The 144,179-nt window shown below is 44.4% G+C and overlaps 1 protein-coding gene and 1 pseudogene across 1 annotated transcript; one reads left to right on the top strand and one right to left on the bottom strand.

The window, feature by feature from the left end:
* The first annotated feature begins 12,191 nt into the window (after window positions 1-12,191).
* Window positions 12,192-12,709, top strand: LOC100598506 (annotated as a pseudogene).
* A 41,958-nt stretch (window positions 12,710-54,667) lies between these two features.
* MYH13 (myosin heavy chain 13) lies at window positions 54,668-127,126 on the bottom strand. The gene is made up of 41 exons (XM_030800529.1): window positions 127,099-127,126; window positions 125,328-125,378; window positions 118,491-118,706; window positions 116,502-116,645; window positions 116,260-116,416; window positions 114,295-114,322; window positions 114,094-114,205; window positions 111,865-111,957; window positions 109,270-109,333; window positions 109,080-109,178; window positions 108,864-108,967; window positions 104,842-104,980; window positions 101,032-101,150; window positions 99,820-99,969; window positions 99,555-99,725; window positions 98,144-98,453; window positions 94,654-94,727; window positions 94,476-94,563; window positions 87,489-87,606; window positions 86,516-86,639; window positions 84,807-84,943; window positions 82,249-82,504; window positions 78,648-78,890; window positions 76,030-76,206; window positions 74,853-74,998; window positions 74,656-74,746; window positions 73,303-73,692; window positions 70,451-70,577; window positions 70,250-70,368; window positions 67,697-67,893; window positions 67,111-67,294; window positions 66,449-66,614; window positions 65,335-65,459; window positions 63,747-64,055; window positions 63,459-63,662; window positions 60,698-60,823; window positions 60,218-60,388; window positions 57,196-57,300; window positions 56,998-57,093; window positions 55,371-55,505; window positions 54,668-54,768 (listed from the first exon to the last, which is right to left on the bottom strand). The coding sequence occupies exons 3-41, from the start codon at window positions 118,692-118,694 to the stop codon at window positions 54,754-54,756; spliced, it is 5,817 nt and encodes a 1,938-aa protein (XP_030656389.1). The 5' UTR covers window positions 118,695-118,706; window positions 125,328-125,378; window positions 127,099-127,126; the 3' UTR covers window positions 54,668-54,753.
* Between the last annotated feature and the right edge of the window lie 17,053 nt (window positions 127,127-144,179).

Genomic DNA, 144,179 nt, shown 5'->3' with positions numbered 1-144,179 from the left:
CTCCCTGGTTCAAGGGATTCTCTTGCCTCAGCCTCCCAAGTAACTGGGAGTACAGGCGCATGCCACCACACCCAGCTAATTTTTGTATTTTTAGTAGAGATGGGGTTTCATCGTGTTGGCCAAGATGGTTTCGATCTCCTGACCTCGTGATCTGCCCACCTCGGCCTCCCAAAGTGCTGGGATTACAGGTGTGAGCCACTGTGCTCGGCCACTTCCGCTGAGTTTTTAACTTTATTTTGTTTTGTTCTGTTTCGTTTGTTTGTTTCTTTCTTTTTTCTTTTCTTTTCTTTCTTCTTTTTTGAGATGGAGTGTCGCTCTGTCGCTCTGTCACCCAGGCTGGAGTGCAGTGATGCAATCTCAGCTCACTGCAACCTCTGACTCCTGGGTTCAAATGATTTTCCTGCCTCAGCCTCCCAAGTGGCTGGGCTACAGGTGCCCGCCACCATGCCCGGCTAATTTTTGTATTTTTAGTAGAGACAGGGTTTTGCCAATTTGGCCAGGCTGGTCTCGAACTCCTGACCTCAGGTGATCCACCTGCCTTGGTCTCCCAAAGTGCTGGGGTTACAGGCATGAGCCACCACGCCCAGCCTGTTTGTTTGTTTCTTAAGGGCACTTGGAAAGGGCGAAGTGGAAACAGGACATACATCATCGAACCTCTTGTATGTCCTCAGCATTTTGCCAGGTACTGTGATGTATACATATGGAAGAAGCAGCCACAGCCAGGTAGAAAACAACAACAACGACAACACCACAAAAACCCCCAACCTTTGTGCTTTCCCAGAATGCATTGACTCTTTCCTGAGACCAGCCGGGGCATGCTCAGAGGGGCACCGTATTTCTGGATGGGAGGTGATGGAACATTTGCACTAAGTCTCTAGCCATTACCCACTTCTGCTGACTCATATGTGGATAAGTGGCACAGTCCAAATAAATTTGAAATATGTGTCTGGAAGTTTTAAAGTTCTGAGAAGGACATTGAAGGATTTGGGGTTGTTCCATCTTTTCATCTGGCTGATGGCTGGGACTTTGGGGAGAAGAGAAAAGATGTTGGGAGTGAGCAGCTGGTGAGCAAAAGATGTGGATGGTGTTGGTGAGGATTTCATTTCCTGGGCCAGGGCCCAGGATACTAGAGTACAAGGCTACTGGCAAAATACAGAGAGTGCCACAAAGTCGGGAAAGAATGTGCTGGGCAGATTACTCAATGACATCAAAGGACACTTAAAAGGTTTCTGTGGGCTACATAGTAGACAGCTGTTGCTTTTGTCTGCTCAGCATTCCTTTGCCATCTTCTTTTAATAACCTCTGTATTTCTGAAGGAAAAGCAGGCATTTTCATAGTCTATGCAGCCGAAGAGGGTCGATACATCCTTTGGCTTCATGGGTGAATATTGCAACTCAGCAAGAGCCTATCAAAATCTCAGTGATTTGTTCAGAGGTGGACACATGACTCAGCCTGGACCAATGAGAGTTTTCTCTGGGACTTTGCTCAAATGATTAGGAATGAGATATGCTTTCTTAGAGTTGTTATGATGATAGCTAGCGTGAGACTGAGCTGAACGAGACTGAGAATGAAGTGAACACAGCAGAAAGCTGAGACTAATGATGGAGAGAGAGAAACTCCTGAAAACATTAGGGCACTTGGATTTAGCCATGTCTGAAGCTAATCCTACTTCTTGGACTTTTTAGTTATGTGAATCCATATCTTTAAATTCTCTCTCTCCCATCAATCTGGTTTAATGTAATTTCAGTTTGGTTACTGTCATGTACACTGATAGTTGAGAAAATGTAAAACAGTCTTTGTGATTAGAAAGAAACAGGATGAGCCAGGCACGGTGGCTCAGCACTTTGGGAGGCCGAGTCGGGTGGATCACTTGAGGTCAGGAGTTCGAGACCAGCCTAGCCAACATGGTGAAACCCCATCTCTACTAAAAATTCAAAAAATTAGCTAGGTGTGGTGGTGGCGCCTGTAGGTCCCAGCTACTTGGGAGGCCGAGGTAGGAGAATCGCTTGAACAGGGGAGGCAGAGGTTTCAGTGAGCTGAGATCATGCTACTACACTCCAGCCTTGGCAACAAGAGCAAAACTCTGTGAAAGAAAGAAAGAGAAAGAAGAAAGGAAGAAAGGAAGAAAGGAAGGAAGGAAGGAAGGAAGGAAGGAAGGAAGGAAGGAAGGAAGGAAGAAAGAAAGAAAGGAAGAAAGAAAGAGAAAGCAAAGAAAAGAAAAAGATGATAGAGACAGTGCCCAGTTATTCTTGGGCAAAAACAGAGGCAACAGGATGAAAACTTTATTTATGGTCTTACACGTCCATCTCTCAGTGCAAAGGGTGCAGGGGAAATGGATAAGGTAAGATATTCATATTACTGAAAGAAGAAGAAAGCTATAATTTCATTAGCATCGTTGCTACTTAGGAGGGGAATCATAACTGGAAAGTGACAATGGAAGGATATATTTTATTTGAAAGATACAATCCAATAGAAAGGGAATATTGTATAGCATTATCTGTGAGGAAGTTACTAAGTGGTCTGCCTGTCAGTATGGAAAGCTTTGGGGTCAGGAATAGGGAGGACAACCACAGAAACAAGACTCCACCCAACATGGGGCCGGAGGAAGCCTCGAGAAGATGCTTTCCTAACACACATCCCCAAGCCATGAAAGAGTTTCATTAGGAATTCCAGTTATGCAGACATAAGCTGGAATTCTTCTTTTGCTAAAGTTTAGAACATCTGATAAATTATTATCTTACTTTGCTAACAGTTTCTCAGAACACGGAAGCAGCAATGGAGTAAGCTGTTCTGTTTTCCTTTCTTTTAAAAATCATATTTTTCCCTTGAATATAAAAGAAAGACATACTTCTGGTGGAAGATTCGATAATATAGTGGTGACACTCATACATCTATTCCTCAAAGATAAACGATTGGATTTGTAGTGTGTGCCAGATGTTGGCTAAGTATTTAATAAATAGGCTTATTTAATCTCCATGGCATTAAGAGGTGCATTCTTGTATGATCCTTAGTTTGCGGATAAGAAGACTGAGGTTTAGTAAAGCTAAAAAAAAACTCTCTGAGATCATAGAGCCAAGTTGATGTTAGAGCCAGGATTTGAACTAAGCCATCTGGGCTCTTAACCACTATACTACATTCTGTATTTGTGCTTCCACTTATATAAATTCCTCGTTATAGTGTATATTTATAATTTTGTAGCCTGTTTTTCCCTTTCACTTAATTTTATAATATAGGCACTTTCCCATTTTGTCAAAGACTCTTAAATTTAAAAAATTAAAATATTTATGCTTATGTAAAGTAGACTACTCTAAGGGATGCCTATGGACCTATCACACAGCTTCAACAATTACCAAACAGTATTGTTTCCTCTATCCACTCCCCACTCTATTATCTAAAGCAAATTGCAGACATTGTATCATTTTATCTGTAAATATATCAATATGTAATTTTAGTTATTCCTTAATATTCTGAGGTATCCAATCTGTGCTCGAATTTTCCAGATGTAAACATTACTGTACATGTTATTCTAAATTTGGTTCTGAGGATACTTACGGAAGAATTGGTGGGTGATGTGGAAGTATTAGAAGCTTTGAGCCAAAGTGACCCTGTCACTTCGGAGTTTGCAGTAGCAAACAAACAGAAAACACCGCACTGCACAATGAGGAAACCAGATTTCCAGAAGTTCGGTAGAAAGAAAGATGTACAATTCCACTTAGAACTGTATTGTTCCACGTAGTGGCACCAGTCATATGTCACTATTTACATCAAAACTAATGAAAATTAAATAACATTTAAAATTCAGTCCCTAAATAACCACATGTGGCTAGTGGCTATCATGTTAGACAGTGGAGATATAAGATATTTTATTTTATTTTATTTTTTTCTGTCTTTTTTCTTTTTTTGAGACAGAGTCTCGTTCTGTCGCCCAGGCTGGAGTGCAGTAGCATGATCATGGTTCAATGCAGCCTCGACCTCCTGGGGCTCAAGCAATCCTCCCACCTCAGCCTCCTGAGTATATGGGACTACACAGGCATGCACCACCATGCCCGGCTAATTTTGTTTATTTTTTATAGAGATGAGATCTCACTATGTTGCCCAGGCTGGTCCCAAACTCCTGGACTCAAGCAATTCTCCTACTTCTGCCTCCCAAAGTGCTAGGATTACAGGCGTGAGCCACCATGCCAGGCTGATATAAGACACTTTCATCATCACAGAAAGTTCCATTGAACATAGCTGGTCTAGACTTTAAGAAGGAATAGTAAGAGGCAGGAGATTCTTAAAGAATTAAAAAATGTCTGCATTTGTGATTGTCAAAGGGCTTGAGGAGTGCAGCTGCCACTCTGATCACAGAGGCCTCTGATCAGCTTAGCATTCAAGAGGAGGTGGAGCACACAGCTCAAGTCTCATTGCTTATTTATTTATTTAACTGCTCTAATTGAACAGGCCCCACTTAGCCATGTGCCAACAAGAAGTTTGCTTTATTTTTGTAACTCACTTCCTTTTTGCTAAAAAATCCCTTTTCACACTCAGCAGCGGAAAAACTGAAGTTAGCCCAGTCTTATAAATATCAGCCCTGTCCAGTCATTTCCAGTTTAAAATAGTTTCATTTCGAGTAAACATTTCACGTCGTTCAGGTATTTTTATCCTCCACCACCGTCTGGTTCAGAACCCCACTCTGAGCTTGGGCTTCAGAGGAGAGCTTTGTCCTTTGCTATCCCTTCTCTTCCTCCTTGCAGCCCCTCAATAGCTGCTCCAAGAGTCCCCTAGTGGGAAGTGGAGAAGGCAGACCTCTCCTTTCTTGGCCAGGCCATGTTTCTCTATCTGACCGGGTCCTCAGTATTATTTGGTTAATTGATTGGCTCTACCTAGGTGATGTCCCAGTTAGGATTCTGCTGTGATGTCATGCACAGTATAAGTCGTGGCCCAGGTGATGTGTCTCTGTCCAAGGTCCTAAGCCCAGTGGACCTTCAAAGGCTAGTGGTCACGTTTTCAGAGCTGCAGCCACTCTAACTCCCAACAAGCGATTCCCTTCCTTACTCAACTGGCGTAGCTATCCTGAGTTACCCAACTTTACCTAGTTCCTGGTGGGAACTTCATAGGTCCCCTTCTATGATGTTCCAGAGGATGCGGTATGATACTTGTCGTGACCAAATCTGCCACCCCACAACTGCTCACACAAGCTTCATGCTGGGCTCCGTTGTGAGTTGCCAACTATTAATATGTAATTTAAGAAAATGAGGGATTATGTGCTCTGAGTTTCAGACTCTCTTCTACCTCGCAGGCACTTCCCTTGGAGTTCCCCAATTTTGAGTGACAGGTCAAGGGTCCCCATAGCACATGACTGAAGATATAATTACTTCAGAAGGAATTTTGCTCCCTCTCAAAGATGAGCCCTCATCCCTTCTTGTCCTCTCTTCTTTTTCCTTCTCTCTTCCTGGTGCTAAAAGCAACTAACCCAGTTGAGATGTGTATGTTGGTATCTATTTTTGACAGGCCAAATTACTCCAAGACGTAGCCACTTAAAACAACTTTTATTATATCTCACAGATTCTGAGGATCTGGAATATGGGTGTGGCCAACCTGAATGGTACTGGCTCAGGTCTCTTATGTGGTCACAGTCAGGATCTCAGCTGGGACTGCATTATCTGAAGGCTTGACTGAGGCTGGAGAATCCACTTCCAAGCTAGCTCACTCACATGGCTGTTGGCGGGAGGCTCCATTCCTTGCCACATGGCCCTCTCCCTAGGGCTGTTCACATGGTAGCTGGCTTCCCCCAGAGCGACTGATCTGAGAGGGAGAAGACAATAAAAATGGAAGTCAGAGTGGGTTTACAGTGGGGTTGGGTGTATTTTTTAATCTAATTCTGGAGAGAAGATGCTAGTTTTTACAGTTTTTTTGGTTTTGGCTTCCTTCTAACATTTCCTTTTAGCCTTGAATTTTTACTAAATAATTTCCTCTTGATTTTAAATTTTTTTTCTCTTCTGGGAATTTGAAATCTCGGTACTTACTATTACATCAATTTTTCCAAAGAGTTGAAATCACTTTAATGCCAGAACATGGTCAATTTGCAGCCATTTCAAGCAGCTGGTGGTCTTTTTTATAACATCATTAACGGGTACTATTAAATATTCTGAGAGGTGAATGTAAAATATAAAAGATATAAGGTTTTTTTTTTTAAAAAATAAAACAATAAACTTTCAAAGAGAAAACAAACAAAAACAAAAAAAACCCTAGTCTCACAAGTGACATGCCATCACTTCTGCCATGCTGGGCTGGTCTCACCGACCATCTGGATGCAACATGGAAGGGGTTACACAGGTGGGATGGGGGACGGATAACAGGAGGTGGGGATCCTTGAGGGCCATCGAGGCTGGCTACCACAAGGAGGTTCATAGATTGTCGGAATCTAACCTGGGAGTAGAGATTCCTTTTAGCTTCATTGTTTAGAATTTAGCTAAGCTGTTTTCAGTGAGCATGAGCTTTTCCAGGGAAGACCCAGAAAGGGTCTGAGTCTTTGCTCTTGTATTTATAAAAGTACATTTTCCTTTTGCTATCACACAAGTCATATGTATGAATTGTAGAAAAGGAAAATAATAGAGAAAAGTAAAAAAAGCAAAAGGAAGTAATCCGTTTAGTCCACCAATCAAAAGCAAGCTCTGACAACATTTTGGTGTGTATTTTTACAGAATTCTCTATGTTTATCCATAAATGCTAATTGCATTTAGCAATTATTTATTTATTTTTATTTTTGTAGAGATGAAGTCTTGTTATGTTGCCTGGGCTGGACTCAAACTCCCAGGCTCAAGTGATCCTCCCAACTCAGCCTCCTGAATTGCTGGGACTATAAGCATTTTCCACCACACCCGGCATTAACAACTATTTATTGAACATCTCTTATGTGTCAGTAATGCTACTTCCAAGAACTTACTTAAGGAAATATTCAAGGCCATGGGTAAACATCTACAACCACTTTATCCCAATGCATTTACTCAATAACTTTGATGTCATTTTATCTTTGTTTGTAGTTCAGCCTTAAAACTATTTTTCTTTATGGTTCCTGGCTCACAAAATTTTTATGTAAATCTAAGATTACATAAATTAATTTTAAGAAGTAGGAATTTAAAATTTTTTTTTCCTTGCAGAAAATGTGTAATTATGGCTATTCTCTTCTATAGCTATACTTTTCTTTCATCATGTTTTTTTTTCTGTTTGTTTCTTTTCTTTGAATATTAGAAGAATCTTTCAAGTAGGCTCCTATGCATAACCTTTATCTTTTTTTTTTTTTTGAGATGGAGTCTTGCTCTGTCACCCAGGCTGTAGTGCAGTGGCGCAATCTCGGCTCGCTGCAGCCTCTGCCTCCCGGGTTCCAGCGATTCTCCTGCCTCAGCCTCCTGGGTAGCTGGGATTACAGGTGCACGCCACCACGCCCGGCTAATTTTTGTATTTTTTAGTAGAGATGGGGTTTCACCATGTTGGCCAGGCTGGTCTTGAACTCTTGACCTCAGGTGATCCACCCACCTTGGCCCCCAAAAATGTTGGGATTACAGGCGTGAGCCACCGTGCCTGGCCAAATCTTTATCTTTGAAAAACTTTGCCAGGTGCAGTGGCTCATGTCTGTAGTTCCAGCACTTTGAAAGGCCGAGGTGGGCAGATTGCTTGAGCTCGGGAGTTGGAGACCAGCCTGGGCAACATGGTGAAATCCTGTCTACACACACACACACACACACACACACACACACACAAGCTGAATATGGTTTTCCATGCCTGTAATCCCAGCTATTTGGGAGGCTGAAGTGGGAGGATCGCTTGAGCCCAGGGGGTTGAGGCTGCAATGAGTCATGACGGTGCCACTGCACTCCAGCCTGGGTAACAGAGTGAGACCTTATCTCAAAAAAAATTTTTTTTTAAATGCTTTTCTCAAGGTTTAATTAAATAATTAAAACACACAAAATAATATTTAAAACATACGTATAAGGAATAAGCTACCATTATCAGCTTAAAAAACCAAACAGTTCCAGCATCTTAGAAGCCTTCTCTACCTTTCTGATTACTATCCTGAGTTTTGTGCTTATCATCCCCTTGCATTTCTTGATATATATGAACAAACATATTACCTGCGTATCCTTATACAATACCTTGTTTGTTTGTTTGTTTACTGAGACGGAGTCTTTCTGCACACCGAGGCTGGAATGCAGTGGTGCGGTCTCAGCTCACTACAACCTCCACCTCCTGGGTTCAGGTGATTCTCTTGCCTCAGCTCCCAAGTAGCTGGGATTACAGATGCCTGCCACCATGCCCAGCTAATTTTTGTATTTTTAGTAGAGACAGATTTTCACCACGTTGGCCAGGCTGGTCCCGAACTCCTGACCTCAGGTGATCCACGCGCCTCTGCCTCCCAAAGTGCTGGGATTACAGGTGTGAGCCACCGTGCCTGGCCTTTTCTTTTGGATATATGCACGGTAGTGGGATTGCTGGATCATATGGTAGTTCCATTTTTAGCTTTTTGAGAAGCCTCCATACTGTTTTCTGTAGTAGCTGTACTAATTTACATTCCCACCAACAGTGCATAAACCTTCCCTTTTCTCTATCTCCTCATCAGCATTTGTTATTTTTTGTCTTTTTCATAATAGCCATCCTAACTGGAGCGATATGTGATCTTATTGTGCTTTTGACTTGCATTTCCCTGATGATTAGTGATGTTTAGTTATGCAAAGTTTTCCCTTCTGTAAATAACATCAATTTGTATACGCTCTCCTGTGAATTGCCCCCCACCCCAGTTATGTATGTCATCCTTATTGATGGGCGTGGGTGCAGTTAATTCCTTTTTTTTTTCTTTTGAGATGGAGTCTCGCCCTATTGTCCAAGCTGGAGTGCAATGGCGCGATCTCGGCTCCCTGCAACCTCTGTCTCCTGGGTTCAAGTGATTCTCCTGCCTCAGCTCCTGAGTAGCTGGGATTACGGGCATGCACCAACACACCCGGCTAATTTTTTTGTGTGTACTTTTAGTAGAGATGGAGTTTCACCATGTTGGTCAGGCTGGTCTCAAACTCCCGACCTCGTGATCCACCTGCCTCGGCCTCCCAAAGTGCTGGGATTACAGGGGTGAGCCACCACGCCCGGCCAGTTAGTTCCTTTTTACTGTGGTATAATATTTCATTGTATAAATGCACCACATTGTGTCAGTTCTGTCCATGGATATTAGGACATTTCTGAGTTCCAGCAATTACAAACAATACTTCTGTAAACATTCTAGAAGACGTTATCTGGTGCACACATGCAAAGATTTCTCTAGAGCAGTCATTCCCAAATTGGCTGCACATTAGAATCATGTGAGGATCTTCAAAAACTATTAACAGGTGGTTCACACCCCCAAGACATTCTGATTTAATTGGTACAGAGTCCAACTTTGGTGTCTGGATTTTATTTGATTTTTTCAAACACATTTTTTTTTTTTTTAGAGACAGAGACTTGCTATGTTGCCTAGGCTGGTCTCAAACTTCTGGGCTCAAGTGATCCTCCTGCCTTGGCCTCCCAAATTGTTAGGATTACAGGCATGATCCACTGCACTGGGCCAAGTCTGGCTTTAAAAAAGCATGGGATTGGCCAGGCGCAGTGGCTCACGCCTGTAAACCCAGCGCTTTGGGAGGCTGAGGTGGGTGGATCACCTGAGGTCAGGAGTTCAAGACCAGCCTGACCAACGTGGAGAAACCCTATCTCTGCTAAACATACAAAATTAGCCGGGCGTGATGGTGCATGCCCGTAATCCCAACTACTCGGGAGGTTGAGGCAGGAGAATTGCTTGAACCTGGGAGGCGGAGGTTTCAGTGAGCCGAGATCGTGCCATTGCACTCCAGCCTGGGCAGCAAGAAAGAAACTCTGTCTCAAAAAAACCGAAACCAAAACAAACAAGCAAAAACCATCAAAAAGTGGGCAAAGAATATGAACAGACATTTCTCAAAAGAAGACATTTGTGTGGCCAAGAATCATATGAAAAAAAGCTCATCATCACTTGTCATTAGAGAAATGCAAATAAAAATCACAATAAGATACCATCTCACATCAGTTAGAATGGCGATCATTAAAAAGTCAGGAAACAACAGATGCTGGAGAGGATGTGGAGAAATAGGCATGCTTTTATACCATTGGTAGGAGCGTAAATTAGTTCAACCATTGTGGAAGACAGTGTGGCAATTCCTCAAGGATCTGGAACCAGAAATACCATTTGACCCAGCAATCCCATTACTGGGTATATACCCAAAGGATTATAAATCACTCTACTATAAAGACACATGCACGCGTATATACACATGCACATGAAATATAAAGACACATGCACCCAAAGCATTATAAATCATTCTACTATAAAGACACAAGCATGCATATATTTATTGCAACACTATTCACAACAGCAAGGATTTGGAACCAACCTGAATGCCCATCAATGGTAGACTGGATAAAGAAAATCTGGTGCATATACACCATGGAATACTATGCAGCCATAAAAAAGGATGAGTTCACGTCCTTTGTAGGGACGTGGATGAAGCTGGAAACCATCATTCTCAGCAAACTAACACAAGAACAGAAAACCAAATGCTGCATGTTCTCACTCATAAATGAGAGTTGAACAATGAGAACGTATGGACACAGGGAGGGGAACATCACACACCAGGGCCTATTGAGGGATGGGGAGCTAGGGGAGGGATAGCATTAGGAGAAATACCTAATGTAGATGACGGGTTGATGGGTGCAGCAAACCACCATGGCATGTGTATAACTAAGTAACAAACCTGCATGCTCTGCACAAGTATTCCAGAACTTAAAGTATAATTTAAAAAAAAAAAAAAGCATGGGAATCTGGCCGCGCGCAGTGGCTCATGCTGTAATCCCAGCACTTTGGGAGGCCGAGGCGAGGGAGGCAGATCACCTGAGGTCAGGAGTTCAAAACCAGCCTGGTCAACATGGTGAAACTCTGTCTCTACAAAAATACAAAAATTAGCCAGGCATGATGGCTGGTTCCTGTAATTCCAACTACTCGGGAGGCTGAGGTAGGAGAATCACTTGAAACCGGGAGGCAGAGGTTGCAGTGAACCGAGGTCATGCCATTGCACTCCAGCCTGGGAGATAGAGCAAGACTGTCTCAGCGGGGGAAGGTGGGGGGGAAAACAACCAACCATCATGCAATGCTAACATTCAACAATATTTGGACCCATTGCCCTAGGGTGTCTGTCTGGGAGTGGAATTGCGTGGTCATAGGGTATGTGCATTTTCAGCTGTAGTGGATATTGTCAAATTGTTTCCCATAACAAATGTGCAAGAGTTCCAGCTGTCTCAGGTCCTCACCGATACAAGGTATTGTCTGATTGTATTTTTTTTTTTTTTTGGCAGCATCAATTCTACCCTTTATGAGGGAATTACGAATTTTAATCTGTTTCTGTTTTTAGTTTCCTTATAATCCTTCTTTATTACCCTTTTAATGCTACTTTGATTTATCTAAGCCTGCTGCCTTTTCATCTGAGTTTGTTTTCTCCTAATGATTTTATGTTTCAGAAAGGCCATGTCTTTTTGTGCCCTACGCAAAAAAGTTTCCTGACATGTTCCTATTGATCTGACAATGGATGGTTTCCAGTGCTTTGCTCTTCCTCTGCATCCCAATTATGGATTTTTTTCTTTCTGTATTTTTTTTATAGATCTCATGATGGTTTTGTTCTCTTAATTCACTCATGCACAAAATATGATCTGATATTTGTCAACAGGTAGAAGGCAAATTGCCTGTGAATAGTCCCGTGCCTTCTTTTTTTTTTTTTAGATGGAGTCCTCTGTCACCCAGGCTGGAGTGCAGTGGCGCAATCTCGGCTCACTGCAAGCTCTGCCTCCCGAGTTCACGCCATTCTCCTGCCTCAGCCGCCCGAGTAGCTGGGACTACAGGCGCCCGCCACCACGCCCGGCTAATTTTTTGTATTTTTTAGTAGAGACGGGGTTTCACCATGTTAGCCAGGATGGCCTCAATCTCCTGACTTCGTGATCCGCCCGCCTCGGCCTCCCAAAGTGCTGGGATTACAAGCGTGAGCCACCGCGCCCGGCCATAGTCCCATGCCTTCTTAGTCTACAGCTGAAGTTTGACAAGCACAGATCGTGGTCTACTTCCTTCATTAAAACAGGCTCTCCTTTCCTTTTCAATCCGCCATCTGCAGTGGAGCCGCCACCAAAATGCAGATTTTCGTGAAAACCCTTATGGGGAAGACCATCACCCTCGAGGCTGAATCCTCGGATACGATAGAAAATGTAAAGGCCAAGATCCAGGATAAGGAAGGAATTCCTCCTGATCAGCAAAGACCGATCTTTGCTGGCAAGCAACTGGAAGATGGACGTACTTTGTCTGGCTACAATATTCAAAAAGAGTCTACTCTTCATTTTGTGTTGAGACTGTGTGGTGGTGCTAAGAAAAGGAAGAAGTCTTACGCCACTCCCAAGAAGAAAAAGCACAAGAGAAAGAAGGTTAAGCTGGCTGTCCTGAAATATTATAAGGTAGATGAGGATGGAAAAATTAGTCGCCCTCGTCGTGGTGCCCTTCTGATGAATGTTGTGTTGGCGTGTTTACGGCAAGCCATTTTGACAGACGTTATTGTGGCAAATGTTGTCTGACTTACTGCCTCAACAAACCAGAAGACAAGTAATTGTATGAGTTAATAAAAGAGATGAACTAAAAAAACAAAACAAAACAAAAAAACCAAAAATCAGGCTCACCTGGGATTCTATTGCTCCATGATGTAGCCACCAGTTAAGATCATAGGCTTTGGGGGGAAGGGTCAGATTTAACTGATTCAGCACCAGGTCTGCCTGCATTAATAGTGAGTGGGAGTAAGTTAAAGAATCAGTGGTGTTTTCTGGAAAACAGAGATGATAATAGGGCCTCAGGATTAACTGCACAGAAAGGGCTCAGAGTAATATCTGGCAGATGGCAAACATTTAATAAGTGGTAGCTGTCATCATTATTATTTTATTATTAGTATATTAACTTATTGTATGTTTGTGTGTATATTGTTGACACATAGTATTATTACTGTTCACCCCACTGCATTGTAAGCTACAATGAAAGTAGGTGTTTTTCTCTAGTTTGGTCATTTCTTCATCCTCAGCAATTAGAACAGCGCATGACACGTGGTAGACATTCAAGAAATATTTGTTGAATGAAGAAAGTTTTGAGAATTTGGCGAAGTTATAGCAGGAATTGCTAACCAATTCAAAATGTGCCATTTTGAATCAGAAGTTGGCAGTGTTATTTATAATAGCGACCCATTTGATTCCACCCGCATGTCAAATATCAGGGATTAGCTGAATAAATTACAGTGCTTCATAAGCTGGAAGCTATGTCCCCATTGCAAACCATCTTGTGGAATACATTTTGACAGAGGAAAATATTTACTTATACAGTTGGAATTTTAAAAAGGAGGAGTTATAAAACAATATGTATAGTATCATCCCAAATATATAAAAAATGTATGCATATGTATAAAAAAACCTGGAAGTCGTATAACAACATATTCATAATGATTGTCTCTGGTGGTGAGATTAAAGATGATTTTAAATTTCTTCTTTGAGCCTTCTTTTATTTTCCAGATATGTTTGTAGTAAGCATATATTATTCCTGAAATAAGAAAAAATAACATATATATTTTAACAGACATGTACTAAAGATGAATTAAGTGGCATAAATCCCAGGGATGCAAAACAACAGTGCAAATCTTGAAGAGAAAAGTCAGGAAAGACTCAAGGATGGTTTAGGTTTCAAGGGAAGTTTCAAAAGACAACAAAATGGACCCTGAATCAGCCAGCATTCTTAGTTGCACGCAACGGAAACTGACTGGCTGATTTCAGCAGCAAGGGAATCTATTTAGAGAGTACAGGGGCAGCTCACAGAATTGCCAGGAGGGCTGGAGGACCCGTGTCAACAGCTACCCAGCCAGAAACAATGCCCCAAATCCCACCATAGAACTGACCCAGCTTCCACCACTGACACTGGGTACAGCAGCAACTCTGCGGTTCTGGGAGCCTGGTCTTGTCCCTGCCACAATCGTCACCAAAGACGTTACTCTACTCAAAGGGTATTCCTCCACTCAGCAGCCTCAGCATCACCTGGAAGAGTCTTAGACGTGTGCATTCTCACACCCCTTCCCTGGCCTACTGAATCGGCCTCTGGGGTGGCACCCAGCAACCTGCACTTCAGCAAGACTTTAAGGTGACTGCAATGGGTACCCAGGCTGGAAAAGCGCTGCTCCATAATCACTGACCATTCTTTGCATCATCAGTTATCACTTTGCATCATTCACAGTCCAAGAGGATGCTGGACACGGTAGCTCACACCTGTAATCCCAGCACTTTGGGAAGCCAAGGGGCGCGGACCACTTGAGGTCAGGAGTTCAAGACCAGCCTGGCCAGCATGGTGAAGCCCTGTCTCTATTAAAAATAGAAAAATTAGTCAGGCGTTGTGGTGAGTGCCTGTAATCCCAGCTATTAGGGAGGCTGAGGCAGAAGAATTGTTTGAACCTAGGAGCTGGAGATTGCAGTGAGCTGAGATTGTGCTACTGCAGTGAGCTGAGATTTCTCCAGCCTGGGCAACAGAGCAAGATTCCATCTCAAAAAGCAAGCAAACAAACAAACAAAAAACACATATACAAATACCACAGAACAAAACAAAACAAAAAACACAAAGTCCAAGAGGAATGTGTCTTGATTGACAGATCCTGAGTCATGTGTCTTGCTGCAAGAGAGGCTGGGAAAGAGTATCAACAGTGAAAAGCTTCCATAGTGAGAGGCAGGCGCTGCTTTGTACTGAGACTTATGGGGATGAGGATTCTTAAGACATAGAGACCGAGTTGAGATGCTGATCCACAAAACGGAATGACTAGTGGGTCATAGGAATGACAATTCCAGGGTATGGAGAAATTAAAGAGGCAAAGGGTTTTGGCCAAATCAATTCAACTATTTCCAGACTGATTAAAGAATGAAAAGTGCAATGATAACTTTTAAAACATTTAAGAGAAAACACAGAAGACTTTTTTTTTTTTTTTTGAGACAGAATTTCGCTCTTGTCGCCCAGGCTGGAGTGCACTGGCATGATCTTGGCTCACTGCAACCTCTGCCTCCCAGGTTCAAGCGATTCTCCTGCCTCAGCCTCCCAAGTAGCTGGGATTATAGACACCTGCCACCACGCCCAGCTATTTTTTTTTTTTTGTATTTTTAGTAGAGATGGGGTTTTACCATGTTGGGCAGGCTGGTCTTGAACTCCTGACCTCAGGTGATCTGCCCACCTCAGCCTCCCAAAATGCTGGGATTATAGGCATGAGCCACTGCGCCTGGCCTAGAAGACTATCTTTTTTACACCAAGGTAGTGAAGGATTTCATAAATCAGCTTCAAAGAGCATACACTATAAAGGAAAAAACCTTGTAATTTTGATTATATTAAATATTAAATCTTTATTATGTTAAAAAGCACCATAAATCACATAAAAAGACAAGCCAAAGGTTAGGAGAATATACTTGCGTCCCTTACAGCTAACAAAAGATTAGTGTCTAGAATATTTTTTAAAATTCTATAAATTAATAAGAAGGAGAAAAACAACCCAATGCAAAAAGTCTGAAGATGTTGTTTTAGTTATTTGTTGCTGCATAAAAAATTATTCCAAAACTTAAGCATCTCTCTCTCTTTTTTTTTTTTGGAGACAGAGTCTTGTTCTGTTGCCCAGGCTGGAATGAAGTGGCACGATCAAGGCTCACTGCAGCCTTGATCTCCCGGGCTCAAGTGATCCTCCTAGCACTGTCTCTTGAGTAGCTGGGACCGCAGGTGCATGCCACCATGTCCGGCTAATTTAAAAAGAATTTTTATTTTTTAGAGATGGGATCTCACTATCTTGGCCAGGCTAGTCTTAAACTCCTGGGCTCAAGTGATCCATCTGCCTTGGTCTCCCAAACTGGAGATTTAAAATCATAGGCATGAACCACCGTGCCCAGCCAAAATACAGCATCTTTAAACAATTATTTGTTATCTCACAGGGGGTCAGGAATTTGGCAGTACCTTATCTGGGTAGTTCTAGGGTCTCTCAAGAGGTTGTTACCCAAGATGTCACTGGGTCTGTGAGTCACCTGTATTTGCACTATTCACAGTATTACACTTATCTTAAAATCAATTATTGCTATAGGATAAGGGCAGCTGGGTTGACAAGATCTCCTGTGAAAATTCTAGGAGACTTAGCCTTTTATAACCTGTTGATGGGAGTTTAAATTGGTTTCTGGAGGGTAATTTGGTATAAATATAATCAAAAGCTTCATAACAAAACACATCTTTTGACCAGCAAGCCCATCTCTCAGTTATTAAGAAATCATCAGACAAGTATATGTAAAAATATGTGTAGAATGTTTATCCAAACATTGTTTATAGTAGCAAAAATGAAATAAAGCATGCAAAACCCATAAATAACCCACATGTCTCTCCAGAGGGTGCAAAATATACAACATGCATTGGAATATTATACTTCCAATAGAAAAGACAATATAATAGACCGGGTGTGGTGGCTCACGCCTGTAATCCCAGCACTTTGGGAGGCTGAGATGGTCAGATCACAAGGTCAGGAGATCGAGACCATCCTGGCTAGTACGGTGAAACCCCGTCTCTACTAAAAATTCAAAAAATTAGCCAGGCATGGTGGCGGGCACCTGTAGTCCCAGCTACTCGGGAGGCTGAGGCAGGAGAATGGCATGAACCCAGGAGGTGGAGCTAGCAGTGAGCCGAGATCGCACCACCGCACTCTAGCCTGGGCGACAGAGCCAGACTCCATCTCAAAAAGAAAAGAAAAGACAATATAATAAGCATAGAAAATGGTCTGGAAGGTTTCAAAATAATATGTTCATAGTAAATATCATTGGAGATTGGGTTGTAAGAGTTTTCTATTTGTCTCTTGTTTATTTAGATTTTCTAATTTTCTTTTCTTTTTTTTTTTTTTTTGAGACAGAGTCTCACTCCGTTGCCCAGGCTGGAGTGCAGTGGCACAATCTCGGCTCACTGCAACCTCCGCCTCCCAGGTTCAAGCGATTCTCCTGCCTCAGCCTCCTGAGTAGCTGGGATTACAGGTGTGCACCACTACGCCCAGCTAATTTTTGTATTTTTAGTTGAGACGGGGTTTCACCATGTTGGTCAGGCTGGCCTCGAACACCTGACCTCAGGTGATCCACCCGCCTCGGCCTCCCAAAGTGCTGGGATTACTGCTGTAAGCCACCATGCTCGTCCCTAGATTTTCTAATTTTCTACAAAGATTATGTGTTGCTTATATGATGAAGCAGCAATGAATTTTAAAAAATGGGTTTTAGTTGATAATACATTTAATCTAATCCAGCAATGTAATAATGTTGATGCTAAAAAGTCATCATTTATGACATTAGGAGACTGGAAGAAGTAATGACCCCATTACACTCTTCGTATGCTCCTAATAGGAATCACATTTTAAGGATTCAGAGGAGAGACCCCAGGATGTTGTTGGATTTGAAAACTGTGTTCTACAAGTAACTGTTGAGAAATCATGATGATTTATGTTTTTAAAAAGAGATAATTAAGGAACAGTACTTTGTCTTCAAATGTCCGAATGGCAGTCTTATGAAGACTATTGACAAAGAGCTGCTCTAGTGAACAGTCCCAGAATAAACTGGAAATCCCGTGAAGGAAGAGTTCATTATGATATAAGAAATAACTTGCTAACGACTAGGTACTGTTACTATTGCCATTATGAGTTAAATATCTTAGGGTTCTTTGGTCGCAAACAATAGAAATAGACTCCAGTTAACATATTCAGGAAAAAAATTCTTCAAGGATAATTTGAATTATTCTATAATTTGGAGCAGCTCATGGAGGGGACTTGGGTTTGGAAAATCACAGAAGCAAAAGACGTCTAGGATTCCAGATAGAAGGAATAAGTAAATGGGATGTTTCTGTTGGCAAAAATTAGCCCTACTTCTCTTCAAAAGTTCTTGATATAACTGCACCCAACATCCAAAGTTAATGGAGTAAGAGCGTGATGAACCTGGCTTGGCCGAGGGAAGGCAGGACTACTTCATTGACAGTCCCTTTAAGATTTTTTTTTTTAGATGGAGTCTCACTCTGTCATCCAGGCTGGAGTGGAGTGGTGCGATCTCAGCTCACCGCAACCTCCGCCTCCCAGGTTCAAGCTATTCTCCCGCCTCAGCCTCCTGATTAGCTGAGATTACAGGCACCTGACACCATGCCCAGCTAATTTTTTTGTATGTTTAGTAGAGACGGGGTTTCACCATGGTGGCCAGGCTGGTCTCCAACTCCTGACCTCGTGATCCGCCTGCCTCAGCCTCCCAAAGTGCTGGTAATACAGGTGTGAGCCACTGCGCCCGGCCCATTTTATTTTTTATTTTTTGAAACAGTGTCTCGCTCTGTTGCCCAGGCTGGAGTGCAGTGGTTTGATCTCAGCTCACCACAACCTCCACTTCCCAGGTTTAAGCTATTCTCCCACCTGAGCCTCCTGAGTAGCTAGGATTACAGGCACCTGCCACCACGCCCGGCTAATTTTTTGTATTTTTAGTAGAGACAGGGTTTCACTGTGTTAGCCAGGCTGGTCTCGAACTCCTGACCTCGTGATCCGCCCACCTCAGCCTCCCAAAGTGCTGGGATTACAGGCATGAGCCACCGCGCCCGGCCCCTTTGAGATCTTATGTAGTGGGGAAGAGATCATTTCGGAGAGATAGCAAAAGTGAATGAGAGAGCTGCTTCTATAAGAGGGGAGAGTGAATTCTGAAGCCAGAAACAACATATGCCAACACATTGCCGCTTCATTCTGCCGGGCCGACCATTTGCTTCACCACTGAGGGACTTCAGCAGAGGCTGAATGGTCAAGGATCGATGACTCCTTGCCTAGGCTGCTGTGGGGAGATCCCCATGTTAGATTGGTGGGGATTGTGGGGAAGGAGGTGTGGACTAAATGAGTTCTGTGGTTCCTCAGTAAGAATCAGCCCAATATTCCATCTCTGAGTCATACTTAGTGTGTTTTGTGAAAACCAGTGGCAGTTTTCACCCAAGATTAAAGGTGTGCCCCCTAGAACTCTCCAGTATCCTCTTTAACACCTAATATGGTTCCAGTACCCATGAATTAAACAAACCTTTCATGAACTCATCTATATTTTTATACTCTACCTCTTCTGGGTAGTTAATGAGGTCCATCAGTTTATGAATCCTAGAGACCATTATCATGCAAATGAGTCATTCTATTTCTTAGTCCCCCCTCCTCCCCCCAATTCTGCTTCTAACCATTCACAGATGTCCGCTGACTGTCATTGTTTTGGGACTTGGTGATCGAGTTTATGTTTGCCCTCGAAACTTTAAACATTTAAAAACATTATCTTGCTGCTCACTCTCTCCATCTCGGGTTTATTAGGCTGTGGAATGATCTTTCGTGGGAAACAGTGAGCAAATGATCATGGAATGGAGAGTTTTCTTTGCAAAGGAGAGGTTTTCTTTCCCCTGAATATGGCACCATGTAGTTAGAACAAAACGTGGGTGCAAGGAAACAAGCATAGAATAAGGAGTCAAGAGGGAAAAAGAACCAATATGAAACTCCCACTGTGTTCTCGGCATTATGCTGGGCCCTGGTGTCGTCAGGATTCCTAGTCATAAGCACAGAAAATGACTGAAGCTGATTAAAGCAGAAAAAATCCTCACCCGTTTTAAGGCTATTGGGGTAGTTCATAGATTTCTCAGAAAGATTTGATAACCAGATGGAGCAAATAGGCAGGAACAAAATGGTGCTCTACAGTCAGAGAACAGCAAAAATCACGCCACAGAACTGGTTCAGTAAAAGAAAAAATGATAGCACTAGAAACCAAACCGTGCACTCAGTCCAGACCCCTCAGACCTGGACACTGGACACTGAGGCTGGCACCACTGCCACTCTGGTCATGAAACTGCATGTTACTGTCACTGCTAACACCACCTGGTTCTTCTTTCCTTGCTCCAGTTCCCCTCTCCATGCTCATTCAAGGCTGAGGAGCATGTACATATGATTGACTGAGTCTAGGTGACCTGGCCATGCCTCAGCTTCAAGGGAGGCTGGGAGAGGAGTAGCCAGGATTTTCCACTTGGAAGAGGGCTCTGTCTCTCTCGTTTGGACAGCGAAAAAAACCACCAAAATTCCACGTTAGCACTTGCCATATTTCCCTAATTCAGCAACCCCCTGAGTAGGTATTTCCCCTGTTTTATAGATGAGTAAATTAAGGTTTGGTGGGCTGAGTAGTTGGATTAGATCACACAGTGAGTAAGTGACTGAACAATGGCTAAAACTGGTCTCCTTCCTTATCATTTCATGATGTCTTGTCTATGCCAGGTTCTATGTTCACCCCTTAACATAAGAACCTATGAGCTAAGCATTATTATACTCATTTCACAAATGAGGAAATGAGAATTTACCCTGGGTTCTCAGCTCATAAGGCATGGAAAACAGGTGGCATAACATGAATCAGCCCTTTAACCACTGCACTATATTGGCTCTTCAGGAAAGAGGGACGTTGGATGAATCCTCTTTCGCAGTCTTTGTCTGGCAGGCCTTGGGGGGCATGCCAAGTGTTTTAGTATGTTCTCACACTGCTAATGAAGACATACTTAAGACTGGGTAATTTATAAAGGAAAGAGGTTTGATTAACTCACAGTTCCACATGGCTGGGGAGGCCTCATAATCATGGCGGAAGGCAAGGAGGAGCAAAGTCAATCTTACGTGGTGGCAGGCAAGAGAGAGCTTGTGCAGGGGAACTCCCACTTATAAAACCGTCAGATCTAGGGGCCGGGTGTGGTGGCTCATGCCTGTAATCCCAGCACTTTGGGAGGCCGAGGCACGAGGATCATGAGGTCAGGAAATCGAGACCATCCTGGCTCACATGGTGAAACCCCGTCTTTACTAAAAACACAGAAAAAATTAGCCAGGTGTGGTGGTGGGTTCCTGTAGTCCCAGCTGCTCAGGAGGCTGAGGCAGGAGAATGGAGTGAATCTGGGAGGCGGAGCTTGCAGTGAGGAGAGATCACGCCACAGCACTCCAGCCTGGGCCGTCTAAAAAAAAAAAAAAACATCAGACCTTGTGAGACTTATTCACTAGCATGAGAACAGTATGGGGGAAACTGACTCCATAATTCAATTATCTTCTGCCGGGTCCCACCCACAACGCATGGGAATTATGGGAGCTAAAATTCATGATGAGATTTGGGTGGGGACACAACCAAACCATATCACCAAGTGACCACCCAGACACCTACCTCAGGCAACAGAACACTAATCACTTTGACACCCAAGGCTGGAAGCTTTGAGCATTCTCAACTCCTGGCTCTTCCACATCAGATAAGTTGCAAGTTGTTTTTCCCTCTTTGTGCCTGCAGCCACATCTCTGGTCTGGGTTTTATTACTTTATGCCAGAAGATCTGCACTATCTTCTCAGTTGATCTCCCTGTCTCCTGTCTTCTCCTTGAGCACAGCCATGGCCAATGCCTTTGTCTTGTCCCAGGGCTGTGTGCCTAATGAGACTGGGTGGCGATGGGAGAGTGGTGTCTCCTTGGGTGGATGCATCAGAATTTAGTTGTGCCTGAATGTGTTACTGGAATGACCATTTTACAACCATCCAGGAATAAAGCCAATAGTAAGTGTTGTGAAAGGAGCATGGGTATTAGAGGGGTCGATTATGCTGTGCCTGCGGCCTGCCTACCCATCAACTTCCAGTTAGGTGAGACAATACGCGTTCTTATGGTTTGTGATTGAGTTTCTACTATTTGCAGCAGAGAGCATTGCCACTGCTAGTCATTTAGCTGAAATACAAATCCTATCATTTTCCTCCTCTGTGGTTTTGTATTGTCTTTGGAATCAAACTCACACTCCTTAATATGGTTCACAAAGCTCCCGATGGGCTCATGGTTTACTGGTCAGGCCTGGTTCTCAGTATCTGCTGTCTACCCTTTTCCCCAAGGAACTTCAGGTCATCATCAGACAATCCTGCTTCCTTTTCCCCATACACACCTGCATATCTACGTTCTTTCTTTCCTAGAACATTCTTTTCCACCTTCTCCATCTACTATACTTCTATTCATCTTTCAAGTTTAGCTCAACTGACAATCCTTCCACAAATTTTTTCCTAATCCCTCCAGGCAGAATTAAGGAATCTCTTAAGCATTTCTGAGCACTCTGTGTCTGTGTTATGGTGCTTTCTTCAGCCTCATATACAATCACAGGCCACCTATGTTTCTGCCTCTTTGCTAAAACATGAGCCCCTTAAAGACAACGACTGTGTTCCATCCACCTTCTAGCTCTAGTGCCTGTGCCTTGTACAGGACAAAATGATCCTGTAAGTACTAATGAAATGTTCATGAATTCATTCAGATTGTAGGCAACTTAGCATGTGGTTATTAGCTGTTATTTATTTTTATTAAAAATAAAGCAGTATTATTGTCAGTAATAATGTCTTTAGGATTTTGCAGTTCATGAAGCTCTTTACTATACGCTATCTCAATTAACACAGTATTTATTTTTAAATATTTATTTATTTATTTATTTACTTTGAGACAGGGTCCTGCTCTGTTGCCCATTCTGGAGTGCAGTGGCACCATCACCGCTCACTGCAACCTCTGTCTCCCAGGCTCAAGTGATCCTCCCACCTCAGCCTCCCAAGTAGTTGGGACTACAAGTGTGTGACACCATGCCTGGCTAATTTTTTAATTTTTGTACAGATGAGGTCTCAATATATTGCCCAGGCTGGTCTCGAAGTCCTAGGCTCAAGCCATTCGCCCACTTTGGCCTCCTAAAGTACTGGGATTACAGGCATGCGCCGTCGTGCCCATCCCCACAATATTTCTGTAACACCAACGTTGTCCCCACTTCTCAGGTGAGGCAACTATGCACCCAGTTGATGTATATATATTTGTTGGGTGCCTATAATTTTCATAATACTCGGCAAGAAGCCAGCTGTGAAGGAAGGTTGCAGAGAAGTAAAAACCAGAGTCTCCCTTCTCACAGTGCTTACAATTTACTTGCGGAGATAAGCAATAATGCAGAATATTTCCATTAAAACAGACAAGAGCATTGGAATATAACAGTGAAGAGATGTTGAAGACAGCAATTTACTACATAATAAAAGAACACAGGCCAGGCGTGGTGGCTCACGCCTGTAATCCCAGCACTTTGGGAGGCCGAGGCGGGCGGATCACTAGGAGATCAAGACTATCCTGGCTAACACAGTGAAACCCCGTCTTTACTAAAAATACAAAAAATTAGCCGGGCGTGGTGGCGGGCGCCTGTAGTCCCAGCTACTCGGGAGGCTGAGGCAGGAGAATGGCGTGAACCTGGGAGGCAGGGCTTGCAGTGAGCCAAGATCACACCACTGCACTCCAGCCTGGGTGACATGGCATGGATAGATGGATAAATAGATGGATAAATGGATGGATACGTAGATGGATGGATAGATGGGTGGAAAGATAGGTGGATAGGAGGATGAGTAGATGGGTGGATGGATGGACAGAGGAGTAAATTCACAGCTTGCAGAGGATGGCGCTCATTTTACCAAAATTGTCTCCAAACAAAGCAGCATGATGATGAATTGTATTCTCTTTACAGAACAACTTGGTTAAATTTGTCCAGATGAAAGAAAGGCATTGTAGAAATCCATAAACACTTGTTGAATTAAAACATTTGAATGTGGTCAGAGATACAGAGGAAGGCCTGGGCTTAGGATGCAATCAGGCTAATGTGACCTTTCGACATTATGTGTGGGTGTGTTTTCTCACAAACACATGTGAAGAGACACAAACAAAACTTCGTTTGAGGTTTTTATTTTGCTTTTTACTGTGAGATGCCAAACTTCTGTTTTGACTGGATTGTCACTTTCCAACTTTTCATGTGTGGGAGCCCAAAGCCCCATGAGTTGGCATGAATGAGACACTTTGACTCATAATGATGGTGGAGGCAAGTGTTCATGTGACTGGGATAAAAGATGTTATTCAGCTGGTCAGGGAAAAGATCACACTTGATGGGAAAGTGAACTTTATTCCTCAATCCCATTCTTATATCTCATGAAATTGTATCCTGAGTCAACAGTCTTATGTGATCAAGACGAGATGTGAGTTGGTCTTCCTCTAGCTTTTTTTTTTTTCTTTTGAGGTGGAGTCTTGCTTTGTTGCCCACACTGGAGTATAGTGGCATGATCTCGGCTCACTACAACCTCCGCCTCCTAGGTTCAAGCAATTCTCCTGCCTTAGCCTCCTGAGTAGCTGGGATTACAGGTGCCCACCACCACGCCCGGCTAATTTTTGTATTTTTAGTAGAGATGGGGTTTCACCCTGTTAGCCAGACTGGTCTTGAACTCCTGACATCAAATGATCCACTTGCCTTGGCCTCCCAAAGTGCTGGGATTACAGGTGTGAGCCACCGTGCCTGGCCTCTAGCTTTTAATTTCTAACAACTAATGAGTCACATTAACATAATACTTCTGCCTTACTCCACAATATAACCCATCATCTGTGTTCCCTGAATTTCTGGCTGTGTTGCAGAGCCTGTAGCCATGCATCTGAACATAGAGGCTTTTCCTACAGTTGGGAGTTTCCAGCCTAGACTTTTTCCCAAGACTGGCCTAGTTCTGGTCTAACTCACAATGTTTGGACTCAGCCTAAAATGCGTCAATTTTTAAAAGCTTTTAAAAAATTTCCCAGCCTAAGATGGCTTGCGCAATCTTCAGCCTGTCTTGTGGTTCTCTGTGAGGGCTTTTCTGGCAGACACTGTTGGTTGACTACACAACCCATTCCTGACCCGCTTCTTTATCTTGCTACCTCTACTTGTGGAAGGAGGAAATCCAAGTACAGAATTTCCCAATCTCCCTTGGGCTAGATGTGGTCATGTGACCTGACTCAGGCCAATGAGAAGAGGAGGTCTACTTGGGGCTTCTGGGAACATGTTTTTTCCTTATGTAGGAGATAAATTGAGATGTTACCTTTCTCTTCTTTTTCCCATCTGGAATGCAGAGGTAATGTCTAAAGGTACAGCAGTTACCCTGTGGCCATGATGCTGCAAGCATGTGGAAGGAAAGCCAAAACACTAAGAAGGGAAGAGTAGAAAGGTAAAAAGATGCAGGCTGGGCCGGGCAAGATGGCTGATGTCTGTAATCCCAGTACTTTGGGAGACTGAAGGGGAGGATTGCTTGAGTTCAGGAGTTTGACGCGAGCCTGGGCAACATGGTGAGCCCCTGCCTCTACAACAAAATTTAAAAAATTAGCCAGGTATGGTGGTGTGTACCTTTAGTCCGAACTACTCAGGAGGCTGAGGCAGGAGGATTGCTTGAGACCAGGAGCTTGAGGCTAGAGTGAGCTACTTCAGCCTGGGCAACACAGCAGGACCCTGTCAAAAAAAAAGAAAAAAGAAAGAGGAACGAATGAAAGAAAGAAAGAAGGGAGGAAGGAAGGAAAGGAAGGAAGGAAGGAAGAGAAAGAGGAAAAGGAAAGGAAAGGGAAAGGGAGGGGAGGGGAGGGGAGGGGAGGGAGGGGAGGGAAGGGAAGGGAAGGGAAGGGGAAAGACAGGCCGGGCACGGTGGCTCACGCCTGTAATCCCAGCACTTTGGGAGGCCGAGGCAGACAGATCACCTGACGTCTGACCAGCCTGGAGTTTGAGACCAGCCTGACCAACATGGAGAAACCCCTTCTCTACTAAAAATACTAAATTACCTGGGTGTGGTGGCACACGCCTGTAATCCCAATTACTTGGGAGGCTGAGGCAGGAGAATCACTTGAACCTGGGAGGCAGAGTTTGCTGTGAACCAAGATTGAGCCATTGCACTCCAGCCTGGGCCACAAGTGTGAAACTCTGTCTCAAAAAAAAAGAAAGAAAAAAGAAAAAAAGTGCCAAGATGACATAGTTGGGCTGCTCAGGCAAACGGAGACCACTTTCAATAAATGTCCACATGATTTAAAACTTTGTTGTTGAGTTCTCTGATACTTGCAGCTGAATACATCCTAACCGGTACGGTCTGCCAGTGTTTGGCTGAAGAATGCTGTGAGGAACAAACAAGGTGAGAAAATGGATCTGACTTTGGGTAGAGCCAAGTATGGGAAACCAGAAATGGGGGAATGGGTTGATGAAAGGATTCATCTTGCCATATTCCTACTTGAGTTTTCCTTTTTATTTTTTTGAGACAGGCTTTCACTCCTGTCGCCCAGGCTGGAGTGCAGTAGCGCGATCCCGGCTCACTGCAACCTCTGCCTCCTGGGCTCAAGGAATTCTCCTGCCTCAGCCTCCCAAGTGGCTGGGATTACAGTTACATGCCACTGCACCCACCTAATTTTGGTATTTTTTGTAAAGATGGGGTTTCACCGTGTTGCCCAGGCTTGTCTCGAACTCCTGGGCTCAAGTGATCCGCTCACCTTGGCCTTCCAAAGTGCTGGGATTACAGGTGGGAGCTACCATGCCTGGCCAAGTTTTCTTAATTTCTTCTACCCTCCATATGCCTCTTGGTTTAAGTTTTTTTGTTTGTTTGTTTGTTTGTTTTTGGAGACAAGGTTTTGCTTTGTTGCCCAGGCTGGAGTACAGTGGTGCAATCACAGCTCACTGCAGCCTTGAACTCCTGGGCTCAAGGGATCTTCCCTCCTCAGCCTCTTGGATAGCTGGGACTATATAGGTGTGCACCACCACACCTGGCTAATTAAATTTTTTTTTTTTTTAATTGTAGAGACAGAGTCTCACTATGTTGCCCAGGCTAGTCTTGAACTCCAGACCTCAAGTGATCTTCCTGCCTCCACTTCCCAAAGTGCTAGGATTACAGATGTGAGCCACCACACCTGGCCTTGGCTTAAGTTTTAATGCATTAACTCTCTTTATAGGAAATTCAAGATGTTGTTGTGGCAAAGATCCCACATATGCCTTTATCAGTAGTAAGTTAAAAATGATTCACCCCTAGAATCAAGCTCCATAAGGGCATGGATTTTATGCTATTTTGTTCAGTTATTTAGCCCCAAATTCCAGAATAGTGCCAGCACATAGATGTTCATTAAATATCTGTTGAATAAGTGAATTATTGAGACTTTGTCTCAAGAGGTCTTAGTTTGAAAGGCAGAAAGTTTGGCAAATGAAAATCTATGATGCTTATAATCTGGTCATATTGCTTTGATTGTGGACTGTACTCTGCTTTGCCTAAAATCCTTTTTAATAATAGTCTTAGCCGGGTGCGGTGGCTCAAGCCTGTAATCCCAGCACTTCAGGAGGCCGAGGCGGGCGGATCAATCCTGGTTAACATGGTGAAACCCCGTCTCTACTAAAAATACAAAAAATTAGCTGGGCATGGTGGTGGGCACCTGTAGTCCCAGCTACTCGGGAGGCTGAGGCAGGAGAATGGTGTGAACCCAGGAGGCGGAGCTTGCAGTGAGCCGAGATCGCGCCACTGCACTCCAGCCTGGGGGACAGAGAAAGACTCCGTCTCAAAATAAATAAATAAATAAATATCCAAAAAATTAGCCGGGCGTGGTGATGGGCGCCTGTAGTCCCAGCTACTTGGGAGGCTGAGGCAGGAGGATAACATGAACCCGGGAGGCAGAGCTTGCAGTGAGCAGAGATCGCGCCACTGCACTCCAGCCTTGGCGACAGAGCGAGACTGTCTCAAAAAAAAAAAAAAAAAAAAAAAAAAAGTCGAGTTTTGTCATGTCAATATATACCTTAAAAATAGTTGAAAAATCGCCAGTTTTAGGGAGCAGGTTTAGAAAAAATGACTGTTCCCTTGTGAAATTCCAGCCATGCTTCTGAAAAGAGGAAGTTCTATTGGACCTTGAGATTAGTCCGGGAAAGGGAGAGGCTAATTTAGGGATATTTTGAGGACAGAGTCCTGAGTAGCCCATGTGGATCGCTTCCTCTGTTTTATTTTAATCGTACATTCAGTGTAACGTGCTTAGTCTTTACCAGCCTGGTCTGAGAGTACCCTTCCAGCCTTCCTCAGCCTCCCTGTCTGCACTTCAGTTACATGCCCGAAAAGCCCTTTCCCACTTCTCATCTGACCATCTCCAAGTCAGCCCTCAATTCCCAGCTCGGCCTTTCCCAATTCCTCCAGGTGGGGATCGTTGCTCTAATCCTGGAGATCCTACAGTCTCTCATTCCTGCCTCTCTGTAGAAGCTTGTCAGGCTGCCTCGCCTGCTGGAATTACGTCTTTCCCATTTCTCCCCTCTAGTACACACTGGATTTGCGGTGAATAATGATGGCCCTAGATCACATTTATAGAAAACTCACTTCATGCTGGACACAGTTTTAGGTGCTTTACATGTATTAACTTGTTTACTCTTCCCAAGAATCCCAAGGTAGATAATACTGAAAGCCCCATTGTACAGAAGAGGATTTAACACATTCTGCAAATATTTATCGAGTCGCTACTGTATGCTTGGCAGTGTCCCAGCCAGGTACTAGGGATGTAGTTGTTTTTTGTTTTGTTTTGTTTTGTTTTGTTTTGTTTTGTTTTGTTTTTGAGGATAGAGTCTCGCTCTGTCTCCCAGGCTGGAGTGCAGTGGTTCAGTCTTGGCTCACTGCAAACTCTGCCTCCTGGGTTCAAGTGATTCTCGTGCCTCAGCCTCCCGAGTGGCTGGGATTACAGGTGCCCACCACCATGCCTGGATAATTTTTGTATTTTTAGTACAGACGTGGTTTTTCCATATTGGTCAGGCTGGTCTCAAACTCCTGACCTCAGGTGATGCTGGTCTCGAACTCCTAACCTCAGGTGATGCTGGTATTACAGGCATGAGCCACCACGCCTGGCCTAGGGATGTAATGTTGAACAAGACTGGAAGAAGGGTAAAGTCAACAAAGTAAACAAATTGATGAATCGATATTTATAGAAATTGGCAGGTCTGATGCATCAGAAAGGAACTTTTTAGGTCTGAGGAGTGAGAATGGATCCTCCCACAGGGTGCTACTATTAAAATAACCACAGATAACGGAGGTCGAAGATGAAAGATTCATGCCAGGAAACTTCACAAAACCCACTGGGCAGAGATCAATGTTAACCATGAAAGGAAGGACAAAAGCAGGAAGAGCCGAACTGAAAGCGTGACAAGGGGTTGGAGAAGCACAAGTCCAAGGTGCAGGGAGAGAAAAGGGAGGTTCAAGAAAAGCCTTACAACACGGTCATGGCAGAAAGAGGAGGTGATGGTAATGAAAGGGATTCTTACAAGTGCCTGGAAATAGGCTGGCACTGATCTTACAGGCTGAGGCTTAAAAAGGCTTTGTTCTTCTGTCGGATAAGGAGCGCTGTTGTGGTCCCCAGGAAATAAGGAGTTCTTGGGTGCGTGTATATGTGTGCGACTGAGTGGGGAGGGGAATTCCTTGCCCCAAATGCAGAATGATTGTCAGTGTCCACTCTATTCCTTGCACCTGCCTCAGCGGAGGAGCTGGAACTGCCCCCGCAGGGACCTGCGTGAGGAAGCCAGGCCTGGGGGTGGGGATCACGGGAGGTAGGCTTGGCCCTGCCTCACAGTAAATGACTACCTGTGAGCCAGCCTAGCACGCGGGGTCTGCAGCTGGGCATGGAGCCCCTGCTTTGGGGCCCCAGAGCCAACCTGGTGGAGGTGTGGATGTGACAGGGAGGAAGAAAGGGGACTGACTGCAGCCCCCAAAACCTGCCCCAAGAGCCTCTGAGTGGGAGAACCGGTGGCCTCTGGACCACAGCTGCCCTGATGGAGCCCCTGTGACTCCTAAAGCCACGGAGATCCTAAGGTCTGACCCAGGTAGCCTCTGGAGAGGGACCAGGGATGCTTTGGGAGGGCTGCAGAGAACACCAGTCCGGGATTTTCTGCTTTCCTTGCCATCCCTGCTACTAGCGAGGCAGTACAGTGAAGTGCTCCGGAACCCCATCCCCAGGTGAGTCTGGCTCTTTCCCTTTCTGCAGTGTGGCTTTGGATAAATTTTAACCCCTGTCTCTGCGTCTACAAAATGGGCACAATAGTATCTCCCTTACAGGATTGTAGGGGAGTGAAAAGCTTAGGAAGGTGTAGAGAGCATAGTAAGCACTCAATAAACATAAATAGTGGTAGTTATTAGTATTATTTTGGCCTCTGGGGATTGTTTGGTACGGGAAGGGCACACGCTCTTTGGAATATACCATTTCCCCTTATCCCTTAGTTTCAGGGACAACCACGAGTTTTTGGTACAGGATGAAGTCAGGGAGCAAACCTTGAAGTCCCAGGCTTCTTAGTTGCCACTTCCTTCCTCTTTTGTCCTTGGTGGCAGTAAATAACCCCGGGGTAATAATTGCCAGGAGTTGTGCCTGGAAACAAACAAGCCCACTTTGACAGGGCTCTGCAGAAATTAGAATAGCTGAATGACATTAGTTTGGGTGATCTGGGCATCTGCTGACCACCTCCTCCCAGTTTGCACTTTATTATGGGCAGACATGGTAGTAGTTAGCTGAGCCCCTGACCCCATGACACTCTTGCTGCCTTCTAGATTCTGCCGTGCCAGGGCGGCCTCCCCACTCCTCACTTTTTCTCTGCTCATTGCTCAGTTGGGCTTTCCAGGGGAGGCAGGGGCGGGGAGATGATTTGCATAACATCTGAAAATAGAATTTTGGCAGCTTTTGTCAGATGCCAGGGTTCTTGGGAAGGGCACGGATGCTGAAGAGGAAAAAACAAAAGGAAGTATTCTGGGAATTCCCAGTTTGTTCTTGGCATCAGACAGGAATTCTAGTTCACTAAGAAGATTTCTCTCTGCATCCCCAACCCCTTCAGCCCATCCTTCACCTTTCTCTAAACACATTCCTGAACTTTCTGAATGCCTGGGGCTATTTTGAGTCTGAAGCAAGCCCTTGTGGGTCCTGGTGGTTCTCTTGGGTTCACCTCAGGAGAGAGAGAATCTTTACAGAGCAGGTGAGCTCAGAGTGTGTCTGAATCTTCCATGGAGTGTGTTGACAGCCAGAGCCCTCTGAGGACCAGGGCATAAGGGATCCCACTAAACCTTGGCTTGGACATTCTTTCTCACCTGTATCCTTTGGCCTTGACCTTTTTTTTTTTTTTTTTTTTTTGAGACACCATCTCACTCTGTCACCCAGGCTGGAGTGCAGTGGCAGGATCACGGCTCACAGCAGCTTTGACCTCCCAAGCTCAAGTCAGCCTCTTGAGTAGTTGGGACCACAGGTGCGCACCACCATGCCTGGATTATTTTTTATTTTTTGTAGAGATGGGGGTCTCACGGCCGGCCGCAGTGGCTCACGCCTGTAATCCCAGCACTTTGGGAGGCCGAGATGGGCGGATCACAAGGTCAGGAGATGGAGACCAACCTGGCTAACACAGTGAAACCCCGTTTCTAATAAAAATACAAAAAAATTAGCCGGGCGTGGTGGTGGGCGCCTGTAGTCCCAGCTACTCGGGAGGCTGAGGCAGGAGAATGGCGTGAACCCGGGAGGCGGAGCTTGCAGTGAGCTGAGATCATGCCACTGCACTCCAGCCTGGGTGACAGAGCAAGACTCCATCTCAAAAACAAAAAAAGAGATAGGGTCTCGCTATGTTGTGCAGGCTGGTCTCAAACTCCTGGATACAAGTGATCCTCCTGCCTCAGCCTCCCAAAGTACTTGGAAACAGCACCTAGCTGGCCTTGACTTCTGCTACCTAAGGTTATGCTGGGGGAGTCTGAGGGAATGCTATTTCTGTAGCTTTGTAGACCTCTTCATTTATTCATTTGTTAATTCATTCCTTCACTCATTTATTTATTTTACTCTAAAATAATCACATGAAAAACGTTTTGTGTGTATGTATTTGCTTGTGTGCACAACTGCTTATGGGGAAGGTGTCTACAGCTTTCATGGGGTTGACAAAAGTGTCCCTGACCCCAAAGAGTAAAAAAAACAAAACAAAACAAAACAAAAGCAAACAAAAACAAACAAAAAAAACCCCCACCTGTATGGAGGGGTAAGAAGATTGAATTAGCATTTGTTGAGGCCATTCTATGCCAGGTGCTATACTAAATTTTTGTGGTTTTTTGTTTGTTTTGGAGGGAGCGTAACTTTTTTAAATGAAGTAATACAAAAAAATCACTGTAGGAAATTTGAAAAAATAATGAGAATAATATAGAAAAAATTAATCTGTAATCCAACCACACAAAGAGCTCTTTCGCCATTGTGGATCTGTTATCTTCAAACTGTCTTCCTATAAAACTGGACACTTTACACTTCTACAACTCCCTGACATGGTTCTTATTCCTAAGTCATAGAAGACTGTGAGGCTGAAGCCACGCCCCCTCGCACCAGGAGGCACGCAGCCTTAGCTATCAAGGGTAGCTTTTAGGGGTTAAAGAATACACTTAGCTACCAGAGTAAGGCAAGTTCTAGGATTGAGGAATACAGGACTGAGGTTCATGAAGGAGCAGGAGGGAGTCTTGAAGGGACTCCTCCAAAAAGGTAATAATTTGGCGGGTCTTGAAGAACCAGCCTGAGTTGTTTAATGGTTATAGAGTTTCAGTTTTACATGATGAAAAGAGTTCTGGAGATGGATGGTGGGTTATTTCAAATAATGAAAGTTCTGGAAATGGTGTTGGTGGATGGGAAAGAGGGAATTACTGAGATATGGCTTGGGTACAGCAGGGGCCGATGGGGCAGAAACAGGCACTGCATCTCGTGGAAGCCTGATCCCTCCTCGGAACTGACACTGTTCTGCCACCATGGAACAGCTGTTCATGTATTTCGGAATTTCTTTTACCACTGTAATTCCCTTCATATATTTATTGCTGCTTCTTCTGGAGATATCAACTTTACATGGTATAAAATTGACTTTGGAATTTGCTCGGGAAGAAATCTGGCTTGCACTCGCTGCTTTTTTTTTTTTTTTTTTTTTTTTTTTTTTTTTTTTTTTTTTTTTTTTTTTTTTTCCAGTTACGTGATTGTTTTTAGCCCCACCTGTAGCTAGCTTTACCACTCTAAATAATACACTTACCCTCTGCTGCGTGTGTTATCCAACTGTAGATGGTATCAATGAACTTTCCCTTCTGGAGGATGAGAAGATCAGTGCTGTCACTCATCCTTCGCCTCTTTTCTGCCCCCTCCACCCTAACTCCTGACATCTGTCCACTGGATGCTCAGTTTTAGCCTGTCAGAGTTTATAATATTTATATTCTGTTCTGTAACTGAAACTGGGATTTTAAAAAAATTGTGGTAAAATATACATAACATAAAATGTGCTGAATTTGCTGTCTTAATCTTTTTTTTTTTTTTTTTTTTTGAGATGGAGTCTTGCTCTGTCACCCAGGCTGGAGTGCAATGGTACGATCTCGGCTCACTGCAACCTCCACTCCCCGGGTTCAAGTGATTCTCCTGCCTCAGCCTCCCGAATAGCTGGGATTTCAAGTGCCTGCCACCATGCCCAGCTAATTTTTGTATTTTTAGTTAAGGCAGGGGTTCACCATGTTGGCCAGGCTGGTCTCGAACTCCTGACCTCGAGTGACCACCCGCTTCGGCCTCCTAAAGTTCTGGGATAACAGGCATGAGCCACCACACTCGTCCATCTTAACGTTTTTTTTAAATGTACAGTTCAGTGTTAAGTTTTCACATTGTTGTACAGCCATCACCACCAGCCAGCTCCAGAACTCTTGTAAAACAGAAACCTTGTAACCATTAAACAATTCAGGCCAGGTCCAGTGACTCATGCCTGTAATCCAAGCACTTTGGGAGGCTGAGATGGGAGGCTGGAGTGCAATAGTGGGATCACAGCTTACTGTAATCTCGACCTCCCGAGCTCAAGTGATCCTCCCATCTCAGCCTCCCAAGTAGCTGGGACCACAGGCATGCACCTCCATGCCCAGCTAATTTCTGAGCCCAGGACTTCAAGACCAGCCTGGGCAACATAGGGAGACCCTGCATCTCAAAAAAAAATTAGCCAGGTATAGTGGTGCATACCCGTAGTCCCAGCTACTCGGGAGGCTAAGGTAGGAGGATCACTTGACCCAAGAGGTTGAGGCTGTAGTGAGCTATGATTGCATCACTGCACTCCAGCCTGGGTGACAAAGTGAGACCATGTCTCAAAAAACAAACAAATGAAAAATACAAAAACCCCCACAACACTCCATTTCATTCTCCAAGTCCCTGGCAACCACTATTTTTTTTGTCAATATGATTTTGACTACTCTAAGTACCTCATATAAGTGGAATCATACAGTTTTGCGTGTCTGTGTGACTGGTTATTTCACTTAGCATAATGCCCTCGAGGTTCATCCATGTTGTAGCATATTGCAGAATTTCATTTCTTTTTAGGCTGAAGAATATTTTGTTGTATAGATATACCATATTTTGCTTATGCATTTATTCCTCAATAGACATTGAATTGCTTTCACCTCTTGGCTATTGTGAAAAATGCTGCTATGAATGTGACTGTACATCTATCACTTTGAGACTCTGCATTCAATCCTTTTGTGCATATGCTCAGAAGCAGAATTGCTGGATCATGGCAATTCTATTTTTAATTTTTTGAGGAACCATTATACTGCTTTCCATAGAAACTACATTGTTTTACATTTTCACCAACAGTGCACAAAGGTTCCAATTTTCCCACATCCTTGCCCACTCTTGTTAGTTTCTTATTTTATTTTGATAGTTGCCATCTGATGAGTGTAAGCTGATATCTCGTTGTAGTTTGGATTTGCATTTTCCTAATGATGAGGGATGTTGGCATCTTTTTATCATTAGGGAAATGCAAATCAAAACTACTGTGCTTGTTGGCCATTTGTATATCTTCTTTGGTGAAATGTCTACTCAAGTCCTTGGCCTATTTTAAAATCAGGTTATTTGTTTTATTGTTAATGAGTTGTAGGAGTTCTTTATATATTCTGGATGTTAACCCCTTACCAATTATATGATTTGCAAATATTTTCTCCCATTCCGTAGGTTGCCTTTTCACTCTGTTGATTGTGTTGTGAGCTGTACAAAAGTTTTTATTTTTATGTAGTCCAGTTTATCTATTTTTACTTTTATTGGCTGGGCCTTTGGTACCACATCCAAGAAATTATTGTCAAATTCAATACCATAAAGCTTTTTCCCTATGTGTTCTAAGAGTTTTATAATTTTGGGTCTTTGATCTATTTTGAGTTAATTTTGTATATGGTATATGGCAAAGATGCAATTTCATTCTTTTGCATGTGAATATCCAGTTTTCTCAGCACTATTAGTTGAAAAAACCACCCTTTCCCCATTAAATGGTTTGGTACCTGTGTTAGTCCATTTTCACACTGCTATAAAGAATACCTGAGACCAGACAGTTTATAAAGAAAAGAAGTTTAATTGACTCACAGTTACACATGACTGGGGAGGCCTCAAAAAACTTTCAATCATGGTGGGAGGGGAGGCATGTCTTACATGGTGGCAGGCAAGAGAGAGTGTGTGAAAGAGGAACTGCCAAACACTTACAAAACTCACTCACTACTCACTATCATGAGAACAGCATGGGGGAAACTGCCTTCATGATCCAGTCACCTCCCACCAGTTCCCTCCTTTCACATGTGGGGATTGTGGAGATTATAATTCAAGATGAGATTTGGGTGGGGACACAGAGCCAAACCATATCAGTAACCTTATTGAAAATTATTGACATATATGTGAGGGTTTATTTCTGGGCTCTCTATTCTAGTCCATTGGTCTATATGTCTGTCTTTATGCTAATACCATACTATTTTGATTACTATAGCTTTGTAGTAAGTTTTGAAATCAGGAAGTATGAGACCTCCAACTCTGTTCTTTTCAAAATTGTTTCAGCTATTTGATGTCCCTCAAGAGTCCATATGAATGAAATTAAGTTTTCTGTGCCTTGTCTATAGATTGACTCTAAAAAGTGAAAACCAACAAAAGACATTAACTATTTTTCATTGTTGAGCCAAGCAGTGTAATTAGACCTGTAGAGAGGTATATTTGTTTGTTAGGGTGGTCCTAATGAAGTACCACAAACTGAGTGACTTAAACAAGAGAAATAAATTATTTCACAGTTCTGCAGGCCAGAAGCCAAGATCAAGATGCTGACAGGGTCATCCTTCTCTAGGGCAAGGACTAGGGGAGGATCAATTCCAGACCTCTCTCCTAGCTTCTGGCTTTTGGCAGCATAAATGCAATCTTCACATGGCATTCTCCCTATGTGCATGTCTGTGTCCAAATTTCCCCTTTTTATTAGGACACAAGTCCTATTGGATTAGGGCCCACCCCAATGACCCTAATTAACTTAATGTTAACTTAATTACCTCTGTGAAGAGCCTATCTCTAAATAAGGTCATATTCTGAGGTCCTGGGGATGAGGACTCCAACGTATCCTTTTTGGGGGACACAATTCGACCCATAACAAGAGGAAATGTAATCCTGTCTCACTAACTCTGTTCCATTTGATGGAAAATTCCCAAGTGTCAAAGTCAAGTGGACACTCTTTCTTTACACTCCATCAAAATCATATTTTAGTTTGCTTCATACTTGAATGGAAATGTCCTGGTTCAGATTTTAGTTTCTAATTACATTTCTTTTTCTTTTACATAAATAAACAAATAAAAAACTATTAAGTCTCACCTTACCAATAAGTTCATCCGTGTTCTAAATTATATCATTATGACTAAATGTGGGACCCTGACAATCTATGTTCAAATTCCGCGTCTGTCAATAGCTCTTTGGGCATGTCACTTAAACTCTATACTTCAGTTTTCCCATATTGTTAGTGGAGTAAGAATGTATCTATCTCTTTGGAATGTTGTGAGGAATGGAATGAGTATACAAGAAGATTTAGAGCAGTACCTGGCACGTAACAAGCACTCTCAACAAATATTCACTATTTACTGTGGCATACTATTTGTTGAAATCAAGCTGCTTTCTCTTAAAAGAGATGTTCTTCTCAGTGTCCCATGAGTCTTTTTGTAGAGCAAACATTTCTGCCTTGTTCTTCTTTAAGAGTGTCTTAGCTGTTTTTTTTTTTTTTTTTTTTTTTTTTTGAGATACAGTTTCATTCTGTTGTCCAAGCTGGAGTGCAGTGGTGCGATCTCGGCTCACTGCGACCTCAGCCTCCCTGGTTCAAGCAATTCTCGTGCCTTGGCAAGTAGCTGGGATTACAGGCATCCACCACCATGCCCGGCTAATTTTTTGTATTTTTAGTAGTGATGGGGTTTTGCCATGTTGCCCAGGATGGTCTTGAACTCCTGGACTCAAGCATTACATTGGCCTCAGCCTCCCAAAGTGCTGGGATTACAGGCATGAGTCACTGCACCTGGCCAATAGTGTCTTAGCTATTCTTGATCTTTTACATTTCCTTATAAAATCTGGAATTATCTTGTTAAGCTCTGTCAATGAAAAAGACAGAGACAGATAGAGAAAGGCAGAGTTAGAGACAGAGAAAGGCAGAGATAGAGACAGAGTGAGAGATGTATACAGAGAGGGAGAGGGAAAGGAGAGAAGAAAGAAAACTCTGTAGAGACTTTTTATTTGGATTGCACTGAATAAATCAATTTGGGAGGAATTGATACCTTTATGCTATTGAGTCTTCTAACCAATGAATGTGGTATACCTTTAGGTCTTTTAATCAAATAGTTCTGTGTAGGAAAAAAGCCTCTTGCATGGCAAAAGGCATCTTGAAGCTAAACTGCAATGATGACCAATGTTTAATTCTTGCATACCAAGGTGGTCTGCAGCCAGGTCTTAAAACAATACCTGTAGCACAGATAACCCATCATAAAGATGGTCACATAACCTTTCTGGTGGTCATGAGTTGCAGTAAGAAAGTCTGAGAAATGACCAGCTGCACCTGTTTTACCATAAAAGCTTGCTATAGAAAAGATATTTTCTGAAGGGTGGGTATGGGGATCCACTGTGTCATCACTTCTGTTCATAAGTCCCCATTGAATATTTCTTCTTGAGAAACTGGATTTGTCAGCCTCTTTCTTTGGCTTCTCAGGTCCCTTGGTCTTTGGGTGTAGGTTTGCATAGACCTGCTCACCTCAGAACACTCTTAATGAGAGTGTTTTATGATTTTTCTCACAGAGGTCTTATACATGCTTTGTTTGATTTACTGCTAAGAACCTGATTCATTTTATTTAATTAGAAACAGCATAGTTTTAAAAAATAATTTTCAGCCTTTGAAATTATTTGATGCTTGTATATACACGTACAATTTACTTTTGAATTTTAAGTCAAAAAAATTTTATAGCCAGGCGTGGTAGCTCATATCTGTAATCTCAGCAGTTTGGGAGGCCAAGGTAGGAGGATCATTTGAGGCCAGGAGTTTGAGATCAGCCTGGGCAACACAGTGAGAGCCCTGTCTCTACAAAAAAAAAAAAAAAAAAAAACATTAGCTAGCTAGGCTTGGTGGTGTGTGCCTGTAGTCCCAGTTACTTAGGCGGCTGATGTGGGAGGATTGCTTGAGCCTGGGAGGTCGAAGCAGCTGTGGGCTGTGGTCATGCCACTGCACTCCAGCCTGGGTGACAGAGCAAGATCCTGTCTCCAAAAAAAGAAAATTTTAAACCAACAAAAATTATAAATAAACATTTTACTTGGGAATAATTTTAGATTTATGGAAAATTTGCAAATATGGTGCAGGGAGTTCCTGTATACCCCAAACACAGCCTTCCCTAATGCTAACATCTTATGTAACCACGGTACATTTGTCAAAACTAACAGCTCAACATCAGTACATTACTAACAGGTAAATTCCAGCCTGTGTTTGGATTTCACCAGTTTTTCCACTAGTCTTTTTTTTCTCTTCCAAGAGCCAATTCAGTATACCTCATTGCATTTAGCGTATTTTGATTTTTGAAAACAGCTACCTTGCTAAACCTTGTTATTAATTCTAATTTTTATATGTTGATTCTTTGGAAATTTCTTTGTATACAATCAGCAAATAATAATTTTGTTCTTTCCTTCCCAATCCTTGTATTTTAAGTGTCTTTTTCCTGCTGTATTGTATTAGGTAGGACTTCTAGTACCTCGATGAATAGAAATAATGATGGTTGGCATTCATATCTTATTCCTGATCTCAAAGGAAAAGGTTTCAACATTTCCTTAATCTGATGTTTTTGTAAGACTTTTGTAGAGACTCTTTCTCACATCATGGAAGTTCCCTTTTATTCCCAGTTTAAGAGAAAGCATTTTTAAAAATCATCAATGGCTATGAATTTTATCAAATACACATTTTCTGCATCTATTGAAATGATCACATGAATTTCTGCTTTTATCTGTTTATGTAGTGTCTTAACTTGAATAGATTCTCTAATGTTAAATTAAATGTAAAATTCTGGAATAAATCCAACCTTATGTCAGGTTATATTATTTTTCTTATATATTGCTGAATTCAGTTTGCTAATATGTTTTTTAGGATTTGTTGCATCGATGTTCATATGTGAAATTGACCTATAATTTTTGCTTTGATATCAAGATAATACTGGCCTCATAAAATAAGCTGGGGCGTGACTTTCTTGTCCCCATTCCTCCTCTGGAAAAGTTTGGGTAAAACTGGAATTATTTCTTCCTTAAAAGCTTCACTCTCATCAGTGTTTAAAGCCAAGAAAGATAGCAATCCTGGCCAGGCACAGTGGCTCATGCCTGTAATCCTAGCACTTTGAGAGGCCGAGGCAGGCAGATCACCTGAGGTCAGGAGTTCGAGACCAGCCTGACCAACATGGAGAAGCCCCGTCTCTACTAAAAATACAAAATTAGCCGGGTGTGGTGGCGCATGCCTGTAATCCCAGCTACTCAGGAGGCTGAGGCAGGAGAATCGCTTGAACCCGGGAGGCAGAGGTTTTGGTGAACCGAGATCATGCCATTGCACTCCAGCCTGGGCAACAAGAGTGAAACTGTCTCAAAAATAAATACATAAATAAAATTAAATTAAATTAAAAAAAGAAATATAGCAATCCTGACATGAGCGTTTCACAACCATCTTCACTGCACTGTTTTTTTCCAGAGCCGCGAAGCATCTCCTTGTGTATTACACTAGTCATTTACAGTAATGAGTAGAGCACAGATACAGCTTCTCCGCTCTGGGCTCTATAATGCTGGAAGCAATGGGAAACCACAGATCATTTATACCAGTCTTCCCTTAAGCCTGGTGGATAACTAGTTTTTGTAAGCTTGCAGGATATGCGATGGGGGGATGCCCCCAAGTGCTTGTTTTTTTTGGGGGAGGGAGAAGACAGGGGATCATAGAAAGCGAAGGTACAGGGTCCCTAAAACCAGCACAGCAGCTAAATTCACATTCCCTCCAAAGCTATTAGTGGAAGTATTGGCTGGAAGCAGGATCAGCATAGTAGTGTGGGTGTGATAAGGAGTTCTCCTTGTTCTGTAGTTCTAGGAGTCTCCCTCCATCCCTCTTTTCTCCCTACTGGCTCAGATATGCCCAGCACCTTCAGTGATGGGGAGACCTCCATAGTCATTTGTTCGGGAGAACAGGATGTGACACTTCCCCTGGCATTCTGGGGGAGCTGTCCAGGGCACATTCCAGGAAGTTAGGAGGTTTCCTTTTCCCTTTTCCTCCACTGAACCCTGGGCATGTTTGCTTCACTGAGGGCAGGTTGAGGCTGTGCTGAGAGAGAGGTAGAAGGAGATAACTCCTGGCCACAATAGACTTCTTCAAGGTTTAGCTAAAAGGTTTCCCAAAGTTTGGTCTCTGGATCCCTTTACACTCTTAAAAATTATTAAAGACCTCAAAGAATTTTCATTTATTTGGGTCCTATCTGTTGAAATTTACCATACTAGACAATAAAACTGAGAAATTACAAACATTACTAATTTAAGATAGCAATAATTGATGCATTACCTTAATATAATCTATTTTTATGAAAATGACTATTTCCCAAAACAAAACAAAAAATAGTGAGTTGAAAGTAGTATTGTCTTACATTTTTGCAAATCTTTAAAATTTCTGGCTTACTAGAAGATAGCTGATTCTCAAGTCTGCTTCTGCATTGAATCTTTGAGCATTTTTTTATGGCTGAGTAGTATTCCACAGTGTATATGTACCACATTTTCTTTATCCAATCCACCATAGATGGGCACGTAGGTTGATTCCATGTCTTTGCTATTGTGAATAGGGCTGCAGTGAACATAAAAATGCATGTGTCTTTTTGGTAGAACGACTTATTTTCCTTTGGGTGTATACCTAGTAATGAGATTGCTGGGCTGAATGGTAGTTTTAAGTTCTTTGATAAATCTCCAAACTGCTCTGTATTTTTAGTGAGACAAGGTTTTGCCATGTTGGCCACACTTGTCTCAAACTCCTGACCTCAAGTAAACCTCCCACCCCAGCCTCTCAAAATGCTGGGATTATAGGTGTGAGCCACCGCGCCCTGCCTTGCTGGAGTCTTTAGGGTTTTCTAGGTATAGTATCATACTGTCAGCTAAGGGAGATAATTTGACTTTTCCTTTTCCTTTGTAGATGCCTTTTATTTCTTTCTCTTGCCTGATTGCTTTGGCTAGGACTTCTAACTATATTGAATAGGAGTAGTGATGCTGGGCATCCTTGCCTCGTTCTTGTTCTTAAGGCAAATGCTTCCAGCTTTTGCCCATTGAGTATGAAGTTGGCTGTGGGTTTGTCATAGAAGGCTCTTATTATTTTGAGGTATGTTCCCTTGGTGCCTAGTTTGTCGAGGGTTCTTATTCTAAAGGGATGTTGGATTTTATCAAAAACTTTTCTTGCATCTATTGAGATAATCATATCATTTTTATTTTTAACTCTATTTATATGATGAATCACATCCATTGATTTGTGTATATTGGACAAATCTTGCATCCCAGGAATAAAGCCTACTTGATTGTGGTGAATTGACTTTTTGATGTACTGCTGGATTCAATCTGCTAATACTTTGTTGAGGATTTTTGTGCTTATGTTTATCAGGGATATTGGCCTGTAGGTGTCTTTTCTCATTGTGTCTTTGCCAGATTTTGATATCAGGGTGATGCTGGCTTCATAGAATGAGTTAGGGAGGAGTCCCTCCTCCTCAATTTTTTGGAATAGTTTCAGTAGAATTAGTACCAGCTCTTCTTTGTAAGTATGGTAGAATTCAGCTGTGAATCCATCTGGTCTAGGGCTTTTTTTGTTGGTAGGTTTTTAAATTACTGATTCAATTTCAGAACTCGATATTAGTCTGTTCAGGGTTTCAATTTCTTCCTAATTCAATCTTGGGAGGTTGTGTGTTTCTAGGAATTTATCCATTTCCTCTAGATTTTCTAGTTTATATGCATAGAGGTGTTCATTACAGTCTCAAGATTTTATTTTTTATTTCAATAGTTCTTGGGGGAAAAACAGGATATTTTTTATTTCAATACTTTTTGGGGAACAGATAGTTTTTTGTTACATGGATAAGTTCTTTAGTGGTAATTTCTGAGATTTTGGTGCCCCTGTCACCTGAGCAGTGCATACTGTACCCAATGTATAGTCTTTAATCCCTCACCACCCTCTGCCTTTCCCCCTGAGTCCGCAAAGTTCATTATATCATTCTTATGCCTTTGTATCCTCTGAGGATCTTTTGTATTTCTGTGGGATCGGTTGTAATGTCATCTCTGTCATTTCTGATTGTGCTTATTTGGATCTTCTCTCTTTTTTCTTTTTTAATCTACCTAGTTGCCTATCACTCTTGTTTATCCTTTCGAAAAACAAAGTTTTGGTTTTCTTGACCCTTTGTATGGATTTTTGGGTCTCAATTTCACTTAGTTCTGCTCTAATTTTAGTTATTTCTTTGCTTCTGCTAGCTTTGGGGTTAGTTTAATACTGTTAGAATATTCTTCATATTGAGCTAGAGTCTGGGTCCTATAACTCTTATCTACTGCTCTGGACCTGTCTTTTAATCTAGATCAGTAGTTCTCACTGTGTGGTTATGGCACCACCAGCATCAGCACCCCGTGGGAGCTTGTTAGCAATGCAGATTCTCAGGCCCCACCCCAGAACTAGTGAATCAGAAACTTTGCGGATGGGGTCGGCAGTCTGCATTTTAATAAGCCCTCCTGGTGATTCTGAGACTTGCTGAAGTTTGGGAACCACTGTTCTGTACACAGCTTCTCAAACTCTCTGTGGTAAAGGATCCTCCCACCTCCATCCACTGTGGACCTTCCAGGTACAACCAGTTCTGCAACACTGAAAATACATTCTGTTCAATGGGATGTGTCTGCTGACCATGAACTTGGATGTCACCACAGCATTAAATTGCTTTAAAAGTGTCCAAACGGCCAGGTGCGGTGGCTCGCGCCATAATCCCAGCACTTTGGGAGGCTGAGGCGAGCGGATCACCTGAGGTCAGGAGTTTGAGACCAGCCTGACCAACATGGTGAAACCCTATCTCTACTAAAAATATAAAAAATTAGCCAGGCATGGTGGCACATGCTTGTAATCCCAGCTATTCTGGAGGCTGAGGCAGGAGAATCGCCTGAACCCGGGAGGAGGAGGTTACAGTAAGCTGAGATCGCACCATTGCACTCCAGCCTGGGCAACAACAGTGAAACTCCATCTCAAAAAAAAAAAAAAAAAAAAGAAAAAGAAAAAGCATCCAAATGCTCTCAATTTCTATACTTACCCCATGAAAGATCATTAACAAACAGTTCAGGAGATGAGCACTTGTCCCTGGACCACGACTTGAGTGGCAGTGCTCCAGATTTGCACTTCTCAAACTTAATGTGGGCACAAGTCACCTGGGGATCCTGTGAAGGATGGGTTCACTACATCTGGGAGGGACCTGAAATTTTGTATTTCTAAGTGCCCACGGAATATTGATGCTGCTAGTCCATGGACCACACTTAGAATAGCAAGCTCTAGACTAGAGCAGTGCAGAATACATCTGATATCTTTTCTCATGAGTGTCTACCTAATATTTGAAGCTAATCATCATCCTCCCATTCTTCTTCTTCTCTAGGCTAAATATGACCATTTCTCTCAACTCTTCCACATCCGCAATATTTCCAGATCTGCTCCCCACACCATACAGGCTGGCCCTGTAGATGCTATCTGTTCTCTGCCCCTAAGCCAGTGCCTCCTCTTCTCTTTTCTCATTCTTCCTCCCCACCCTCCCAGCATTTGTAGCTGTTTTGTTCAGTGTTTCCTGGGCTGGCTCCAGCCCTCGGGGGATTTTCAGATGGCTCAGGCTTCTGGGAAGCTCCTGCAGCTGGAGGAAGGAAATTACCCCAGAGCTGGATAGTGGAATGTGCATCTGCCTAACCTGGACTCTTGCCCTGGTGTGCCTCCTGCTCTCACTGATCTCTCAGAGGACCCCTGACTGCCACATCTAGAGTCACCTCCATTTGACTCTAGTAACCTGGGCTTTCCTTCCTCCACTCACTCCTTAAAGCATCCTGGGGAACTTAAGGGGAAGGGAGGATAGCATAGAGAGGTGAGAGGGGTTCCTTGTTTGCTCTGGAGAGGGGCTTCTGACGAGGTCAAGACCCTTTACAAGGATGGCCCATCTCCACTAACCCAATGTTTCTTCTTTCATCTCTCAGGACTGCCCAGAGCCAAGCTCACTCCCCGAAAGCCAGTCCTGAGCCAAGGCTTTGTTTTCAGAAGTTCTTATAAAATGTCTTTTCTGGGAAGGCGTGAAGGGATTGAGCCAGTCTCACTCGTTAACATCTCAGCAAGGATTCATCTGTCAAATTAGTGAATAATTTGCCTAGTCCAGAGGGCATAAAACTCATAGGTAGATAACTTAAAAAAATTATACACAGCTTTACAGAGAAATGAAGACTTAAATAGATTAGAACTTCCATTTCGTTCCCCTGAATGTTGGCTTTTCTGACATGTCCATACATTTCACATGGTTATGATTAGTGTGAGTATATTAATGTAGACTTCTTTCATTTAACTTCTTTTAGTATGCGTTACTATATACATCTCAAGGCAGCCAAACATTTGGGTGTGCTTTTGCCCTTTAACGTGTACATAACCCTCCAAGTAATCCCACAGTAGCATGGTGGTTGTAAACTCAGGCCCCATCGCTTACTAGCTGTGTGATGCTGGGCAAATTCTTAACCTCTCTGAGCCCAACCTGTAAAATGAGGATAAAATAAGAACCCACAGCATAGAGGTTTTGTGAGAATTACATAAGCTGAGGCATGCAAAAACTCCTAAAACAGCACCTAGCCCCTCATAAGCACCCAATTAACTTTAGCTGCTCTGATTATAATTATTACTAGCATATTCAGACAGTCATCTGTTTCTAAGCATTTTAGGTTATTTGCTGTTTTTTTTTTTTTTTATTATAACAAAGTTGCTGTTAACCTTCATCCTTTCTGGTAGCCATATAAGGATTGCCTTGTCTACTAGAAGATATTAAGATGATAATGACAATGCCAAGATAATCTGAGAAGAGAATGATTACAATCAGCAAAGGGCTCAGAAAGGAAGCATTTCCTAGGGAAGGGAGAGAGCAAGTGAGGCAGATCAGAATCGAACCAGTCGGGGGGGACAGTTGATGCACGAGATGAATTTGGGATAGCTTTGAGAGGAAGGCACTTCAAATTCTTGTTATTTATTTCACTACGGTGCTCTCTGTGCTTGGAACAGCTTGATATAGTTTGGCTCTGTGTCCCCCCCCCAGATTTCATCCTGAATTGTACTCCCATAATTCCCACGTGTTGTCGGAGGGACCCGGTGGGAGAGAATTGGCTCATGGGGGCAGGTTTCCCCCATACTGTTCTCGTGGTAGTGAATAAGTCTCACGAGATCTGACGGTTTTGTCAGGGGTTTCCGCTTTTGCTTCTTCATTCTCTCTTCGCCTGCTGCCGTCCAGGTAAGATGGGACTTGCTCCTCCTTGCTTTCCACCATGATTGTGAGGCTTCCTCAGCCACGTGGAACTGTAAGTCCAATTAAGCCTCTTTCTTTTGTAAATTGCCCTCTCTCGGGTATGTCTTTATCAGCAGCATGTAAACAGACTAATACACAGCTCCTGGCACATCATAGGTCCTCTGTCAACTCCTGGCTGAATGGATGAGTTGTCTGCTAGCTTCAGCAGGAGCCGCCAACCTGCTGTGGGCGGCCCTGGGTCCGGATCCCAGCCATGTCCAGATTTTTTAAGTCCAGATGTTTTGTCTGGCGCCACTCGGATCTCTCCTTCCTGAGTCATGGGACAAGAAACTCCTGGCTGGGGGCAGTGGCTATGAGCAATGGTCTCCTTCTCCTCCTGTCAGCAGTGAGAGGCCTCTCATGGAATTTGGGTCATGGCGGTGGGGGTGGGGAATCATATTCATTAAGATAAGTTGGACTCTTAGCAGGAGTTGAAGGACGAGAGGTGTCTGCTGGGTCTGAGTGCCAGCTGGTTCAACAGCGAGGGAAGAAAGAGATATAGCCTGCATCTTAGAATCTTAGCAGCATTGTCTCTTTCGTGGGAAAAAGACAAGTGAGGATAAGTACAGAAGAGGGGAAAGTGCCTACTGGCATTCTTAGATAGCTTATTTTGGGCGGGGCTGGAGGGCGTTTGTAGCCATCGTGTGGTTTTGTCTACACAATGATCCAATGGGAAGGCATGACCAGCTGAAATTTAAAAGTGAGAAATAGACTCAGTGCAGTCTAGTGAGCCCTCGTCATGGAATTCCTTGTCTCTTTCCACACTGTTTCTTCTGGGACTAGGAACTTGACCTAGTAGTGGGAGGGATAAGAAACACCCCTCTTGACTCTCAGTTCACGCAGTCTGGGTGGGGCTGGTTCCACCCAAAGCTTCAGAGGTGGGCTCATGAATCAGATCTGATTCATCAAAGTACCACATCTTCCTACCACCTCCTGACCAGGGGCACATGACCATGCTAGGCAATTAGAGCCAATGAGAATCAGCCCTAGGGTTTTGCTGGAACTATCTTTAGGCTCCTAAGATTTTAAGATATAGGTTAGAGGCCTGGCCATTTTGTCATCCTAAAGGGGTCACCTTCTTGGGAATAAAGTTAATTTAGAGGAAAGCAGAACTGAGAGAAGGAAAGAGAGAAAGAATTAAGAAATCATCTTAAAACCCAGATCTAACCATGAATCCATGGATCCAGTCAGCCTGAAAATTGATTACCCTTGGAATTTCCATTTAGGTAAACCAATACATTTTCCTTTTTTTTCCCCCTGGAAAGACTTGTAGCTGACTTTCTGTTACAGCTGAAGGAATTCTTATCATAGAGTATAGCAGTGAAGTTGAGACTTGGTCAGCATAGTTTACACCTGTCTTTCTGCCTTCCTTCCCTTCCCTGCACTGTGCAGTATGTAAATCCCTAGTCCTGAGAAGATTTCTCAATTTGCTACCTTGTATAAGCTTACCTAGTTGGACTTGTGGGCGGTTAGGAAGAGTGGGTGGCCCTACATATTCCAATATCTTTTTAAATTTTATTTATTTATTTATTTAGAGACAGAGTCTCACTCTGTCATCCAGGCTGGAGTGCAATGGCGCACTGTCTGTTCACTGCAACCTCTGCCTCCCAGGTTCAAGTGATTCTCCTGCCTCAGGCTCCCGAGTAGCTGGGACTACAGGCGTGTGCCTCCACACCCGGCTAACTTTTGTATTTTTAGTAGAGGTGCGGTTTCACCATGTTGGCCAGGCTGGTCTCGAACTCCTGACCTCAGGTTATCCACCTGCCTCGGCCTCCCAAAGTGCTGGGATTACAGGTGTGAGCCACTGCACCTGGCCTCCAAGTTTTTTATATACAGAGCTGCAGTTGTGTTTTTACTAGGATTTCACTGGGTCCATTCAATAATGTGCTGGTAAGTGTTTAACAAAGAAAGGAAAAAAACCTGTTCTGTAGTGTTTGCCAATTTCTGTGGTGCAAATATTCCAGCCATGGCTAATCCCAAGCTAAGAATGCAACAACACTGAATGCAGAGATGGAAAGAGGTACAAAGAGCACATGATTAGATAGTATTTTTACCACACAGATTTAATAGTTGTAGGTAACTGCAAGAGATTATAGATACAATGTAGTAAATAATTAAGAAATTGTAAGTTTTGACTATTTAGTACCTTTCTTATTAATATAATTTATTTAATTGTAAGTTGCATAATTTAATTTTGATAGCGTCTGTTTAACAGCTGGCTCACAAAATTCCTGAAAATTTTATAATTGGCTCTTCTGAGCTGGAATGAGCTAGTTCTAGGCCACCACTGATCTCACTTAGTGCCCAGGTAGAAATGATTGCTTCTTCAAGAGTTAGGAGTGTAAACTCTGGCTTGAATTAAAAAAGAGACCTGAAAGTAATCTTAAAAGCTTGATTTTGGTGAAGGTCAGTGCCAAGTTGAAGTGTGCAATGAAACTGAATACATTACTGTCTACTGAATGGAATTTATGACCTGAAGATATTCACAAACAGCTGTGAGATAGCACTCTTACTTTGCATGGTCAGCTGGTCCTACTCTGTAGAAGGGGCCATAAAGCAGTAAAATAGATGTGTAGGGCAGGAGTCCTGTATCAGGCAAATTGAACCTGCAGAAAACAGACAGCACTTCTGTATTAGTCTGTTCCCTCACTGTTACAAAGAACTACCTGAAACAAGGTAATTTATAAAGAGGTTTAGTTGGTTCATGTTTCTGCAGGCTGTACAGGTTCTGGGGAAGCCTCAGGAAACTTACAATCATGGCAGAAGGCAAGGGGAAGCAGGCAATGTCTTACATGGCTGGAGCAGGAGGAAAAGAGAGAAGTGGGAGGTGCTACCCACTTTTAAACAACCAGATCTCATGAGAACTCACTATCACAAGAACAGCAAGGGGGGAAAATCCACCCCCATGATCCAATCACCTCCCATCAGGCCCCTCCTCCAACATTGGGGATTACAATTTGACATGAGATTTGGGCGGGGACACAAATCCAAACCATGTCAACATCCAAATTAGCATAATATGAAGAGTGTTTGAGGAACAGACTCTCTACAAAGGTGTGGGCAGGTATAGAAAATCCACAGAGATAGAGTAGAATTCCAGGTCTATTAACAGGGCTCCATTATCTTCCCTAGGCCTGCAAGGAGGTACAAGCTGGGGGTAAGAGGGACTCGGTTACCAGAATCTGGAGACAGAAGGGTTGGGGGACTGGGATACCTGACATGGAATGGGATTTTGGACTACAGGGAGAGACACGGGGAATAAACACTGCTCTTAATCTCCTCCTTCCCTCTGCTCTTCTAGCCCAGCTCCCCATTGGGCAGGCCCACCCAAAGACCAGGGCAAAGGATCCCATTGATGTCAACCTCTTGGGACATTGAGCACGTTGGAGAAAGGTTGAAAGGTTCTCAAGGGTCAAATTGCACCTTGAGTATCCTGCCATGGAGTGCACATCCTGTCCTTTGTGTTGGGCTAGAAAAAGGGCCAGGGAACCTTGCTTTCGGGATTGCTATGGGCCACCTTCATCCCAGAAACATTTAGGGTCTGGTCACCTGTTCCTGCGAAGGGCAGGAGGCTATTTGTGTAGGTATACTGCTTCTCCCCTGGGACCAACGCTTCTCTTCCAGCCTGGCATGAGCAGCACGAGGTTTGGGGAGAGACCCTTGGCCATGCCATACTCTTTACTGCCAAGGCTATCACTAGGGACCACTCTTTGTCTGTCCAGTGAGTCTTAGCCCTCCATCTCAAGATTCTGCAAGGTCCTTTTCTGTGGATACTCAGTTGGGGAAGCCCTGGTCTGGGAGCCAAAAGACCTGGGATATCTGATTCTGATGCTATATCTTGAGGGGTTACCAGATCATGTCACTAATCTGGACTTTTGTCATTTGCAAAACCAGTGGGCTGTTCCAGATGAACATGATTCCAAGTGACACCTCTGACTCTGAAGAGCGAATCCAAGATTTTATGAGTTTCATCATCTCTAGGTCATTTGTGTAATGAAAAGCATGCCTTTCCACAGCCAGGAGGTGGCAGCAAAGCTCTGTTTTGAAGGGGGCGTTAGGCCAGGGTAGGAACTGCTCTCCAACTCCCTAGAGCTGAAAGTTCAGGTTTGGAGGCTCGGTTTTACTCCTGAATAACAACAACAACAACAGCATTATTATTTTCATTATTGTTAGTGAAACAGAAGCAACAATACCATCTTCAATTTGGGCAATGCTGCATAGTTGAGGAAACATTTTTGTGCATCGCATGGGAACCTTTTAACAGCTGCGTCCTGTGGGTAGGTAATGCCAGGACTTTTAGCCCCACGTTGAGGCTCAGGAACATTTCTTGACTTGCCCAAGACCCTCTGGAAAGTATTGACGTGCCAGGATAGGAACCCAAGCTTTCTTGCTTTTGTTCTTGTTCTGTTCACTCCCTATCTTATGGTGTGGAAGACCCAAGGCAAGGTCCCCTCTACCTCCTTTTCCATTTTGCAAGACAGTAGGAGGGTCCAGAGGTACCCAGCTCAGCCTGAGGGCTTAAGACTGGTTTCCGGCTGCCAGATGAAATTTGACATATTCATGCTGGGAAAGAAAACTCAGCACACAAACCTCAGCTTCACTCTCTTCTCTTTCTTCTAGTCCCCAGAAAAGAAAAAAGATATGTATCTTTAGTTACTTACCATCAGGGTGGACCTGGTGTCTCTCTTATTCATTCGTTAATTCATTCCTTCAATAATCAGAGTTCTGATGAAGCGTAAGACACTGTTATGTACTGTGAAGGACATAGGAAGGTTTTTTCTCTTCTGACTCAGAGATGTGTGGGTCAGGAGCTGGGATATGGGAGCCAAGTAAGTGCACAGCTTCTTGGGGGTATCTTAATCCTAGAGAGCCCCCACTGAACTGGGAGTTCTTGAGAAGATGGAATTCAGATTTGGTTTTGTTGGCATGTCAGGGAGAAGTGAGTCCACAGGATTTAAAAAATGACCCCCAACTCCATATGTTAACTTCTCAAACCAGAGAAAACCCCTTAGAGACACAGCCAAAACCCCAGACTGTTGTCCAACCGAATCCCTGTCTTGTACTCCACCTACCTCCTGGGGCCAGGTCTCAACCCTCTGCATCATGATAACAGGTTATCAGAGTGCTTACTGTGTGCCCCACTCTAGACCACCTGTGCTTCTTGCATATTCTTATTTCCTTCTTAAAACAACCCTATAAAGTAAACTGTTACACTCTATTTCACATCTGGGGAAACAGAGGCTTAAAGTCATGAAGTAACTTGCCCAGGGTCTCAAAGCCAGTGAGTGGTAGCAGAATTGGGACCCCGACAGGTTGGGACTCAGGATCCTGACCACCTGTCCTTGCAGAGGGAAAACCCACCAATGTGAGACTGAAGAGCTGCAATCTCATCTCCTCCTCAAACATTGGGCAAGTCATAACTTGTCTGCATCACCTCCAGAAAATGAGAGTATTACACCTGCTTGGTCTTCTAACAGGCTTGTTGGGAGGATGGAATGGAAAAGAGAAAAATGGGCGTGTGACCACTTAGCATCATACAATGTTGTTCTGTGTGTTTGAAATAATATTATTCTCCTTCCTGACCTTGGATTTTTTTGACTGTGAAGACGAGGCAATTATAAAGATCATTTCAATGGACTCTTTCAGCAATGATGATGGTGATGGTGATGATGGTGATCTTGAGAAGGTGGTGGTGATGATGATGATGGTGATGGTGGTGGTGATGATGATGATGGTGATGGTGGTGGTCATGATGATGGTATGATCTTGAGAAGATGATGGTGATGGTGATGATGATGATGGTGATGATGGTGATCTTGAGAAGGTGGTGGTGATGATGATGATGGTGATGGTGGTGATGATGATGGTGATGGTGGTGATGGTGATGGTGGTGATGGTGATGGTGATGGTGGTGATGGTGATGGTGATGGTGGTGATGGTGATGGTGATGGTGGTGATGGTGATGGTGGTGATGATGATGATGATGGTGATGGTGGTGATGGTGATGGCGATGGTGGTGGTGATTTTAATAGTGATGAAGGTGATGACGGTGATCATGATGATGATGGTGATGATGATGATGATGATGGTGATGATGATAGCCATAATAATGGTAGTGGTGAAGTTAGAGGAAGGTGACCTCAGAATCATTTTCTGCTACCACCACTGCTGCCAATCCTCTTCAATTTCCAACCCCACTGTGTCAAAGGCATTTGGGACGGGCTGATGATGAGATGAAAAGGAGAATCTAGAAGGCCAGAGAGAAGGAATAATCTAAGATGTTAGAGAATAGTGTACTTATCTCAGTTCCTGGTACATAGTAAGCCAGTACTTACTATCAGGTAATAGAAGCTATGAATTTTTAAAACAGTTTTATTAAGATGTAATCATACACCATACAATTTATCCGTTTAAAGTGTAAAATTCAATGGCTTTTAATATATTCACAGTTATACTGCCACCACCACAATCAATTTTAGAACATCCATTATCCCAAAAGAAACCATGTGCCTCTTGCTGTCACCCCAACCTCCTCATCCCTCCTGGCAAAGCTATGATTTTTATTGTTATCTACACCTTACAGAATAAGGAAATTGAGACTAAGCAATGAGAATAACTTGCCCATGGCCACACAGTTGGTATGTGACAGCACTGGGATTCCATCTAGCTTTGCCAGAACCTAAAGCCTGTGCTTCTGTCCACACAGGTCAGTTTGACCAATGAGGAAACTCAGGTTCAGAGAATATATGTGATCAACCCAAGGCCACACAGCTACAGCTATTAAGTGGTCAGGATGAGGCTCACATTTAGTCTTGGCTCCTAATCCACCCATAAGGGTCCTTATTCCATTTTACTCTGCCCCTTCAGGGTAAGCAAATCAACATAATCAGAATGGATGAGATCCTTAAGATCCAAGAGAGAGATGTGAAACTAGCAGTAGTTTTCTTTCCCATTGGGGAGGGACAATGGTGCCTGGGTCCAGTCTCATCCTGGACTTGGAAAATTAACATCTCTTTGGACCCAGCTGCTCCCTTTCCCTTTTGGCCCTGAACACCCTGAGGAGGCTCCATGCAGGTGGGGAGGAGTTACCCTAGCTGGAAGGAGGAGCAAGTGGTACCTGAGCCCCTATCCAACCTTTTCTAAAGCATCTGTCTTCCTAGGAGCGAATGAGTTTGACAGTACCTACTACCTTCTCAGATGTTAAGGGGAACTGTGGGTGGGCATGAGAGAATTGTACGACAAGGCCTCTAAAAGGGATGGGATGGAAAAGCAGAGTTGCTTGGCGGCCTGCAAGTCTAGGATCTCCAGGGTGTAATTTCCACTCTGCCCTAGACAACTACAGTCAGAGTGCTTAATCCATCTGGGCCCCAGTGTCCCTATCTGTAAATTCAGAGAGAAAATGGGGAAGTGATTTTGCAAGAATTATGAGTTCCTAGGAGGAAAATGTACTACAGTTATCTGAAAGAATCTTTATTTTCTTTCCTTCCTTCTCTTCTTCCTTCCCTCCTTCCCCTCCTTCCTTCCTTCCTTTTGGATGTTTTCAGCTTTATTGAAGTATAATTGACAAAAGGAATTGTATATATTTAAGGTACACAAATTGATGTTTTAATACATGCATACATTATTAACTACAGATAGGCCTGGTGCTGTAGATCTCCAGAATGTATTCATCTTGTATAACCGAAAATGTGTACCCTTTGACAAACATCTTCCCATTTCCTCCTACTCCCAGCCTCTGGCAACCATTATTCTACTCTTTGCCTCTATGAGTTTGACTATCTTAGATTCCACAAAGAAGTGAGGTCATGCAGTGTTTGTCTTTCTGCATCTGGCTTATTTCACTTAGCATAATGTCCCCCAAGTTCACCTATGTTGTCACAAATTGCAGGATTTCCTTCTTTTTTATGGCCCAATAGTATTCCCAATAGTATATGAATATATATATTCAAATTTGCGTATATATGTACCTTTGCATATATATGCACATTGTGGTGATATATACATATATACGAGATATATACATATATATACGTATATACACATTTTCTTTATCCATTTATCCATTGATGGACATTTAGTTTGTTTCCACATTGTGGCTATTGTGAACAGTGATGCAATAAGCATCGAAGTGTAGATATCTCTTCAGGATCCTGATTCAATTTCCTTTGGATATATGCCCAGTAGTGGGATGGCTGGATCATATGGTAGTTCCATTTTTAAGTTTTTGAAAAACTGCTATTAGGTTGTACCAATCTGCATTCCCACCAACAGTGCACAAGGGTTCCCTTTTCTCCACGTCCTCACCAACACTTTTGTCTTTCTGATAATAGCTATTCTGAGAGATGTACGGTGATATAGGGCCTTTATTTTTTTATTTTTTTATTTTTTTGAGACGGAGTCTTGCTCTGTCGCCCAGGCTGGAGTGCAGTGGCGCAATCTCGGCTCACTGCAAGCTCCGCCTCCCAGGTTCACGCCATTCTCCTGCCTCAGCCTCTCCGAGTAGCTGGGACTACAGGTGCCCGCCACCACGCCCGGCTAACTTTTTGTATTTTTTAGTAGAGACGGGGTTTCACCGTGGTCTCGATCTCCTGACCTCGTGATCCGCCCGCCTCGGCCTCCCAAAGTGCTGGGATTACAAGCGTGAGCCACCGCGCCGGGCCAGGGCCTTTATTTTTAAATGTTTCTGGAAGCTAGTGATTTACCTGGCCATGGGTTGGATTTCCATGTTTTCTACTTGGAGCAAAGATCCTCCACTTTCACATTCCTTATTTTATATTTACAACAGAGCAGCAAGAGTCTAAATATCAGCTTCATAGAAGAGGAATGGACCATGATAATAAACACAGAAGAGCCAGGAATCTGAGTATTTAGGAGAATTTATTTCTCACACATTTTCCCTCCACTCTCTCGGAGGTGTCCCATGGCAACGAGCATCAGGGGAGCCTCATTCTTCCATCTTCTGTGGGAGAAAAAATAATTGTACATAGGAAATGAGTCACCTAAATGGGAGACTGAACATCATCTTGAAGTGAAGCAGCTGGAAAATCTGGAACTTCAGAGGAATATTAAGGAATGGCATTGTTTCCCTTTGCACATTGTAAAAGCAAACCAATCTAGCTACTGGCGACAGGACAAACGCCCTGCAAATCAGGGGCTTCATGGGCAGCATCTGTAGCAACAGGGTGAGACAGGGATGACAGTGTCATGCCTCACTGCTCATTCTCTCCAGAGCCTGGAACTACAGGAGTCTTTGCTAAAACAGTAGCATTTGGGAGTGTGCAACCAGCAGCAGGAAGGAGAGGGTCAACAGTCATCTTCTAAGCTCTCCCTGGGTGGTCCATGGGACTTCCCCGGGGCTTGGGATTTCTTGGGAAGAAGCCATACTCAGGTACTTGCTCTTACCTGGCCCCCTACATCTCAGGTACCTGCTCTTACCTGGTCCCCACATCTCAGGTACCTGCCCTTATCTGGCCTCCCACACTCAGGCATTCGCTCTTACCTGGCCCCCATATTCAATATCTGTTCTTAGCTGGCCCCTACATCTCAGGTACCTGCTCTTACCTGGCTGCCCACGTCTCGGCTCTTGGCCCTCAGCTTGTTGACCTGGGACTCAGCGATGTCCGCCCTCTCCGCGGCCTCCTCTAGCTCATGCTGGACTCTCCGGCATCTGGACAGCTGCGTGTTGGCCTGCTCCTCCTGCACAGGAGACAGAGGGGGTATGAGGCTGTAGAGCCCCTCAGTCTGCTTATGAGGTGCCCTGTTTCTGAAAGCCTCTGAGGAGTTAAGCAACCAGGGCCCTGGATTCCCTGATGACAGAGAGGGCAGGTAGGCTTTCTCCAGAGTGTGAGGACAAGGCTCCCAGCTCACGACCATGTGTACTGCCTCGGATCACCTTGCAGGTGCTACTGTCCCTTCTAGGACCTCCACATGTTCCCTTGCACCTCTTCTATATGGTATCTGTTCCATAGAGATCTTTGGGGGAGACCTAAGTCCAGAGCTCTCCCAAGGCACCTGAAGGTATAGAGACCAATGGCCCAAGTCTCCCTCGTCCTGTGCCTCTGCCTACCACCATCTGTCTAACGCCAGGCCACTGTACTGGTCTATTTGGGGGAATGTCAAGGATTCCTGACTAAGGTGTCCTCCTGGGCACGCTCTAGCCTGCCGATCCTGCTGGGACTGTACTCATCCCATGTGCATGAATTGCTGTCAGTATTGAACCAGTTCAAATCTGCTTCCCTGAGGTCAGGATTGAACCAACCAGGCTCCAGGGAAGGGAGGAAAAAGAGCAATGGGAGAAGCTCAGTCATTTGTCCAGAGCAGACTCCCCTAAATTTTGGTCCTCAGAACAGTAGCCCCGAGGGATGCTCTGCATACAGTAAGAAGGTTCCAAAGTCAATGAAGTGTGAGAAATGGTATATTCTGGAACCCCTCTTCCACTCTGTAGAGTTGATAACATATCAAACTCTACAACATCTACAAAATCTGAGATATCCTTGAAATAAAGCAACCAGTGTAACTTTGTTTAACTCAGATTTTCCCAAACTATTTCTTTTCTATAAAAGAATAAGCTCCTCCCCACGGCAGCCCCCGCTTCCTGCTATTAACATCCCTCAGAACCAGTGTCCTCAGAAGACACTTTGGGAAACACTGATTTCAGCCCATTCCATTTCTTTCCTATTGATTTCACCTATTTGATCAAAGGGTGGATCAAAAAGGATGGGATGGAGTAGAGGGAGTTAGGGAGGGCTGAGGAAGGCTGGAGATGCCTAGGAGGGTGGGCTGTGGTGGGATGGTGGGAATTAGGATGAGGTATCTCAGGTCAGGTCATGGGAGCAGGAAGGGCTTTGAGGGTAGGCTGGGGTGGTTTGAGAGAGTCAGGGTGATCCAACACTAGTAGGGTAGGCTAACATGCTTTAGGGGGTGTCAAGTGAGTCACGGTGGGCAGGATGAAGGGGATGGAGGGGGCTGGCCAAGCAGGGTGAGGCAAGAGGGCACAGAGATGGTGAAGGCCGGGAAGGGTTAACATGGACCAGGAGAGGAAGAGGGCAGGTGTCTCTGTGTTTATAGCCTGCAAATGCAAACTCAGGCCTGAGGCTCAGGGGACTTTACCCACCAGGATGGCAGGGATACCCAGGATGCCCCAGGGACTGTCTGTCTGTAGGCACTGCCGGGGACCTCCTGTGCTCACCGCCTCCTCAGCCTGCCTCTTGTAAGACTTCACTTTCGCCTGCAGCTTGTCCACCAGGTCCTGGAGCCTGAGGATATTCTTGCGGTCCTCCTCAGCCTGCAGACAGAGTACACATGGCAGGGGCCCGCAAACCTATGGCCACTTCTGATGGGGCTTGGTCCATACAGCATTCACTGAGGAGGTTTTTGGGACCTCTACCTGGTAAGTCATCTCCTTGACTTTGCGTTCGTACTTGTGGGCTCCCTTCAGGGCTTCAGCTCCCCTCTTCTGTTCCACATCAAGCTCATTTTCCAGCTCCCGCACCTGGGTAGGAGGAAAGGAACACGGAATTCAACTCTCCTCTCCCAGACTTCTCTCATGGACTCATGGGCCAATCATTCTAGAGTGAACTCAAGATCCCCTAATGGTCATTAAAAAGTCAGGAAAACAACAGATGCTGGAGACGATGTGGAGAAATAGGAACACTTTTACACCGTTGGTGGGAGTATAACTTAGTTCAACCATTGTGGAAGACAGTGTGGCGATTCCTCAAGGATGTAGAACTAGAAATACCATTTGACCCAGCAATCCTATTATTGGGTATATTCCCAAAGGATTATAAATCATTCTATAAAGACACATGCACATGTATGTTTACTGAGGCACCGTTCACAATAGCAAAGTCTTGGAACCAACCCAAATGCCCATCAATGATAGACTGGATAAAGAAAATATGGCACATATACACCATGGAATACTATGCAGCCATAAAAAAGGATGAGTTCATGTCCTCTGCAGGGACATGGATGAAGCTGGAAACCATCATTCTCAGTAAACTAACACAGGAACAGAAAACCAAACACCACATATTCTCACTCATAAGTGGGAGTTGAACAATGAGAACACATGGACACAGGAAGGGGAACATCACACACCGGGACCTGTCAGGGGGCAGGGGGCTAGGGAAGGGATAGCATTAGGAGTAATACCTAATGTAAATGATGGGTTGATGGGTGCAGCAAACCAACATAGCAAGTTTATACCTATGTAACAAACCTGCACATTCTGCACATGTACCCCAGAACTTAAAGTAAAAGAAAAAAAAAAAGATCCCCTAGTGGGATTTTTGCCAAGATATCTCCTCCTAGGTCTCAGGAGCCACATTTTATTGACAATGCAGGTGCTTTGAGCAAGTGAGAATAAGATGCCTTCATTGGGCAGAGGCAGCCTCAGGTGCACAGAGCATAGCTGATGGGTCAGGCTTTGCTTAGATGCCCCCTTTTGTGGAGCCAGGTCATTTGGCAAGCGCAGCAAAAGCTAACCTGACTTGTCCTTGCAGGTGAAACCTGCCCAACTGTTCATGGTGGCCCTGATTACAGATCAAGTAAGGCAGCAGGGATCATGAAGAGAACCTGGGCCAGGCTAGTAGTCAAAGCACTCTCCAGGCCCACTTGATAGACCCAAAGCAAGTCAGTCACCACCACTGAGCATGAGTTTCTGTATATTTAGGATGGAGATAATTTTTCCTGACCAGCCTCCCTCAAATGTGGAGATCAAATGAAAGTATGTGAAAGTATTGTTAGCATGACAAAGCACTACACAGGTGTTGTTAATTTCACAGTTGCTTCTGCCTTTTCTGAAGTCTTGAGGGGAAAGGGCAGCCACTGAGGACATAAGTCACCAACTGTGGTCCCAACTCCACAATCCAGAGACTCAAGCCGGGGAGGGGCAGCAGCCAGCTGCATGCTCCACTCCACTGGGAATCCCAGTGGCTGCAGAGCAGGGGCGACTTGGAGACTCACTAGATCAACCTTGAAAACTACCAATGGGACGGGATTACTCTGGCCACTGTTCCCAAAACCTCCCCACCCTACACCTCCTGGACCCAGGAAATGTCTCCATCAGGTTCTACAAAACATTTGTTTTCCTGGGAATTCTTTCTAGGCTTCTGTAAGGTTTATGGAAGTCACATAACTGGGCAGGGGATGGGAGGACAGTCAAGGTGCCTCAGCATGGGAGGGGGAGGGTGGCCGAGGGCTCCCTGCCAACCCAGGAATCAAAGTATGGCAGAAGGTGTCATGAGATCTAATCCTTTTCCCATAGGAGGGATCCGTGAGAAGAACAGGCCTAAACTCATTGTAATGGAATAGGACTGGGGATAATTGAAAATAAACATTAAAGAATTTTGGGGGAAGTTCTAACTTCCCTGGTGTTTACTTTTGTTATTCAAAAAGTCTATGGCCTTGTTGTTTTTAGCACCCCCCTAAAAAAAATCCTTTCACATTTAATGGGACCATGTGCCCGGCAGGGATATCCTCGGGTGGTTTGCATAAAGAATGACAGTATCTGGAGGCTTTCCTGCTGGGAAAAGTTGTCTCCTTCTCTTTTCCTCCTCCTCATCCTCCTTTCCTCCCACTCTTTCATTTCCTGTCTCCCTGGGACAAGAGACATTGGAACAGCCTCCTCCGCAGAGCCCTCCTCCAAAATGTCAACTGCTAGTGCAGCCCATTTTAAAATGATCGAAATAAACCACATGGGTCTAAAAGGAAAAGCAAGGGAGACAGGAAACAAAGGGAACAGTCAGCAAAGAAACTGAACAATAACTGCAGGATATGCTCCCAGATAAAGAAAGAGCAGGATGTCCAGGTGTCGGGGGGTTGAATTTTTCTGGTGCATCAACCTAAAAGAAGAAGCCGCGATTGCCCTCTTTTTTGGGGCTGGAGCAAGAGACATACCTGTGCCAGAATTGCAGCCTGCACTGACAGATGAGAAAAGCTGGGGAGGGAAGGAAACCTGAGATTGGGAGAAAACGGAAACTGCAGATTTTATGTAGGATGGGCCGTGTTGATCAAAGTGAAGCTTGGTCCAAAATGTAAATGCATCAAAATAAGTAATTTTATGACGGTAAAGTATATGTTAATAGCTTTTTCCATGTATGTGTGTGCATCTGAATCTACATAGCAAATGGAATGTGAACTTTAACACACATCATTATATTACATTTACTGAGGTGTGAGCATACCAAAATAGATGTGTGTGTATGTGTGTGTGTGTTGGGGCATAGGAACAGGTGAAACAGAAAGAGGTGAGAAATGAGGCTCACAGGGAATTTTTCAAGCAGTCCTGAAACTGAATTTGCAATCTATTCATTCAGTGGCCTTTTCCCACCATCTCAGTTTCTGGACTGTGGTTCTGTCCGAGGCTGTCACTTTCAGAGTAAGAGTCCTCTCAAAAACTCTACCCGGTTCTCCAGTTTCTGGATCTGCTTCTTCCCGCCCTTCAGCGCCAGCTGCTCAGCCTCATCTAGACGGTGCTGCAGGTCCTTCACCGTCTGCTCCAGGTTCTTCTTCATCCGCTCCAGGTGGGCGCTGGTGTCCTGTTCCTTCTTTAGCTCCTCAGCCATCATGGCAGCCTGGTTAAATTCACAGGACACATCAGAGGCCCTGTCCGCCCATCCCTACCCAGAGCTTGCAGAAGAGGCGAAGGCTGGGATCATGGTGCTGAGCCTCCCCTGTCTGACTGGGGCCAGTCATTGCTGATTCCCCACAGCCTCCCCTCCCACTTTGCCACTGCTGAGACTGTACCTCATTACATCTGTCTGGGAAGCCACCACTAACCGATTGTTGTCATAAGAGATGAAACATACTTGCCACGCCCTGGCTCAGAGGCCCCCCTTTCTCAGTTCCAAACCCCATCTCTGAAAAGGAAGAACAGAGCTCACATCCGTGATGGCCTTCTTGGCCTTCTCCTCTGCGTTCCTGGACTCCTGGATCGAGTTCTCCATCTCTGCCTGGCACTGAGCTATGTCAGCCTCCAGTTTTTTCTTGGTATTTATCAGGCTCGTGTTCTACAAGAAGAATTAGATATCAGGGCTGTGGGTTCTATTGGGGCGCTTAAAAAAATTGGAAGGGAGAGGGTTGGCTGGGGAAGGAAGTAAATTGTGATCCTGTTCCATTTCTTATTTTTCACATGGGTGACCTGCTGGGTACAGTACTGTACATTCTTTCTTTATTCTTAACTGAACAGAAAGTCCTGAAACAGACCCAAGAATTGTACATCAAAGAATTGAGTAAATGATAAAAGTAGAATTTCAAATATTTGAGGATGGATAGATTATTCAGTAAAAAGTGTTGGAACAAGGAAATGATGATAGACATACTATATAAAATGAAAAATAATTCAAATAATCAAAATATGCCATAAATAGAATTGTAAGGGTGATGACAAACTGGAAAACATTTGCAATGTATATTACAGAAGAAAATATTCCCTTTCTTAACATATAAATAAGGCAAATCAATCAAAAAAAGGGCAAAAACTACAAATGGGTAAAACATACTAGAGGAAATTCAAACGGCCAACAAATGTGATAAAATGTTCCACCTCATTAGCAATTAAAAAAAATACTAAAAACTCAGTGAGGTATGTTTCAGCAATAAAATTGGTGAAGATTTTTAAAATAAGAGCTAGAATATTTGAGAATTTATAGAAGAGAACTCTCACACATTTCCCCAGTGGAAATAAAAATTGGGACAACCTTGTTAAAGAACAATTTATAATATATTACAAATATCTTTGCTGTTTGGACCCTGAAATTTCATTTTTAGAAATTTATTTACTTCTAGAAACATTAAGATGATAGTAATCATGGAAGTATATGAAAATTTAGTTATGAGGAAGTTCATCAAAACAGTCTTTCTAAAAGTAAAATTTTTATTGAGAACAATCTAAAATAACCACGGAGGACTGATTAAATGAAAGTACTGTAATATACAAGTAGAACAGCCTATTTTTCTGTCATTAAAAATCATATAGAAGACTATCTAAAGATGTCGAGGTTGGGCACAGTGGCTCATGCCTGTAATCTCAGCACTTTGGGAGGCTGAGGCGGGCGGATCACCTGAAGCCAGGAGATCGAGACAATCCTGGCCAACATGGTGAAACCCCATCTCTACAAAAAATACAAAAATCAGCTGGGTGTGGTGACGTGCACCTGTAATCCCAGCAACTCAGGAGGCTGAGGCAGGAGAATCGCTTGAACCCAGGAGGCGGAGATTGCAGGGAACCGAGATCGCACCACTGCACTCCAGCCTGGCGACAAAACGAGACTCTGTCTCAAAAAAAAAAAAAAAAGATGTCAAAATATGTTCATGATTGTTAAATAAAAACAGAGGTTGCAAAAGAGTGCTCATATTTTTACTATAATATGTATTTATTTTTAATTAAAACTTTTTTTTTTTTTGTAGAGACAGGGTTTTGCCATGTTGCCCACGCTGGTCTCAAACTCCTGAGATCGAACAATCCCAAAGTCCTGGGATTAGAGGCAAAAATATAATATTTATATAATTCACAAGGGGCCTAAGAATGAGAGACCCCAGAATGTTAATAATATGCTTGACTTTTTTCTTCCATGTATTTGCTTGTTTTTTCTATTTTTTTAAACAAAGGAGTTTTTTTTAAGTTAAAAATGTATTGACATTCTGATTGTGAAAAACTCTAATATGGCTTTTAATTTATAATAGGAGTTACTTCCCAAAAATGTTAATCACAGCTGGATTGAAAGAGTCTTTGGGAAATGTGACAATGTTGTTTATATAAGTATACCACATTATAAGTCTACTGGAGATCCAAAGGGATTTGCGTTTGTGGAATTTGAAACAAAAGAACAAGCAGCAAAAGCAATTGAGGTAGGTCCAGATCCTGAAGTCAGAACAGGGAAGAGAAGCAGCTCTGAAGATGCAGAATCCCTGTAATTTCATTCTGTAGTATGCACCACAAGCAGGAACAAGTTAAAGCAAAATTCATTTTGCTGAAACAAAAACTGAGCTGTGTTGGTGGTTACAGCTGTCTGTGACTTGCCCATGTGACTACCAGGCTAATTTGTCATTCTAAACAAAGGAGTTTTAAAATCTTTTATAAAAATAATTATTTTGTGTTTTGTTGTTGTTGTTGTTTATTTGTTTGTTTTTTGGCAGGGTCTCCCTCTGTTGCCCAGGCTGGAGTGCAGTGGCATGATCATAGTTCATTGCAGCCTCAACTCCTGGGCTAAAGCAAACCTCCCACCTTGGCCTCCCAAAGTGCTGGGATTATAGGTGTGGCACTGAGCCGGGTCAAAAATAATTATTTTGAAATAAAATCTTAATATTCTAAGGTTTCCACTTAAATACTACTTCCAGGTGCCTTACGCAATAATTAATCCTTCCTTCGTTGCTCAATTTCCCCACAACGTGCAAGATGTTTAATGTTTGGATGAGAGAAAGCTCAGAAATCTGTCAATCAAGAGTCAGTTATTCCAAGAAGCAAGCTTAAAGAAAATTGGTCTTGACCACTACTCTGGGAGAAACCGGGTGCTCCTTCCCACGGCGTGGGCCCTGAGCGGAGGGATAGCGGAAGCAGCTGGGGGTGCAGGAGGCGTTAACTGCCCCAGGAGGCGTTAACTGCCCCAGGGTAGACCTTCAGCGGAGGAGTGAGGGCCGACGCACCTGGGAGTGCAGGAGCTGCACGCGGTCGCTGGCGTCCAGCAGCTCCTGCTCTGACAGCCTGCGGGTCCGCTCCGTCTGCTCCAGGGCCACCTTCATTTCCTCCAGCTCCTCCAGCAGGAGGCCATTCCTGCGCTCCACGATGGCCAGCTGCTCCTTGAGGTCCTCGTTACTCCTCAGGGCGTCGTCCAGGTGCAGCTGGGAGTCCTGCAGGGGAGACCCGGAGTGAGGCCAGAGCCGCCTGGCAGGCTGGGGCCCGTCCAGGTACGCAGAGACGGCCACCGTGCTCACCTTGAGCTGGCCCTGGACCGTGCGCAGGTGCTTCTGGGTTTCTGCCACCTGGCGGTTGGAGTGGCCCAGCTGAATCTCCATCTCATTGAGATCTCCCTCCATCTTCTTCTTTAGCCTCAGGGCGTCGTTCCGGCTGCGGATTTCAGCATCCAGCACGCTCTGCAGGGCCTCTGCTGCCCGCTGGCTGTTTCTTTTTAGCTGCTCGATTTCTTCATCCTTCTCAATGACCTTGCGGTCTAGCTCGGATTTCACCTGGCTCAGCTCTAGCTGCACGCGCAAGATCTTGCTCTCCTCGTGTTCCAAGGAACCCTGATGAAAGCAAAGGAGTGATTGAGAGTGCCGTGGACAGCCACCTTCCTGAATGGGTATTTTCATCCCCATACGATCAAATGGGTATTCTTTTTTTTTAAAAAGAATTAGATTTAATTTTTTTTTTTTTTTTTTTTGGTAGAGACAGGGTCTGTCTATGTTGCTCAGGCTGGTCCTGAACTGCTGGGCTCAAGTGATCCTCCCTCCTTGGCCTCCTAAAGTGTTGGGATTACAGGTGTGAGCCATGGTGCCCAGCCCAAATAGGGCTTTTTTTTTTTTTTTTTTTTGACAGAGTCTCGCTCTGTTGCCCAGGCTGGAGTGCAGTGGCACAATCTTGGCTCACTGCAACCTCCACCCCCTGGGTTGAAGCGATCCTCCTGCCTCAGTCTCCCGAGTAGTTGGGATTACAGGTGCCTGCCACTGTGCCTGGCTAATTTTTGTATTTTTGGTAAAGACAGGGTTTCACCATGTTGCCTAGGCTGGTCTTGAACTCCTGACCTTCCAGGTGATCTGCCTGCCTCAGCCTCCCAAAATACTAGGATTACAGTTGTGAGCCACCACGCCTGGCTGTAAATAGGTATTCTTATACCCATTTTATAGATGAAGAGAACGATATTCAGAGAGGTCTGAGTATTTGGCTTGCTCCCAAATATCCCTAATAGTGATGAAACTGGGACTAAAACTTTGCATTGTTCATGAACAAATTATCTTATGACTTGAGATAGAGTATCTTTCTTAATTGGTGAAAATTTTATTGACGGTATCTCTTTTAATAGTGACCATAAATCAGGAGTCAATCTATTCTCTAAAATGACAGGGCAACTGCTCTGCTGTTATCCTGTGTCGGTTCGTATTTCCCTAGAAACCACCAGTTATCCTGGCCACCACTGATTACTGCATCAGGAGACTCTGGGTGTGTTTTGATTATACAGGATTCTTGATAGCCAAAGATGATTGTCTGTGCCTCTATGTTAAACATAACTGAGAGATTCTGCACTGCTCTCAGGATGTAATGTGATTGATTTTCTGCTTCCTGAGAGGAAGACATTGAAGAACATTAATGAACACATTTATTTATTTTCAAAGGGGAACTGTGCCAGAGGACACCCAGGAGATAAAGTAGCAGCCTGTGGATGTTTCAGCCCCTGGGATGGCTGAATGAACTCCCAGTGGAGACTCAGGGCCTCCTGGCAGGAAGAGCCCCATGGGGTGGTGAAGGGCAGCCTCTTTCAGTTCCCTGTCCTCCTGAATTTCCGAATGTCCTATCCCAGACACTTACCTCCACTTCTTCTAAGGCGACCTGCAGATCCAACTTTTCCTGCTCCACTAGCTTCTTGGTCTTTTCCACTTCCTGAAGATTCTTGCCAGTTTCTGCAATCTGCTCAGTTAAGTCGGAAATCTCTTCTGCAAAGGACAGGCTTGATTTAGGCTGTTTCAACAGGCTCCAGTTTATAGTATAGGCATTTGCCAGGCAATTCAGGGATGGGCGATTCATTCATGACATTTATACAGGAGAGAATACAGGGCAGCTGTTCAGATGAGGTGTTGGCAAGACAGGGATGTGTTGCCTCACCTGCACTAGGCAGACAGGAACCACAAGTAAAGAATAGAAACTTCAAACTTCAAAAGTACAGTATACAGGCCCGGGTGCGGTGGCTCACGCTTGTAATCCCAGCACTTTGGGAGGCCGAGGCGGGCGGATCACGAGGTCAGGAGATCGAGACCACGGTGAAACCCCGTCTCTACTAAAAATACAAAAAATTAGCCGGGCGTGGTGGCGGGCGCCTGTAGTCCCAGCTACTCAGAGAGGCTGAGGCAGGAGAATGGCGTGAACCCGAGAGGTGGAGCTTGCAGTGGGCCGAGATTGCGCCACTGCACTCCAGCCTGGGCGACAGAGCGAGACTCCATCTCAAAAAAAAAAAAAAAAAAAAAAAGTACAGTAAACAAAATGGTCATAGAGAAGACCGGATAAAACAATTGCGTGGAAAATGCATAGAATCATAGTCTGCAGAACCAGAAGGGGCTTTGGAAAGTGTTGGGTGTGGTCTTCTGATTTTGTAGATCAGAAGTCTGAGGTCCTAAGGGATTCAGTGGCATGTGCTAGAATACAAAGCCACTTAGAGACAGAATCACCGAAGGGTCTTCTCTAACAGAGCAGTGGGCTCAGCAACCCACTGTGCCTTCAGTTCTCAAAAATGAGACTTAGCTGCTGCCATGCCTTACATTAAAAAGGTTTGGGCCTTGGGGCAAACTGAGTCAATGTGAGGCATGATGGGTGAGGATCGTGTGGGGCAGTTGGAAGGAGGCGTCTGGAGATGGCTGTGGCCAAATGGGGAAGGGGTTGGCAGGAGGAGAGGGAGACGTAGCACCCACCGGTGGTGGAGAGAGCTCACCTTGCAGATTTTTGTTCTCTCGCCTCAGTGTCTCTAACTGGTCCACCACCTCCTCGTAGGCGTTCCTCATCTTGAAGAGTTCAGTGCTGAGTGACCTGGACTCCTTCTGAGCAGCCTCTAACTCAGCCTGGCTTTCGTCCAGCTTTTGCTTCCACTCTGCAAGGACCTGGGAGATGACAAAGGGACATGGGAGAAGCAGAAAGCAGGGGTGACTCAGAAGAGTTCATGCAAACAAGGGCTGTCAGTAATGCCAACATTTTGCCCTTCCATCCTTAGGGACTGAAGAAAGAGGAGGAGCACTGTTCTAGATCAGGGACCACAAACTGTGATATTCCTGCAGACCCTCTGCTGCATTCTCACAGACATTACGATCTCAGTGGAACTGAATTAGCTTTCACTAAAAATAAAATTGCCTTTGGAGGGACTGTCACAGTAGTCAAGAGACACCTCAAGTCCCCCAAACTGGGAAATGATGCTCCAACTGGGGGCCTTCTAGGATGTGTAGGTATCTCACACATCTAAGCGTGAAACTGCTGTTTTCACCACTGCCACTGCAAAACATTTGACAGTTTTCCAAATTCAGGTATTTTCATGTAAATAGCATTTCCCCAACTTGAATTATCCTCATGCTGTCTTCACAAAGAAAGCGGCTGGGGAAGGACCTTGTCGAAGTTCCTCTGCTTCTTGTCCAGGGTGGCACAGGCGGTGTGGGAGCGCTCCAGATCCCGCATCAGATCGTCCACCTCTCCCTGCAGCCTCTGCTTGGTTTTTTCCAAGGATGCGCACTTGGAGTTCGCCGTCTCCGTGTTCTCCTCTGCTTCCTGCAGCCTCTGAGCCAGTTTTTTCCTAGGAAAACCAGATTTTTTTTCCCCCTTGGCAAAGGTGGAATATTTCAGAAGGTAACTGTCAGATGGGAAGAGAAATGAATAGCATGGAAGGGACTGGTGTTAGATGAGACCAAGACCTAGGATTTGGTGAGTGGAGAGGATCCAAGTGTCACCGAGAGATTCTTAAAATGCTTGGTGGCAAAGCAGTTCCCTAAGGAGCAACCCCAGGGAGCTAGGTGGAATGGACAGTTCCTGAGAAGAAGGACAGGGAGACCCCAGAGGGTGGGGGGTACAATCTGAATGTTTCAGAAACCACAAAGGCATGGGCAGGAAAGAGAGAACCTCTCAAGATATGAAGACTCCTGGTCCCTTGGCTTGTGTCCTCGGGCCCCCTCTGCTATTGCCACCCTGGAACCCCTACTTGGCCTCCTCCAGCTCCTCTGTGCGCTGGATGGCGTCCGTCTCGTATTTGGTCCTCCACTGGGCAACCTCACTGTTGGCCTTGGACAGCGCCCTCTGCAGCTCGGCCTTGGCTTCCTGCTCCTCCTCATACTGTTCCCGCAGCAGGTCACAGTCGTGGCGGGAGGACTGCAGGGCGTGTGCCAGGGCATTCTTGGCCTGGTAATGACAGCGGTGACATATTGCAAAAACATCTGACCCTTTTCCAAGTTCAGGTATTTTCATTTAAATCGCTTTTCCCCACCTTGAATTATCCCTATGCTGTCTTCGCAAATTTTGCCCTATCAGCATATCACCTGGTTTATTTAATTTTTTTTCAAGTGGACTCCTTAATTATATTTAAATATATTTAACAAAAGAGTAAACTGTGACAGGACAGTAAGTGGAAAACCATTGACATTTGCCATAAACAGAAGGTAACCATAAGTGAAATGGAAATAAAGCAATGTTATCATGTCTAGCTAGGTGGTATTGCCTGCTGGGACTCCATGCCTGGGGTCTACCCTTTATTTCTTAATAGGGTAAATAAGCAAATGCTAAGGAAGTATGGTTCACACTGAGGCCTTTTCCTTGATTTAATCAAATGGATTGGAACAATTAAAAAGGGAATAATTTTCTCACTACTTGATGCAATGGTATGGAATGCTGTGACCAGGAGAAGCCTGAAAGCATCTTTTGATGTCACCAGTAGGCCATATCCCCACACTGGGGATTACTGATGTGAGCTTCACTGTTTCCATGGCCCGACTTCCTCCTCCTAGGCAGAGAAGACATGCCTAGAGGCCTCCGTCGCTCACTCTCTCCCATGTGGAGGGATGTAAGGGCAACAGTTTAGCTCTGACTATAATGGCCACAAGACGCCCTCTGGTGCCACCATCAAAGAGAGAGTTCTGTCAGCCTACTTCAGTAATTTGTACGTTTTCATCTTTTTAAAAATGCAATAGGCCAGGCGTGGTGGCTCATGCTTGTAATTCCCAGCAGTTTGGGAGGCCGAGATGGGCGGATCACCTGAGGTCGGGAGTTTGAGACCAGCCTGATCAACATGGAGAAACCCTGTCACTACTAAAAATACAAAATTAGCCGGGCATAGTGGCACATGCCTGTAATGCCAGCTACTTGGGAGGCTGAGGCAGGAGAATCGCTTGAACCCAGGAGGCAGTGGTTGTGGTGAGCCAAGATCGCGCCATTGCACTCCAGCCTGGGCGACAAGGGTGAAACTCCATCTCAAAAAAAAAAAAAAAAAAAAAAAGGCAATAAATGACAAACTTTGCCTAAGAAGGAAGACTCAGCTGTTGCCGTATCCTGGCCAAAGGACAGCCCACTCCTGCAGTGGCCCTTCTTAGTACTTGTTCAGGCTTGGGTTCTCACCACTTCCCCCTTCCCCTCATCTACCAAAGATCTTTACCATAGAACAGAAAGACAGGAGACAAATATGGCACTTGTCCTTTTTCAGAAGAAAAAGGAGCTTGGGAAAATTCCAAAAGATTGCCCTATAAGTCTTAGCCAGTGTCCAGCAACCTCGGAATTCCATTCTTGCAGTTTTTTGGACTCTTGGTCCCCTATTCTGATACTTGAATATGAATTGGCAGAACCAAGCACCTACTGTGTGCACTGTTCTACTGGGCACAGTAGGTACAGTGGGGACAAACTATTCTTGCCCTCCATGAGTTTATAGATCTGTGGGGAGACATGTATTATAAACACAATATCTAGACATTGAAATCAAGAAGGTGATGATGTTCATGTTTATGCAACTGTCTCAAGGGTGCTCCCAAAACCATGGAGCCTTCTTGGAGAAGGGGAGCTTAAAATCGGGTGGTATAGGAGGTGACACACCAGGAATAATGAAGAAGAAAGAGGAGGGGGATTTCAAGTGGCCGGGATGAATTGCTGGGCAGAATGGTTAAGTGTGTGCAGTGATGGAGGGGAGATGCCCTGGCTGGAGAGGGGAGTTTCTCAGACCACCCTGTGGGGGACGGAGGAGCCCAGGGATGGACCACCATGGGTGTGGTTTTCTATCCCTGAAGAAGGAGATCCAGTGCCAAGGTCCTCTAACCTTAAAGGACAGGTTCCCACCATGCTGCAAGGCAGATAGGAGAAGCAACAGGTTCTTTCTTTCTTTCTTTTTTTTTCTTTAATGGAGTCTCGCTCTGTCTTTCAGGCTGGAGTGCAGTGGTGTGATCTCAGCTCACTGCAACCTCCGCCCCCCAGGTTCAAGGAATTCTCTGCCTCAGCCTCCTGAATAGCTGGGATTACAGGCACCGGCCAGTACACCCAGCTAATTTTTTTTGTATTTTTAGTAGAGACGGGCTTTCACTGTCTTGGCCAGGCTGGTCTTGAACTCCTGACCTCGTGATCCACCTGCCTTGGCCTCCCAAAGTGCTGGGATTATAAGCGTGAGTCACCGCGCCCAGCCGCAGCAGATTTCTTGATGTGGCACTGCTCCGACCAGCTTCACGGGTGAAGTGGTCATACGGCCTGGCTTCTCAGGTTCAATCTGACTCTATATCTTTACCTTGGTTTCTTCTTCCATTTGCCTCTTAAGCTCCTCCAGCTGCTGGGTGAGGGCCTGCTTGCTTTTGGTCAGCTGTGAAATCAGAGACTCCTTCTCTTCCACTTGGTGGCTCAGCTCCCCTACCAAACAGATGTGGCCCCCAGGTCAGTGTTACCAACCACCCATGGCCCGGCTGGACCCCAGAGCCCTGCCCATTCTCACCATTTTGGGTCTGCAGTCTTGCTTTCTGCATGTTCAGATCATGGATCAACTGTGTCTGTTGCTCGTCCTTTGCTTTGATTTCACTAAATTGATCTTCTACCGTCCGGCACGTTCTTTCTATGTTACTCTTTAACAAACAGAAAGTCAACATGAATGGGAAGAAATGGATTCCTAGGGACCAGCATTGAACTGAACAGTGTGATCGTTTAGTTTCTTGTCAGGTAAAATAAAAAGTACAGAACAAAAAAAGGTTAGTTTCAAAAAAATCATAATCAGCCAGGCACAGTGGCTCATGCCTATAATCCCAGCACTTTGGGAGGCTGAGGCAGGTGGATCACCTGAGGTCAGGAGTTTGAGACCAGCCTGACCAACATGGTGAAACACTGTCTTAACTAAAAATACAAAAATTAGCCAGGCATGGTAGCACATGCCTGTAATCCCAGCTACTCGGGAGGCTGAGGCAGGAGAATCACTTGAACCCAGGAGGCGGAGGTTGCAGTGAGCCAGGATCATGCCATCGCACTCCAGCCTGGGTGGCAAGAGCGAAACTCCGTCTCAAAAAAAAAAAATCATAATCATTTCAGATTTGTGAATGCAGCTCAGTCACCAATCGCTTGGAACATCAGGTAGATAAGTATTTAATGATTTGTAAACAGCCCTTTGGGAAGATGTCACTTTTAACTGGATCTTTGGGATCCTCTTGTAATATAAGTGATTCGTGAATAATTGCAAGCAATATATTCAGATGACAGTGTTAAGCATTTCATTCAATAACACAGAAGGTTCCCCATGGTGCAGGCGGTATGAAGGGATTCACCCCCCTGGCTTCCAGTTGGCCTGTATTTTTGTGAAGTTTGCTCAAAACCCTTGTGTGTGTTGACCTTTCTCTCCTCCTGCTGCTCCATAAAATAGAAAATAAAATGTATAAAGCATATGTTTTTCCTTAGAATGGGAAGTATGAGATGGCAGTGGAGGAAGCAGGGATGCTGATTCCAGGGGAGTCCTGGAGGAGCTTAGGATCTCTTTGAGAAGATGACATGCAAACATGCAGGAATCAAAGCAGGGAGAGTTGAAACGCGATGGCAGCTTGCAAAGAGAACCGTCAAAGGGGACAGCTGAAAAAGCGTTAAGAGACATGAAGTGCTGCTTCCCCTGGATGTTAAAATTGAGAACAGAGAGCAGCACATGGCAATTCTGGAGATAGAGAGGCTGGAGTGGGGGCTGCTGGAGGCCCTTTCTACCCAGCTACCCCTGCAGGCTGGCCTGGCTTGGCGAGAGACAGGTGTGGGAGGGGAACATATACAGAACCAAGTTCTTAGAGGAAGAAAGAAAACTAAGAAAGGGAAAAAGGGCAAACACATTGGAAAGCAGGAAAGAAAGAGAAAAGGAGTCGTCAGCTGCAGCCAGAGGCTGCAGTCGGGGAGTGAAGAAGCAATCAAGGAGGCACAGGGCTGTGTGGACGCAGACCCTAAACACTGGCAGCAGGGGGCGCTGGAGAGACCACTCTAGTTCTCTGATCCATATCTCCCTTCCTTTTCTGGACAGATGCCCCGACCTTACGGGAAACCCTCGGTGAGAGGCCCACAGCCCCACTTCTAGGGTCACCACTGCTTCTTCCAGCCCAGCCAAACAGCTCCTAGTACAGCTCAGAGCACCCTGCAAGGAGGGCAGGTGTTAAATCGAGGAGCACACATGCTCCACGAGGAATTCTTTGCTTTGAGGTCATGCACAGAGGTTCACTATGCATAGTGGGTTCACTATGAAGCTTGTGAAATAAGCTTCAGGGCCCACATTTGCATGGGCCACAGAGAGTCTGGGAGCTGCAGAAGGTTCGAGGGAAAAGGAGCCATCATAAGCAGAATATTCTAGAAGGCATTTCTGGCAAATGGCCCAAAGAGGCCTCAGGAGAAAAGAACTTGAGTCTTCAAGGTAACCTGTGACTTTTTTGTCTCATTATAAATATTAACTTTCATGCCTAATTTTCATAAGTTTGTATACTTTTTTCTTAAAGAGCCCCAATCAGCCAGGCACAGTGGCTCATGCCTGTAATCCCAGCACTTTGGGAGGCCGAGTTGGGTGGATCACCTGAGGCCAGGAATTCAAGACCAGCCTGGCCAACATGGTGAAATCCCATCTCTACCAAAAACACAAAAATTAGCCGGGCCTGGTGGCGTGTGCCTGTAATCCCAGCTACTTGGGAGGCTGAGGCAAGAGAATCGCTTGAACCTGGGAGGTAGAGGTTGCAGTGAGCTGAGATGGCACCACTGCAATCCAGCCTGGGGAACAAGAGCGAAACAGTGGTGCCAGATCATCCAATTGTGCTTGAATCAAGTGATCTTGATATTTTGGTCTGAAAGTTTGTGTCCCCCCAAAATTCATAATTTCTAGTCCAGTGGTGTTGGGGGATGGGGCTTTTGGGAGGTGATAAGGTCATGGGGGTGGAGCCCTTATGAATGGGATTAGTGTTCTTATAATAGAGGCCTGAGAGAACTTGTTCACCCCTTCTACCACATGAGGACGCAATGAGAAGGCACCATCTGTGAGGAACAGGCCTTCGACAGACACCGAATTTGCTGACACTTTGATCTTGGACTTCCCAGCCTCCAAAATTGTGAGGGATAAATTTCTGTCATTTATGAGTTACCCAGTCTAAAACATTTTGTTACAGAAGCCCAAATGGATAAGACAAAGGACGTTGAGTGAATTTGAGGAACTGGAAACAGGCAGAAATAGGGAAGAGGGTTTCAGTGTAGAACATGCAGTGGTTTGGAGGCATCAAATTACATGTGCCCAGGGGCAGGTGGCCACCAGCTGCCTTGCATTCTCCAAGATCAGAAGGGTCAGTCAGGTACCTTTGACTTGGAAAGAGCCTCGATGTTGCCGGTCATGTCGTCGATCTCCATCTTCAGCTCGCTCTTCTCCTTCTCCAGCTTCTGCTTCACTCGCTGCAGGTTGTCAATCTGCTCCCCAAGCTCGGCCACGCTATCTGCGTGCTTCTTCCTCAGAGTGGCCGCCGTGGCTTCGTGCTGCAGGGTGGCCTCCTCCAGGTCCCTGCGCATTTTCTGGAACTCAGCCTCCCGCTTCTTGTTCATCTCAATCTGGGCTGAAGTGGCCCCACTGGCTTCTTCCAGCCTCTCGCTGATCTCCTCCAGTTCCCTGGCCAGATCTGCGCGCTGCTTCTCAATCTTGGCTCTGAGCGTGTGTTCCGCTTCAATTTCCTCCTCCAGCTCTTCTATGCGGGCCTGAAAGGATTACTCTATCAGGAATGTTATTGTGGAGGAGGGGGCAGCCCCCTTTGAGAGGGGCTGGGTGTCGAGGAATTGTGGGTAGGCAGCACGAGGTGGCTGGGTCATTTGAGGTCAGGAGTTTGAAACCAGCCTGGCCAACATGGTGAAACTCCGCCTCTACTAAAATTACAAAAATTAGCCGGGTGTGGTGGCAGGCGCCTGTAGTCCCAGCTACTCGGGAGGCTGAGGCAGAAGAATAGCTTGAACCTGGGAGGTGGAGGTTGCAGTGAGCTGAGATTGCACCACTGCTCCAGCCTGGTGACAGAGCAAGACTTGGTCTCAAAAAAAAAAAAAGATTATAACATTAAATTGGTAAAAAAAACTTGGAAACAACCTAAGTGTCCATGGATAAGAGAATGCACAAGTCGATTGTGATGGAGACTTGTTCTAGAAGTCTATGGAGCAGGTAGACACCAATCCACGTCTATCATGGATAGCTCTGCAGATCATGTTGCCAAAAGAAAGGAGCAAGTTGCAGAGTGATACTCTCAGTGTGATATGCTAAGAATATAAAGAAACAAGAACCTTTTCTGCATGTGTACTATGTATTTTTTGAGGGTCTTAAATGTGTACAAAAACACATAGCAAAAGAGGCAGAAACATGCACATCCCACTGAAATTGGCAATTAATTCTGAGAAGACGGGGAGGGCACTGGGCTTAGGGATGGTGATCAAAGCACCCTTATCAATAATATTTAGCTTTACTGGGCCTATTTTGAGCCTTTGCAAGGAAGTATGTTTGTGGGTTACTTAGAACATTAAAATATTATTTTCAAAAACTAAAGGAAAGGACAGGACATCTTCTCTAGCTTTAGCAGGAGGAAGGAAAGAAGCAGCTAAAGAAACAAGGGGGAAGGAGTGAGGAGGGGCGCTCTTGCAAAGGGATTGTCATGATTAGGAAGGTTTTGATGCTTTTACCTGCAGTTCTTTAATCTTCTTTTGAGACTGCAAACTGTGGACTTGTTCGTCATCTATTTTGGCTTGCAACTGACTGAGTTCAAACTCCTTCCTGCAAATAGGTGAAAAAAAATAAAGAACATGAAATACAAGCCTCTTGGAGGGGGTGAAAGTTGGCTTTTAGGCTGAGACACAGAGGTGGTAAAAGAAATATCTACTTTTTCAATTTCTCTTCTATTTGCTGCTTGTCATTTTCTAGATCCATAATGGATTCCTGGGACATTTTCAGATCTCCTTCCAGCTTCCTCTTCGCCCTTTCCAGGTCCGCCCGCAGTTTCTTCTCCTGCTCTAAGGAACCCTCAAGCTGAGAAGACACACAGGTAGAAAATTAAGCCCCTACTGGGGAAGTGTTTGCCCCTTTTATCCGGTGCAGTCATACATGTGGCCTGGGGCTTCCTGGGGCTCCTGTAGGGTGCTGGCTGCAAGCCTCTGGCCCCAGGAGGAAGCAAGTCTTGCCCCTAACTCCCCTCTCTTCTGTCTTCCAAAAAAGTCTGCCCAGGGTGGGGCTGGATCCCTCAGGGGCCTCCTGGTGCCTCTCTCAGCTGATTCCCACTTGGCCTGGCCCAGACTATGTTCTCTGTAGGGGTATGGTACCCATGGGTGCACACTCGTGCACAGACAATACAAATGGGGGTTTCTGTGGATAGCACTGTGAAGGTCTACGCTGCACGCCATCACGCTTCCCTGCTAACATTATGCAACCATGGGAGGCAAGGAATTCGTGTGTATGTATGTGTGTGCACACACACATGCACACATGGGAACAGGAAACAGGGGTGTAGAGGAGGAGCCCACCTACCCTGGGCTCAGAAACATTAAAGTTATCTAGAAAATCTCTAGCCACGACAATGAGTAAAACCTGAAAACTTCAAACGTGGCTCTTACATCAAGAATGATAATGTCTTGTGATGGGGGCGGAAATGGTAATTTTCGTGGCCACAAATGGAACTCATCTTTAATAATGTTTCAACACGATTGGAGGTTTCGGAACCCAAAGGACCTACAAGTGGATGCTAATAATAATGATGGTGATGATAGCAATAGTAGCAGCTAGGTTTTACCGAACACTTTCTGTGTGCTGAGCTTTCTGTGAAAACCCTCTGAGATGGAGCTATTCACATCGCCATTTCACAAGGCACAAACTGAGGCTTTGCAAGGGTAAGCAGCTTGCTCAGTATCCCACACTCCTTCAGGGTCAGCGTGGGGCTGAGATCTGAATTTAGGGATGCTGATTCCAGAGTCTGACCTCTCAAGCCCTGTGTCCTAGTTAGACCATCTCTTGTCTGTGCTTCCACAAGTGATGAATGCTAAAGCATAGTAGTAAAATATCCTCACATCATCTGTTTGCTGTTCAAGCTTGGCATTTATTTTGATTAGACCATTGACTTTATCTTCTTCAACCTGAAGATCATCCAGTGTTTGCTGATGGGCCTCCTGTAGAGATTTCTTTTCTTTGGTCAATTTGGAAATGTTTTCTTCAAGTGCTGTCATTTCTTCAGAAAGATTCTTTACCTGGGACAATATCGACACTGATTTAATATGGAAACGATTACGCCAGAAGCTTCCATCAGCAAAAGCTATTGCTTCCTTGCTCATTTTTCCTCTTTCCCTTTTCTTTTTGGCTACTACTTTTTTACCTCCTGGAATTGACAGACTCTCAGTTCTTTATCTTCCTTAACGGTCTATCATGGTGTCTCAAATTCTCCCATTAGGATTATTCATTTAAGGAGGGCATTATATTTTACAAGGAAGGGCACTTTTAAAATGCAAATGTGCTACCTCTGAAGGGTAATACATCAATCTATATTCATTCATAATATGTCTGTGGAAATGTGTTTGTTAGGTTGGCTGAATAGGGTTTAGAATGAGGCAGGAAGGGGAGGAGAGGCGTGAGGTGCTATGCAAGAGAATTCACGCCGGGCGTGGTGGCTCACGCCTGTAATCCCCACACTTTGGGAGGCCGAGGTGGGCGGATCATGAGGTCAGGAGATCGAGACCGTCCTGGCTAATGTGGTGACACCTTGTCTCTACTAAAAATACAAAAAAAAAATTAGCCAGGCATGATGGCGGGCACCTGTAGTCCCAGCTACTCAGGAGGCTGAGACAGGAGAATCGCTTGAAACCAGGAGGCAGAGGTTGCAGTGAGCCGAGATTGCACCACTGCACTCCAGCCTAGCAACAGAGCGAGACTCCTTCTCAAAAATAAAGACAGACAGAAAGAAAGAAAATTCGGAACGGGAGTGCTGTGTTATCGGGAAGCAGGAGGAGGGCATCCAACACAGAATTTGAAGGAAGTAAGTGAAACCTTTTTCCACATCCAGCAGGCTTCCAGATCAGAAGTTGCTAACTCCTAATCTATGGGCTGAATCTGGCCATATTTTCTTTAGTCCACATAGTAGTTTACAATGTTATCATTTACAGTGTTACAGTTTATTTATTTATTATTTTGGTTTTATTTATTTTTTTTTTTGAGATGGAGTCTTGCTCTGTCGCCCAGGCTGGAGTGCAGTGGCACAGTCTCGGCTCACTGCAAGCTCCACCTCCTGGGTTCACGCCATTCTCCTGCCTCAGCCTCCCAAGTAGCTGGGACTACAGGCGCCCGCCACCACGCCCAGCTAATTTTTTTGTATTTTTAGTAGAGATGGGGTTTTACCGTGTTAGCCAGGATGGTCTCGATCTCCTGACCTCATGATCTGCCCACCTTGGCCTCCCAAAGTGCTGGGACTACAGGCATGAGCCACCACACCTGGCCCTACATTTCATTTTCTTGCATTTTTCCACCATTTAGCAGTAGGTATTTAATATTTGGTGTGCACACCCCATTGCTCCTAATGGTTACGTAGTGCTGCTCCCTGGTGTGTATCTACTACATTTTAGCTCTCCGTTTTCCCCGTGGTGGACCCTGGCACGGCCTCCAGCTGTCTCCCACAAGCAATGCCACTACAAACACCCTAGGACATGTCGCCTTGTGGACAGGTGGAAGAATTCCTTGATCTATACACCCAGGAGCAGAATTGCTGGGTCTTAGGGTATCTGGATTCTTAATTTGACTAAGTAATTCCAAATAACTTTCCCAAAGGCTGCATCAGTCTCTGTCCTGCCGGTACCCACTCCTCTCAGTCAGTCCTTGGTGTTATCCAGTCTTCTGCCTCCTTCACTATCTGTCTGGCCCCTGTAGGCCTTCTTGTTTGCAATCCCTGTGCTTGACGCTATGGGAAACAAAGAAGAATATGAAACAGTCCTTCCTCTCAAAGAAATGCTAGAAGTTTGTGATACAGCCAGGGAGGGTTGAGAAGAGCCTATGGAGCCGGGTGCAGTGGCTCACACCTGTAATCCAAGCACTTTGAGAGGCCGAGGTGGGTGGATCACCTGAGGTTAGGAGTTCGAGACCAGCTTGGCCAACATGGTGAAACCTCGTCTCTACTAAAAATGCAAAAAATTAGCTGGGCATGGTGGTGCACGCCTGTAATCCCAGCTACTCGGGAGGCTGAGGCAGGAGAATTGCTTGAACCTGGGAGGCAGAGGTTGCAGTGAGCCGAGATTGAGCCACTGTAGTGAGATCTGCCTGGGCAACAGAGCAAGACTCTGTCTCACAAAAAAAAAGAAGAAGAAGAAGGAGAAGGAAGAAGAGGAAGAGGAAGAGGAGGAGGAGGAGGAGGAGGAGGAGGAGGAGGAGAGGAGGAAGAAGAAGAAGAAGAAGAAGAGGAAGAAGAAGAAGAAGAAGAAGAAGAAGAAGAAGAAGAAGAAGAAGAAGAAGAAGAAGAAGAAAAGAAAGAAGAGCCTATGGGTAGAAATGGGTGGAAAAGACGGTAGAGGACAGAACTACCCTTCGCCTTCACGCCAGCCTCTCATTTCTGGGCAATGTTATATTGACTGGACTCCTACGCCACCCTTTCTCCTCCTTACAGAGAGAGAGAGAGAGAAGCCTGGTTAAGCCCCTGGGGTTTGCGCACCTTGTTCTCTGTGGCATGCTTCTCCTTTTCAACTTTCGTCAAGGTCAGCTCCAGGTCATCAATGTCTCTCTTGAGAGAACAGCATTTATCTTCCAGATTCCTCTTCTTGGCAACCAGTTCAGAATTCATCTCCTCTTCCTCTTCCAATCTCTCAGCCAACTCCTTGACTTTTGCTTCCAGTAGGATCTTGCTTTTGATGAGTCCTTCACACCGTTCCTCAGCATCCATCAGATTTTCTGTTTCCTGAAAGAACCAGGTCATTTTATGTTTTGAATTGGCCTCTTTGAAAATGCTACAAAGAAAGGGTGTCACCCTCTAAAAGCCCATTATCTACACCTAAGCCAAGAAATGGGTCATGCACACACATGCACGCACATGTGCACACACTGCACACACACGTGTACATAAACTTAGATATCACCCATAAACACATTTTTTCTTTTTAGATGGAGTTTCGCTCTGTGGCCCAGGCTAGAGTGTAATGGCGCGATCTTGGCTCACTGCAACCTCTGCCTCCCAGGTTCCAGCAATTCCCTGCCTCAGCCTCCCGAGTTGCTGGGATTACAGGCGTGTGCTACCATGCCTGGCTAATCTTTGTATTTTTTGTAGAGATGGGATTTCACCATGCTGGTCAGGCTGGTCTCAAACTCCTGACCTCAGGTGATCCTTCCACCTCGGCCTCCAAAGTGCTGGGATTACAGGCATGAGTCACTGCACCTGGCCTGTATACATGTTTTTTTTTTTTTTTTTTTTTTTTTTTTTTTTAACTACCAAGGACATTGCTTATAGAAATTCACATTTAATAATTTGTTCATTTATTTCTTTAGAGACAAGGGCTTGCTCTGTTGCCCGAGCTGAAATGCAGTGGTGTGAGTATAGCCCACTGCATCCTCAACAATCCTGTGCTCAAGTGATCCTCCCACCTCAGCCTCCCAAGTAGCTTGAACTACAAGGTATGTGTCACCATGACTGGCTCCTTTTTTTGTGTGTGTACAGATGGGGCCTCCATGTGTTGCCCAGGCTTGTCTTAAACTTTTAGCCTCAAGTGATCCTCCTGCCTCAGCCTCCCAAAGTGCTGGGACTACAAGTGTGAGCCACCATGCCTGGCCTCACTTATAATAATTTCAAACAGAGGAGTTCGTGAAATTACAAGTTCATTTTAAAGAATGAAGCCTCTAGAAATTTGCCACATTTGAACAGCTGGTCATCTCACTCTTCCTGCTACCACCAGTTGGAAAATGACTCATCTACTCTATGTTATCTCAAGCTGACAAAATAGTTTCAAAACATTACTATCTTTTAATTTTCATTAAATTTGTTTTTAAATGTATGCATTTATTTACTTTCTAGAGATAAGGTCTCACTATGTTGCCCAGGCTGGTCTCGAGCTTCTGAGCTCAAGTGATCCTCCTGCCTTGGCTTCTGAAAGTGTGAGGATTACAGGCATGAGCCACCAGGCCTGGTCCTTTCAACGGAAAATTCTGCCCATGTCTCCTTAGCTGTGTCTCCTCGAACCACAGAATAGAAAATTAAAAACACCCAAGAATTCGTGATTGAATACATATGTCCCAGAAGACGCTGCAGTGAGTCTCTTGGACAGACCAAGATCAGCTACTTCTGTTCTAAATTGGGCTATATATTCCCATATGAGAGTATGTATTTATTTATTTATTGAGACAGAGTCTCACTCTGTTGCCAGGCTGGAGTGCAGTGGCACGATCTTGGCTCACTGCAACTGCAACCTCCGCCTCCCGGGTTCAAGTGATTCTCCTGCCTCAGTCTCCTGAGTAGCTGGGACTGCAGGTGCCCGCCACCACACCCAGCTAATTTTTGTATTTTTAGTAGAGATGGGGTTTCACCATGTTGGCCAGGATGGTCTCGATCTCGTGACCTCGTGATCCACCCACCTCGGCCTCCCAAAGTGCTGGGATTACAGGCGTGAGCCACCACGCCTGGCCCATATAAGAGTGTTTTAAGACACACACTGCAGAGTAATGCGTGGGAGGAGACTGGCAAGCACACGTGCTAAGGTTTTCTATAAGCATGAGCTGTGTGCTAGGCATTTTACGGGCATTAACCACTCTGATTCTTCAACAGCTGGATGAGGTGAGTACTCTGACTATGCCCATTTTACAGATGAGACAATGGAAGCACAAAGAGGATATGTAGCTCGTCCAAGGTCACGCAGCTATCAGGTGGAGCATCTGGGATAGAAACCCAGTTATCTGGTTCCAAGAACTGTTCTCTTGTCCGCTGTACCTGGGAAAGTGCTCCTGTTAACTCACTATAGTAATTGGGAAAGTGAAAAGGGGAGCGGAAAATGCTCTGTATAAAAACAAAAGGTAAAAGTATTTGGGGATTTATTAAAAAGGGAAAATTATAAATGCCTTCACTCTGTGAAAGAGACAATTATACTGCCCCATTTCTTTTCTTTCTTTCTTTCTTTCTTTCTTTCTTTCTTTCTTTCTTTCTTTCTTTCTTCTTTCTTCCTTCCTTCCTTCCTTCCTTCCTTCCTTCCTTCCTTCCTTCCTTCCTTTCATTCTCTTTCCTTTTTTTTGGTGGAGTCTTGCTCTGTTGCCAGGCTGGAGTACAATGGCACGATTTTGGCTCACTGCAACCTCCACCTCCTGGGTTCAAGCGATTCTCCTGCCTCAGCCTCCCGAGTAGCTGGCACTACCGGTATGTGCCACCACACCTGGCTAATTTTTTTTTTTGCATTTTTAGTAGAGACGGAGTTTCATCATGTTAGCCAAGATGGTCTTAATCTCCTGACCTTGTGATCTGCCCACCTCGGTCTCCCACAGTGCTGGGATTACAGGGGTGAGCCACCGCGGCCAGCCTATACTGCCCCATTTCTTTGATAAAACTATGTATCTTTAAAGCACTTTTTTTTTTTTTGAGATCAGGGTCTCACTGTGTTGCCCAGGCTGGAGTGCAGTGGCATGTTCTCAGCTCACTGAAACCTCGACTGCCTGGGCTCAGGTGATCCTCCCACCTCAGCCTTCTGAGTATCTTGGGCTAGAGACATGCACCACCGTGCCTGCTAGTTTTAAAATTTTTTTTATAGAGATGGGGTTTGCCATGATACCCAGGCTGGTCTTGAACTCCTGGGCTCAAGCGATCCTCCCACCTCGGCCTCCCAAAGTGTTGGGCTTACAGGCATGAGCCACCATGCCCAGCCTAAAGCACTTTTTACATATTATTGTAAATCATATATAGAAAATTACTCTTGCTACTTTGAATTGGGTTATTTAATTTTGATTATTTTTATTTTTATTGATTTTTAAAAGCTGTGGTGGATATACATATGACACATATATATCCCTCATGCCCACAGCAAAATATATCTAACTCTGCGATGACGGGGAGAAATCAGGGAGAGCACAAATTCTCTTTGCAGACATAATTTCCGGCACTCACTGCTTTGCTAAGCTCGGGACCACGCATCCTTTTACGAGCAGGGTGGTGCTGCAATACTCCACATGACCACTGGGTGACACCACTGTCTCTCGAATAGACACCTGATGGAGCCCTCAGTGTTCCTCCCCTTTTTCTGTCCTCCAGAGTCTGTGTTTTGCGTTCTCAAGTAGAAGGTACTTACAGACTGGACCTGCAATTGGAGGTCATTCTTCTCCTGCAGGAGGGAGACCATTTTCTCCTCCAGCTCCTTCCGGCGAGCCTCAGATCGGGCCAGTTCTTCCTTGGTCCTCTCAAAGTCTTCCTTCATGGTGGCCATCTCCTTCTCGGCCTCTGCACTCTTCAGCAGGGGCTTGATTTTGAAGAACAGGTTCATCCAGGGCCAGTGCTTGACGTTCATAAAAGAGCGGATGTTGTACTGGATGCAGAAGATGGAGTCTCTGTACACCCATTAGGACTCGAATTAATAAACCCAGCAAGGTCTGGTCTCTGCACCCCCCACCTGTCCCCGACGGACCCCATCCTCCATCCTTCTCGGTTAAGTGGGAAGGAGGTGCAGCCAAGCTTGGCGGATCCTCTGGATCCAGAGTAGGTCTGCAAATGAGGGGCAGAGGAAACGGAGGCAGGTGCACAGGTTGGAAGGTAGGAGAGGGCGTGGGGCCACCTGCGGGCTCCTGGTCACCTGGCTGCCCTTTCCACCACCCTACTGAGAGTGCCCTGCCTGACGGCGTCGGTGACCTCCTAATGCTCAATGCAAGGAATAGCTTTCATTCCTATTTTATTGGGTCTTTCTCCCACATTTGATGAATTAATCAGCTCTTAACTTTTGAAACTTTCTCTGCCTTAGATTCCATCAACATTTTTCCTGTTTCATTGTATTTCGCCTTATGGGGTCCCTCTTCCTGCTGAAGAAACCCAGGACTTGTCCTTGATCATTTCCCAGTGTCCTGCCCTGGTAGAGTTGATCTGTCCTCCCAATTTCTTTCTTTTCTATTCTTTTTTTTTTTTGAGACTTTTTTTTTTTTTTTTGAGATGGAGTCTTGCTCTGTTGCCCAAGCTAGAGTGCAATGGTGCGATCTCAGCTCACTGCAACCTCCACCTCCTGGGTTCAAGCAATTCTTCTGCCTCAGCCTCCTGAGTAGCTGGGATTACAGGTGTGCACCACCATGTCTGGCTAATTTTTGTATTTTTAGTAGAGATGGGGTTTCACCATGTTGACCTGGCTGGTCTTGAACTCCTGACCTCAGGTGATCTGCCCTCCTCGGCTCTCCAAAGTGCTGGGGTTACAAGCGTGAGCCACCGCAACCAGCCTGTATTCCTAATTTCTACTGCTGTTTTCATTCCAGCATCACCCACATGATCTCCTCCCCTTCACCCTCCACAGCCTTATATTTACATAGCTTATGGATTCCTGAACACTGGCTTCTCTTTCCCTTCTTGAGATTCTTTTCATCTCCGTGCTGGCTTCCATTTGCTTCACCCAGCTCGATGCCTGGGAGTGATTCCTGATGCATACGCGATGGCAGTCCATTATGGCTCTGACAGTCAGAGCCACACAAGGGATCAGGGAACCAGGGAGAAGAGGCTCCCTCCCACACTCCCTTCTCCCTCCAATCCCTGCAGGTGACCAGTCATCAATGCTGCTATTCCTTCTCTTGAATTGTCAAAGGAATAAGACTTAAACATTCCTTTAATCCATGCCCTCCTCTCTCACCCATCAACCATGTCCTACTTCAGGTCCTTGTCATCCCTTATTTGGACTTCTACCACACTGTGGCCTTGCCCAGTCATAGCCCTTGTGTTCACTCTCCTCCTAGCTGCCAGAGTGACGCAATCCTACCCCTTGTCTCTGCACACACCTTCTACAGCTCTCATCAATGACAGGGTGCAGCCTGGGTTTCTGAATGTGACACACGGAGACCTCCACTGCCTGCCTCTTACTCTATATTCCAATGACAGCCACCTGCTTGTCGGGCTTCCTCCCAGACCACCCACTCTCAGGTTATGTAGAGCTTGCTTCAGAAAGTGCTTTCTTCAGCTGGGCGCAGTGGCTCACGCCTGTAATCCCAGCAATGTGGGAGGCTGAGGTGGGCGGATCACCTGAGGTCAGCAGTTCAAGACCAGCCTGGCCAACGTGGTGAAACCTCATCTCTATTAAAAACAAAACAAAACAAACAAACAAACAAAAAACAAAAAATTAGCCAGGCATGGTGGTGCACGCCTGTAATCCCAGCTACTAGGGAGGCTGAGGCGGGAGAATCGCTTGAACCTGGAAGGTGGAGATTGCAGTGAGCCGAGATTGTGCCACTGCACTCCAGCCTGGATGACAGAGCAAGAATCTGTCTAAAAAAAAAAAAAAAAAAAAAGGAAAGAAAAAAAGTGCTTTCTTCTTGCTGACACCTTCATGCCAACTCCAACCCCCTAACCAGGCTGGGGGCTTATTCTTGCCAGTTCCCTATCCCCCGACTATAACTCGAACATTGAGCTTGTTACAGGCATTAAAACCAGCCATGCACGTGTCTGCTTCCCACTCCTTTGTGACCCCGTGAGGGAGGGTTCATTTCTGTCTCCCCAGTGCCATGCAGAGCACCCAGCCCAGGATTGCTGCTCAGTAGATGTGGGTTAAACAAATGAAGGAAAGAAAGAGCAAGCACATGGATATCCCAAGACTAAAAGCAGGAAGCGACAATCAGCTGCTAAGCAGAGAGGGCAGGATAAGGTGGAGGTGAGGGTCTGTGTCACCTCCTCTCCATCATCTTCTTGAACTCCACCCGCATCAGGTACCCCCTACACACGGCCTGTGTGCGCGTCATCAGCGTCACCAGCTTCTCGTCTCTCATCTCCTCCAAAAGCCCCAGGAGCCCAGCTTTGAAAAACACCTGCATTAAAAGACAGAGGAGCCTTGATCTTTTTCCCCAGCAGGTGTCCAGCCGGGCCCTTGAGGGGGCCTGTTTCTGCTCAACTCAGCATCAACCCTCAGAGCACAGCAGGGGCAGCAATTCCATTTCCAGGACTTGCTTCTTGGCGGCTCTGGTCTCCTCAGTGGCTCCTCCTGGGCAGTGAGGCAGCCTGTTCCAGAGTCTGTTCCAGGCTGGGCATGGTGGCTCATGCCTGTAATCCCAGCTCTTTGGGAGGACGAGGCAGGCAGATCATTTGAGGTCAGGAGTTCGAGACCAGCCTGGCCAACATGGTGAAACCCTGTCTCTACTAAAAATACAAAAATTATCTAGGCATAGTGGTGGGCACCTGTAATCCCAGATACTCAGGAGGCTGAGGCAGGAGCATCACTTGAGCCTGGGAGGTGGAGGTTGCAGTGAGCAGAGATCGCACCATTGCACTCCAGCCTGGATGACAGAGCAAGACTCTGTCTCAAAACAAAACAAACAAAACAACAACAACAACGACAAAAACAACGTGTGTTCCAGGCCCCACCAACCCACAGAGACCAGTTCTGACTTAGCTCATGTACAGGAAACAAAGATGAGTCCAGAAAGAAACCATGGGATACAATTGTGCCCAGATCAGAGAGATTCACAGATGCGTTGGCTTCACCCTCTCTCTCTGTCCATCCGGGAAGGTTGTTCCCACCCTCAGGCCCACTTCGCCCACTCCCTCCGTAACATTCCAGGGAAACCAAGCACCCTCTGGAGCCAGCAGGCTCTTTCTTGGTGGGGACCCCCAGCCTGCCCATTTCTGAGATGTGGATCTTTGGAGGCAGGCCAGGATTTGAAGCTGACCTTTGCCACTTACTATCTATCCATCCATGTGTGACCTTAAGTAAGTTTCTCGACCTCCCAAGAACCTGATGAGTAAGTGCCACCCTTATCACCATCACTCCCACCTCGCTGGTTAGTGAGGAGTCAGTGAAGTATGTGCAGGAGGCTTCTCACAGGGCTGATACTCACGTGCTCAATAAACGGCAGCTACTTTGTCTTATTTTTGTTTTTTGAGACAGGGCTTCACTTTGTTGCCCAGGCTGGAGTGCAGTAGTGTGATCAAGCCCACTGCAGCCTCCATCTCCTGGCCTCAAGCAATTCTATTCAGCCTCCCAAAAGCACTGGGATTAAAGGCATGAGCCACTGCACCCTGCCTGTTAGCTGGTTTTATTGGTTATAGTCATTCTCCTCAAGGCCTCAGTGTCCCTGGAGTCCTCTCTACGTTCTCCTCTCTCTTCAGCTCTTTCTTACCTCTGGGACACTAGAGTTCCCCGTTGGCTTTTCCTATCCTTGCTGCATGGTGGGGCTCAGGCTTCCAATCTAAGCTTTCAGCCACTTACAAACCAACAGGGAGACAAGCTCTGTCTACCTAGACACAGAGCTCCCTTTACCTGGGCGACTGGGCAAGGACGGTCAGGTGGACCAGAAGGGGAAGGGGACCCTTTTTCTGATCAGCTAACAAGCAGCCCAGGGCTGTGGGGTTACTAGGGGAGTCCCAGCCTCGCCTGCGCTCACCTTGGTGTTGCCGAACCTGAACTGCTCCTGGTCCACCTCGATGGAGTTGAGGAGCTTCTCCGAGGCATTTTTGCTGTCAATGAACTGCCCTTCAGGGATAGCACTTGCATTGAGGATCCGGTACCTAAGGAGAGAGGACATTTCCTGAATGGATTCCAATCCCCGAAAGGCTTCATAGCTGAGACCAGCCTTCTAGAATCTTCTCCTGCTTCAGCCTTAGGAGGAAGTGGAATTTTGTACAGCTGGTCTGGGAGATGGGAATAGCTAGGGGTTGATTCTAGCAAGGGGGCTTGAATCAACCCCCTTGGGAGAGAAGCAAGGTGGGTGGGAGAGAAGCATGAAAGAAGGTAGCCCAGCCGAGTGCATGGCGGGAAGTTTGCTTTCAGAGGAAATGGTTCTTCTCTGGCATAAAATAGGCCTTGAAATCAACCGTGACCTGCAGGCCCTGGTTCTACTTCTGGAAGGTCCTCTCCTGTCCTCCATCCTGGACAAGGCCTAGACTTGGGCAACCCGAAGGCGGCTCAGAGGAGAGAGTTAGTCTAGAGCTGCGGGCCTCAGCTGGGTGTGATTTGGCAATGTGTGGAGAGTTTTGATTGTCACAGCTCGGTGGGGAGGGGTGTGCTTTGCTACCACATCTCTGAGTAGAGGGCAGGGTTACTGCTAAAATCCTCCCACACCCAGCACAGCCTCCACAATAAAGGACGATCTAGCCTGAATGTCCATAGTATGGAAGTTGAGACATCCTGGTCTAGAGTCAAAATCAGGCTAGAGGGTCTGGGCTCTGAATTTGGAACCACTTGGGCTGGCCCAGCACTCACTGTGGGCATGCGATCAGTCCCTCTAACAAGAGATGAAGTCTGTGGAAACTCTGGGGGCTTGGGAGCTCACCAAATATTCAGGTCAAGAAATGTCTTAGGGAAATGCAAAAGGTGCCCTCAGCAGGAGAGAGATGCACAGGAGAGAGGGAACCTACCGCTGCTTGAAGTCAGCATAGAGGATCCGGCTGGGGAATCCCTTCCTGCAAATCCGGATGCCCTCGAGGACCCCGTTACAGCGCAGCTGGTGCATGACCAAGTAGTGGTCCATCACACCTGGAGAGAGAACGTCCCAGGGGTGTGTCTGTGGCCCCTTCATTTGTTGTTGATGGTCTGAGGCACCATGAGACCCTCCAACACATCCACACTTGAGTGGGAGAGTCAGTGCCAGCTCCAAGGTAGAGGGCTGGGGGTGGCTGGAGCCTGCCTGCAGGTCCCGCAGTAGAAATAATCCCAACCTCTTGGGGAGATGCTAGCACCCCATAACCATGGCAGTAAGAGCCAAAGCACTGCGCTTTCTGTCCTCAGCCCTGACTGCAGCAAGGCTGCAAAAGCCGGCAGAGTGAGTACGGGGTGCACTTGGGCTTCCCACGGGATGACCTGAGATGTCTTCTTGCATCTACACAAGGACAGGGATGGAAAAATCAAAGGAGTAACCCAGCAAAGAAGAGGAGGCCGGCTGGGCGCAGTGGCTCATGCCTATAATCCCAGCACTTTGGGAGGCTGAGGTGGGCGTATCACCTGAGGTCAGGAGTTCGAAACCAGCCTGGCCAACATGGAGAAACCCAGTCTCTACAAAAAATACAAAAATTAGCCAGGCATGGTGGCACACACTTGTAATCCCAGCTACTTGGGAGGCTGAGGCAGGAGAATCGCTTGAACACAGCAGGCAGGGGTTGCAGTGAGCTGAGATTGAGCCATTGCACTCCAGCCTAGGCAACAAGAGTGAAACTCCACCTCAAAAAAAAAAAAAAAAAAAAAAAGAAGAAGAGGCTGTGGGAGGGGACCCAGAAGGGGGTTGAAGGCAGGGCGGCGGTCATCTGCTGACCACTGAGTTGCTATTCTAGGAATTGGGGGAGAAATGGAGCTTAGCTGGAAGGAGAGGAGCTAGAGAGGCAAGCCCCTTTGGGGAGGTAATGTGGGTGCTCGTGGTAACCAGCCTGGGTCAGGCACAAATCACACTAGGATGTAGAAAATTCTGTCTCAGGTGTGCGTGAGGGGTTAGAAGACAGGGGCTATGGCAACCTGATGGCTTCTCTTTGTGGGCTCCCTAAGTTGCTGGGATGGGAGTGGTGGGGCCAAGGCTGGCTTTGACTTAACCTTAGGGAAGCTTCTAGAATGCCAACGTGCTTCCCTGGTAGCTGTGGGGAGACATCGCTATACAATTAGATGATTTTTAAGGCTTTGGTAGAGCTGCACTGTCAGATGCAGTAGTGACCAAGCCACATGTGGCTATTTACATTTAAATTCATTAAAATTAAAAATTAATTAACATTTTAAAACTTTTCATGTAAATGTAAACATTTCATGTAACGGTGGCCACCCTATTGAACAGTGCAGACATGGGGTATTTAATCATTTCTGAAAGTCCTATCAGGTGGTGATTCTCTAGAGAAAACATGGTTAAGAGCAAGGAGAAAATGTCTCAGACATTCAGAGAACCGGCCAGGCGCAGTGGCTCACGCCTGTAATCCCAGCACTTGGGAGGCCGAGGTGGGCGGATCGCCTGAGGTCAGGAGTTCGAGACCAGCCTGGCCAACATGGTGAAACTCCATCTCTACTAAAAACACAAAAATTAGTCGGGTGTGGTGGCAGGTGCCTGTAGTCTCAGCTACTCGGGAGGCTGAGTCAAGAGAATCGCTTGAACCCGGGAGGCAGAGGTTGCAGTGAGCCGAGATTGTGCCACTGCACTCCAACCTGGGTGACAGAGCAAGACTCAGTCTCAAATAAATAAATAAATACAATAATTAAAAAATTCATAGAGCTACTGATGTGGAGAGAACCTTAGAAATGGTCTAATTCGACTCCCATGAGCTCTCAGATGATGATTCTGAGTGGTTAAGATCCCAGCTGTGCCATTTACTAGCTTCACGTACTTGGCCTGTCTCTGCCTCAATTTCTTTATTTGTAAAATAAGGATAATAATGTAGGTTGAGCATCCCGAATCAGAAAACTCAAGACCTGAAAACTTTTGAGCTCCAACCTGATGCCACAAGTGGAGAATTCCACAACTGACCTCATGAGGCAGGTCGCAGCCAAAACTATTTCACGTACAAAATTATGTAAAATATTGTATAAAATTACCTTAGGGCTATGTGTATAAGACCCATATGAAACAGATGAATTTTGTCTTTAGACTTGGTCCCATCCCCAAGATATCTCATTAGGCACATATAAATATTCCAATATCCACAGAAATTTAAAATTCACAACACTCATGGTCCCAAGCATTTCAGATAAAGGGATATTCAACCTGTAGTATCTTCTTTATCAGGCGGTTGAGGATTACGTGAGTTAAGATGAGTACAGGCCGGGTGCGGTGGCTCATGCCTGTAATCCCAGCACTTTGGGAGGCTGAGGTGGGCGGATCGCCTGAGGTCAGGAGTTCGAGACCACCCTGGCCAACATGGTGAAACCTCGTCTCTACTAAAAATACAAAAACTTAGCTGGGTGTGGTGGTGCGTCCCTGTAATCCCAGCTACTCAGGAGGCTGAGGCAGGAGGATTGCTTAAACTGGGGAGGCAGAGGTTGCAGTGAGCTGAGATGGTGCCACTGCACTCCAGCCTGAGCGACAGAGTGAGACCCTCTCTTGAAAAAAAAAAAAAGAGAGAAAAAAGATGAGTACAAAGGTTAAAATGGTGAAAGCAGGCATGATTAACACTTGCTTTAACCATGTGGCTGAGGCCTCTTTCTTCTTAAGCGCCGGGAGCAGAGAGAAAAAGGCATAGTTACAAGAAATTGAAGCTTCTAGAGCCAGAAGAAAGCTGAAAGGACCATCATTTTACAGTGGGGAGGCCAGAGATGCCACCATGCTTGCCGGGCTGTCCATCCTGTCAGGGGTCGTGTCCCACTCAGACTGGGAGATCTTTTCTAATTCCCGCAGAGGCATCCTATGGGGTGGCAGGGCCCTGGGGGAGACTGAGGCCCAGAGAGGTGAAGGGCTTTGCAAGGCTGTAGCAGAGCCGAGACGGCACTCTCCTCTCTCACACGGCCCCTCTGGGTTGTGCAGACTCAGAATCCTGAGCTGAGTTCTCTTAGGGCTTGCTTTGTTTTTCCTTAAACCCGGCCTGAGATGTTTTCTATCAGGTCCATGTAAAGGGCCTCCTTTGCTTTTGTACCAACGCGTAAAACTTCTAAAAATTTCCCTGAGCTATTCTCTCATTCTTCTGCGCTAGCTGCTGAAGGGCTTTTCCTCTTTATTTCTCCAAGTGTATCACTTCCATCCCACTCCTTTCTCCAGCCATCTTGGCCTCCGTGGGCAGTGGTATTAGCCATGCTTTTGAAATACGCTGTATCTTATGATGCTCCGGCATCATGGGGCCTCGCTGGCTCAGGAGAGACTGCCCTTCCCGGGCCTAGCTATTCCGGGAGATGGCAAAAAAGTCTCCCGCAGGCACATCTTTCACATGCAAACCAGCCATCCAAAGCCCTTAACCCCCGACCCCTACCTTTATCAGGCTCTCACAGGGCTCTTACACTCTGGGCCAATATTTCCCTGTCCTGGTCACCTCAGGGCCCCGGGTACCGGCCAACTTGAGAAAGTCCCTACATTTTGAAGCCTGCTGAAACCATTCAAACTTGCCAGTGCTGAACCTGCTTGGCCTGTTCGTGCTGCCTCGCCCACTCCATCCCATGGGAATGACCCTCGAGGCTCCGGCCTGTAATTTCTCCTTACTCCCTCACCCCCAAACCTAGCCCTGGCGCTTCCCCTCATGGCCGTCTGTGGCAGGCCCTTTCCTCTTGAGCACTGTGTCTTTTTTTTTTTTTTTGAGACGGAGTCTCCCTCTGTCAATGAGGCCAGAGTGCAGTGGCACAATCTCGGCTCACTGCAACCTCCGCCTCCCGGGTACAAGCAATTCGGCCTCAGCCTCCCAAATAGCTGGGATTACAGGTGCATGCCACCACGCCAGGCTAATTTTTGTATTTTTTAGTAGAGACAGGGTTTCGCCATGTTAGGCTGGTCTCAAACTCCTGACCTCAGGTGATCCACCCACCTCAACCTCCCAAAGTGTTGGGATTACAGGCGTGAGTCACCGTGCCTGGCCGTGCCTGTCTTTTTAATGGTAACCATCTTCTGGTTGGTTGGCCTCACCATCCCTTAACAATAATAAAACCTACATTTAAAAACAGCAGCGAGCCAGCTTTTGGTGAGTCAGCAGCACAGACTTAGCAGGCCCCAGGTTTGCTGCAAGAGGAGAATGAGAGGAGTAGAGCCTGGAGCCTGCTCCCAAGTGGCCCTTGTTCAGCAGGCGAGCAGAGGACCTGTGCCCGTGAAGCCCCGGAGGATTCAGGAGAACAATTAGCAAGCCCTGTACGTGCCTGTGGGTGGGGAGGGACTTGAGATTTGATCGTGGATCGTGACTCCCAGCCCCTGCTCTAGGTGCCCTGCAGTGAGGCATGGAAATCTCCATAGTCTCTAATCTTCTAGAAAATAAAGAGGGCACACTAGGTGCTTTCTAAGGTGTCACCAGGCTTCTGTATCAATGTTGGGCTAGTCCCAGAAATTGACATGAAAACAGAAAGTTAGGTGCCAGAGCTAAGGAGAAGCAAACACAACAGGAAGGGACAGACATTTCAGCAACATTTACCTTCCCAAAGAAAATGTAGGGCCAGGCGTGGTGGCTCACGCCTGTAATCCCAGCACTTTGGGAGGCTGAGGTGGGCAGATCACGAGGTCAGGAGATCGAGACCATCCTGGCCAACATGGTGAAACCCTGTCTCTACTAAAAATACAAAAATTAGCTGGGCGTGGTGGCATATGCCTGTAGTCCCAGCTACTCGGGAGGCTGAGGCAGGAGAATAGCTTGAACCAGGGAGTCGGAGGTTGCAATGAGCCGAGATCATACCACTGCACTCCAGCCTAGAGACAGAGCGAGACTCTGTCTCAAAAAAAAAAAAAAAAAAAAAAGTAAGCCAGTGGATTACCAAAAGCATTCCTCCCAGAGGCACAGTTTGAAGCCACCCCCACCACCTTGCAGGCCATCTGCTTAGAGAGGCGTCAGGCCACAGGCATGTTTGATTTATGCAAGCATGTACTCAAAGACGACAGTAACAGAAATGGATTTTTTCCAAGACCTACATACAAGCCAATGATTCTGTGTGATGCTTGACCAAAGAAACCACTCTTCCCAACACTGGAGAAGCTGGCTCACTGGTCAGGGGGCTGCAGGATGCCCCAGATAATGCATATCACAATGATGTAGTTGGTTATTGCCTTTGACTTAGACTTTAGAACCTAACTTTCATGGAAGATGCAGTTTCACTAACTATAACACACCTGGCTAATGGGGAGTAAGGTTTCTAGTTCTGAGTAATAATAATAATAATAATAATTAACATCCAACATTTGCTGGGTGTTCACAATGTGCTCAGCCCTGTTGTAAATTCTTGACTTGCACTTACTCATTGAACCCTCACGACAACCCTCTAAGTTGGGTTAAATGAGCTAATCTTTGCAAAGTGAGTAACCACTTTATGAGTGCTTATTAAAGAGTAAATAATAGATTAAAATGCCACTTTTATCCTTGTTTTTTTTTCTGAGATGGAGTTTTGCTCTGTTGCCCAGGCTGGAATGCCGTGGCGCGATCACTGTGTTCACGCCATTCTCCTGCCTCAGCCTCCCGAGTAGCTGGGACTACAAGTGCCCACCACCACGCCCAGCTAATTTTTTTGTATTTTTAGTAGAGACAGGGTTTCACCGTGTTAGCCAGGATGGTCTCGATCTCCTGACCTCGTGATCTGCCCGCCTCAGCCTCCCAAAGTGCTAGGATTACAGGCGTGAGCCACCGCCCCCGGCCTATCCTTGTTTTATGGACGAGAAAGCTGAGGCAGAAAGTGCTCAAATGCTCTGCTTAGGATCACGTGGTAATAGGTGAACTGGTTTTTATTTTTTCGCCCCGACAATCTATACCTCTGTTCACTTGTAATGTTCAGAGGCAAGATGTTTAATCCTGAGCTGGGAGGCCCGTGTTGGGCATAGAACAGCTCAGCTGGTGAGTGAGCTACCCCATAGCCACAGCTCCATGTGACAGTTTGTTTTCCTTTTTGTGACAAATGACACTGAAAAAGCTAGACTCCAAGAATATTTGCAAATCAGGATGAAGTGACAGTTAAAGGAGTCCTCTATGGCACAGGTTTCTATATTTATATATAGTCTCTGATTCTCAGTTTTCTCATTTATAAACTGGAGATCAATACACGTATCTTGCAGAGAACTGTTGCAAGGATTCGAGGTAATATAACAAAGTGATTGACATGCAGTATGGCCTCAAAGAGTTGTTATTGATGCTATTTTGATTATGGGATACCTAAGATGATTCTTTGCCAAATATAGTGGTATTTGACTTTGGGGTAAAGGGGGCCAACAGAGCCTTTATCTTATGAAAGCTGTGGATCTGATGTGCCTATATACATACACACAATATTTTGAATATGATTTCATAGTAGGGGTGCCAGATAAGATACAGATGCCCCGTTGAATGTGAATTTCAGATAAACAATGAATACTTTTTTAGAGGAAGTATATTCCAAATATTGCATAGGTCACACTTATACTAAGATATTTTTCATTGTTTAACTGAAATTGAAATTTAATAACATTTAACATGGCATTCGGTTTTTAGCATTTTTGTGGTTACATAATAGTTGAACATATTTATGGGGTACACATATTTTGATACAAGCGTGAAATGTGCAAAGATCATATCTGCATAATTGGGATATCTGTCACCTCAAACATTTATCATATCTTTGTGTTGGGTACATCCGGTATTTTTATCTGCTAAATCTGGCAACCCTATTTCAGAGACTACTTTCAGAAGTGATACAGACCATCACTCTTTCCAAACGCACACCCACAGAATTTTGCATTTATCTCAGGGCGTCCTGTTCTGTTCAAATACTTGGCAAGATCTGCTGGTACTCACCAGGAGTCTTGGTCTCATTGGGAATCAGACATCGTACAAAGTGAGGGTGGGTGCTCCTTAAGTTAGTCATCAATTTGTTTAAATTTTCCTGGGACATAAACCAAAACAAGCACATTTAGCAAATGCCATTTCACTGGGCAGAAAAATAAGTGAATGTGGAAGCTGCCAAAACACCAACCCTGAACACGGCTGACACGGTCTGGAAAGAAGAGCCCTTCTTCTTCCCGCCCTTCTTGCTTCCTCCGGAGTCGCCTGGAGACAGACACAGAAGGGCATGTCAGATGCATCCCAGAGGACCCAGCAGTGGGCTTCCTGAACCACCCCTTCCCCGCCCCGAGTTCTGGTTTCCTTTTGACATAAGAGACCTGAGGTTTTGTTTGTTTGTTTTAGATGGAGTCTTGCTCTGTTGTCCAGGCTGGAGTGCAATGGCACCATCTCAACTCACTGCAACCTCCACCTCCCGGGTTCAAGCCATTCTCTTGCCTCAGCCTCCCAAGTAGCTGAGACTACAGGCGTGTGTTACCACGCCTGGCTAATTTTTGTATTTTTAGTAGAGATGAGGTTTCACCATGTTGGCCAGGCTGGTCTTGGAACTCCTGACTTGGCCTCCCAAAGTGCTGGGATTATAGGCATGAGCCACCGTGCCTGGCCTGTTTGTTTTTAAAATGCCCCCAAACTACCCAGGATTGAGAACCCTCAGCTTTATCATTGTGGGAATGGGGTGGGAGTGGGGTGTGGGTAGCATTTAACTGGGAGTAGAACTTAAACTCTCAGTAGAAAAGGGGAGTCCTTTCCTTTAGAAATCAGAGCTGAAAGCAAACTGAATAATTTGCAAGACTGAGATGTCCGTCTTAATGTTTGTAGTTTCTTTCTTTGTTTTTTTTTGTTGTTGTTCTTTTGTTGTTGTTGTTCTTTTGTTGTTGTTGTTGTTTGTTTGTTTGTTTTGAGATGGAGTCTTGCTGCAATGCCCAGGCTGGAGTGCAATGGCACAATCTCGGCTCACTGCAACCTTCGTTTCCCGAGTTCAAGCAATTCTCCTGCCTCAGCCTCCCAAGTATCTGGGACTGCAGGCGAGCATCACCATGCCTGGCTAATTTTTGTATTTTTAGTAGAGACAGGTTTCACCATATTGGCCAGGCTGGTCTTGAACTCCTGACTTCAAGTGATCCGCCCACCTTGGCCTCTCGAAGTGCTGTGATTACAGGCATGAGCCATCATGCCTGGCAATGTTTGTAGTTTATTTCATGAATTTACCTCCTTTTATTCTTTAATCCCTGTTTATCTCTAAATGAGTAAGTAACTGAAAGCAATAAAACGGAATTTTTTCAAGAATATTTTATAAGTTGATTTTTTTCTTTCCTAAAGGAAACAACCCAATTTGCCATCTTAATTTGGAGTTTACTTTTTCTGAATGACTCAATTTTCTCTGATACTTAATCAAGATGCAGCCTTGGGGGAAAATGTCATGTCCCAGTCTCCCCCATCTTCCTTTCCCTTCACCCCACTTTGTCCCCGGGATCTAGCATGAATGTGTGTTTGGATTGGGGAAGGGAAGGCAGGAAAGCTGCTTCCCCAAATCCATATCCACACAGGGTCTTATGTTAGAGTTGATGTTATCTCTAGGTGAGATTATGCAATGTAGTTACAGAGATATTGGGATCAGATTCAAAGAAAATGATTTTCATCATTGAGGTTTACGCATGTGCCCATTTCCCATTTATTACATTCCCTTGCCCAGAGGACATTAGGCTTTCATTTTTTAAAAATGATCTCATTATTTAATGAATAATTATATTTCATATATTTTATTATTAAATGTATGCCTTTAAAATGGCATATAATGTTAAAACTCTATGTTGGCAACTATTTAAAAGTATATTTACTGGTAATCTTAAAAAGTATTACTGGCTTGTGTTACTTATTTATTTATTTGAGATTGGGTCTCACTCTGTCATCCAGGCTGGAGTGCAGTGGCCCAATCATGGCTCACTGCAATCTCAGCCGCCCATTCTCATGTGATCCTCCCAGCTCAGGCTCCCAAGTAGCTGGACTACAGGTGTGCACCACCACTTCTGGCTAATTGTTTTGTTTTGTTTTCTTTTGTTTTGTTTTAGAGACAGGATCTCTATGTTGCCCACACTGGTCTTGAACTCCTGGCCTCAAATGATCCTTCTGCCTCAGCATCCCAAAGTGTTGGGATTACAGATGTGAGCCACCACACCTGGCCCCTGTGTAACCACTCTGGAAAGGAGCTCAGAAGTTACTCAAAATTTTGAACACATTTATCATATGACCCAGCAACTCTACTCCTAGGTACTATATATACCCAAAAGAATTGCCAATATATGTTCACATATAAACTTCTATACAAATGTTCATAGCAGCATCATACACAGTAGCCAAAAAGTTCATCGGCTGATGAATGTGCAGACAAAATGTGATATATTCATACAATGAACTATTATTTGTCCATAAGAAAGAACAAAGTCCTGATACATGCTACAACAGGGACAGACCTTGAGAACAGTAACCTGAGAGAAAGAAGCCAGACACAAAAGAGCATCCAGTATATAATTCCATTTACATGAAATGCCCAGATAGGCAAATGTACAGAAATGGACAGAAAGTTGATGAGTGGTTGCCAGAGGCTAGGGATAGAAATCTGCTCATGGGGACAGGCATGGTGGCTCATGCCTATAATCCCAGCACTTTGGGAGGCCAAGGCGGGCGGATCACAAGGTCAGGAGATCAAGACCATCCTGGCCAACATGATGAAACCCTGTCTCTATTAAAAATACAAAACATTAGCCGGGCGTGGTGGCGGGCACCTGTAGTCTCAGCTACTTGGGAGGCTGAGGCAGGGGAATCGCTTGAACCCAGGAGGTGGAGCCTGCAGTGAGCCGAGATTGCACCACTGCACTCCAGCCTGGAGACAGAGCAAGACTCTGTCTCAAAAAAAAAAGAAAAAAAAGAAATCTGCCCATGGGTTACAGGGATGTGAAAAATCTTCTCAAATTCCACAGTGGTGATGGTCACACAACATTGTGAATATCCTGAAAACCATTAAATTTTTTTTTTTTAATAGACAGAGTCTCACTCTGTCACCCAGGCTGGAAGGCAGTGATGTGAACTCTGTTCACTGTAACCTCTGCTTCCTAGGTTAAAGCAATTCTCTTGCCTCAGCCTCCTGAGTATCTGAGTATCTTGCACACACTACAGGTGTGTGCCACCACACTCGGCTAATTTTTGTATTTTTAGTAGAGATTTCACCATAGGTTTCACCATGTTGGCCAGGCTGGTCTCAAACTACTAACCTCAAGTGATTGGCCCCCGCCTTGGCGTCCCAAAGATCTGGGATTACAGGCGTGAGCCACTGTGCCCAGCTAAAACCACTAAATAGTTTTAAGGGTGAATTTTATTCATATACCTCAATAGAAAACTATTAAACAATGTGATGTTGACTATCTTGGCCACTGAGAGGTCCTGTTCACCTCCGTAGAGGTCAATCTCTTACAGAAGAGGAAGAATAAGAGCAGGAGGAAGAAAAATGGAGCTGAAAGAGAAACATACTCAGCTGAAGCTCACGTCTGATTACTTCACAAGCAGCTCCGGGTTAGGAGTCATTACATAGAACATCCCACAGAGGGAAAGAAATGATAGAATTTTACCTGTGTCTGCACCAGCATAGTTGGAAAAAAGGAAGGAGAGAAGCTTCAGCGAAGACTTCTGGTACAGCCCCACCACAGTCTCGTTCAGGGGGTCCTTGTTCTTGTCCAGCCAGCCGGCGATGTTGTAGTCCACGGTGCCGGCATAGTGCACCAGTGAGAAGTGAGCCTCAGGCTTGCCTTTGGCAGGCTTGGGCTTCTGGAAGTTGTTGGACTTTCCAAGATGCTGGTCATACAGCTTGTTCTTGAAGGAGGTGTCTGTTGCCTTGGGGAACATGCACTCCTCTTCCAGGATGGAGAAGATGCCCATAGGCTGGAAAGAGGATAACAGAGTCTACATCTCCATATATAATAGTGCATACCCATGCTCCATGGTCTGGAGAAGCCAAAAAAGCTTCTTTGGTGCTTTCACTCTGGTACCAGGAACGCTGGCATGTACAATCGGTGAGAGCAAGACTCTTGGTCTGTTTGGGGGATGATCAGAAAGTGCTAGGCATAGAGTATGTGCTTAATTAATATTTGCCGAACAAAAGAATATAGGATAAAATTATGTGTGTATAAATGTAGCACACTTTTTTCAATAGGTGTACAAAAAAAGTAGTTTCATCTATAGCCATAAAGTAATGTGAGTAATATTTTGAACAATAATGTCTCAATTTCTCAGTAGCCACCTTAGGAAGATATACTCATTCCAACATGAACAGTGCTCAAATGTTATGGGAATTCCTTTTTAAAAAGTTTATGTCAGCCGGGCTTGGTGGCTCACATCTGTAATCCCAGTACTCTGGGAGGCTGAGGTGGGCGGATCACAAGGTCTGGAGTTTGAGACCAGCCTGGCCAACATGGTGAAACCCCATCTCTACAAAAAAAAAAAAAAAAAAAAAAAAAAAATTATCCGGGTGTGGTGGCAGGCACCTGTAGTCCCAACTATTCAGGAGGCGGAGACAGGAGGATTGCTTGAACCTGGGAGGTGTAGGTTGCAGTGAGCCGAGACTGCGCCACTGCACTCCAGCCTGGGTGACAGAGCAAGACTTTGTCTCAAAAAAAAAAAAAAAGTTAATGTCCATTCCTGTTTTCATAGTAACATCCCTCCAAGAGCCACACTGCCACATGGTTCCACCTCCTTGGGTCTTTGGGTAAGTCAAATAGGTAAGAAATGCCACAGTCCTTACTGGGGTTCCATCACATTCTTGGAGATAACTGAGCCCTTGGATTTTAATGACCCATAAACCTCTTTAAGTGTCAGAACAGATTTAGGACATTCATTCTCTTTGCAAAAAGGCATTCAGTTATCTATCTGAAGGCTTGTAGCCTGGGGGCTAGGGGCACCAATCTGTGAGCAGAAAAGAATCAGAGCAAGAAGGGGAGGGTCCCCAACAAGGAGGAGCTGTCCCAGGGAGCAGCATCTCTCTACCTTCTCAATAAGCTCGATGCAGGCAGCCAGGTCCATCCCGAAGTCAATGAACTCCCACTCGATGCCTTCCTTCTTGTACTCCTCCTGCTCCAGCACGAACATGTGATGGTTGAAAAACTGTTGCAGTTTCTCGTTGGTGAAGTTGATGCACAGCTGCTCCAGGCTGTTGAACTGGGTGATTCAAATACCAAATAATTTGAGTGAGCTTGGAAAATACATTGGAGATTCAGCAAAGCAGGCAAGAAAGTAGAAGGTCACAACTCACATCAAAGATCTCAAAGCCAGCAATGTCCAAGACCCCAATGAAGTACTGCCTGGGCTGCTTGGTGTCCAGCTGCTGGTTGATGCGGGTGACCATCCACAGGAACATCTTCTCGTAGACGGCTTTGGCCAGAGCACCCACCGAGTTGGTCACCTTGAAAAAGGATCACCCACTCAACCCTTGAGTTAGTGTTTCTATGGCTGCATTAAGCTGAAACATATGAAATTGACTTGAAAATCAAAAACTGTTGGCTAGGTGTGGTGGCTCACACCTGTAATCCCAGCACTTTGGGAGACTGAGGTGGGTGGATTACGAGGTCAGGAGTTCGAGACCATCCTGGCCAACATGGTGAAACCCCGTCTCTACTAAAAATACAAAAAATTAGCCAGGTGTGGTGGCGCATGCCTGTAGTCCCAGCTATTCGGGAGGCTGAGGCAGGAGAATCACTTGAACTTGGGAGGCGGAGGTTGCAGTGAGCCAATGTCGTGCCACTGCACTCCAGCCTGATGGCATAGCAAGACTCTGTCTCAAAAAAAACAAAACAAAACAAAAAAAACAAAAGGAAAATCAAAAGCAGTTGAATATTGGCAATTTCAGATCATTCAACGTATTATTAAATGTTTTATGAGGTGTTTGCCCAGCTCCTGCTGTTCACCTTTCTTTGAGAACTATCCTATTAACAAAGATATTTTTCTAACAACATGGTTATAGCACATGACTCCAGCCCCTGGCCACACTTAATTAGACCAGAGGTGAACACTTGATCCAGATTGGATTAATTGAGTATCTCTCCTAAGAATTTGGAATAGGGATCAAAAGACACTGGTCTCAGTCTCAGGGTGAGGCTGGAAGCACAGAGATATAAACTTGAGAGCCATGGGGTGGCCACGGGCAAGAGAGGTCCAGGAAACTTATCTGCCTAGCAAGGACACAACAGAGAAGAGAGTCAACAGCCCATGAACCCCAGAGGAGCTGGAGGGAGGCTGCCTGGCTCCAGAGGGCTCTTCACTTTCTAATTCCAGGTCCTCACGGCGTCCAATGGGCACTCAATGATTTGCATTCCTTCAGTTGCCTCTGAAGCCTAAAAATGAATTTCCTCTTAATGTGAAATCTGGTTTCATGTGCATTTCTGATACCTGCAACTGAAAGAACTTTAAGATAATGGCTCAAATAGCAAAAGATCTCAACCAACTGCATTCAGAGCATCTCCATTACCTGCTGGACATTTTGCCCTTTAGTGACATATTCATTCCCAACCTTCACCCTTGGACAGCACAGGCCCTTCAGCATTTCTGCAGAATTCAGTCCCATCAGGTATCCGGCTTTGTCAGCCACTGGAGTAAGAGAAAAAAATGGCATCATGGAAAAACAGTAGCTGCTAAAGTGTCCAGTCAGCTCCTGGCTTCTCCCAGAAGTGTTTTCTGTAATTTTCTTAAATGTTTTCATGTTGTCGTATCTGTACCATGTCTGGACTTGTTCACTGAAGCTTCAATCCCATATCCAGGGGCCCATGGTTCTCAGGAACTTCCAGTTTGCCTCCTAGATGCACTTTTAACAATAAGATACTTCTTGGCCAGTTTTGACCTACTGATATTTTGATTTCATAAAAAAATGTTAATTACAGGCCAAGCACGGTGGCTCATGCCTGTAATCCCAGCACTTTGGGAGGCTGAGGCAGGTGGATCACCTGAGGTCAGGAGTTCGAGACCAGCCTGGCCAACATGGCCCCGTCTCTACTAAAAATACAAAAATTAGCCAGGCATTGTGGCGAGTGCCTGTAATCCCAGCTACTCGGGAGGCTGAGGAAGGAAAATCACTTGAATCTAGGAGGTGGAGTTTGCAGTGAGCCAAGATCGCGCCATTGAACTCCAGCCTGGGTGACAAGAGCAAGACTCTGACTCAAAAAAAAAAAAATTAATTACATAGTTATGTTGGAGTCTGACAATACATTAAAATGTTATACGAGTAAAGGAGCCACCACTTGGATAGTTGACAATATACAGGAGGCACCTTCCTAATTTAAGCAAAGTACCATGCTCATAGTTGAAGGAGAAGTACAAAACTTGACCCTGCCTTCAAATGTTTGGAAATGGTCAAAAGCAGTTGTTTCCTACAGTTCATGGGTTATATGTTTTCATATATTTCAGTAGACGTTCATTGACTTTGAGAAGGACCTGGTGGCCTGTATTGAGCTCATCAAAAAGGCAGAGAAATGCTGCTCCCCAGGGGCTACTTTTTTTTTTTTTTTTGAGACGGAGTCTCACTCTGTTGCCCAGGCTGGAGTGCAGTGGCGCGATCTCAGCTCACTGCAAGCTCTCCCTCCCGGGTTCACGCCATTCTCCTGCCTCACCTCCCGAGCAGCTGGGACTACAGGTGCCCACCACCACGCCTGGCTAATTTTTTGTATTTTAGTAGAGATGGGGTTTCACCATGTTGGCCCACCTCCCAAAGTGCTGGGTTTACAGGTGTGAGCCACCGTGCCCAGCCCCCAGGGACAACTTCTTGGTTGGGACCCTTGCCTCATTGCTGGGTGGGGAGACGAGTTAATAAAAATCTAGGGCAGTCTATGTTAAGTACTTAATCGGAGGCCAGATGCATGCTTTACTCTCTCCTCTAATTATCTCCTTTTCTCGCTTTGCCCATTCAGGTGGATGATACCATTATTCTTCTTCTAGTCATTTAAACTTGAAGGGGGTGATACGTCCTTCTCTTTTGCCCCTGACATTCCTTTGTTCAGACAGGCACCAAGTCCTGCTTATTTCACTCTCAAAATGCCTGGCCTCTCCATTGCTTCCAGCAGTTATAGCGGCGAAGAGCCTGGGCTCTAGAGTCAGACTGCCTGGGTTTAGATTTTGGTTTTGCTTCTTTGTGCCTCAGTTTTGTCATCTGTAAAATGGGAGACAGTGACAGTACTCATGTTATAGGGTTGTCATGAAGCATTCCTGGTGACTAGTGAGGGCCCAGCAAATATTAACTTGGGTTGATATCGTTATTGATATCATTGGAGCTCAGGCTTTGATTATAGCCCTCCACTTTCTGCTCCTAAGCACTGCACACACACAGCTGCTAGGGCTGGAAGAGGGCCTGGGACCCTACTGAGGTATATCAATACATTTATCAATGTAGTCCACTGTTGCTGAGGAGCCTGTTACTTTTTTTTTTTTTTTCAAGTTTTCCCACTCTTGGTGAGCCTGGCTGCTGACAGATTAATTTCAGGTTGTCTGCATGTACTTCCCCTGCTACTTGGACAGCAGCTTCCGGGGCCTGCCATATATTCTAAGTCATTAATCCTGACACTCAAGACCTTCCCAAACTGATGCAAAAATTGTTACTTTAAAATTCTCATTTCTTACAAATCCACTGCATATGTCCTGTTCTGTAGCCAAAGTGGACCACTCACTGTGCCTCCATCCCCATCACAGTCCATCCTCTGCCCCTTTGCACATTACCCTTCCTTCCTTCTCCCTTCCTTCTCCTTTCCTTCTCCCTTCCTTCTCCCTTCCTTCTCCCTTCCTTCTCCCTTCCTTCTCCCTTCCTTCTCCCTTCCCTTCCCTTTCCTTCTCCCTCTCTCTCCTCTCCTCTCTCTTTCTCTCTCTCTTTCTTTCATGGAGTTTCACTATTTTCACCCAGGCTGAAGTGCAGTGGCACGATCTTGGCTCACTGCAACCTCCGCCTCCCGGGATCAAGTGATTCTCCTGCCTCAGTCTCCCAAGTAGCTGGGACTACAGGCAGGCACCGTTATGCCCAGCTAATTTGTATTTTTAGTAGAGACAGGGTTTTACCATGTTGGCCAGGCTGGTGTCGACCTCTAACCTCAGATGATCCACCCACCTCGGCCTCCCAAAGTGCTGGGATTACAGGCGTGAGCTGCTGTGCCCGGCCTCATGACATTTCTTCTGCTTGAACTGATCTCTCCCCCAGTTTTTCAGAATCCTACTCATCCCTCAAAGTCCAAGTCAGTGCCCCTTCTATCAGGAAGCCTCCCCTGATTGCCCCAGTCAGAAGTGTTTCCTGTGTAAAGACTTCGAGTCCCCTCCATTGTGATGGGCAGGATTCTAGGATGGCACCCAAGGTGTGCCTCCTGGTGTACATGCCTTGTATAATCTGCTTTACTTGAGTGCAGTGGAACCTGTACAACTCCCATGATGCGGTGACCAATCAGTTGACTTTGAGTTAATAAAAAGGGAGAATTATCCTAGGCAGGCCTAGGATAGGAGGCTGCTAAGCATTTATGGGACACTGATAAGGTTACGTAGATTTTTCCACCCTTTAATTTATGGCTGCACTTCCTTTTTATTACTTGAGAATTTAAAGCGCACTGTTTCACACACCGTGGGGCTATAATCAAAAGGCAGAATTATCAAGAACAATCCATGTTGCCAGGCTTTAATTCAATGAACTTGTAAGATGCATCACGAGCGCTAAGAAGTCTAGTGAGCAGGACGTATGTGGGGGAGTCAGTCACTGCTCAGCCCTTCCTGCTGCCCTCTGCTCTAGCTCCAGGCCTCTTAGGGATGAGAGGATGGCGGTAGGATCAACCAGGTGAGAGTTATGGGGAGGAAGAACCATTCACCATTCTTGGTTCAGGGTCAAGTTCAACAGATGCTGGGGTGGAGGTGATGGGAGGAAGAAAACTTGGCTCCCACTTTACCAAAGGCCTCATTTTAGGCCTGAGTGATTAAGAATGCATCCCGGTGGAGAGAAAAAGTTCACCTAATAATATTACCTCAAAAAAGTCCACCTTAAAAAAAAAGGCACATTTAGATGGTGAAAGATAGTGGAGTGGGTGGTGATTATTCATTTACAAGAATGATGCTTTTTGTTCAAGGATTCACCACTCTAAGAGTCCTTGACTGAGTGAGCGGACTTCCTAGTGCATGCTGCAATGAGCTTCAGGAAATCTAGATTTGATTTACGCAGTTTTGGAAGAATAGCTCTAGAGATGAATGCAGTTTATCTCACGTGGCCTCACCCATACACGAACACAGCTGGACCCAATTGCCTCCCTGTCCCGGATGCGGTTACCTTCGGTGCCGTCGGGTTCTGCCTGCTCCTCACGCTGCTTCTGCTTGAACTTCATGTTCCCGTAATGCATCACGGCTCCCGTCAGTTTGTAGATCCCAACTTTCTCCTCTGAGCTGAAGCCCAGGATGTCAATGGCATTCTGGAAAGAAAAAAAGGACAATTGTCATAGAAGGAATCAGGGATCCATATGCAGCCTTTTCTTGGCAAAGACCTTACCTCTTTTTTATATAGCATATGAGACAGCATTTGCCCAAATAAGTGGATGACAGGTGGGGTGTGGTAAATTAGAAACCACTTGTTTCACGTGTTTGTGTGTGGGGGTGGAGACTGTGGGAAAAAGATGTGAATTGTCTGTTTCCTTCCATCAAAGTAAGAACTGATTACAGTCGGGCGCAGTGGCTCACGCCTGTAATCCCAGCACTTTGAGAGGCCAAGGAAGGCAGATTACAAGGTCAGGAGTTTGAGACCATCCTGCCCAACATGGTGAAACTCCATCTCTACTAAAAACACAAAAAATTAGCCAGACATGGTGGCCAGCGCCTGTAGTCCCAGCTACTCAGGAGGCTGAGGCAGGAGGATCACTTGAACCTGGGAGGCAGAGGTTGGAGTGAGCCAAGATTGCACTATTGCACTCCAGCCTGGGAGACAGAGTGAGACTCCATCTCAAAAAAAAAAAAAAAAGAACTGATTATGATCTTTTCCCACTGTACATAGATTTGGGGGGGCAGTTTTCTGGATGAGGCTATTGGGAACCATTTTATGATACTGAGAGCTGGGAATGTCATGGAGAATGACTGGGAAATAATGTATAATGGTTTAAGAGTTTGGCATTGTAATCTAGGAATTCCAGCATTGTTCAGACTCAAGACAATATGCATTATGGAATACTAGATCTGGAAGGGAAGATCATCAAAGATGGTATCATCATTTCCCAAATTAGAAAGGGGCAAGCTTTTGCAGAGCTCTATGTACTACACATTGGGTAGGCATCATCTGCATGTTATTAAATCCCCATGAAGCCCCTTTAGCTGTGCAGGTTTTTCCAAATTTCTGGATGAACCATTGAGGGTCTAGTTGGTAAGTAGCCTGTCATACAGGGAGGGTGTGATAAGACTGGGACTGGAGTTAGGTCTCGGTTCCTTCAAAACCTAGAGTCATTAGCTGGTTTGGTTTTATAACCACGTTGCCTGTCTTCCACCACAACGGTTTCAAAAAAAAGAAATCCTTCTCTGGGATACACATATTGATTATGCAGTAGGGTTTGCAGCCTGAGCCTGTAGAGTGTCCATTGGTAGGATTGAAACATGTTTGGACGTGTTTGGTGAGCAGGTAGGATAGACCCAGTAGGCCAACACTAGCAGGATGATATTGGAGAGTCAGGCATTCTTGGAGTGGCACCCCCTTTAGTGCAGAATGAGCCTATGCAAGGAGCTGGGATATATGGGGAGGAGAGATTCTGAGGCCATCATGGCCATCCCTTGAATCCATATCCCATTTCAGGGATGCATATCTCTGTCCTAGGGAGGGGTCATTGTAGGTTAAAAAAGAACTCTTTCGAAAACACTGAAAGGAGCAGGTGAAAGTGTCACTGCCTGAGGACCCTTTTGGAGAATGTCGTCTCCAAAGGGATGCAGGTGGAACCTGGGTATATGATGGGATGTCACTCCCATTATGAGGTTACCAATCAGTTGACTTGGAGTTCATAAAAAGGGAGACTATACCAGGCAGGCTATAAAAGCTCCGTGAGGCCAGGCACGGTAGCTCACATCTGTAATTCCAGAACTTTGGGAGGCCGAGGCGGGTGGATCACAAGGTCAGGAGTGCAAGATCAGCCTGGCCAACATGGTGAAAACCCGTCTCTACTAAAAATACAAAAATTAGCTGAGCGTGGTGACAGGTGCCTGTAATCCCAGCTACTTGGGAGGCTGAAGCAGAGAATTGCTTGCACCTGGGAGGCAGAAGTTGCAGTGAGCCGAGATCGCGCCACTGCACTCCAGCCTGGGGACAGAGCGAGACTCCATCTCGAAAAAAAGAAAAATGCAAAAAAAAGCTCCGTGAGAGGAAGGAGCAACAGCCGCATCTGGCAGCAGGCATCTCGGTGAGGACATGACTTAGGCATGGTGACTTTTAAGATTCCTTAGGTGGGCCTTTCTCAGGGGATGCGGGCCTTGTAGCAGTCATTAGCTTGGCCCTTTCTGTGCTTACAAGTTAGTGAAGACTGGGGAAACCTTATTAAAAATATATAACAACTTAAATTAAATTTGCTCTAAAACTGCCTCCATACATAGCAAACTATAACCTAAATTAGTACGTAAACAAACTGCAACCTAAGAGTATATTCTTGTAACAAATAGCTGAGACTCAGCCAATCACAGCAGCTGAGCTTCAGCCAATCACAGCAGCTGAGCTTCAGCCAATCACAGGCTGCCAAACTGATGGGACATTGTCCATATAACACAAATGCTTCATCACACCACCTGCAGATAAGGCAAAGACAGCTGTTTCTGTATGTCACTTCCTTTTTCTGTCTATAAATACTGCCTGCCAGGTTGCTGGGTGGAGCTCTCTGAGCCTCTCCTGGTGCTGAGTGTGGTCCAACTCATGAATCGTCCTTTGCTCAAATAAACTCTGCTAAATTTAATTTGTCTAAAATTTTTCTTTTAATGCTATTAGACCTAAGATAACAAGTTTATTTGATCATGAAAATTTTTCTATTAGTGTTAAAACAATTAGTATCAGCTGGAAATGTTACCAAATGAAGGCTAAGAAGCTGGTCATGGGGCAGTGTCTCTAGGATGATGGACAGGACCCCTTTTCGCAAGCTCTTGCAGCTTTTGTATGGGTGGAGCCAACAAGGGTGGAGATGAATTGCTCACAGACTGTATACTTTAACTAAAAATGTAAGTTCTGTAGTTAGGCAGACCTCTGTTTAAATACTCTGTCATTGGGCCTGGTGCAGTGGCTCATGCTTGTAATCCCAGCGCTTTGGGAGGCTGAGCTGGGTGGATCACCAGAGGTCAGGAGTTTGAGACCATCCTGGCCAACATAGTGAAACCCCAATTCTACTAAAAATACACACACACAAAATTAGCCGGCATGGTGGTGCATGCCTTGTAGTTCCGGCTACTTGGGAGGCTGAGGCAAGAGAATCTCTTGAACCCAGGAGGCGGAGGTTGCAGTGAGCTGAGATCATGCCATTGCACTCCAGCCTGGGCGACAGAGCGAGACTCTGTCTGAAAAAAGAAAGAAGAGAAGAGAAGAAAGAAAGAAAGAGAGAGAGAGGAAGGAAAGAAGGAAGGAAGGAAGGGAGGGAAAGACTCTGTCATTGACGAATTATGTCTTCCAGAAAATTATATGTATTTTAAGAATCAGCTTCCACATTTGTAAAATGGAGACAATAATGACATAATTTTGAGACCATAATGAGATAATGCAGGTAAAGCCACTTATCTCAGTGCCTGGCACATGTAAGTGCTCAATATATTTGGTTATTATTGTTATTATGATTATTAATCCTACAGGTACTTCCCCAAAATAAACACCACAGGCCTGACAGGTGTACTGAGGAGCTGGGTGTCTAAGGTGAGCCTAAAGTGAAAGGCAGAAAGAAAAATGGAGAGGCTATTACAGAGTGGGGTTGGTTTTCTGCTTTATACTTTTTTATATTTTCTAAATTTTCTTGACGAACCATGTAGATGGTTTTGCAACATGAAAACTTTCAACAAATGTTAGGTTAAAGATCTTATAAATGCAAAAATGCATTCCAGTTAAAATGCTAGAGAACAGAACTGAAGGCCGGCTTTGGTGAACCTTCTGGATTCCCATTTTGGAATGCTGTGAGGAGGTGCTGAGTAGGGAGGGGCCAATCCGTGCTGATTCTCTGAGCTCTTGATCTCTGAGATCTTGAGTCTAATCACTTAGTATCCCTGGATTTCAGCTTTCCCATTAGCTCACTAACATGTCTCTCAGTTCATAAACTCAATAATTCTGTGCATAAACAGACAAATAAATGGCATGCTTACATCTGTCGCCAGCAGTTCTTCACTGTCATCGATACTGGCCACCGTGACCTCTCCTTGGCTCACGAAGGGGAAGTCGAAGGGGTTGGTGGAGATCAGAAGCAGGTCTGTGAAACACAGATATCCCTTTAATGGCTTATGCATAACTTACTCTGGGTTTTTTTCTTTTTTCCCAATGTCACCGATTTGGAAGATAAGAAAGGTATTCCAAGAGCTTACCGATTAGTTCTGGCTTCTTGTTTGACATAATTTGGTAGAAAATATGATAGCTTCTCTCACTGGATAATTGAAATGTCACTCTGGATTTTTCTAATAGATCTAAGGTAACAAAAAATAACGTGATTTCAGGTTCCCAGGAGATGCTTTTGTGGCCAAAACACCAGTGGATTTACAGAGTGTTTGGACTCACAAGTTTCGATGTCTGCCGATGCTAGCTTTCCTGTGGCTCCAAAATGAATCCGAATGAACTTCCCCTGTCCAATAACAGGTGGACAAATGTTATAGTTATTTGATTTATGTGGTTTTTGTGGCTGGCCTTGGATAGGTGCTGCCACAGTGCTAGAGAACAGAACTGAAGGCTGGCTTTGGTGAACCTTCGGGATTCCCATTTTGGAATGCTGTGAGGAGGAGCTGAGTAGGGAGGGGCCAATCTGTGCTGATTCTCTGAGCCCTTGATCTCTGAGATCTTGAGTCTAATCACTTAGTATCCCTGGATTTCAGTTTTCCGATTAGCTCACTAACATGTCTCTCAGTTCATAAACTCAATAATTCTGTCCATAAACAAACAAATAAATGGCATGCTTACATCTGTTGCCAACAATTCTTCACTGTCATTGATACTGGCCACTGTGACCTCTCCTTGGCTCAGAAGGAAGGGATGCCAGAACATGGGCACCTCTCCACCTGGTGCCCAGTGCTCCCAAGCTGGGTCAGGAAGGACTCAGGTAGCTCTACCCAAGCACCTAGCCCTGTTCCTACAACTCAGGGGATGCCCACAGGCTCCTTCTCCAGCTCTCTTCTTGGGACTACTCCATTCTTGACTGCCTGCCTGGTTTTTATCCTGTTCTCTTATACCTGGATTCTTAAATCTTCATAACACCTTTGAATTGTAACTGGTTGGATTGTTCTGACTTTTTTTTTTGCCTGTATTTTAATAGATGCTACTTCTGAGATTTCTTGCCTGAGTTTCACATATGGCCGACTACAGACAAATCTGGCTCACGGGCCCGGGCTCAGGCTCAGGCCTGGCTCCCTGGCTGCCAAAAGAACAACACAGGGTCTAGGTGGCCCACTTTCTGGGGAGTGGGAGGTAACATTTCATATGCATGTTTGTGTGTATGCACCTGCTTCATACATTATCTGCTTAATTGGTCCTCAACGACACTGTGAGCAAATTTGAGGACAAAAAATGTTTTCTTGGTTTTTCACCCACAGTGTCTGAAATGTGGATGGTACTTAGTAATAGCCTCAATATTTTCTGAATGAACCCTAGGAAAAGTTAGTGAAGGATCAGTAAAGGCCTGCATGCACTGTAAGTGCTGTGTCTTCAGTATATTTAGCTGCTTAATGGAAGTCATCCCTAGCCTGCAAATATTTGGAGGGTGGAAAGAGGACAAAATAATTAGAATGATTGTGACTTCTGGGTCAGGGCTAAGAGTAGAGGCCCATGAACTAAGTAAATGGGAATGAGAAGAGGGAGTGCCTGAAGATATTGTCTTTCACTTTAAGCTGGTGTCAGGCCAGTGCAATAACTAACTTGGTCCAGGCATGGGTAACATACATCTGCCGTGTAACATGTGCCCAGATCTTCCACAAGGAAGAGGAGTTTATTTGGGCACTGGGGAGGACACAGGTGCAAACTGGCAGTGCACAGGGTACAAAGAACATATCCAAGGAAACAAAAGTCAAGGCTCAGAGCCATGGTCCTTGATGGATTATCTACTTCCTCATGGATAACTGTTTTATCTTTCAGGCGACAAAATACAAGTTTGAGACTATCCAGCTATTAAGATGTGTGAAGTTTTAATGTACTTTTGCAACCATAGGCACAAATGATGGCCTCGCCGCTGAGTACTTGCTCCACTGGTCAGTGAAATGAAATAGAGGGCTGGATGTGTGTTTATTTCCAATGGGAAGTAAATGTCTTTTTGATTAAGACGAACCTAAGTAAAAAGTTGAAGGATGGCATATATCCTTCAATATCTTCAGTATGAATCTATTCCAATTTTTTTTTCTTTTTTTTTTTTTTGAGACAGAGTCGCCCTCTGTTGCCCAGGCTGGAGTGCAGTGTTGCAATTTCAGCTCCCTGCAACCTCTGCCTCCCGGGTTCAAGCGATTCTCCTCCCTCAGCCTCCCAAGTAGCTGGGATTACAGGCATGTGCCACCATGCCCAGCTAATTTTTTGTATTTTTAGTAGAGATGGGGTTTCGTCATGCTGGCCAGGCTCGTCTCAAACTCCTGGCCTCAAGTGATCCGCCTACCTCAGCCTCCCAAAGTGCTGGGATTACAGGCGTGAGCCACCGCACCCAGCCTATTTCAAATTTTTGGGCTCTTCTGCCTTCACTAGGTTTTCCCTGCTCCCCGTCCCTACTGAACTGGAAGAGGTCGAATCTGCAAACTTAATTCACACTAAGGTTTCCGTGGCTAGGTCAATAGATATGGCTTAATGGACGTTAACATTTTAAAATGTTTCCACACAGAGAGACCCATTTTAACATAAAGTTGATCTCTAATTGTGGGATTTGAATCATGTGAGTGACTTCAGGATGCTGTGAGGTGACATTGCCTAGTTAGGGTAGGGCGGCAAATCCTCCCTCTGCCAGGACCAAGCCAACACCTTCCTCAAAGTGTATCAAAATATTCCAGGTGGGTAGATTGATCTCAATCACTTGGGGGTGGAAAAAGGCCCCCGTATATTCCAGTTTATGGGGCAGTTTTTCATATCTAGCATTTTAGGAGAGGGTATGGTTTTGGGAGGATACTTGAAAAGTGGGCTGGGTCTTACAAATCTTGAGGAGTTGTCATTCCTCACAGTCTTGGCATTTCCAAAGGCCTCCAGCAGCGGGTTGGCCTGGATGATCTGATCCTCCAGGGTTCCCTAATAATAAACAAGAAGAGGAAAAAGAGGACTTTGGATGGTTTTCTAAAGTAGCCCCTTGGTGACTAAAACGGTGGGTGCTCTGGGCAGGTTCAGGTAGAGATGTCGACCAGCTCCACCTGGTGGTCAGTGCAGTACCCACACCCCCACCCCAACCAGACCTGAGGGGTCTTCAAGGTCCCATCCCAGACAGGCTCTTATTAGCATAGCATCGAAGTGACTTCTGGTCATGCCAGGTTCTAGGCAGGAATATTACTCCCTCCATCAGAACATCCAGACTGCCTTTCTGATAACATTTCATTATAAATCATGGATTTTTATAACATGCGTCTCTGTTATTGCATGTAATATGACCCACCTAATATAGATATTTGTGTTCAAAAGGAGAAATAGAATGTGAGCAAAGCAAGCGACCCAGGGGATGATACAATAAAACAGTGGTTCTCAAAAAGGTTTTTTATGTAGCAAAAACATATGTTATGAGAATGATTATTCAGAAATCCACTATAGAAAGCAGAGTTTTCACCTTCACCTCCATGACTACTTTATCCTTCTGGGCCCAGAGCGATTTAGAAACTACTGTCAAACCTAGTGGTTCTCAAAGTGTGGTCCCTGGACCAGCAGCGTGAACACTGCCTGGGAATATATGAGAAATGCCAGGTATGGTAGTTCACACTCGTAATTAGCACTTTAGAAGGCTGAGGCAGGAGGATTACTTGAGGCCAACGGTCTGATACCAGCCTAGGAAAGACAGTGAGACTCCATCTCTACAAAAAATTAAAAAAAACTAGCCAGGCATGGTGGTTCCTGTAGTCCTAGCTACTCGGAAGGCCTAAGCAGGATGATCGCTTGAGCCCAAGGGTTTGAAGTTACAGTGAGCTGTGATGGTGCGCCACTGTACTCCAGCCTGGGTGACAGAGTGAGACCCTGTCTCTACAAAATAAAAAGGAAAAAAAAATGCAAACTATGAGGTCCCACCCTAGATCTACATAATCAGGAATTCTGGGCCAGGGCTCTGCCACCCTTTGTTAAGAATCTCTCCTGTTGATTCTGATGTGTACTCCAGTTTGAAAACCACTGGTGTAAACATTCCTTCTCCAGAGGAGGATGTGGAGTTGGTCAAGGTCCCTCAGCTGTAGTTGATGGAGCTGGTGCTAGAACTCAAGTCCATTCTAGTGGAACCACTTCCTGCTTTCCTCCATGTGATACTGTGATATAATAGGAATGGTATATTTGGGTCTTTTTTCCAGTTTCCTGGTACACAGCTCCTAAAACCCTTGGAATATCTGAAGTGATAAATGTCTTTTTGTGTGCTAATGAGATGATTGGTGGCTTCGGGGTCCTGGACAGCTCAGGATGGGGGCTGGTTGCCAGGGAACCAACCACGTGATTAGAGAGTTGGAACTTTCAGCCCTATTCCTGACCCCGGGAAGGAAAGAAGGGCTGGAGGTTGAGTCAATCATCAATGGCCAGTGATTTAATTAATCATGCTCATGTAATGGAACCTCTATAAAAACCCTACACAGAAGGCTTCAGAGAGGTTCCAGGCTGATGAACACCTGGAGGTACTGGGAGGATGTCACCTGCAGAGACCCTGCCCCTCCCCCATACCTTGCCCTAGACATCTTTTCCACTTGGCTTTTCTTCTGCATCCTTTGTAACATCCTTTATAACAAACTGGCAAATGTAAGCAAAGTGTTTCTCTGAGTTCTATGAAGCATTCTAGGTAATTATCAAACCTGAGACGGGGGTCATGAGATCCTCCCAATTAGTAGCTGCTTGCTTAGAAGTTCAGGAGGCCCGGACTGGTCCCTGGTATCTAAAGTGGGGTCAGTTTTGCAGGACTGAGCCCTTAACTTGTGTGATTTGATGCTTTCTCTAGGTAGTTAGTATCAGAATTGAATTGAATTGTAGGACACCCAGTTGGTGTCTGCAGAGAATTGGAGAATTGTTTGGCATGGAAAAACCCCATACATTTGATGGCAGATGCGTTCTGTGTGAGGATATAGAGAGGAAAGAAAGAGTTTTTCCTATTTGCCATTTCTACTGAGTGCATACCCTGCATACACTTGGTGCTCATCCAGGCTTTAAAGTATACTTATTCCAATAAGCCTCCGGATGCAGGTGGCTGCTCACCTGCATTTTGCCTGGCTGTGTCTCCTTCTTCTTGTCCCCAGTAACTGCAATTGTTGCAAAATACTGGATGACACGCTTGGTGTTCACAGTCTTCCCAGCTCCGGATTCTCCGCTGCCAATTTAAAAGTAAACGAGATAAAGGAGAGTAGAAGGGAGGGCACTGGTTTCCAAGTCATGATGGTACAAAGAGGTGTTACTCACGTGATGAGGATAGACTGGTTGTCTCGATCTAGAAATGCAGAGGGAAGCAAAACAAAACAAATAAACAACAAACAGAATGTTACAATAAAGTAATATTGGGGGTTGGTTGGAGAACATAGGCTCTAGTTAATGTCTTTGCCATTAACCAGTGGTATGATTTGGGCACGTCTAATCTTCTTTGGGACAGTTTAGGCAGATTTCTCAAATGTGGCATGTGCAACATGACCAGCCTGGGAGGTGAATGATTCTCTACTCACTGTGGTGAAGCCCACAGTGTGGAAGTTACTCATGTTTACAGAAGTTTAACTCTCTGCTAGTCCTTTCCCATCGCCCTTTTCCATAAAGAAAGCAAGTGTCAGGTTCAGAGCTTGTGGGGCCACAGCTTTTTATTAGCATTTATAGATGCTGGTTGGTTTTATTGCATTTTTCTTTTACCTTTACCTTCTGCTTGTGAAAAGTGATACTGGTTTTTCATTTACAATAGAGCATGGATTGAACTGTGTCCTCCTAAAATTCACATATTGAATTTCTAACCCCTAGTACCTCAGAATGTGACCTTATTTGGAAATAAGATGTAAACAATATGCAGGGGTCAAGATGAGGTCATGCTGGAGTAGGGCAAGCCCCTGATCTAATATGACTGGTATCCTTATGAACAGAAGAAATCTGGAGACACACAAGCACACGGGGAGAATGCCATATGAAGATTAAGGCAGGGATCAGGGTGATGCTTCTACAAATAAAAAACAACAAAGATTTCTGCTGGCAAACCATAGAAACTAGGAGAGAGAGAGGCATGGGCCGGATTCTCTCTCAGCGTCCTCAGACTAACCAATCCTGTTGACACCTTGACCTCGGACTTCAATCCTCTAGAACTGTGGGACGGTACATTTCTATTGTGTAAGCCCCCCAGTCTGTGATACTGGAGCAGCCATAGCAAACTAATAGAAATCGTGGTATTAGTCTTCCCTTTAAAATAAATGTAACATTAATTAATTTCAAGAAAAATATTAAGTTTGCAGACATGGCAAGGATTGTGATTGTGAGACAGAAATGACAGAAGTTTGGGCACCATTGCATTAGATGATTTTTAAGCATCTACAGGTTTCAGATTCAGAGGCTTGCTTCTTTTTTTTTTTTTTTTTTTTTTTTTTTCAGATGGAGTTTCACTCTTTTTGCTCAGGCTGAAGTGCAGTGGTGAGATCTCAGCTCACCACAACCTCCTCCTCCCAGGTGCGAGCAATTCTCCTGCCTCAGCCTCCTGAGTAGCTGGGATTACAGGCACCCACTACCATGACTGGCTAATTTTTTTTGTATTTTTACTAGAGAGAGGGTTTCATCATGTTGGCCAGGCTGGCCCCGAACTCCTGACCTCAAGTGATCCACCTGCCACGGCCTCCCAAAGTGCTGGGATTACAGGTGTGAGCCACCACACCCGGCCTTGCTTCTACTTCTAGTATCTGCTCCAAGTCAAGTCAGGTGAAGGTTGAACAGACAGACTTGATATTAGGCATCATGGCATGACAGTGTTACCATGTCCCTACTCCCCAGGTCATTCTGGAAATTTAAGGAGGTGAAGGGGGGCCTGAGTTTGGGGAAGAACGCGGGAACACTGCTTTACCCATTTCTCCAACATAGCATTCCCTGAGTGGCTACTGATATGGTTTCTCTTCAAAGTACACCTGGATTGGGGGTTCCCTGGGGACAAAGGTAGGGCATCTCCTTGTGTTCCACATTATCCCAAATAAGCATGAGCTCAGTGTAGCTTCAGCCATAACCATAGGCCTTGTCATGCACTGTGACTGGCAATGGAAGATGTTGTACCCCTTGCTTTTCATCCCCAAATCATCTGACTCTCCAAAGATCCTTTGATTATTGCACCATTCAGATGGCCAATGCCCATCAAAAGCTTGAAAAATTAACTAAGGATGGCTTCAAAAAATATGAATCAAAGAAATCACTCACCAGTCAGCATGAACTGATAGGCATTGTCAGAGATAGAGAAGATGTGGGGCGGGGCCTCCTGGCGCTTTTTGCCTCTGTAGGCAGCCACCACCTCGGGCTTGTACACCGGCAGCCACTTATAGGGGTTGACGGTGACACAGAAGAGGCCTGAGTAGGTCTGGGAAGATCAGAACATTTATCATTTGGATCTCGTTTTTACTCAGAGAGAGACATGAAATAAAAAGGTGTTTACAGACACTCACGTAGATCATCCAGGCTGCGTAGCGCTCTTTGAGGTTGTACAGAACAGCAGGTTCATGCAGGTGAGTCATCATGGCCATGTCCTCGATTTTGTCAAATTTGGGAGGGTTCATGGGGAAGACCTGGTCATTGTTCAGAGTGAGCGTCTGGGTATTGAGAGGAAAAGCAGGTAATAAATGGGTGAGCCAAGCGCCCACATTGCACTTTACTGGTGTGGTGGAAGTAGTGAGATATTGTGGAGCAATTACCCCATTGTGATGGATAATTTTATGGATAATTTCCATGCCCCAACATGATCCATAAACAACGGTTCTTGAAGAATCTTATTCTGGTCAAACTACGTAACCAATTCCGGTCTGATGCCCCTCAGTCATCCTGCTGTCATGTGTACCAGGAGTGGGTTACAGGTGTGCAGAGCTTTGGAGCCCTTTGGCCCCAAGGCCAGGTTGCCTCTGTTTACCCTATTTGGTTGTGAGTGCTGTGATGAGACAAAGGTTGGAAGGTTACAAAGAACTGCTCCAAAGTGTTCTGTGCTTTTCCACCTCAAAATCTCTGCTCATGAGGTTTCCTTCAGCTGGAATGTCTTCATGAAAATTTTGTTTAGAAACCTTCAAAGCTCAGCTCCAGCACCAGCTCTTCCACGACCCATCTCCTCTCTCCCCTATTGCTACAAGGCTCCCATAATTATTTGTACCTCTGCTCTAATAGTTCAAACATTTAGGGGTGCATCATGGTTCTTTGCTGAATATTTTCAGAATATTATTTAATTTTTTTTCCCTCTCTGTGTTTTTCCCACCTCTCTCCCCCATTCAAGCTGGCTCTGCACTCCATGGCTCAGGAGAGATAGAAAATAGGGCAAGAACAGCTACTAGGGAGGCTGAGGGAGGAGAACGGCGTGAATCCGGGAGGCGGAGCTTGCAGTGAGCCAAGATTGCGCCACTGCACTCCAGCCTGGGCAACAGAGTGAGACTCCGTCTCAAAAAAAAAAAAAAAAAAAAAAGTTGGGCAAGAGAAGAAAAAGAGCTTGTAATACTTCCTGGATTTTGTTTTCCAAAAGCCTAAGTCCTTAGGAAAACTTTGAGGGTTTCGCAGAAAAGGTAAAAGGAAGGAGTTTTGCTAGTATAGACCAAATGGTTTGAAGAAGGGAGGCCCTTCCACTCCACCATCCAAGACTAGAAAAAGAGAGACAGACACTCAAGGTAGCCAAAGGGGAGGTAGAAAAGTCTATGCATCCTGAATCTTTAAGGACTGGGAGTTGTTTCTTAATAGATCCTCCAGGGAGGCTGTGAGTCCCCCGTGTAGTGGTGTGTAAGGTTCTGAAAATGTGACATATCCCTGAGGCGGTGGTGGGGGCACCCCAAGAGTGACTGAACACATTTTTTCCCAGCCCACTTAAAAAGGACTGGAATCAGAGGTTAAGTTTAATGACAAAAAATAAAAGCAACGTCTGTCTCATATGCCTGAGTTTGTGAAATGAGATTCATACTTGCCATATACATCTTTGGGAAACTTTGGGAAAGCAGGTGCAGAGGTATGCTTATATTTGCAAAGCGACCAATGCTGTGACCTAGACTTGGTGGATGTCCAGTAAGTACTGAATGGTACATGATAATTCTCCACATTAAACGAGTCAATGGCTCCTGAGCTTCCTCTGTAGGAGCCACTCTGCAGCCCAGAGAGGTATAATTGGTCGGCCCATCCAGTATCAGCCTCTTCCTTAAATAGATCAACCTTTTCTGCCCTCACCTGCTGCTTTCCTCTAAAGCAAACACCACAAAATCCCTCAAAGCCCAAGTCCTTGGAGAAGGAAAGAGGCAAGAGTGAAGATGCATGTAATAGCGGTTTTCACCTGCTACTTCACCACAACACAGTTGAACTAAGTTTTGTGCTGTCTTCAGATTCCGAAGGACCAGCATGCAATTTCTAATATTCTACTCCAGAGAAAAATGAGCATGCCCATGTTATCAAAGACATCTGGAATCAACACTTACCCGGTCATCGAGCGTCTTGACTATGACTTTGTCATTTTCCCTAGTCTGGATCATGCCTTTCACGTACATTTCCTTATCATCCGCTACAAAGCAGGCTTTCTTGGAATCGAACGGACGATTTTGAGCCTCAATTCTCTCCTTCTCTGGTTTCCGGAGGTAGGGAGCTGCTTCTCCAAAAATGGCCATTTCTGCATCAGAGCTCATGACTGTAGAGGGCTAGGAAGACCAGAGGGACTGCTGAGTCTTGTGCTTGGGTGACTGCTGAAGCTGCAGGGCCCCTACCCTTATTCTATTCAAACAGGGGGCCAGATTCAAAGGCTCCTAGATTGAACACAGGTCCTGAGGGATCTATGGCCAGGTCTAGGAGCTTAAAGTGTGCAAGCGGGAATAAGCTAAAGGGGATTATTTTATTCTAACAAAAAAGTATGGAGGTTGTTTTTTTATCCTCTGAGTGTCGATTTTGGGAATATTTTAGTTCAGCCCCATGTGTGCATGTCTGAATCAATTAGAACCAAGGTGAACCCAATAAAAGAGGCTTCAGGAAGCACTTTCTTTCTTTCTTTTTTGAGACAGAGTTTTGCTCTTGTCACCCAGGCTGGAGTGCAATGGCTCGATCTCGGCTCTGCAACCTCTGCCTCCCAGGTTCAAGCGATTCTCCTCCCTCAGCCTCCAGAGTAGCTGGGATTACAGGCGCCTGCCACCACACCCAGCTACTTTTTTAATATTTTTAGTAGAGAGAGGGTTTTACCATGTTGGCCAGGCTGGTCTTGAACTCCTGACCTCAGATGATCTGCTCGTTTCGGCCTCCCAAAGTGCTGGGATTACAGGCATGAGCCACCAAGCCTGGCCTAGGGAGCACTTTCTAAATCACTCATCGTGTTTGAGCCTGTGATCTCAGTGTCATTCTAAAATCTTAAGAATATTTGAAAATCATCATTGGAATGCTGATAATTCTTAATAGACATTTCGGTTAGCCCCGTGAAAAGTGAATGACTTGAACATGAAGATTTGTCACATTTGTTTAAATAACAAGATGATAGGAGGCAAAATGGCCCAGGGCGATGGTCCCAAACTTTAACATGCCCGAATCCCCTTGAGGGGCTGTTAAAGCACAGATTACGGGCCCCATCCCCACGGTTTCTGATTTAGTAGGTCTGAAGTGGGGCCCAAAAATGGGCATTTCTAGCAAGTTCCCAGGTGATGCAGATGCTGCTGATCCAGGGACCACACTGAGGATGGCTGGCATAGTGGCTTCCCGTTCCCAGAATGGTCCTTGAAATGCAGCAGCTTCATGCAGGACTTCATTAAGAAATGCAGAATCTCAGACCCACCCAAGATAATGGAATCAGCACCTACTTTTTAGCAAGATCCCCAGGTAATTTCTATGCATAGGAGATCGGGAAGTACTGGGCTTCTAAACTCTAAACGCGGTCTCTAAACTTCGTGCCTATCAGTGTCAGGGTGTGACAAACATTGTTTAGTTAGATTAATACCCACCTTAGAACTCGCTGCATGGTGCGTGCGTGTGTGTGTGTGTGTGTGTGTGTGTGTATGGGTGTGTGTGTGTAGGGGGTATTAGTCTCTCCCTTATCCCTTGTATCACTTTCTCCTAAACTATCTCCCTTTGCTGCCTTTCTTGCTCTTCTCTTTATGTATTTTTTCCTTCTTTTATGTAATGTATTGTCCCTGTTTAGAATGCAGAAAATTCATCTTAAAGTCCTAGCACTGATCAAACCGCTTAAGCTCTCTAGGGCGCAGCCTCTTCCTGCTTACAAGGGAGAAGCCAGCCTCGCTCCTGTCTAAGGTTTGTGTAAGTCCTGTGTGGACTGTTCCTTTTCTCAGAATTTGCTTCTCCCATTCCTCCTCTGCACTTCTTCCCTCTACTCCACTACCTATTTTCCTCAAGTCTCTTTCCTCTTTCCTTCCCTTCTCTCCTCTTTTCTTTCCCACTTAATTCTGTAACTGACATAAAATGGAGTCAAGTCATACACACACACATGCACACCCACACATATCTCTCTATATCTGTCTTAAGAAATAAATCTTTTTTTTTTTTTTTTTGAGACTGAGTCTTGTTCTGTCTCCCAGGCTGGAGCGTAATGGCGCAATCTCGGTTCACTGCAACCTCTGCCTCCCGGGTTTGAGCAATTCTCCTGCCTCAGCCTCTTGAGTAGTTGGGATTACAGGCGCCCAGCTAATTTTTGTATTTTTAGTAGAGATGGGGTTTCGCCATGTTTGTCAGGCTGGTCTTGAACTCCTGACCTCAGGTGATCCACCCGCCTTGGCCTCCCAAAGTGCTGGGATTAGAGATGTGAGCCACCACGCCTGGCCTGAAATACATAATATTTTTTGAATAAGGTATTTTATGTCCTCTTTTTATAGTGGGAAAGTTGAACATGTTATGGTTCTCTCCCCCATCTTAGCCTTTATGCAATTGTTCTCTTTATTGGTAACTGGCCATTGTTGAAATATCCTTTCCTGTGATTCTGTGGGGTTCTGTCTTACAGAAAGAAAAGCATCCGCTTCCCGCGGGGCCTTATTCAGATAAGTTGCATTTTAGTTATACTTTGTCCAGTGGCTCTGCTGAACCATCTGTGGGTTCGTGGTTAGGTTTTCATAGTAAGGGACTGGAATTCAAATGTAGCACCCACAAATAAGGCTCTTGGCCTGCAGCCATCATGCTGGTTTAGAGTCTCTCAGTTACTACCTGGAGGATGAGAAAGAATTCATCCACATGGCTTTCTTCTCTCATTTCTTTGAAGATAGTCCCTAATGTAATGGCTTAGGTGGATTTCACTACAGCAGCAGTTTTCAAACTTTGTGGTTTCAGGACTCCTTCGCACTCTTAAAACTAAATGACTGAGAGCCCCATAAGATTTGGTTTACGTAAGTCATATCTATTGATATTTACCATATTGGAAATTGAAATTGAGAAATTAAAAAATATTGACTAAAAATTACTATCAAATTCATTACATTAACATAAATATTTTATTTTATTATTTTATTGAGATGGAGTTTCCGTGTGTCATCCAGGCTAGAGTGTAGTGGTGCAATCTCAGCTCACTGCAACCTCCACCTCCTGGGTTCAAGTGATTCTCCTGTCTTAGCCTCCTGAGTAGCTGGGACTACAGGCACCCCCCACCATGCCCAGCTAATTTTTATGTTTTTAGTAGAGACGGGGTTTCACCGTGTTGGCCAGGCTGGTCTTGAACTCCTGACCTCAAGTGATCCTCCCGCCTCAGCCCTCGAAGTGCTGGGATTAAAAGCATAAGCCACCGTGCCTGGCCAACATAAATACTTTAATAAAAACTACCATGTTTTCCAAAACAAAAAGATTAGCGAGAAAGGTAGTGTTGTTTTTCATTTTTTGCAAATCTTTTTAATGTCTCCTTAATGGAAGACTGTTGGATTCTCATATCTCCTTCTGTATTCATGCCATTGCTGTTATGTTTGGTGAAAGTAAATATAAAATATTTAGCTATGTAATTCAGAAAAGGAAAGAGTATTTTAATCACCTTTTCAAATAATTGTGAATTTTCTTCTTAGATACTCTACCAAAACTTGATAAGTGGTAGTTTCTTAAAGGTTAGTTGCAATGTGGAATCTGAAGCCATATCAATAAGCATTTTGTACTCCATTACATTATAATCCACTAGTCTGTCTTGCATTTTGAGTGGATCTTCTTTTCCCATATGTGGATTTCATACATTGGTTGTTTGGAAAATACTGGTTCACTGAATTATATAGTACTTCCAAATGTGGACACATTTTCTTACACAATATTAAAAAAATTACGATCATCAATATCACCACTGTGATATCATTTGAAAATTCTTTCAGTATTAGGAAGCCGTCAAGCTAATGGTGGCAAATACATGTTTTCCTGTACGCATTCTTGTTTGTACTTGAAGGCTCAAAGTTGTGATTTATAACAGATGCTGTCAGTTTTTTCCCCGAGATGACAACCACATTGTTCCTTTTGGAGAACATGTTTGCCAGATATCCAAGTCTGAATAACCATAGTTTGTCTGCTAGTTGGTCTTTTAAATAAAAATGGTGCTTTATGAATAAAGTGGCTAGTTCAGCTTGCAACTCACACAAATGCACATGTGCTTTTCCAGGAGACAACCATCAAACTTTGGGGGACTTCCCATTTCATCACATAAAATTATTAATGAAACTTTTTAGTGCAAGTGTATGGTAGTGAAGAATACAGTAATTACTAATACAGTTTGGTGCGGTGCCTTGGTTTGTAATAAGGTACCAGCCATTTATTCATCCTTGCTTTTGCATCACTCATGCAGTGAAGATGGCAAATAACAGCTGGGTATTATTGTGAAATTGTTTTAGCCTCATGTACCTCCTGAAAAGTTCTTGGGAGTCTACCAGGACCCACAGACCACACTTTGAGAATGGCTGCCCTACTGCATAAGGGAACCCTGACTGATTACAGGTTTACGACCTTATAATATGTAGCTTGACTTAGCGTTAAGCATGATACCCAAAAGTGTTGGAAGATGATTTACTTCAAAACCATCTGCAACATAATCTCTGTGGCTGGGACCAGGGAATCTGATTTTTTGATAAGGTCCTCAGAGACATGTTTGGGAACTACTGGTTTAAAGCATTACTTTGCTTGTATGAAACTACTCTGCTTTTCTAAAGCCAAAACCATGGCACAGTCTCGTTGCTTGTACACAAAATAATTTTAGGCAAATGTTTCTTAATTTAATATTTGTATGCTTATTTTAAAGCCTATTACCTTATTTTATCAAAATGTGCCATCAATTATAAGTTCCACAAATAAAGAAAAAAAATGCAGCTAATTTAAACTGCAATGCTTCTTTCATAGATTGTAATATGCATCCTCATTTCAGAGATAAATTTGTAAAAAATATTAAAAAATCAGAATTGATGGAAATAGGGTAATATTTGTTTAACGTTTAGGAAGTGTGCTACATCCATGTATTCTATGATATAAATCAGTGTTTCTCAAACTTAAATGGGCATATGAATCCTACTGTGAATATTCAGTAGGTCTGGAGTTGGGTTTGAGCTTTTAAATATCCTACAAATTTCTCAGCTAATGCTGATATAGCAAGCATATAGGGTAACTTTTTAAAACAAATAAGAAAAGAAAATGAATCAATGTAAATAAAAATATTAAGTAAATTGACAGTATTGATGTTAACATGGCTATTGCAAAACTTGTGATGACAATAGGAGAATAAAGTCTGAAGTCAGGGAAAGGCTGCCATAACTGATAGTTGAGCCACATTTTTAGTCCTCCTGGAAAAACAAGGCTTTTACATCTGGGCCTCACTGAGAGTTTTCAAGTAGAGATTTTTCTCCCTTCACTTACTCTAACCGTGACTCAGAACCCAGCATCTCCTAGTAGTGTTACCTAGATGATGCTTGAGTTATCCCTCCATATTCCTGCAATGGTGCATCTAACCTAGTTGAATACTTTTAGGCACAACTCTTTTCCCTTTGGGGCAGGTTTGATAGGCCAAAGATTCTTCTTGCTTTAAATTAAAATCTGGCTCTCCGTAACTTCAGACAATAGTTTCTCATTCCACCCCTTGTAACAGCAGAACGAGTTCAAATCTTCCTGCGTGACAACTCTTCACCCTTTTGATGGCCGTTCTGTGTTCTGCTTGGCTCTATTGTCTCCATGCTAAATAGTCTCAGCTTCCTTTGCTTCTTCTATGATGTGCTTCTGAATCCCTTACCATCTCAGTCACTCTTCCCTGAACCCACTCCTGTTAATCTCTTAAAGTGTGATATCCAAACCACCTGTCACCCTCCACTGGAGTGTGCCCTCACCTCTCTTGACCTAGGTGTCATGCCTGAGGTGGTGATTGCCTGTTGGCAGCCACGTCTCACACTGCTGACGCACCACTCCCTGTCAAGCAAAGCCCCTCAATCCTCTCCGTGCATGCAGTTGTGAAGTCAGATCTTCTCCCTATATTTATGCAACTGTGAGTTGGGACCCAAGGGAAGACCATTCATTTTTGACCGATAAACTTCACCTTGTTAGATCCGACCAAGTCTCTAGGCATGACTCATGCTGCCCACTGAGCACCACCCTCTAGAGTTTCCTTAATTAGCCTCTTCTCTGTTCCAACAGCAGGACCTGCTTCCAACGTTGCATAGCTGTGCCCCTTCAACCACCTCTGTTCCTGTCTTTAAGGGCCTTCTAATTGAGATGACCACCCCCGCCTGCCTAATCTCCATCACCCACTTGTGAGGGCTCCTCTCTCTCTATTTACCCTCTGTGTACCATGACACTACTCTCAACTTTCATCCCTCTCCTGGGAATTTCACTGCTACTGTGTCTTGTCAGCAATGGTGTGGTCATGATTCAATGACACCTTGGCTTTTTTGGTCCCAATTCATCTAGAATTACCTCTAATAAACACACATTTTAAGGGGATAGGGTTTTTATTACCACATCGGCCATAGGATTGAACGGATCCCTCCCCATTCCTTCAGTATTACATGTGAGGGAAGGTGCAGCTGTGTGGATTCAGGGGTGCAGACTCTGATCAAGGAGCAGCAAAGTTAGCCTTTGTGTAAAGACTGCATTTGGACCCTATGAACATCGTGTTCTGGGCCAACTAAGTACTGTATATTGACTTGGAGCTTGTATGTCAAAATTCTGCATTATATTTTGTACATTTTGGTGTAATGAGCAAATACGAGAAGCCATTCTTCCTTTGGTAAAACCTGTATATATTTTAAAATCTACCTTTAAGAATAGTTAAGTTGTTGGTTTCAAATTCATCAGTTTCATCTACTTATGAGTGTGGCAAGAATGAGAACGTGTATTACCTTCTTGGTTCCCAAGTGACAGTCAGTGTCCTTCAGGAATAAAGCGTCTTCCTGGGGATAATTTGAGAAACAAAAAACAAACCAAAAAAAAAAAAAAACCCCCAAATGAGCTACAAAGAGTTTAAATGAATATAGAAACTATGTTTGTTCTAGTTTATCTACCTTAAATAGATACACAGTAGACAGTGTGGAATGAAATAAATTTACTGTTTTGAATTTTTACTTTTGATTAAAATCATTATTCTTTAAATGGTTATTTACAACATTTAATTAATACTCTCTTGAGAAACTTCTGTGTGTACAATGTACTGTGTCAGCTCCTTAAGGGGGTATGAAGAAGAAAGTACAGTATCTGCCCTATAGAAATGCAAATGTTAGTAAGGGATAAGAGAATGCTCAAATAAGTCTTTGAACAGGATTAAGACAAATTTTTAAGGAGTCTAAACAAAGTACTATGGGAACTTAGAGAAACTGCTTCTGACTGGGGGGCTGGGAGGGGTCAGGGAAGAAAGAAAGTAGGGAGGGGAATGCTCCAGATTGCAGCTTGGATGGTTAGGGGCAGTCACCTTTTTTCAGCAATAGGAGAAAAGTTATAAATTGTGGACAAAGACTTCTTTATTCTCTTCAATGCTTTAAATTCCCCCTGAAGATGATGAAGGTAGGGCAGCTGAAAAGTCACCTGGGACTAAGGAATCTCAGCTCTAGGAGTTTATAAACTACATGGCTATCTCAAGGAGGCATGAGTGTCTGAAAAATTTTCAATATCAAATGTAATCTAAGCAAACTTCCCATTTACCATTCAGTGCTTTTATGGAGCCAGGGGAGTAGTTCATGAAGCCCTATTTAGGTAGGGACAGACACTTGGGATTTGGTTTACTATCTTTGTTGCCTCCTTCCTTCTCTGTCTTTAATGCATCTTAAATAATCTCCAGCTACATCCTAAAATTCTCACAATTTCTTAAAAAATTAAAGTATTATATACTATATTCTGAATCCTCAATTTAAAAAAATATGGAGGCAGATCTACAGAAATTCTAATATCAGTTCTGTTAGTAGCTGTTATGATTTCTTTGGGCTTCTATTTCCTTCTGTAAAATGAATCAGATGCACCAGAAAATCTCCAAGATTCCTTTCAGCCCTATGAGTCTATAACAGAAAGTTCTCCATAGAGATGGTGGCCTGAATTCAAAGTATCACAAGTCTCTGAGGGATGCTATTGCACTGTCAGACACAATCCAGTCCCAAGTCCATAAAATATGCCATGTGAGAACAGTCTGCAAACCAGTCAATTCATAACAGACTATGACACTTTGTAAGATGGGTAAGATGCTTGGGATTATTTTTTCCCACAACCATTTTTCAGAAATCCTGACATGGGAAACAAATAACCATAAAGATTTCAAATAATAGCTTAAGCAATCACAGAAGAGGTACCACAAGTTACCAAGTTAATTTGCCAACTGAACAGTAAAACATTGACCTAAATAATCAGAGGAGGAATCATGCATTATACTCAGTTTTGTTCTGCAGGTGAATATTTTTTGTCTTATAATTGCTTATATTCTTGTCTTTTCACCCCTTGTAAAAGTTTCTTGAAAGGCAGTTGTCTTGTCTTTCCATCTTATCTCCAACCTTGCCCTCAACACAAGACCTTGCACTTAGTAGGCCCTCCGTAAAGGCTACTTCGTTGTCTTCCCCCCTTGACTCGTAACCTGATCAGGTGCAACTATAGCTACATGGAGCAAAAAAGTGGGCACTTGTGAGCACTTACCTAGAGATGCTGCAGTCACAGCAATTTCGGGAGTATGACCCCCCAGCTCTCTTTATACTCCCAAATCTGCCAGCCCAGCACTCTAACTTGGCTATATTTGGGGGATCACCATTTACTTGTTAGATGTAAATGCGTCGTAGCCCTGATCTCTCACTCTTGTTACTTGGATAAATGACCAGCGGAGGCTGCATAATGCCAAGTCAGCTGCTTGGGGATTTTGACGTTGGACACAGATCTTTGAGACTTAGAGAGTCCTAGGGGCTGAGTGGAACTGGAGCAGAGTGTGCTAAGAAGGTCACTGAAGGACAGAACCACAGGATGCTTTGTCAAGCAATGGGTGATCACTAGTGTGGACAGTAACTACACCTCATTTACCCGGCATTGGTATGGGATGGTGTGCTTCTCGTCTCAGAAATCTCTGGAAATTTAAGGTTGACCTTTTAATACATCCAGTCTTATTTATGTATTTGTTTGTTTAAAAATCTACTGGAAGAAAAGCTTTCCAAAATGTATTTTACATTATCCTGCTCTGTGTAACCTACTATCTTGAATAGAATTTAAGCTTTTCTTGATCACTCTGGGGGTCTGGGAGATGATATAATAAAGTCATCAAGGATCTGGTTCTTGGTGGGTCATGCCTGCACTAATTATTCCTGCTGTGAATTTTGGTGTATACTTTTATTTATTATTATTATTATTATTATTGAGACAGAGTCTTGCTGTCTCCTTTAGGCTGGAGTGCAGTGGCATGATCTTGGCTTGCTGCAAACTCCATTTCCCGGGTTCAAGCAATTCTCTTGTCTCAGCCTCCCAAGTAGCTGGGATTATAGGCATGTGCTATAATCCCATGTGTTATATATAGGCATGTGCTATAATCACCTGGCTAATTTTTATATTTTTAGTAGAGATGGGGTTTCACCATGTTGGCCAGGGTGGTTTTGAACTCCTGACCTCAAGTGATCCTCCCGCCTCGGCCTCCCAAAGTGCTGGGATTACAAGTGTGAGCCACCACACTCGGCCTTACTTTTTAGATTTTCTATCTTTGCCTTCATGGCCAGCCTCTCAGGTGTAATTTCTGTCTGTGGTAAGTTTGTTTTTACTAGCCTGATTTTGTATTATCGATTGAGAAAGAGATTACAAAATTAAGATCAGGCTAAAGTAAGAGTAAATAAGTTCTGAGTGCAGCTCTAGTGGGTTCTAATGAAAATACGTGGTCTTTGTGACAATTACTATGGTTACTTAGGAGATTTTTTATTTTTTGCTAAAATATAAGTGATGTTTGACTATGTAGGAACAACTGTATATGTAGAAGTTAGAGCCATTTACTGCAATACAGAGTGATCTGTTTAAATTGTATATAATCAGTGTTTGCTGAATCAAAGGTTCCTTCATCAGTCTCCAGTGGGTAGAATTTCATGTAGGTAGGACATTTCCAAAAGACAGTTTGCATTATCAAAGTGAATTTTAGACCAGAGGAGGAGTAGGTAGAGATAGGACTTCCACAAAGTATTTTCCCTCCCTTCCTTCCTTCCTTCTCTCTCTCTCTCTCTCTCTCTCTCTTTCTCTTTCTTTCCTTCTTTCACAGAGTTTTGTTCTTGTTGCCCAGGTTGGATTGCAATGGTGCGACCTCAGCCCACCACAACCTCCGCCACCTGGGTTCAACTGATTCTCCTGCCTCAGCCTCCCGAGTAGCTGGGATTACAGGTATGTGCCACCAGGCCCAGCTAATTTTGTATTTTTAATAGAGACGGGGTTTCACCATGTTGGTCAGGCTGGTCTCGAACTCCCGACCTCAGGTGATCCGCCTGCCTTGGCCTCCCAAAGTGCTGGGATTACAGGCATGAGCCACCACGCCTGGCTTCCACAAAGTATTTTCTAAAGTAGATTTGACAGAATGCAGATTGGGAGGGTCAGTTTGAAATAAATGGTCCTGTGGTTAAATGAGCTTAAGAAATGTGTTAAACTCTGTTACCTCCTGTTAGAGATTCATCATAAATATTAGCATATTAAGGGATGTGAGAAGCCCTTCAGTAAAGAAATATGAATACTTTTTTTTTTTAGACCTGGAACTTCCCTAGGTGATTTGATGTTGGAACACAAACTTATTTATTTCCTGTTCCAGAAAACAAGAGAGGAAGGGCTGAAGGACATAATCCATAGCAAAGTTCTGGCCCAGAAGAAAGCAACCAAGAGTGATCAGCCATAAGCACAGTTGCTTTTATTCAAGGTGCAGCCTTTTGCATGTAGCAGATGCTCAGTAAATGTTCGTTCTGGTGAATAAACGAATAAAGATGACTCATAGGGGAGTCATCCTGACTCATGTGTTGAAAGGCCTGAAGTGATAAGAAAAGAATGGAATCAGACTCTGAATTTCATTTAATGGTAATAATTAAGACTTAAGAACTAGGCTGGGTGTGGTGGCTCACACCTGTAATCCCAGCACTTTGGGAGGCCGAGCCAGGTGGATCACTTGAAGTCAGTAGTTCGACATCAGCCTGGCCAACAGGGCGAAACCCCATCTCTACTAAAAATACCAATAAAATTAGCCAGGCATGGTGGTGCACACCTGTAATCCCAGCTACTTGGGAGGCTGAGGCATGAGAATTGCATGAACCCAGGAGGTGGAGGTTGCAGTGAGCCGAGATGGTGCCGTTGCACTCCAGTCTGGGCGACAGAGAAAGACTCCATCTCAAATTACCAAAAAAAAAAAAAAAAAAAGAAAGAAAAGAAAAAAGACTTAAGAACTCACCACATGCCAGGCTTTATCCATATTGATTCACTGAAGCTTTATAATAGTCCTGTGAGGTAGGTGCTAATATCATTTCTATTGTATAACCGCTGAGAGTTTAAGCAACCTGCCCAAGGCCATACAACTAGTCAGCAGCTGAAATGAGTTTCAAATGCTCTCTGGCTCTAGAGCCTATGCCTATAACATCTGATTTTTGGAAATGCATCATGTTTGAGTGCCTACTTGGCGTTAGACTCTGTGCTGGGAATGGGGAAAAGGGGTATGAGCTAAGATCACTGCCCCGAAGGAGCTGACATTGCAGATGGGAAGAGAAGTGCATAGACATGAAAAGGATAAATCACTTTCCCAAGATGAAACTATCCTAAACTGATTGGATTGTGGACAGTGGATTCGATGTATGTACAAGGTATTTGAAAACCATAAAGTGTGTTGCATATATAAAATATTAGCAGAATTGTTATGATAATTATTAATAATAACATTTTATTTATTTTGAAGGAGGGAAGAGATCTAGATGGGAGTAGTGACTGTAGATAATAATAATCTTTTAGTACTTTTCAGTTTACATGACGATTTTATATATTTTATTATGTTTATTTTTCTCTACTAGGCTGAGAGGTTTATACGATTCATATTATTATTATTCCCGCTGTCTAAATGGGGAAACTGAGGCCTAAAAGGGTAAGGGATTGGCTAAAAGGCCCCACAGCTGGTACGCAATTGAACCAGAACTGAAATCCAGGATTTCTGATTCCAAAGCCATGCCTTTTCCTCTAGTCTCTCCTGTCTCTTAAAGGACGCAGACTTTTAACTGGGTGAGGGGAACAGGAAGGAGGTTCTAGGCTTAGGGAGCTGAGGGATCATGGCTTGGAAACAAGTCTTCCCAGGATATTTTAGGAAGGTCAACTGGGAGAGCCAGGCCACGGCACAGGACTGGCGTGGGGTCGGGGGTAATACGGAGGTGAAGCCAGAAGTGGGCTGTGCTTATTTGTGATGGATTTTCAGTGCCCAGGAAAGGAGTCAGGCATTATTCCGAGATCACTGGGAGGCCTTTTGAGGCTTGTGAGCATGAAAGTGGGCAGATTATACAAACACACACATGCACACGCACACACGCACACTCACGCACACACACATATACATATTTGAAGATCAGTCTAGAACTGGTGATATGATGTAATGGTGGCAAGAGAATCTGGCAGCCTAGAAGCAATTTGTGACTATTGAAAAAATCTTGGTGTAAAACTTCCCTAGATGACTGGCTCGTGGGGGCAGGCAGGCTGTTAGATGCTTAGACTTTAGCCCTCAATGCCCCTGTTCTTTCAGATCTGTGTTAAAATTCCCCACAGCACCGCAGGGTGGCTTTTGCATTGGTTGTGAATCCTGGTGGCTGGTGGTTCTGAGTCCAGCCCTGGTGGCTCTGATTCTGTCATGCAGAGTCAGGGAGAAGAGCATTGCATGGGCTTGTAGTTTTTCTTCTACAATGTCCCATTTAGGCAAAGCAGGAACAGTGAAATTTCAAACCCCAAGTGGTAAAAGAAATGTGTATTAGGGACCAATTGTGGTGGTTCACGCCTGTAATCCTAGCACTTTGGGAGGCTAAGGCAGGTGTATCACTTGAGGTCAGAAATTCGATACCAGCCTGGCCAACATGGTGAAACCCCGTCTCTACTAAAAATACAAAAATTAGCTGGGCATGGTGGCGAGTGCCTGTAATCCCAGCTACTTGGGAGGCTGAGGCAGGAGAATCTCTTGAACCTGGGAGATGAGGTTGCAGTGAGCCAAGATCGCACCACTGCACTCCAGCCTGGGTGACAGAGCAAGACTCCATCTCAAAAAATTAAAAAAAGAAGTGTATATTAGGGCCCATTTAAGACCTTTGTGAGTTCTAGGCTTATTTTTTGAGGCTCTACCCCATATTACATCAATATATTAAAATCTACTCAGTGTATATTAACAATCAATTACACTGAATAAAAAAAATAATTGGCCAGGCGCGGTGGCTTATGCCTGTAATCCCAGCACTTTGGGAGGCCTATGTGGGCGGATCACGAGGTCAGGAGATCGAGACCATTCTGGCTAACACGGTGAAACCCCGTCTCTACTAAAAATACACACACAAAATATTAGCCTGGTGTGGTGGTAGGCGCCTGTAGTCCCAGCTACTCAGGAGGCTGAGTCAGGAGAATGGCGTGAACTCGGGAGGCGGAGCTTGCAGTGAGTGGAGATCATGCCACTGCACTCCAGCCTGGGCAACGGAGCGAGATTCCGTCTCACAAAAAACAAACAAACAAACAAAAACAACAACAACAACAACAAAAACATGGTTAAGTCATCATAGTTAAGTGTTTGCAGAAAAAATTTTAAAAACATTGGTGTAAAATGAAGAGGGCCTCAATTACAGAGAATAAAAATGAAGTTCAAAAGGAAAGAGAGAAAAGTCAAGAGGTCCCCTAAAGGCAGGACCCAAAGGGCTTTGATGACTGCCGAGTTTGAGGGGCAAAGAGTCCTCAAAGGATCCTGCCTGTCATGCAGCCCTCATTTCAGCCTGGAATCTAGGGCCATGACACCAGCCCAGAGGAGACACTGAAGTGGAGAAAGATGAGTGTTGATTTTGGACATATTGAGCGTGAGATGATGTGGCAGAGATGAGGGTTCAATGTTTAAAGGAGATGTCAAGGCTAGAGATGTTGTCCTCTGTGTTGGGGGATATCATTTGTCTAAAGATGATAATTTAAACTGTTGTGAAAGTTGAGCGCTCACAGGAAGGCTAGGTGTTGCAGACATGGGAAGAGGAAATGAAAGCAGAAAAAGAGGAAAAAAGTAAATAAAAATAAATAAGGTTCATTCTGCAAGTAAGCAAATACCAAGTGAGAAGCAGTAAGATCTTGCTGGAGTCAGAAGACCTGACAGAGTCCCCAGCTTACTTCTGCCATTTTCTGACTGGGGTGAGCCCCCCTCCCTTCTCCTAGCAACTCTGGAGTCTTTCCCCTTCAGCTGCAAAATCAGAAAAAATTTTCCTGTTTCTGTCCAAGTCACGAGAATGATGCAGGGACCTAATGAAATCCTGTCTATGCCATCTAGATGTGGCTATCTCTGTGTGCAGTCTGCTTCTAGCCCATGCCAAACTGTGTATTTTCATGTCCACCCACCCTGACCTGGTCTCAGCATATAATCCACCATCCCCCAAAATCTAAATGAGCAATGCAGAATTTACCAAAGATATTTTAGGGGAGACGTAGAAGAGGATTATATTACATACCTCAGAATACATTATCTGTTTCTATCAGAAATGTCTGTTCTACAAAGTCCATTTTTCTTTACACTGATGCTGGATGTCTTTTCCTTTCTTCCTTTCAGGAATTTCTCTGCACCCCTAGGGTACTCAGTTGTTCCTCTATTATGTGGAATCATTTAGCTCTGCCATAGACATGCATTTCTACTCTTCTGGTTACTCAGCAACATAAAAGTCATCAAGTAAAGAAGACCACTTTCATCTTTAGAAACAAGTTTGGTCACCACCTATTTTTATTCATATAGGCCCTTTTTCAGGGGGAAAGGGACTCATCGTTTTCCTTCTTTTTTTTACAGCTGTATTGAAGCATAATTGATACACAAAAAGCTATACACACTTAAGCACACAATTTGATGAGTCTGGACATATGCATATAGCATAATCAAGGTAATAGTCATATCCATCACCTCTGAGAGATTCCTTGTTTTGGGGTTTCATCATCTCTATTTCATCACTATTCCCCCAAGTCCGTAGCTCCCACCCCACACTATCAGCCCACCTCTCTCAAACCTGAGAGGAGTTCTATGACTGGAAATTTTCTTCAGTCTTATTACAAAATCATTTCGTCTACTCTAAAGTGAAGGTAACTTTATTATTAGTGTCAAAATAAGTCAAGGGAGGTGATATTTTCAAGAGAGAGGCTATCATGAAGAATGCTACAGAGAAGCTGGAGAAAGAGAGGACCAGGAACAGGGCATTGGATTGGCCAGGGAGGTGATCCTGACAGCAATGTCAGCAGGATGGTGGGGGTGGCAGCAAGGGATTAAGGAATGAGCAGGTGTTAAGGAGGAGGAAAAAATTTTTCTGATTTTCCTAGGGACAAATCTCTTCACAAATCACTATTTAAGATGCATTCAGAGGAAATGTCAATGTGGATAGCGCAGTGGGAAGAAGGAGGCAGTAGCAAGGCCAAATAAGACTAGGAAAAAAGTGTGATTGAGGTCACTCCTCAGAAGGCTACTTGAGAAGAAAGGGCAATTAATTGTGCTAATAGTGGGATCATACCTCACCCCTTACAACTCAGGCTATCTCAGGGCTTATGTAACAGATGAAATTTCAAAAAGCAGCAGGAAGTTTTCCAGCCAGGAACAGAAATTTCTGGGTGAAAGTCACATTGGTGAATGGCCCCCATTCATATTTGAATTGCCTAACTAAAGATTTGAATGATAATATAGATCCTGGAATTAAAGGAGGCTTTGAATATTGTCTAAAGTAACTCCTACCTTACAGAATCAGAAATTGAGGTTCTAGACAGGTTATCTAATTCATGCTAAGCATAAAATTAGACCCCTCTCCATTCTACTCTCAAACTCAACAGAGCAAATTTGGAATTCTTTCAAATAGAATATATAAACTTCTTTGCTGCTGGTATTTATATACTGAAAATGTGCAAAGCAAAAAGTTCATAGGGGTTATCAAAAGCATTATTTAAATTGATTATTAAATGTCAGTGAGAAGAGAGACTTATCACAGTTTTGTAGGTGGGAAAACTGAGGCTTGGTGAGGATAAGTGACTAACCATATGGCTAATAAGTGGCAGAGTGAGAGCTAAAACAAACATCTTTTGACTCCAAGTCCAGTTTGTATTTTCACTTGAAGACAGCTGCTTCTGGCTTTACAAGATCCTGTAAGACACTAATGCTCACAGAATTATACATGCTTCTCAGAATTACACATAAACTAGGCATCCTTCACCAAAAATAACATGAAGAGATCGTGTGGATGACCTGAGAACATTGTGTTCAGAGAAAAAATCCTATCAGCTAGGTCTGTTCAGTAAACTGGAGACTTTCCAGCCTGGTTTCATAGCTTTGACTCATGTCGGTGAGAGTTAGGATCTCCTGCTGTTTGCTTCCTACCTTGGGGTCTATTTGCTGTGTTTTGGTTACTTTTAGCTGCTTAAAACCTCATTAGAGCTAAGGAAAGCATGACTGATTACTTTTAACTACTACCACTGAGGTCTTAATGTGTCCTAAAAAAACTTGTTAGATGCAGTAAAAGTAGGTACTTATATAATTAAAATCTGCATGATAATGCAGTCACTAAGAATGGACCTTGACAATCAGAATGCTGGGTCTCAAATTCTGACTTCACTATTTAAGCTACTTGAATTTGGGCAAGTTACTTAACCTTTCTCAGCCTCAGTTTTCTCATCTGTAGAATGGGAATGTTAACAATAACTAACTCAGGAGGTTCTTGTGGCAATTAAGTGAATTAATGAATGCATGGCAGGGAACTATTTGAATGTGACATGATAGTTTGGGAAAGGGGAGAGTGGTTGAGGCTATGTCAACAGAGAACCCTGTGATTTTGAAAAACATGAGCTTTCTTCGGTGAACGCACCAACCACTGACAGTGGCAGAGGGCTTTGGGAGCCAAGTCAGTGTCTCCAATGTTGTTCATGTCTTTGATGCTGCTGTCTGGTGAGGCCCACCAGCTGCCAAAGCCTGTCCACTGTCTTTTTAGTCCTCTCATTCTACCCAGTATATGTAGCCAATTTTCTGTGTAGATTCATTCCTCCCCACATAGCAGTAAAACAAAACAGGGAAGATAGGAGCCTGGATATCTGAAAGTAGGTGACCAACCATGCCAGTTTGTTTGGGGCTAAGGGAGTTCTTGAGACTTTCCATTTTAAAACTAGGACTGTCTTGGGCAAGTGGTGGTAAATTCATCACTATACCTGATAAGTTGTTGGGGGGTATCATGGCAGAGTCCTCAAAATCTCTACCTAAATTTTGGTTTAAATCTTTTCACATTTTTTCCATGTTTTTATGCATTCTTTTTTGTTTGTTTGTTTGAGACGGAGTCTCACTCTGTCACTAGGCTGGAGTGCAATGGCATGATCTCGGCTCACTGCAACCTCCTGACAAGACAAGCCTGACCAAGACAAGGATAGATGGAATCAGTTTGAGATCTCCTAGAATGATCCAAGCTAGAATGATGATGAAATTCCCACCTGGAACTGTTAATTGCAAAGCTGTAATATATACATAGGGCTTAGCAGAGAGCTAGCAACATGGTAAACATGCATTCATTCATTCAACATTCATTGAAACCTTACCATATGCTGGGAGGATTTTAAGTACTGGAAAACAAAATGGATAAAGTCACAAACAGATATATCAATTAAAGATAAATGCTCTGAAGGAAAGAAAAGCAGGATAAGGAAACAGTGGCTGTGTTGGAAAGTTTCTCTGAGAAGGTGATATTTGAGCAGACACCTAGTGAAGTGAATGAGTAAGCCGTGAAAATATCAAACGGCGACAGTATTTCAGGCAGAGGAAACAAATGCAAACGCTCTGGGAGATGGTGGGCCAGTGGGGCAGAGTGAGTCAGTAGTAGGGAATGTAGTGGCAGAGGTAGGCAAGAGCCAGATGGTTTAGAGCCTTGGAAATTAAGGTAAGGACTTCGGGTTTCAAATGTCAGCTGTTGTTATAAAGGCTGTTTTCTTCCTCCTTTTTTTTTTTTTTTTTTTTTGAGACGGAGTCTCGCTCTGTCACCCAGGCTGGAGCGCAGTAGCGCGATCTCGGCTCACTGCAAGCTCCGCCTCCCGGGTTCACGCCATTCTCCTGCCTCAGCGTCTCCGAGTAGCTGGGACTACAGGCGCCCGCCACCACGCTCGGGTAATTTTTTTGTATTTTTAGTAGAGACAGGGTTTCACTGTGGTCTCGATCTCCTGACCTCGTGATCCGCCTGCCTCGGCCTCCCAAAGTGCTGTGATTACAAGCGTGAGCCACTGCGCCCGGCCTCTTCCTCCTTTTTCTGTGCTGGGTGTTGGATCTGTTATCTGCTCTTTTTCTACTCAATATTGGTTCATTCTGTCCAACAAAATTTATTGAATGTCTGCTCTTCATTCAACAGAACGCCAATGAAGACATTTTTTCAGGAACTGAAGAGAAAGTTTGTTTTCTCAACAACTATGATCTAGTTGTGGGGAGGGAGGGGAGTGGGTCAAAGTGCTGATAATGCGTCAAAAGACGGCAGCAGTGCGCCGAGCGGTGGCTCACGCCTGTAATCCAGCACTTTGGGAGGCCGAGGCGGCAGATCACCTGAGGTCGGGAGTTCGACACCAGCCGACCAACATGGAGAAACGCCAAGTCTCTATTAAAAATACAAAAATTAGCCGGCATGGTGGCGCATGCTTGTAATCGCAGAGGTTGCAGTGAGTCGAGATCGCGCCCTTGCACTCCAGCCCGGGCAACAAGAGCGAAACTGTCTCAAAAAAGAAAAAAAAAAAAAAAAAAAGAAGATAGCTGCAGTGTGCTTTGAAGGAGACACCCCGGCACTACAGGAGAGAAACGATGTTTTCAATTGTCCGGAGAGGAGGGGAGTCACTTCCGGTGCGTCCCAGGGCATCATGGGAGGGGTCAGTCTGTGGGAAGGAAAGGTCAGAAGTGACTCCCGCTATAGCTGTGGCAGGCCTGGAGGCCACACTGGGACCTGGCCAGTAAGTGTGCATTTAAGAGTTTGCAAGTGAGCAGGACCTTGTTCGTCCCCGCGATTTATTTGCGCTGTGTAATTCCAGACAGTAGATCCGTGAAGGGCTGTGTGGTGGGGAGGGTATGAAATTGGGTGGAGAGGGCATTTGAGGGCAAGTCCCACGACTGACTGGGCCAGACAGAAAATTTAAAATTCTTGTCACCAAAGCCCGTTTGAAAATTTTCAGTGCATACGTAGCCATATTATTATGTTGTACATGTGGTACACATAAATATTCCTTTTTTTTTTTTTTTTTTTGAGATGGAGTAGCACTCTTGTTGCCAGGCTGGAGTGCTGTGGCGTGATCTGGGTTCACTGCAACCTCCACCTCCCGGGTTCAAGTGATTCTCCTGCCTCAGCCTCCTGAGTAGCTGGGATTACAGGCACCCGCCACCACGCCTGGGTAATTTTTGTACTTCTAGTAGAGATGGGGTTTCGCCATGTTGGCCAGGCTGGTCTCAAACTCCTGACCTCAGGTGATCCGCCCGCCTCGGCCTCCCAAAGTGCTGGGATTACAGGCATGAGCCACCACGTCCGGCCACACATATATTCTTTTTTTTTTGAGACGGAGTCTCGCTCTTTCGCCCGGGCCGGAGTGCCGTGGCGCAATCTCGGCTCACCGCAAGCTCCGCCTCCCGGGCTCACGCCATTCTCGCGCCTCAGCCCCCCGGCTAGCTGGGACTACAGGCGCCCGCCACCGCGCCCAGCTAATTCTTCGTATTTTCATATATTCTTATATAAAGTCAGGTTCAGATACTCAAATCCGTGGGTACCAATTGAATTATTTTTCCAAATAGTGGAAAAAGTGATGATTTTGTTGCTCAGAAGGTACTACCTTCCCCACCCATGTTTTAAACATAATTTCTCATAATTTGAGACTTCACACTGCACAGTACCTCAGTTTCCCCAGGAAAGCCACAAGCCATAGTTTCTGTGAGGAGCTGAGAAAATAGTCTGCCCTCTTGTGAAGGTCAGGCTATTGGAATCTAAGAGAAGCCCTGTTTTGGGTGTGTTCCTCAAGGGAGATGTTTTTCTCCTTCACCAGGGAGAGGCTTTCTTTTTCCTTGCGGCCTCCGGAAGCAGCATCTTAGTGGCCCTTGGAACTGGGAGGGAGGAATCAGGCTGGCAAATTCCATCCTTAAGCAAGGTTCTTTCCATCTGCCCACGGCTGATTCTTCAGCTTCTCGCTTTGGAAAATGTGACCGATGGAGTCTGCGGTGATGTTTCCTAGGGACACTGATATGTGGAACATGTGCCCAAACCTCTGCTACAGCCAGGAGGCAGAATTTAAGTTTGCTTACTGACAGCTGCTATGTGTCAGTCCTGGAATGTTAATCCTTACAGAGAGCTTGGGTGACAGGCAACAGCTTTCAGCAGCTGTGCTAATGGTCTCATCCATCAAATGACCCTCTCTTCACCTTACTGTTGTCAGTTATATCCATGTCTTTGATGAGAAGTGGATATGAAATCTTAAGAGGCAGGTTACTTTTATTTATTTTAAAACATGAGCCTTTAAAAGAATTCCAAAAATAGTACACACATTGAAAAATATAATCAAACATACTGAAGGAAAATTTTAAATCGTGCCTAAAATTTTAGCATAGAAGTCATCTCTACCTAAATTTTGGTTTAAATCCTTTCACATTTTTTCCATGTTTTTATGTATCCTTTTTTCTTTTTTTTTTTTTTTTTTCAGACGGAGTCTCATTCTGTTGCTAGGCTGGAGTGCAATGGCGCGATCTTGGCTCACTACAACCTCTGCCTCCTGGGTTCAAGTGTTTCTCCTGCCTCAGCCTCCTCTGTACCTGGGACTACAGGCTAGTGCCACCATGCCCAGCTAATTTTTGTATTTTTTAGTAGAAACGGGGTTTTACCATGTTGGCCGGGATGGTATCCATCTCTTTTTTTTTTTTTTAGACGGAGTCTCGCTCTGTCACCAGGCTGGAATGCAGTGGTGCGATCTCGGCTCACTGCAACCTCTGCTTCCCAGGTTCAAGTGATCCTCCTGCCTCAGCCTCCGGAGCAGCTGGGACTACAGGTGCATGCCATCATGCCCAGCTAATTTTTGTATTTTTAGTAGAGATGGGGTTTCACCATGTTGGCCAGGATGGTCTCGATCTCTTGACCTCATGATCTGCCCACCTTGGCCTCCCAAGGTGCTGGGATTACAGGCATGTGCCACCACGCCTGGCCAATTTTTATGTATTCTTAAACACATACACAATTGAGATATCAGTCTGCAAGCACTGTTTTGTATTCTGCATTTAGAACACATTTTAAAATTTTCCCATGATAGTAACTATTCTTTTAGATTATGATTTTTAATAGTTACATAGTGTACCATGCTTTGAAGATAACATAATTTATATAACAAATTTTCTATTATTGGGCATTCAGGGTGCTCTAAGTTTCTGTTCTTTAAAATATTCTGCTAAATATATATGTGTACATAAATGCTTATGCATATCTTTAATTGTTAAATCTATAGAACAGACTTTCTGGGCAAAGGCTAAAGATAGTTTTCGGTTTGCAATAGTGGAGTCCCTGTTATTGGAGCCTTCACAATAATGATATTGCATAGGAAAACAAAAAGTATTCACTAATGATCTTATTGATCATTACATATTGTAAATATGCAATTATCAATTTAAGTTGAATGCAAAGTAAAATGGGAAATCTTGGAACAGTTGCAGAATTTAGTGAAGTCAGTGAAAGTAGTAAAAAAAATTGGCTTGAATTTTGCAAAGCTATTGACCAGCGTGCATTCAGCAGCGTTGAACTAGTTAACAATTGAAGAATTGAAAATGGACAAAAATGATGACCCAATAGATGTTTCCCGAGAATGAATTCAGGATCAAAGGATTAGGAAGGCTCTTAAAAATATTGATGAAGTCATGTATTTTTGTGAAAAAGGATGTATTTTATTATTGCATTGCAAAACTTAAAGGATGTCATATTATGTTATCACATACGACTGTGAGAAATCTGTCCCTCTTGTCCCAACTGCAACATTTACTCATTCTTTGTTCTAAGAACAGCAGAGTTGCAATTATGATCTAAATCTTAAGAAATACAACAGAAGGCTGGGCACTGTGGCTCACGCCCGTAATCTCAACACTTTGGGAGGCCAAGGCAGGCAGATCACGAAGTCAAGAGATTGAGACCATCCTGGCCAATATGGTAAAACCTTGTCTCTACTAAAAATACAAAAATTAGCTGGGCATGGTGACACGCGCCTATAATCCCAGCTACTCAGGAGGCTGAGGCAGGAGAATCACTTGAACCTGGGAGGTGGAGTTTGCAGTGAGCCACTGCTCTCCAGCCTGGCAACACAGTAAGACTCCGTCTCAAACAACAACAACAACAAAAAAAAAAAAAAAAAAAAAAAGGAGAAAAAATCAATTGTTTTTCTGTATGTTAGCAGTGAACATGTAGACAGCAAAATTAGAAATATAATGCCATTTACAGTCACTTAAAAAAAAAATGTTAGACAGGCCGGGAATGGTGGCTCACGCCTGTAATCCCAGCACTTTGGGAGGCCAAGGTGAGCGGATCATGAGGTCAGGAGTTTGAGACCAGCCTGACCAACATGGTGAAACCCTGTCTCTACTAAAAATACAAAAATTAGCCAGACATGGTGGTGCATGCCTGTAATCCCAGCTACTCAGGAGGCTGAGGCAGGAGAATGCCTTGAACCGGGGAGGTGGAGGTTGCAGTGAGCCGAGATCGCACCACTGCACTCCAGTCTGGGCAACAGAGTGAGACTCCATCACAAAAAAAAAAAAAAAAGTTTGACATAGATCTAACAAAACTTGTATATGGCTTGTATGCTGAAAACTACCAAACACTGATGAAAGAAATAAAAGAAGATCTAATTAAATGAAACAGACTGTAGTTAAGAATTGGAAGACTCAACATAGTAAATATGTCAACAAACTGATAAACAGGCTTCATGCAATTTCTGTGAAAAAGTATAACTCTGGTTTTAAAGTTTGGCATATAGTATTCTAATTATTAATTATTTTCCCAGAGTACTATAATTGTGGTATTTCCCCTAATGCAGAATTTTAGATTTAGGGAGGTGTAATTGACATTTAAAACTGCACATATTAAAAGTGCACAATTTGATAGGTTTTTACATACATAGATGCCTGTGAAACCATCATCTCAATCAAGATAATGAACATGTTCATCGACCCCCCCCAGATTTCCTCCTGCTCCCTTGTAATCCCCTCCACCCTTTCTTTGTGCCCCCCACAAACCCTCCCTCTGCATCACTAGCCAACTACTGGTCCACTTTCTATCACTGTAGTTTTCATTTTCTAGAATTTTATATAAATAGAATCATATAGTATGTACTTTTTGGAGAGGCTGCTGCTTTCAATCAACATAATTATCTTGAGATTCATCCTTTTTTGTGTTAATAGTTTCTTTTGATTGCTGAGTAGTATTTCATTGTATGGATATACCATAATTTGTTATCCATTCATTTGTTGATGGATATTTTGGTTCTTCTTTTTGGTTTTTGCCCCTATTACAAATAAATGTGCCATAAACATTTGTGTACAAGTCTTCATGTGGACATATGCTTTCATTTCTCTTTGGTAAATACCTAGGAATAGAATGGCTAGATCATATAGATAGTTTGTTAACTTTTAAAGAAGTTGCCAAACTGTTTTCCTAAGTCATTGTAACATTTTACATTATGACTCTTGGCCAACACTTTGGTCTTTTAGTCATTGTAGTAAGTGTGTTGTGGTATCTTACTGTGTTTTAATTGATATTTTTCTCATGATTCATGATGTTGAATGTTTTTTCAGATGCCTTTTTATCATCTGTATGTTTAGTGAAATGTTTGTCTAAACCTTTTGCCTTTTAAAGTATTAGGTTGTTTCCTTTTCCCTGGATTTTTAGATTTGTTTATATATTCTGAATATTAATCTTTCATCAGGGATATAAGTTGTAAATATGTTCAGTCTGTGGCTTGTCTTTTCATTCTCTTTATAACAGTGTTTTTCAAAGAGCAGAAGCTTTACATTTTGATGATGTACAATTGATCAGTTTTTTCTCTTGTGGCCTGTGTCTTTGGTGTCATATCTAAGACATCTTTGCCTAAGCTAAGGTCACAAAGATTTTTTCTTTTGTTTCTTTCTAGATGTTCTTATGATTATAGTTTTGATTTCCTCTTGTTTTTTGGAGATTATTTAATATATTTTTTTCTCTTTTTTGTTTTAAACTTTTGTTATTAACTTAGACACATTTGAGATTGTGGTCTACACAATTTATAATGAAAAGATTGAGGCTGATAGGGGTTTAGAGGCTGGGGGAGAGTAAATGTTAGAAGGTAGAAGGAGTGCATAAAGTACAGTCTTTGTCTAGATTTAATTTTTGTTCTGCTGCTTCCTCTCTTTCTGGAGGTTCTACTCCATCAAGCCTTTTTTTTTTCTTTGTCTTATTTTCTGTCCCTCTTTTATAAGTTCATTCTTTCTGTCTGTCTCTCATCCAGTCTATCTGACAATCCTATGTATGCTAGCTACCTTCAGTAAATCTGGAATCCACCTACTTCTCTTTGTCTCCTGATGTTATTTTTCTGCCCTAAGCCACTGTCATGGTTTTTGTTGTTGTTGTTACTATTTGCTGGTTTTTTTTTTTTTTTTTTTGAGACAGGGTCTCACTCTGTCTCCCAGGCTGGAGTGCAGTGGTATGATCTTGGTTTATTGCAGCCTTGACTTCCCGGGCTCAGATGATTCTCCCACTGTAGCCTCCCCTGTAGCTGGGACTACAGGCAAGTGCCACTATGCCCTGCTAATTTTTTTTTTTTTTCTATTTTTAGTAGAGATGGGGTTTTGCTGTGTTGTCTAGGTTGGTCTCAAACTCTTGGGCTCAAGTGATCTGCCCACCTCGACCTCCCAAATTGTTGGGATTCCAGGCGTGAGCCACTGTGCCCAACTGCCACTGTCATCTTTTAACCTTTATTTTTCAGTAGGCTCCTAACTAGTTTCCCAGTGTCCATCTTTGCTCCCTTAGTTTATTCTCAACACGGCAGCCAGAGTGATTCTTTTAAAATGTATGTTAATATCATCCTGATCAAAACCCTCCAAAGCTTTCCCACTTTACTCTGAATAAAGGCAAAAGTCCTTAAAGTGGCCAAGGGGCCCTACATGATCTGGCCTCTCCGTTCGTCTCTTATGCCTTAACTGTCTCATCTTGCTCATTCTCTTCCTGCCCTGCTTGGCCTCCTCCCTGCCCCTCTAACATTCCCTACCTGCCCTTGCCTTAGGGCCTTTGTGTTTTCTGTTGTTCTCTGCCTGGACGTGCTGTGTGCCCATATACTCACTTGGTTTACTCTCTTGCCTCCTTCAGGTCACTGCTCAAATGTCTTCTTACCAGAGATGCCTTCCTTGACTACTCTCTATAAAATAGTAAATGCGGCCGGGCGCAGTGGCTCACGCCTGTAATCCCAGCACTTTGGGAGGCCGAGGCGGGTGGATCACGAGGTCAGGAGATCAAGACCATCCTGGCTGAGACGGTGAAACCCCGCCTCTACTAAAAATACAA

Source organism: Nomascus leucogenys, chromosome 19, assembly GCF_006542625.1.
Source record: "Nomascus leucogenys isolate Asia chromosome 19, Asia_NLE_v1, whole genome shotgun sequence".
Lineage (NCBI taxonomy): Eukaryota > Metazoa > Chordata > Mammalia > Primates > Hylobatidae > Nomascus > Nomascus leucogenys.
This window is presented reverse-complemented; position numbering and strand designations above follow the sequence as displayed.

Coding starts and splice junctions, on each gene's coding strand:
- MYH13 (XM_030800529.1), bottom strand. CDS start 118,694: ATGAGCTCTGATGCAGAAATGGCCATTTTTGGAGAAGCAGCTCCCTAC. Junction 104,981..108,863: donor AAGAACTGCTGGCGACAGAT/GTAAGCATGCCA, acceptor TTTTCTTTCCAG/AATGCCATTGACATCCTGGG. Junction 57,301..60,217: donor TCCAGAAACTGGAGAACCGG/GTAGAGTTTTTG, acceptor CCTCCTACCCAG/GTGCGGGAGCTGGAAAATGA.